This window comes from Phalacrocorax aristotelis, chromosome Z (genome assembly GCF_949628215.1).
Source record: "Phalacrocorax aristotelis chromosome Z, bGulAri2.1, whole genome shotgun sequence".
NCBI classification, from domain to species: domain Eukaryota; kingdom Metazoa; phylum Chordata; class Aves; order Suliformes; family Phalacrocoracidae; genus Phalacrocorax; species Phalacrocorax aristotelis.
This window is the reverse complement of record NC_134311.1, coordinates 16647775-16791953: the sequence shown is the minus strand read 5'-3', so window position 1 is coordinate 16791953 and position 144179 is coordinate 16647775. Positions and strand designations below refer to the sequence as shown.

General features: G+C 39.6%; 2 protein-coding genes across 4 annotated transcripts; one reads left to right on the top strand and one right to left on the bottom strand.

The window, feature by feature from the left end:
- Positions 1–35334: 35334 nt before the first annotated feature.
- On the top strand, positions 35335–49081 carry LOX (lysyl oxidase). 2 transcript variants are annotated; one of them, XM_075079833.1, is made up of 7 exons: positions 35579–36424; positions 36916–37024; positions 38312–38449; positions 40767–40923; positions 43352–43447; positions 43582–43697; positions 45263–49081. In XM_075079833.1, exons 1-7 carry the CDS (start codon positions 35662–35664, stop codon positions 45267–45269), a joined length of 1386 nt encoding a protein of 461 aa, XP_074935934.1. In that variant the 5' UTR covers positions 35579–35661; the 3' UTR covers positions 45270–49081. The 2 variants fall into 2 exon arrangements, with proteins under 2 accessions (XP_074935935.1, XP_074935934.1); XM_075079834.1 differs by lacking the exon at positions 45263–49081 and having other exon boundaries at positions 35335–36424; positions 43582–43701.
- Positions 49082–53622: 4541 nt separating this feature from the next.
- On the bottom strand, positions 53623–132866 carry SRFBP1 (serum response factor binding protein 1). Of its 2 annotated transcripts, none has more exons than XM_075079831.1 (8): positions 132628–132866; positions 103954–104042; positions 102929–103001; positions 78353–78424; positions 57289–57370; positions 55593–56337; positions 55132–55169; positions 53623–54398 (listed from the first exon to the last, which is right to left on the bottom strand). In XM_075079831.1, the coding sequence occupies exons 1-8, from the start codon at positions 132778–132780 to the stop codon at positions 54211–54213; spliced, it is 1440 nt and encodes a 479-aa protein (XP_074935932.1). In that variant the 5' UTR covers positions 132781–132866; the 3' UTR covers positions 53623–54210. The 2 variants fall into 2 exon arrangements, with proteins under 2 accessions (XP_074935932.1, XP_074935933.1); XM_075079832.1 differs by lacking the exon at positions 132628–132866 and adding an exon at positions 130877–130898.
- Between the last annotated feature and the right edge of the window lie 11313 nt (positions 132867–144179).

The window sequence follows — 144179 nt, the reverse complement described above, 5'->3', positions numbered from 1 at the left end:
TTTATTTATCCTTATTACTTAATCAATATTACACCGGCAGTAAAAGGAAGACTGGAGATACAGTGGGCCCAGTGCAGAACAAGGAAGGGGCCCTGGCGACGCAGGGTGCAGAGAAGGTGGAGTTACTGAATGCCTTCTTTGCCTCAGTCTTTCCTGCTAAGGCTGGCCCTCAGGCATCCCAGCCCCCGGAGAGAGAAAAAAATACCTGTAGAAAGGAAGACTTACCATCAGTTGAGAAGGATTAGGTCAGAGATCACCTAGGCAAACGGGATCCTCACAAATCCATGGGCCCCGATGGGACGTACCCACGAGCGCTGAGGGAGCTGGTGGATGTTCTTGCTGAGCCACTCTCCATCATCTTTGAAAGGCCATGGAGGACAGGAGAGGTGCCCCAGGACTGGGGGAAAGCAAATGTCACTCCAATCTTAAAAAAGGGCAAGAAGGAGGACCCGGGAAACTATAGGCCAGTCAGCCTCACCTCCACCTCTGAACAGGTGATGGAGCAGTTCATCCTGGAGGTCATCTCCAGGCACGTAGAGGACAAGAAGGTTGTCAGAAAGAGTCAACATGGATTCACCAAGGGAAGATCATGCTTGGCCAACCTGAGAGCCTTCTATGATGGCGTGACTGGCTGGGTCATTGACGGGAGAGCAGTGGATGTTATCCGTTGTGACTTTAGTAGGGCATTCGACGCTGTCTCCCATAGCCTCCTCACAGGCAAGCTAAGGAAGTGTGGGTTGGAAGAGTGGACAGTGAGGTGGACAGAGAACTGGCTCAGCAACAGAACTCAGAGGGTCGTGATCAATGGGGCAGCGTCTGGATGGAGGCCTGTCACGAATGGTGTTCCCCAGGGGTCTGTGCTGGGTCCAGTCCTGTTCAGTATATTCATGTGTGTGAATATATGTTATGTTATATATATGTTATATATGTTATGTTATATATGTTCAGTTTATGTTCAGTATATATATGTTCAGTATATGTTTTATATATATATAGTATTTGTCATATATGTTATATATATGTTCAGTATATTCATGTGAGGTCACATTCAGAGTGTGACCTCAGCAACACTGTTGGCTCATGTTCAACCTGGTGTCCTTTAGGACCCCCAGGCCTTTTTCTGCCAAGCTGCTTTCCAGCTGGGTGGCTCCAAGCATAAACAATCATTGAATCATAGAACGGTTTGGGTTGGAAGGGACCTTTAAGATCACCCACTTCCAATCTCAAGGACATGGGCAGGGACACCTTCCACTAGAGCAGGTTGCTAAAAGCGCCATCCAACCTGGCCTTGAACGCTTTCAGGGATGGTGTATCCAAAACATCTCTATGCAGCATCTTCCAGTGCCTCACCACCCTCAGAGCGACGAATTTCTTCCTTATACCGAATCTGAACCTACCCTCTTTCCATTTAAAGCCACCACCCCTTGTCCTATCACTACACGCGCTTGTAAAAAGTCCCTCTCCAGCCTTCTTGTAGGACCCCTTCAGGTACTGGAATGCTTCTATAAGGTCTCCCTGGAGCCTTCTCTTATCCAGGCTGAACAACCCCTTCCCCTGAGACATTAAAAACTTGCCTGGACGTGTTCCTGTGCCCCCTGCTCTAGGTGTGCCTGCTCAAGCAGGGGGGTTGGACAAGATGATCTCTAGAGGTCCCTCCCAACACCTACCACTCTGTGATTCTGTGATTCTGTAATTATGATGGCCATAGTATTTTCCAGAGAGGGCATCCCGGAACAACAAGAAGGATCATAGAGAAGCCATGAGAAGAAGGTAAGAAATAATATAGAAATTCAGCATAGGATATCAGTGTGTCTGAAAATTTTCCAAAGGGTCTGAGATAAAGATCAATAAAAATATTTGTATCTGAGAAAGAAGAAACAGCCCTGGTGTAATTTCTATGCACGTATTTTTGTAACCATCATTCTAGCTAATAACTCTTTTGCTTCTGTTGCTTCCTGCAAAACTCTGGGTGGGATTCTATCTGAAGGTCAACTTGGAAGCAGCAGAGGAACAATAAACAAATCAAGAGTATGAAAAATGCCTTAAAAAGCAGCTTGAATGGGGTGAAGGTGAGAGGTCATCTGTTGCTAGGACTTCTTTATTTTTACTGTTTATTATAGCTCATTTGCTCAGGGAGAGAAAATAAATGAGGGAAGTCCATTTCATTATACATTATTTTCATTTTCTAGCTTCCTTTTTCTGAAAGCTCAGAAATGTTTGTTGTATGGCTTTCCCATTACCAGTGTTTCTTTCCTCCTGTGTGTTAAGCAGTAATGTTAGGTTCACTGAAGACTTCCTTATGACAACGTGTTTTGGTGACTGAAGATTTAAGACCTTGCCTATTCAGCCCATGAAATCAATCTATGTTTTGTCTACAGTTGCGTGAAGGCATTAGCTAGGACACCAACGTATTTGTTTTGACATTGCCTTGGTAGATGCCATCTTTTTGCTTTACTCTGCAGATTAACATGCAGACGCTCCAACAAAGCTTATCTTCAAAGCATCTGAAAAGATGTCAGTAACTGAATTACCTTCTGGGTTGAGGAACTTTTCTTTCCTGAGAAAAAGAAAGGTTACACTGAAGCTGAAAGGTCTGTGTGCCATGTTTTTATTACCATTTCTAATGGACAGCCAGAAGACAGAAAGATTATGTTGCAGCTAAAAACACAGTTCAAACATGTACAACCAGATTTCCCCTTGAAGCTGGAAGTTTTCCCGGGGGGATGGATATGACTGCAGCTGAAGCAACAATAATCTTTCATGCAGTGAAATACTGCCACACATTCCAAGGCTGGGCTACTCCAAGCAAATTATACAGGGTTAATGACATTTCACTCTGCGACCACCTGAAAATACCTAGTGCTGTTTTTTCCCAAAACTCCATCACCTCACAATTATGCTCCTCCAACACCTCTGATAATACTTATCAATAACAGAGATTGGTAGGAGAAATCTTAAATTCTCTGAATTAGTACCATTAAAAAGAGAAAGAGAAATTCCGAGAACGATTTTTGAAACTCCAAAATGCAATAAGGGGGTGGAAAGGATCCTCAGGTTTGGACAGAATAAGAACAAAACCAGGATTTAGAAGCAGCAAGAATAAATTGCATCACGAAGACCATGAGTTGATGAACTTTCTGGAAAATATCTTGCATGAAGAAGAATTTTAATTAACACATTGAAGTTCTCTCTCTTGGCAAAAAGGGGTAAAATCATTAGTTATGAGAGACACCTATACCTAATTTTTTCCTGTGAACGGTTGTGCAGTGCTTTAGCCTTTAGTTGTACACTGCTCACTCCATCACAAAGTAGGCAATTTATATTGCCCTGGATACTACTATTAGTTTACGCTCCCTCTTCAGGACTGTTGTTGCAGTACATGGTAACCATGTTTATTGGCCTGCCTTCCCAGAAGGCAGCCTGAGAGTCATCACTCCTCACACACCAGAGCTTTCTGCTGTGAGTTTCCTCTGCTGTCTGCCAAGAACATCAGATGAATTGGATTTGCAGAAATCCGAACTCCTCGCCTCCAGCTCAGGGCAGCCCAATGCTCCTCTATACAGACTATACATTTCTGCCAGCCCCCTCGGAGTGGCTGACTCATTGCAGCCTCACGCAGTCTGCCATTTCACTCTCTCTTGCTTCTCGTTACATCCCACATAGGCAGCCACTCTTTCCAAAAGCTGTCCCAAGAGCTGAAATCACCTTGTCTCCAGGGCAGCCTGCTCTACCCTGCTATCTTACTGCAGAGCCGTCAAAGATCCTGTGCCCCTAGCCTGCTAGCATCAGTCCCTAGATATAAACTGGAACAGCAGTGCATCAGCTGCCAGGGACCCCAGCTACATATATACTTCAGAATGAGGCAATTTGCTTGAAAGCAGATGTTTACTCTTCCAGACACTCCTATTGCTGCAGTCTGGACAGACTTTCACACATCTTTTGTACCTAGTATACACCCTTCACTTCATAAGCATCTTTCACATCAAGAAAATAATAGGTAATGGAGGCTTCCAGTAAAGCAGAAGAAGCTTAACAAAACAACCAAAAAAATGAGACTGAAGCTGTATAAATTGGAGTTAAATATAAAACCAATAGATCTGAAACAACAAGGAATAAACTACCAGAGGACAAACTGTTAACTGATGCATTGAGTTCTTCGCCACCTCAGATCTCCAAATCAAATCCAACTGACTTTACGGAAGACAAGCTTTAGGCTAGCAGCAAAAGTAGCCAGATGTAATACTATGGCCCATGTTACACAGTATGTCTAACTAACAATCTGTTGATCCCTTCTGGGTCTAAAATCTATGAGCCACGTAATTCTTCCTAAGTGCTCCCCACAGGGACTTAAGCCTCAGTGACTGTCCTGGTTTTGGCTGGGATAGAGTTAATTTTCTTCCTAGTAGCTGGTACGGTGCTGTGTTTTGGTTTTAGTATGAGAATTACGTTGATAGCACACTGATGTTTTAGCTACAGCTGAGCAGGGCTTACACAGAGTCAAGGCCTTTTCTGCTTCTCACCCCACCAGTGAGGAGGCTGCGGGTGCACAAGGTGTTGGGAGGGGACACGGCTGGGAGACCTGACCCCAACTGACCAAAGGGATATCCCATACTGTATGACATCATGCTTAGCATATGAACTAGGGAAAAAGCTGGCTGGGGGTCCACTGCTTAGGTTTATCATTTTTATTACTATTTTCTCTTTCTTTTCTGTTGTTTTTATCTCAACCCATAAGTTTTACTTTTTTTTTTTTTTATCCTTTCCCCCATCCCAGTGGGAGGGAGTGAGCAAACATCTGTGTGGGTTTAGCTGCCTGTTGGGTTAAACCACAAGAGTGACTTAAACCCCTCCTATTTCTATTTGCAGTTACATGTTAAAGATTTTTATTTTTTTTACTTACAGCCTCTCACTTCCAATTTCTTCATAGTACTGCCCCCCCCCGCCATGGGTCTCCAAGTAGAACAGCTACAAGTGATTCCCTATCCTTGCCTTTTTCCATCCATTAACTGCATTGGAAATTAAATAAGCCAGGAATAATGCCAGCAGAAAGGACTCATTTCCAGTTCTTCCTTAAAAATCCCTCTTAAGCAATTTAATTTCAGCCAAAAAAGACAAGAACTGCACTTAGACCAGTTTTTCTCCCATATTTCTAAGCCAAGATGTCACTAAAACAACAGCTGCATATTATAAATGTGACATGGGATGTAAAATCTCTCTGCACTCAACAAAGCAGTGAAGAAAGTCAGAGATTCTCCAGTTCTCAGATGGGTCTGAAAACACTTGAAGGCCTCCAATGTGCAGTCTGTCAAGGCATTGGAGTAAACATATGCCAAACATGTAAAACCTCTGCCTAGGTCTTTTCTGAGAACAGGGATTTATATTCTGAAAAAGACCAAGCAAAGTCTTACTCTGAGAAGCAGAAAGTGGGCACTTTGCAAGATCAGCAGTCCCTTTGTATTAATAATAAGTGTGAGCATCTGTCACTGTCACATCTTTCCCTTTCTTTTGTGTGCCTCCTCTTTCCTTTTCCATTCTATAATCTTTCCTTGTCTCTTACTTTTTTCTATATCACTTCCATTTATACAATATATCCTCCTAACACTTAACTTTTCTAATGCTGTTTCCTTCTTCTGTGGCAAATCTGCCAGTGCCAACTTCCTTCTTCATCCTTTTTTCTCTTTTCCCCCAGTTTGCTTTCCCTGTCATTTAACTTCACAGCATGCTTTTGTCTCCATTGCCCAGCTGTATCGTTTGAGCATTTTCTGTCTCCTTTCTCACCTGGTCATATATTCATGTTCCCAAACATCTACAGTTACTATCCATTTTTGTCAGCGATACTCTTCTAGACACCTGTTTTCTTCAGGCACATATCATTTACTGTTCAATATATGTGAGTATCCTGTAACTGTAAGCACCATGCTGAACCTCTAATCCACCTATACAAAAAACACTTCCAGTTCTCCTTCAGTATCTCTGCTACTTCCTCTCAGTCATCTTCTAGATTTCTCTCAGCCTCTCTAGATACCACCACAGCCCATAAGTTTCTCTAGGATTTTCTATCCTTCTCATGATTTTGTACTCACTTTTTGCTGCAGGAGAGAAGCAGAGTAGTTGAAGACATAGCGTGGGAGCCATTTCCAACTGGCATCACCTGCATTAGGAATCCTTCCTTCCTGCTGAGAAGCAGGAGCAGCAGCTGCACCCCTCTCTTTCTTGCAGCCTGATCAGAATAAGTGGGGAACACAACAGATCTGGCTGAGCATGAAGAGGGGACCTGCAAAGAGATGAGATGGGGGCTCTATAATGAGATTTCTGAGAATGTAGGGGCCAGATACCACAGAAGAAAATGGAGGGTCTGCAGGGGAATAAAAGTGTCTACAAAAGGCTTCTGAAAGTCAGAGAGCTAAATGAAGTGAAGGGACACATCGCTTTCCTGTAGGAGGGGAAGCCTCACAGTACAAAGATCCCCATTAATCTTCTTGCTATAATTGGATTTAAAGCCATAATAATGGAAGGCAACAAAATTAATCTTGTACCTATTTTCTCCTCTGTAGTTGAACCCTGCATATTGACCCCTCTCAGTACCTGCATGAGTATTTTCCCTTCCTATATCCTCCTCAGCCCTCTGTCTGAGTATTAAACTAAGCAGCTCGCTTCACATTCCCTAAGCTCAGAGGATTTCCTTGGCCCTTCCAAGTCCTGTATGATGCAAGCATGCCAGACAAACATTTAGCCCTCAAATGTACTTATGTGGCCTCTTGTTTTCCCCTTGTGTGGCTCTGAAGGGTTATGAAAATAAGAGGCCAAACAAACTCGTGCCAGCAGTAATTCCAGCCCCACCCTGCAGAACAGGCAGACACCACATGGCCCAAAGAACAGCCAAATTTCATGATTACATTTAAATAAATGTTGATGGTTGAAGAGACTGCTCTGTTTCCCCAGTTTTTCTCTCTCCTCATGTTCTTTCCCTGCAGGGGGCTATCAGCACCTTGGTTAACTTGGCTGCAGCATGACACAGGGAGACTTCACTCTGTAGGACAAAAAGTTCCTTTAAAAGCTTGAAAATACCCACGTAACAAGACAGTGTTAGTAAACAGGATTTCAGTAAGCACCACAATGCTTAATGATTTTGGGGGTTAAGAAAAGGCACGGATGAGGTGGGAAGAACCAACTGTTTTTCCAAATATTTTAAGTTCAGTGTTTGCCAAGAGCTGCAGGAGGGAGACACAAACAGTAATATTAATAACAAAAAATAAAGGATTTAGAACAGTATTTCACTTCATTTTGCAGGCAGTTTGGGTATTTTATTTGTTTGCTCTTCTTTTTTTCTGGACTTGGCTGCAGGTACCTGTAGTATTATGTAGACACTCCAGGCAGGAATTTATAGTTGCTTTTTGTTGAATTGTTCACAAGCTGTTTGGACACCACATTTCTGTGTCTCTTTATCTCCTTGTAGTTTTTCTCGTCCTTAATTCTGTGGCAGAATTCTACTGTTCTACATGAACAGTACTTTTGGGTATTACCAGAATTAAACAGGAACTTCCAAGAGCCATTAGAAGAGTGGAATTTTTATTACCTGCTTCAGAAAGGAAAAAGGGAGATACTGTCTATAAATAAAACCTGTATTTTAAATTACATATATTCAAGAAAAATGCAAGACTATGGTCAATGCTATTCTTCTCTAAGAACTGAGAATATGAGTTCTTTGTTTGGCCATTTCACTTTAGCTTGACTACGCATTGTGATTTGAATACTGTCAATACAGTTTAAACAGGGCATGTGAGGTTATTTTTAAAGAACATTGCATGGTCATAAAATTTAGAAAAGCTTACTCTTCAGTCTTTGGAAATACAGCAAATCAAACCTCTGTGGTTTGTTTTATAATTGTTTGAATGGCAAATGCTGCATTTGGTTTTTTTTTGTTGTTGTGTTACTAAAGAAACTTGCAGTATAGCTCAGACTTCATTGTAACTCATTACTATTACTTCATCTTAAGGTTGCTTGTATTACAAAGAACAAATATATTAACAACCACCTTGTAATGGGTAGCTGCCAACTGTAAAAAGACTATGAGTCATTTGCATTTTCAACTTCAGTGTTTTTTTAGAGGTGAGAATGGGGCTCATGTTCTTATCGGCTTGGCATTGGCTATACTGTAACTACAATACCGTGACGAAAAGTTTTGAGTCTATTAATAAAACATGGAAGTTCTTGACTGCTAAAGACAGTGTGTAAGTTTGGCACTTTTGGGTATACTAGCCAGATTACCTTTATCTTCCCTTCACATCTGTGTTTTCCTTCTCACCTCCCATCATTCTCTCTGCTACTTCTCTTTGAGCGTGGATTGCCAGTGGCAGACTCTTGCAGCTTTGCCTACAAGATTTTAGAGGATGTTGTAAAAGGTAAAAAAAGAGCACTAGCATTGTATCAAGGTTACAAAGACAACCCATTGCTGTTTGACTCCCACATCCTCCTTGCAGGTGGCAAGACAGCAAGCATCAAGAAATCAAGTGGCATGAGTATAACACTTTTCTCTATATATTCCTCACTTGACTATTTGTGAGTAGTGGATCTGTACCACTGATTAACTGTGCCACAGAAGATAAGACACTGCAGCTGGGTCTGCAGGAACCTACCCAGGCTCCTTGAGTTATTATCTTGGGGTGGAATGCAGGAGTAGTGTGGTGGTTTTTCCACAGAATATAGCATAGACTTGGACTGGAATTACCTCAGTGGGGAGCCAGACCTGTTGCTTCCACACCATGCGTGCTGAACCAGTACTGTAGAACCCTCTGGAGGTGGGGCTCCAAGGGGCTCTTCTTTGCCAGCACAAGGCCAGGAGATTTTATGCACTTGTGTTCATGCCATATCAAGCATGATCTTGCTCCTACTATGCTGCAGAGCACTCTGGATTCCTAGAAAGCTTGTTAGCTCTGTTGCAATGTGATGCACTCAGAGAGTCAGTTCAGGTTGGGCGCTGAGTGTGAATGAGTAAGTCCTCCAGTTTGGATTGTCAGGGGGGTGCAGTGCAGAGATACTCCTAGTTCTGGCCAGTCTTATGAGATTTGGTTCCGTGGCTGCTCCCTGTACTTGCATCACCTGTGTTTTTCTACTGATGGGAAAATGCTTGTCTCTTTCCGTCAGATAATGGAGAACTCACCATAATTATTTTTGGCTGGTGTACTGCTGCTAAGAGCTATTTCGAAGTGGTGTAATACAGAATAGGCTCATGCCAGCGTATGGTTCTTTTGTTCTGGAGAAAATGGTGTTACTGAAGGTCAGACTAAGAGATCAGAAACCCCAGTGAAAATCCTTTTGGGCTGACACTGCGCAAAGGCTTGAACCAACGTTACCTACTTGTCTCATCAGTGTCCTACCGCTGGGGCAGGCAAGTTAAAAGGAAGGACTTCTGTCTATTCACACTTAACCTACTTTGCTCAAAATGCACCAACAGCTACTGGGACAGAAGGACTTCCCAACCTGGTAGTGGACACGACCAGCTTCTATAACAAAATAGCATCAGGCCAAGGGATTTAGACAAGATCCATCTCAATAATTCCTAGCCTTATAAGCAAGGAGCTCTTCTTTGCTTCAGAGTGTTCAAGCCACAGCTCCTGTGACCTGAGGGAGGCATCAGATCTGTGTCCTCCATATCACTGACTGCTCTGGATGCCTCACTAGTGATTAAAAGCACTGTGATCGGCATTCACTGCCTCAAAAGTATGTGAAATTCCTGCATGATTGCTTTCTTAGAGAGGAGTTTATATGCTTGTGGAAAGACAGAAAGACAGAAACAAAGTCATTAAATGCAGTTTGATCTGAACAATAATTCTTTTGTGCAACAGAAGGTAAAAACATCTATTATTCACAATAAAATTGGTGTTTAAATGGCATGGCAATCATAATCCTTTTTCTCACATGAATATCCCTACCACTGTATTCTTACGCCTACATATAATGACTTCTGCAATCATTGCTTATGGGCCTTGCTTTATGTTATATGCCACAATGAATAGAATTTACTTTTGTCCATTTTATGAACAAAAGCAAAACCCCATTCTTTTCAAAGTCTAGCCACAAAGCAAGGTACTCTGGAGCAGTTCTGTTTCAAAAGAATGTTGCAAAAAATGTGAAACCTTCTACACTGGCATAACATGAGAAGACCCTACAGAAATCGAAATGCCAGACTAGCAAGATGGAATTTGCCTGTGCTGATGACTGGGAAGAGAGAAGAGGGAAGAACAGCATACATTCCTACTCCAGAAGGAAAAACCTGGTTGTGACTCAGACAGGGGAGAATTTTTTCCAAGAACAGTTCATCCTAGTGAAACTAAGACACTCAGGTCATGTTGCCAAGGTCATTGACATTTTTACTTATCTGATCCTTAAAGGGAAATTACCAAGTTAAAAATTGTGTGCTATATCCTCCATGGGGCAAACTGCTGCAGCTCCAGTCACTGGGAGCACTTAATGGCACCATGGTTTTCATGCTGTTTCTTAGGAGTTCTTTTCTCATGTTATTTCAGTTTTGCATTACATTCAGTTTTCATAATCTTTCCACAGTTGATTTCTGAAAGTCAACCTGTTTCATAGTCTGGCTTTCCCACATGTAATCCTATAGCTGCATGGTTGCAAACAGAGCAGTGAATACACACAATAAAACTTGCCTGAAGTAAAAAACAGTATAAGGAACATGTCGTATTAGTGTCTAAAGCAACACTGGGCCACAACTTCCTGCCACTTGCAGGAAGCTCCCAATCAGCTCTTGTTAAATGACTGCTACTTTCCTCCTTTCATGTACCCTCTGAGGTATAGCAGCTGTCTAAAGCTAAAGAAAAATCATTGCATTTATTAAATGCTGAGTCCATGTAAATTGGAATCTCCCTACAGAACAAGCTACACAAAGACATCTTCATTGTTTTTACAAAGGGCAACTCCTTGGCTGGAGGCAAGCATTTGAAAATAACTTCTTACTCGTTAGTGCCATTTTTGTTATCTCTATGCGATGACTTCCCTCTGTAGTTTAAAAATAATGGTATTTAACTCTAGCGAAGTAGCAGTGTCAAGCTCTCCTTATTTGCCCTCTGAATGGAAAAGCACTCTGAGTGGAAAAGCACTCCTTGCTGGCCAGTAAGGGAAGGTACAAATGTAGTCCCAGATTCACTGGGTATAAATTCAACCAAATGGCCAGTGTTTCATACTCCTTATTGCTTCAGCATTTTGCAGGCATAGATTGAGCCAACAAGCCAGATTCATCAGAGTCCTAGAATCAGAATTTATTTGGTTTTTCAGTAAAAGCAGAGATCATCACACACACAGATAGCTGAGGTTTCAACACTATCTCTGATGATAATTCTCCACTCATACCTTTTGTCTCTAATTGCATGCCTGAACTGTAAGCTTAACAGGGCAAGTTTTCCATCTGCTATGACCAGGGCATACAGGGAACTATTCCTCAGCTGAAACTTGCCAAAGGTAGTGATATGCTGCCATTAGTAAAATATTAAACGGCTACCAATAAGGAGTAACATTCTGTGCAGCTGTCTGCCTGACTAAATCCATGAAATCTGGAGTCACACTGATGCATCACAGGTCCTCTGGAAGCATGATCCTCCCGTGCATCATGGGGGAACCTGACGTATACAGTGTAACTATGGAGAGTTTTATTTACGAACATATTCCATGTTATGAGCAGATCAAAACCCACAGTGTAAGACTGATTGTACTCAGTATCTTTGAGTCATTTATCTTACAGAGTGCAGCATGATAGCTCCTGGCAATACTCCACAGGAAAACTTTTGTGTAGGTTATCCCCTCCACATCTTCTTCTCATCAAGAATAGGGTCCAGTTTCCCTCAGCCACATAAAGCCAGTCAGAAGCCACTGTCATTTTATGCCTGACCTCACTATTGCTTAATAAAACATCTTCCTGTTTTGGAAAATATTTGGCTATTCAAAGTACAAGCAGAGACCCTAGTAGTCCCTTCAAGTAGCCTTCCTGTGAAATACAGCTCAGGGGAAAAGTATACTGAAGGTTTAATAACAAACATATTTAGAAAGCAGCAACTAATCACATGGGAAACCACATATTTCAGCACGTTACTCTATGCATGATTTTTTGTTACAGAACAATTACTAAATCAAAGTGCTGATTATTAAGAGAGAGACTTCTTTTGTGACTAAATATTCTCTTCAGTAAATTACACATAAGACCTACAAAAACCACAAACATTATCAGACAACTCTGGCTACAAAGAACCTCTGAATATCCCTAAAAAATCCAATAAATTCTTCTCCAAATTTATTAGAAGACCATGTCCATTAAGGAGTCAATTTTTGTTGTACCCCTGAGAGACTGTTTACAGCAAGTTTTGCTGTATTTCCTTCCCTCCTGGTAGTGACTTATAATAAAAGGAAAACATTTTTCCCTGTTTAATGCATTTTCCAAAATTACTCCAGTACTCATCCACTTCAAATAATTTCTAACAAATGCCTTGACCAGCTGGGTAAACAACAAGAATTTACATATATTTCATTGAGCATTTTTTTAGTTTTTTACTGTGAAATATTAAGGCAACACCTCTTGCCAAAACCCATAACTACTCAGATTAATAGTTATTTACCTGTTCAAACTAAGGTATAGGTGCTGTTACTGTCACAGCAGAAGTTAAGAAAAACCTCCCTGTGTAATGAACTTGCAAACTCATGTGAAAATAGGGCATTAGTATGCAACACAGTTCAAGGGACTTATACAGCATGTCTCTGGCAATATGTCTCTGAAACAATAAATACTGATTGAACAAAAAGATGAAGAGTGCATGCTGATACACCTGTCATAAAAAGAAAGTTGAGCAGTATGAAGTACCTTAGATCATTCTCTTTTTCAGAAGATTAAACACAAATATTTACCAAAGTCGAGGAACAGATTTCCTGAGTGGACAACTATTCCCAAACAAGTAGCAACACAGGCAGCCAACCCAGTACCCCCTAAGAGAAAACTGTTTTCATCCCCAGTCGTTGAGGGCATGCACTTGAATATGCTGAGAATGAAGTTTTAAGCATAGACTTTGGGGTTTTGTTTTTTTAATTAAAAACATAAAATCCAAGGCAACAAACCCAATATGAGCTGTTCTTTCTTTGGTGCTTTAAGTAGATTTTGTTTAAAGCTGCATTGGACTCTATTTGATGTTCAAGAAAGAAAACCCTGTCCTGAGGACAAGATGAGGGGCAGTGTGGGCACAGGAAAAGTGCCGCTTGTTATGGATTGGGTGCAGCAGGTCAGGTTCATCCCCCCCTTTTTTTTTTTTTTTAAGGACATAAAGACAGCTGAAAGTAAGTTGACAATACAGAAGACCTCATTTGACTTGTTGCATAGCCCTGAAATCCTCTTCAAACTAAATCCAGCTTTCTCTTACATTGTCATGATCTCAGTGGAGTCAAATTTTCTTGTGATGTGCTGTTATTCACTAGAGAAAATTGAAATGAACCCTTCCTGTACTGATTTTTAAACACACTGATGAGTGCTCATTCCTGCCAGAGTTATCCTGACTGCAGTGTCTCACCACAGAATCTCCATGGAGTGCAGTTTTTTGAAAGCTGAAACGTAAATCAGTAATTACTCGTTACACGAGGTACCAATTAAACTTGCATGTTTCTTTATGTCAAGGTTTTACTTTCCCTCAATGACATGGGTTAGACCGTCAGAAAGACTGGTGACTGTATAGCTGATTCAAAAGCGTGTGTCACAGGAATTCTGGGTCTTTCTTCCGGGTGGCCTTCCCATATAATCTTTACAGTCAAGGGTCATTCCTCATCTCATGACAACTGAGACTACTGCATGCCACCATAACACAGTAATATGTTGAGGTGGGTTAGCCTTGGCTAATAGCCAATCTCCCACCCAACCGCTCACCACACTGCTCCAGCAGGACTTGGAGAGAAAATACGTTGAGGAAGTTCATGGGATAAAGACCAGGAGATTGCTTCCTGGTTGCTCGCATGGGAAAAACAGACTTGACTGTGACTCTTGACACTTGAGGTGTGAAGATTAAATAGAAAGAAAATATAAATAAAAAAAAGAACCAAATACTGTGTCTACAGCCATTTAATCTTTTAAACAAAGACAGCAGGCAGATATATATTGATATGCGTGTATGTGTGCTTGTGTATATGAAGGAGAGAGTGATGAAGAAAGAAAAAGCAGGAGAGGGGGAGAGCATGAGGAGACGGAAGAAGGGTAACTTGGGAGCTTGCACACTCCTCACATTATGAGACAGTGCAAACAGCGGCAGATGCAGTTATTTACGGCAAAAGAAAATATATGCATTGGTGCAGACTGATCTAAACTCATGCAATGGTCACCTGCCTGTAGCTTACCCAGTCAAGCTGTACCATAAAAGATCCCTCAATTCCCCTGCTGAACTGCCAAAGCTGGAAGGAAAATAGAGGTAAAATAAAAGGATTACAGGAGTTTTACCACATTTCAGGCATGGAGGGAAATTTAGAGTGTCAGATTTTGTCTGAAAAAACAAATCTGTTGTGGACAGTGGTGGTTAATGTGTATTGGATTCAATCTGTTACAACACATCACAGAAAAATCAGCATCTGTTTGAGATTACACCTAAAAGTATTTTAAAGAAAGGAATTCTGAAGGCAACTATGGAAACTACAGACTTTAAACCAAGTTCGAACTCTTGGGACTAGTAATCCTTCCTGTAACAGCCCCTTAATACTTAATGGCCTGAGCTTTACACAAACGATGAGCAATAAAATGCAGTGTATCTTGTGGGCAAGGAAGCAGAAAAATCTGCTATTGTGAAGCTTCTGAAAGTTAAAAATTGTAGATGCAATTCAAACACATTGTGGCTGCACTGGACCCTGAATATGGTGAAGTAAACAGGGAAATGTTTTCACATTTAATTGCTTTTTTGAAGCACGTTAATGTTTTCACAAGAAGCAGTTTCCAGTCTTCATCTATTTGATTCTAGGAGATATTTATTTTTCCTAGTCTCCTTTTTTTTGCCCTTTCAGAACTTCATTATTTCTCAAAACAAGAGTAGGGTAAAAATTACTGATAGGATGAAATGACAATAAGTTATTTTTGAAAGAGAAAAAAAGGATATTTTTGGGCGGTATGTTTCAGAGTGGTCTTGCTCTAGAGAAATTTGTCTGACAGCTTCCTACTGACCCATGATTTGTACTGGGTCACTCAATGTATATATGAAATAAAACCTGTCCTGTTTTCAGTACATGGTGGCACACAAAGGGAGATGCAGTAGATCAAGTACAAACTCTTTTAATTCAGTTTTAGAGAGTGCCTGCAGGTCAGAACAGGGGTAAATTGACTAAACATTGAGAGGGTGCTGCTATGAATTCTTCTGCTGGAGGAAAAGACAATTTATATAGTTGTCAACCTTTCACATTTCATAACAGTACAGTTGCTATTTGTTTGTTTTACCAGAATGTTTACAATTAAAAACAATACTTTATTAAAATACTGTGATGATTCCTTAGGTCAGGGATTTTTGTTCCTTTAACTCTTACTGAAACCATGACAGAAACACTTTCTAAATACATACGAGTAATTAAATTGGTAAGTAGTACTTTTACTTAGCAACTGAATTACTGTCTGTTGTATAGAATGATCATAGAATCATAGAATGCCAGGTTAGAAGGGATCTCAAGGATCATCTAGTCCTTTCTTGGCAAAAGCATGGTCTAGACAAGATGGCCCAGCACCCTGTCCAGCTGAATCTCAAAAGTGTCCAGTGTTGGGCAATCCACTGCTTCCCTGGGGAGATTTTACCAATGGATGGTTGTTTTCTCATTGTAAGAAAATTTCCTTTTGTGTCCAGTCAGAATATCCCCAGAAGTAACTTCTACCCATTACCCCTCATCTTTTCCATGTGAGTCCTTTTACAAAGGGAGTCTCCATCTTCTTTGTAGCCTCCCTTTAAATATGGGAACTGGTGACAAAGTCTTCTGTAAGACTTCTTTTCTCAAGGCTGAACAAACCCAGCTCTCCCAGCCTATCCTCACATGGCAGCCTTCCCAGTCCTTTGATCATCTTGGTGGCCCTTCTCTGGACCCCTTCCAGCCTGTCCACATCCTTTTTGTATAGCGGGGACCAGAACTGCACACAGGACTCCAGGTGTGGCCTGACAAGCGCTGAGTAGAGCAGGATAATGACTTCTTTATCTCTGCTGATGATGCCCTTTTTGATGCAACCCAGCATCCCGTTGGCCTTCTTGGCTGCAGCAGCACACTCTTCGCTTGTATTGAGCTTCCTGTCCACCAGGACCCCCAGGTCCCTTTCCACAGAGCTGCTCTTCGGCCAGGTGGATCCCAGTCTGTGCTGCACTCCCAGATTATGTTTTCCCAGGTGCATGACCTTACATTTGTCTTTGTTGAACTTCATAAGGTTGTTGTTAGCCCACTCTTCCAGCCTATCCATGTCTTTGTGCAGGGTGGCTCTCCCCTCCAAAGTGTCCACATCCCTGTTCAGTCTGGTATCATCAGCAGACTTCACCAGGCTACACTTGATCCCATTATCCAGATCACTTATGAAGATGTTGAATAACATTGGGCCCAATGTTGATCCCTGGGGGACCCCACTTGTGACAGGTTGCCAGTTTGACAAGGTAATTTACTACCACCCTTTGGGTGCGGCCTGTCAGCCAGTTCCCCCCCCCTCCACAGATCACTTGTCTAGACCACAATGCCTTAGTTTCTCTAGGAGAAGGCTGTGCGAAACTGCATCAGCTGTGGGAAACCATGGGATTTACTCACTTGCCTTAGACATAATGTGGCACCTACTTTTAATGAAAACTGACCGTTTCAGCTTTTCTGGTTTCCCTGTCTCTATGCCCCTTTTCCCCATATGCAAGGAAAGAAGCAAAACTTAGCCATGCATATGTGGCATCATGTCCTGCCCTGGAATGAGGCTAAAGCATCACAGCTATGCTAGTGCAAGACTATATGCTCCAACATTTCTTGCTTTATGTTGCTTATTGGAGAATTTCCCCATCTCATCATTGTAGATCTAGTTAAAACAGGTGTGTTTTGCTTCACAGATAATATCTTGTCTTTACTTTGACTATAAACTGCAATATATTTGGGAATAACGTTCTTTTCCTGTAAAACTGGGCAGTCAACTAAAGCAACTAATGCTTTAGTTCATATGTTGCAAGTGGTTCATACAGACTAACAGTCTGGAATAGCAGGGCCACCAGCTACAGCACCCTTCATTGACAAATTGTGGGAAGGAAATTGTCAGCAGGCTAGTGCAAAACAAAGGAAGAATCATGTCCATTTAGTTGTGACAAAGTGGGTTTGATAGGATGGCTTAACAGTGATGCACACGTGGAGTGAGATATTCAAAAAAGTAAGCAGAGGAAAAAGAACTAAAGGAAAAAATAATTGAATACGCATTACCTTATGCTCCAAAACAGAAGAACAGTTCAGACAAAATTTCTATTTGGGGTAACCACAATTGAACTAGGAGCATAGAATCATCTTGATGAGAAATCACAGACCATCAGATTGCCAAAAAAATCTAAGTACCATTTACAGGTATAATTAAAGCTTTATATAGAGTTGTGTCTGATTTTGACTATACAAAAACACTTTAATTTAATTTGGGCTGGGGACATTTCAAGATGTAATTGTTTGATGATTAAAACCACTATTCTGCTAAGTTATTAATTTTTGTTTATTTATATAGATGAAGAATATGTGAATTATAAATACTACTGGCACATCAGCCTTGCAAAATTCTGTTTGTTTGCTTATACATAATAAATATGTGGTTTTGACAAGAAAATAAATTATAAGTAGTTTTTGCGTCAATCAGTATGATGCAAGTATAAAGGGAAATTTACATGGGTGTAGTTGTTACTCGTTTATATTATCATTTGTCTTTTATGCCAAGGCTAACATCCTTTCTTTCATGAACACTTCTACATATATAATGCCTGCAAGTTATTTAAACCCTAATTCTACCGTCATCTCATGTAACACATTGTACCTTGAGGAACACAGCACTTCCTACCTTTGTACTGGACAACAGGGTTAGTTAGCAGTGACTCAAAAGAAAGCTGTCACCCACTGAGTTATTATCACCATATAATGCAGTATTTTATAGCAGTATACTTTCACAGAGTCAGAGAGATCTGACCATATATGGTCTAACTTCTTCTGGACTACATTCAAGATATTGCTTCTCACCTATTCTCTTGTATTGCTTTAGCTAATCTCCAGCTCTTCATTTAAAATTGCTTTATATTTATGGTGTCCTAAATATATTAAAAATCTCTTTAAAAGAAAAATATTTGCCACTTTTCAATCTCCAGTGGGTTTTCTGATCTTAGTTAAATAAATCATATCACTTAGAAATTAGCTTGGAGCACAAAACATCATGAAAATATAACGTTTCTAAAGTATAATAAGAAATCTCTGTCTGGATATTAATTTGGTGTTACCATTTGAAAAATCAAATTAGTTGATCTTCCTCCCAATACAAACCCCTGAAGCTAAGAGGAGAGAAGCAAATGACTACGTTATGAAAGAATAAATGGCAAGAGGGTGATGATAAATCCAATTCAGTTTATACACTTTATACACGGTAGAAACAAAGTGGGAGATAGATATGAAACCACACAAAGTCTTTGGGTGTTGAATTCAAGTTGGTTTCACCAGGCAACATTATTGTCTTAATAGAAATTAAAACTGTACCCTGAGTCTCAATAGAAAAGCTACTGTACAAACATGAAGGTTTCCTAAGGGAAAGACAAAGTGATGCTTACCTTTCTAACAGTTTACATGCATTATGTCTCCTAAAAGAGCCATGAAGTTTTTAATGTATTTGGACCCATTCTGAACAAAGTATGTAGATATATAAAGAATAATCTAAATGTATCAATTTCTGGAATATCTGTTTATTTATAATTTAAACTACAGGACTCTCTCATCTTAAACTTAAAAACACTGATGTGCCTTAGATATTCATTCCCTCTGCCTGACACATGATGTAGCCTCTTTTATAATCTGGTTGCAGATCTACCTAGTACAACATAGCGTATGACTACATATCAACATGCCTAGTGACTAGTGTACATTACCTAGTATACTAACAGACACTTTTTTTCTTTAGCCGTAAGGACAACCAAAAGTTCTAACTCCTTTTAGTGTTACCACGTTATATAAAAGGCAAATTCCAGGATGTGGAGATTTCCACTAAAACCTACCAGAAAGTCTGCTAAATCTGGCAGACAGATTATTTTGGGAGCACAATGAAGTTATTTTAGACAAATTCTTCAGTCTAAACATTCAGCTTAAGTCTCATCCCATCACAAGTTAAAGACTTCTCTTATGCCTGGGAGGTCCCAGAACCACCAACATTCCTCCTGGACAATTTGGGATCTGAATGGAATTATATTCAAATGGAGAAGACTAACAAATAATATAGCTAAAGGAAAAGTGAAGTTTCAAGAATGTCCCCGTATTCTGGCTTTCAGGACAACACTGTATCAGCATGCTTTTGAGAGCCTACGAATTTGTGAGATCCAAAATTTTGCCTAAGTAATTGTAGGTCTTCGTGTAATTGTTCTAACAGATAGAGTAACTGGGGATTCGGTAAATCAAAAATGCCACACACGGGGAATTAGATTTTACATTATAAAACACAGGGTGTTGCATTCAAAGCAGGAAACTACTGTGTCTCAGTTGCACCCCCAAGTTTACTGCTGATGTGACTCTTATGAAGATGTCCTTGCAAGCCACCTGGCTAACTGGCTGTCCCTCCCACTCCCTTGGCTGGGAGAGTCTTTCCGCTGGTGTAGGCCTTTAAAGTCTCTTTTATTTCTCCAACATTTTCATATCACAGAAACTGAGGACAGCAGGTCAGAGAATAACTTTCTAAATGAAATGTAGTAATTCTGTTCACCTCTTTATATACATACATGTGCATGCATGTGTAATGCACACACAAAATACATATGTAAATAAAAGATCTACATAATAGTATCTTTTTGCAGTGTGGGTGAAAAAAACCACCTGATACATACAACAGAATATAGACTCCAGTAATAAGCTTCAGTCTATATGGGGATCCAAGATGGTTTCCTTCAAATTTGTGAACATGGGAAACCAGATCCCATGCTCCCACATAAGACTGTTTACGGGAAGTCAGACTCATTGCTACTTCTCTTTCCAATATCTTTTCCATCTCATGCCACTAAAGCAGCACTTAAAATTTCTCATTCTTCTGGAAAATAAATTCAGGCCACAGGATTCCTAATTCAAAATCCTGTACCATGTATGCCACCTGTATAACGTATGCTGCCCCTGCTAGCACCCAGCACATGGTGCCTAGGGGGGCATATACCGAGAGGCCATGCTGTGGTGATCCACTTTGGGAACACATTTCTTACCTGGAGAAGTCAGCAGGCTGCAGCCCTCCTGAGCACTGCTGCTTTCAGACCACCAGGTTTAATAGATGCTTATGAGTTCTGTCTTCCATTATAGTCTCAGTTTGGTTCACAACTCCTGCATCGTGCCCTTTATATTATCAAGCAGCTGTGAGCCCACAAGGTACTTATATCATGGTGAAAAAAATATTTTCCCTTTTTAAACATTTTTTTAAGGTAATCTTGGTAATGATCATATTTTTGAGTACTAAAAAAATTCCTTCCTATTTCCCTTCTCTGCACCAGTCATGATCTTTAAGCTCTATCATTCCTCTGCCTTCATCAGAGGATGCCTTCTTAATTTTTGCCTTTATGAAATGAAAGGTCCTATTCTAAGGAACAAGCTCATCAAATTAGAACATGGGAAACTCTGACTTAATATTAAGAAAATAGTTTACCACGAGGGTGGTGAAACACTCGAATGGTCCCAGAAAGCATGTGGGGTCTTCATCCCTCGAGATATTCAGAACTTGTCTGGTCATTGCCCTGAACAAACTGCTAAAACTGGGCCTCATATGTTTCATGAAGAAATGTACACTTCTGCCCTCTAAAAGATGCCTACCTGTAATGAACTATTATCTCCTAACAGCTTCTTTTTGTTGTAAACATTTAAGGCAGGATGTTATCACAAGCATTTTTTTAAAATTCAAGCATTGCCTGGGTTGCCCTAAGTACGTGTCGCAGACAAATACCGGAACAGCACAAGGAGCAAACAGAGTTCACCAGGTCTAACTTGAGTGCTGCCTCTTAGCCTGTTTCCAGGACATTAATGAGAGAGGTTTTTTGTACTACCTGAAAAACCATGTACACGAGTGATATATTGGACTGGAAAAGGAAAAAAATCTATTAGAGGAATGCATGACGTTCTCAGGAGACCCATTTTGAATGTTTTAAACCCCAAAAATTACCAGATGAAACCAGGAGAGGGCAATGAGCACACAGAATACTGCTGATAGCTAGAAAGGCCCAAGATCCTGAACGGTACAGGATTTTCCTCTTTGCAATCTAGGGCTAAATATTATTTGCCCATTATTGGCTCTGAAGAGGCTGCCTTTCAGAGGTTAAATATTGTCACATTGCACATGATAGGTCTAAGGGTGTCTCAAAACAAAACAAAGGTTTCCACATCAATCTTGCTAAAATGAAAAACAGTTCAGAATTGCTGCTGAGAGTTTCCTCTTGGGCTAACTGGAAGAATGTGTTTAACTGGACAAATTCCCAGAATGCCACAGAAATTTGCATTAAAAAAAAAATCAACAATCAGCATTTAGAAGTGGAAAAACCATTTCAAAGATCTCTTCTAAGAAATTGCTTTCACAACAGTCTTCACGTGAATGCACTCTCTGAGTTTCTTTTTTCCCAATGCATATTATTTTTAAGAAGTCTTTTCAGTGCATTTTGGTCTCTTTCAGAATGTTTAACTTCTGGTGAACTCTGAAAAATCTATCTGTTCATTAACAAAATGAGGACAGCATTTGTTTGGTTTTCCCAGAAAGAAAGCTTGCTGCTGTATGTGTTGCAGTTAGGTCCGCTGCAGATGTAAACAACAATAAATTGTCCTGCTGGATTGAGGCATATAATTTTCTTAATTTTCTTTAACAGGAAACTCCCTTTAAAAAGACAGGGTAACTTCTAACTTCAAAGATACTGTAATACAAAAAAAAAACCAAAAAGTTGCTTTGGCTGAGACAAAAATAACCTTTTCCAAAGGCAAATGAATAAGGTACATCATAATTCTCAGGTGTAAACAAAGGTGGGGGTTCAAACTGGAGGGTTTTTTTATAGCTGAAGTGGAAATATGTTCCATCAAAAAAAATTCTTCAGAAGCTTGAGTCTTCATTTTTGTTTTTCAACCTTAGTAATTTAGGTGGCATGTGTTGGATTCTGTTTTTGTCCTAAAGGTATTGGTTTAACATTTTATAACATAATATTTAAAGTCCTGAGGAATTCAGAATACTTTCAGTATCCACGGAAGCAAACAAGCACATATTGCCTGCATACCTAATAGTCTAGTGGTTTACCATAGTGTGAAACTGCCTGCCACATTTTATGGTTTAACTTCAGTGCTTAGGTTTTTATGGGTTCAAATGAGTTGAGTTTGTGTTTCTCAAGGATATCACTATCTCACACTTAACATACATAATTTGTTCACTGCTTGGAACATATTTCAGAAATAATATATTTTAAATGTCTGTGATATGAATAACAACAAGACTATTTTCTGTCTCAGAAAATAACTGAATTAAATCTTATATCTTAAACAGAACAACCTTTATTTTTTATGAGTATTACTTTTATAATCAAGATCCTGCCACAGTAAGCAAAATAAAAACAAAGGCCAATTTACCTCAATGATATTTTAAAACCTAAAGAGACAAGAGATTCTCTCTAGATGCTGTGTAGCCACCAGTGATTCAAAAGAACAGAAATGAATGTTCTAGTAGTTTCTTTTTTTTTTTTTTTCCAGTCTTCTTCGGAGAAGTACGTCTCAGTAAGTACTTGATCACATAGAGCATGGAGGAGCGCCAGAGGCTCTGGAGCGCACAGGACTCACTGGGACTGCACAGATGAGACAGGACTGAATGGGTCACACTAACCACAATGGAAATTTGTCCTCTGTTTCTGGCCTTTGTTTGCTACCTTTTAACCCCAAAGAAAGGAACCTGGCCAGTTTCTTCAGGTACAGGTTATAGTTTATGTGATATATTTTAAGCCTTGGCAAAAGTTGGAAATCATGATGTAGGTCTGAGTACATGGAGCTCTGTAGTCCCATGGTACCAAGCTTTTTTTGACCAGTCCCTCCACCCAGTAAGCCTTTTTGTTAGAATTTAGATCTTAAATACAGTTTTATAAACTAAAACTACAATTGTGTGTTCTGAACAAAAATTTTGAGTGGTGAAGGCAATTGATTTTTTTCAAGAGATGCGGTATTCATTCTGATACCCATGTTTAGAAAGCAAAACCCATGTAACAAAAGAGATGACCTAGCAATTTGTCTTAAGTAATGTGTTTGATGACTCCTAACAAAAAAGGTTCAGTCTGTCTTCAGGGGCTTGGATATCAGGACTTCCCAAAATGCTTTGGGGGCTAAGCAGGTATCTTCCCCCCAGCTGACCCTCACTGGTGGTTTTCTCAGTCCAGTACCACTCTGTCTTTTGGCATGAAGAACGCAAAGTTAGATAAATACATTTTCAGCACACCAGATGCTGCATCCAAAACTGTTCCTTTGCAGCAACAAAATCTTTTCTCACAGGTAGCAAGCCAGTGAAGGACAGTCACTCAAAGACCAGATAATGGTAGGGTTCATTTCAAAAGGTGCTTCAAAACTGCTGCAGCTCTTCAGCACAACCCTGGCCCTCCCTCAGGAAGCAAGCAGCCAGAAGGAGAAAGTGAGGGACCTTACAAAGGTGAGTGACAAGAACAATAAACAAAACTTTGCTTTATTTTTCTTACTTCACCAGTCACCGCTTTCATGCTTAAAACATTCATGCTTGTGTCAGCAGGTGCTTTCTTACTACAAGTGCTGTCCTGAGTGACAACTTCAGTGGAGGTGTTCAATTCAAATGATAAATAAGGTTTTATTTTGTTTTGTTTTGTTTTGAAGAGAAGGGAAAAAGCTATTGCATCAGCTGACTTTGGGATGTGGTGTGCTCTCTATCATTTGACCTCTTTAATCCAAGACTGTCTTTCTAAAAAAGATATCTTAGTTCAGTGACTAATTATGACCTTTATGCAGAAATTACTGGGTGAAATTCCATTGCCTGTGTTATACAGAAGATCAGACTGTATAGGTCCTTGGCTTTAAAATTTTGTAAATCCAAATTCCAGTCCAAATTCTAACACATGTAATCTTACAGATTTCCCCAGAGGTTTCTATAAAAGAATATTTAATTTCCTTCTGGTCAAACACTGCTCATTAACAGTACATTAACAGAGGTGAAATGCTCTTCCTCAGTGGTGTGCAAAGAACAATGATGGGAGAGACTTTTATAATGTGCTTTTGAATCTTCCATGGTGGATTGCAAACTGAAGTTACTACTTGTTATTGTGTAGTCTTGGACAAATACTAACCTGTAAGGAAAGTACAGTAATGAAGAAAAGCAAATGGTAGCTTGAGAAAGACAGTATCTTGCCCTCTTAACTAACTCAGGCATTTTAAATTGGCTCTGCTACTTCGTTCCACAGTCAAATTTAAACTTCAATTAACCAAAGTTTTATAACAGCAGAGTTGTCCTGGAAACCATTCTAATTTTAATGCAAAGTGAAACATGAAGCCAGAGCTACAATAAAAATGTGAAAAATACAGTATATGGAGGAATTTTCATTCCTTGAAAAATACATCACAGGGCATATACAAACATGCTAAATTGTCTGCTCTCTGCTGCAAAGGCCCACCCTGCTGTAACTCAGCTGATTTCCATGGGAGTTGTTCACTAGAATTGAGTATTGTCCACAAAACTTTAAAGGGGAATCCAGACACACTGTATTCCTGTGTGTCTATGGGAGAAACACCTGCTTCTGGAACCAGAAGTTCAGTAAAATTCATCCTCCTCAAGCAGCATCTTTGCTTCTTAAACTTGCCAATGCTTATTCAGGTTCTCTCTTCCTACAGGGTCTTTTCTGCTGATACGATTCCTAGAGAAGCCCTGTAGGAGTTCCTATAGGTTCTGCATTTTATTCCTCAAGAGGTTCATGACAGTGAGTAAAACAATGCCACTAAGACGTTCTTATTCCTTATTTATTCTCACGGCCCTTTAGAGAAACTTTTTATGGCTTCCTCTACAAAGCTTGAATTCAGTGGAGCAGTCACAGTAACCTTCCACTAGGAAAAGCAGAAGACCTAGGAGCAGGCACACCTCCCTACAGTCCTTTCAGACTGTTGTGCTAGAAGGTGTAAACTGTCATACTATGATGAGTAAGACACCCCATTCTGCAGAACAGCTACCCCGCTATTCAGTTCCCCATAACAAACCATGGGTGGTGACCAGAAATATAAAATTCCCTAACACTTAGGATTTTGTTTATGATGGTCTGTGTATTTGCATAGGTCCAAGAGTTTGATTTTTTCCAAACTATGCAGGGAAATGGCACTTGTATCTAGATATAATTTTATATAGATAGATACATACAGGAAGTTTGGATAAACAAGAAAAAGTACTGCAAGAAATTAGCATGGTAAAACTAGATCAAAAGAAAAGCTTTCTTTTTGTAGGTGTACAAAGCTTAGCTACAAAACCAGCTGTAGGTGTACCTTCCTAGCTGTAGATTTACTGGGGAAGATAAGTAAGGGGTTTAATTGTTCCTGGTCTTCCCCATCTCATATCCTCATGTCCTGCTCCCATGCTACCACAGAGCTAACTTGTCCAAATCCATCCACTGTGTGAAACCACATATTTTCTCTAGTGCCTCCAAAGCTACAGAGAAGTCAGTGTTGCACCAGTCAAGACTGTTTGTTATCTGATCTCTCCCTCATCCCATTGCCTATCCTTTTGTAGACCCTATTGGCAGCATCACCCCATCACCTGACCCGATGCCATCACACAGCCCAGACATATATCACAAGGGACAACACAAGTCAGCTAGAGGGATGGGGAAGGGAATCCACTTTCCCAGATAAAGGCGGCAGCCTCCTCTGTCATTACAGTATTCAGCCGACATTAGCACAACTGAATGTATCAATTCCTGAATAATGTACCTATATTCATGGAAGTTTCTGTTTGGCTAGATGACATCAGATGTTGAGATAATTTTGAATGCTTTGAAATTACACAAATGCAGTGCACTTGAAACCAATTACTCTGTCACACTTTAACTCAGATAGGATAAACCCAATGAAATCAATCTGGCATACCATGACAGTTTTTGAGTTTACCTTCAAAGATTGGTCTTCAGTTAGTAGCTGCTTGAGTCTGTTCACTGTGAGGAGAAAATAGTATTTACCATCAACTCGTATTTCAGCTCATTAAAGCCAAACAAGCACTTTCTAAGTATACCTCTTTTCTTCTACCCTTATTTGGTAAAGCAAATATTACAGTCATTGACCTGATACACCTTCAACATCTTTTTATAAACATTCCTTACAATCTAAGTGCATGACTCAATGTTTTACTTCAAATAACTTCTCTAATCATCTGAGCAATGAGAAGACCTAAAGTGAAATCTGATAATTACCTGTGGACAAGAATAGGAATTAGATTAGGAATGTATTTCATAAAGGATCTACTATGGAGCAGAATAGTAAAAGAGTTCATGATATTGGTAGGTAAGACAAAATATTATGATGACATTTAGGCCAAAGGGAAAACCACCATGGGTGTTTTATTTGAGTCAGAATTGCTGAGTGTCAACTTTGTTCAATAATACACATAGCTGCATGAGGGCTTTCACATGTTCTAAATGTTGCATCTGTTCAATACAGCATTCTGTATTCAGTGCTGCTCTTCATACTGCAGTGGTGGCCAAAAGTAATAGTCAGACTCAGTGCCCTACTGTGATCATCACTGAGCCTATACATAGGAAGCCATGGTCCCTGCCCTGCAGAGCTTATAATCTGGTTTGAGAAAGGACAAAACAATTGGGAAAAAAACCCAAGAAAGTAGTAAGGAGGAAAGAGAACAGGACCAAGATAATGTACTTGGATAGGATGAGAATATGAACAACAAACAATTTCTCAATAAGTTTAGTGTTCTCTCCATCTTATAAGGAAGGTAAATAAATAAAGTCAGTTATTCCCAAGACTCATTCCGTTAGACACTATTTTCAATCTTCCTAGAATAGTTATACTTAGTTATTCCTTGAGAAAGAAATGGTCAGTAGCCAAGAAATTCTCACTAGTCCAGATCATCAATTTAGGCAAATTGGCATATCTCTACTGTCGTATGTAACCTGATTTGTTTCAGGACTGGAGATATACCTATTTTCACAGAATTATAGAATCATAGGATGGCTTGCATTGGAAAGGACCTTCAAAGACCATCTAGCTCCAACCTCCTTGACATGGGCAGGGACGTCTTTCACTAGGTCAGGTTGCTCAAAGCCCCATCCAACCTGGCCTTGAACACTTCCAGGGAGGGGGCATTCACAGCTTTTCTGGGCAACCTGTTCCAGTGCCTCACCACCCTCATTGTAAAGAATTTCTTCCTTACATCTAATATAAATCTACCTGCTTTCAGCGTAAAACCATTGCCCCTTGTCCTGTCACTACAGGCCTTGGTAAAAAAATCTCTGTCCATCTTTCCTATAGGTTCTCTTTAAGTATTGATAGGCTGCAACAAGATCTTCCCAGAGCCTTCTCTTCTCCAGGCTGAGCAACCCCAATGCTCTTGGCCTGTCCACATAGGAGAGGGGTTCCAGCCCTTTTTATGGCCGTCCTCTGGACCCACTCCATCAGGTCATTGTGTATCTTGTACTGGGCACCCCAGAGCTGGGTGCAGCACTCCAGGTGGGGTTTCACCAGCGCGTAGTAGAGGGGCAGAATCACCTCCCTTGTCCTGCAGGCCATGCTGCTTTTGAGGCAGCCCAGGACACCATTGGCTTTCTGGGCTGCAAGAGCATGTTGCCAGCTCATGTTCAGTTTTTTATTTATCACTGTCCCCAAGTCCTTCTCTGCAGGGCTGCTCTAACTCCATTCATCCCCCAGTCTGTAGTGATACTGGGGATTGCCCTGACCCTTACGCTTGGCCTTGCTGAACTTCATGAGGTTCACACGGGCCTATTCCTCAAGCCTGCCAAGGTCCCTCTGGATGGCATCCCTGCCCCCAAGCAAATCAACTGCACCACTCATCTTAGTTTCATCTGCAAACTTTCTGACGGTGCACTCAATCCCACTGTCTGTATCATTAATAAAGATATTGAGCAGCACTGGTCCCAGTATAGACCCCTGATGGACACCACTTGTTACTGATCTCTATTTGGACACCGAGGTGTTGACAGCAACTCTTTGGATTTTGCCCTTGGTGAAGGTATGTTGGCTGTCCCTAATTGCCTCTCATTCATTCATATGCCTTGACATAACTTCCAGGAGGATGCACCACATCAGTTTACATAATCCACACAGAAAACATTTTTCATGGTTTACAGATGGAACTTTTGACACATAACTGATAAGCAAAATAGAGTCAATATGTCCTAACAATATCAAACATTTTCTTGCCAATACCAAGCTAGGAACCAAGACTGAGTTGCAAATCTGAGGGCATTTATTTTAGAAGCGTCCTGGTCCTTGATCAGACGTTTACATTTTGACAATATCAGACACAGTAAACCACCGCTGGAGACATCTAGGAGGGATTAAGGGCTGATAGACGCCAAAATTATACTCGTTTTCTATGGGTAATAATAGGGTACTATTTAAATCTGAACATACATCTCTACCACAAGACCTTTTGTCACATAGGTTTCTGTGTCCTGCTGGAAGTAGATCTCGCTGTGGAGAAGTTCACCCATCTGTTCCTTTTTTTCCTTCAGTTCTTTTTGAATACAAACTGCAAACTCTATTTCTAATGTCCTCAATACTCACCTCTAAAACATTGTCTCTAATGCAAAGATGTGGGGTTTTTTGGTTGTTGTTTACTGTGTATAAATTCTTCAGTGAAAACAAAGTAGGAGACAATTAAAATCCTAGTCATAGGGATACGGGGATTCCTCTGCCAGTTCCTTATTACCTTCATCACTGTCCCACCTTTTATGCATTCACATTTGTGTCATGAATGGCATTATTGATTGCTACTTCAATTGAGCCTTTGTATGCACCTTATCAGTATAACACAGAATTCTTTTCTGATGTCAGTTATGAAAATTGATGTCAGGATTTGGAAATGGGCTCTTCTCTGGTATTTTTCCATCAGAATTTGAAGTTCTACAAATAAAATTACCTGTCTCTGCAACAGCTGTGCAAATTCAGGAATGGTTATGAAGGTGAAGATCTATACACTAGATGGAAAAGAACTATCAGATCCAGATGTATAGGACAGTTAGGAATTATATCTGGTTGTAAACTAAGCAACCTAGATATAATGAATGAGACACAATGAATCTGGAACTCCTTTATGCTATTTTTACAAAGTTAGCTTTGTTCTTAAGATACTACTGCTGCACTGACTATCCTTGATGAGATGCATAGTAAAATCATGTTCCAAAATCTCAGCCAATGCATTCTGCTCTTACATTATGTTGAACAGGGTTCCACCTTGTGAAAAATTTATAGGGATTTCTTCCCTGCTGAAGAGGAAAGGAAAATGATGGATTTGAAACAATATCCATTCCTCTCTGTCCTACATAATGTTCTTAATCTCAGAACAGTCTGTTGAATGCCTTAGTTCAAAACTAATTGTTTTCTCCAGTCTTCCTTAGCTTGGACTTACTAGCTGGGTTTTTTTGCTTTTGTGCAATACACACAGAAGGGAAGACTCATTTTGGAGGCCTGCCACAACAAAGGCATGCCTGTGTATAAAACTGTTTGGCCAAACATTTGCTTTTACTGAATTTACTTAGGTTTCTCAAGTTTATCTTGATAACCTCTTATCAATATTTGAGAACTTCAATAATATTAGGTAGTTTTGTATGAGATGGTAGGCGATTCTTGATTACATCCTCTGCTTATAAAGAAAATTCAGGATTGAACCACTGAAACAAAAAAGTGCTGTTTACACATGCACTGTGCAAATCAAATTTTAAATTTATTAACCTTGCTAAATGAAACTAACTGCTACCTATCACAGGCATTAATGCACAGGTAGTGGGCTCTTTACTTTTAGTGTCTTGGGTTTCTAGTCCTTTGTACATGTCATCAGACAACTTACTGAAATCAAAACAAACACACCTGATTATACCACCGATGGTAAGTTTTGCATACCATTGCAATGAATAATTCAAAGTCAATAGTTGAGGAAGATCTCATTACAGATGCTGACATGTAAGAAAAGAAATAACTTTGGTGGATTTTCAAATCTCTGATTGAATTTTCAGTAGCTGCCTATTTTTGTATTTATCTCACTTTTTAGAAATCTCATTTGTTATAGAAACCTTTGGGAGACCAACAGAAAACAAACAGAAAAGTTACAAAACAGTCTTCAGAGATGATGCACACTAGAAATTCAAGAAGGGAGAGGCTTTTTCTTTAATTTTCACTATGCTCTTTTAAAATCTAGGTTCAAGTAAAGAAACCATGTAACTGCATGCTGTGAAACCATTCATATTCAGCTTTACCAACACATCAACACTCTAAACTTAAAAAATACTGCTATTAAAACCTCAAAAATCCAAAATCCACTGACATGAGAAAGCATTTATCTCCAGGCCTCACACAAGAAAAGAACAGCTATCTCAGGTCCTGTAGCTGCTTTTCTTGATAATGCTTCCAGATCCTGCAGAGATAGACAAGTGTGCTTAATTTCCTTCACTGGGGGTAGTTATGTGCAATTCAGTAGCTTTACCCACAGTGTATAAAACAAAGTAACTACAAACTTGTTTCGTAATGCAAATAGGTAAACCCAAAATGTTAGATAGGGGCGAGGTGGCATTTTGGTTGATAATTTTGAATTGAGGAGATTACCTACTAATAAGATTTTAACCACTTTCTTTCTTCAACAAATGGACAAGCTCATTGAAGCAAGAAAAACCTGTGTTCTGTTATAAATTAAGGGCTGAAAGAAGCATGAAAGTTTACTTTTGCACTTTGCTTATGGTTGTAGGAAGCTGCCTGATTAGAGACTTCAATATCAGACCTACAAAGGGTAGCTAAATTTAACTAGAATATAAACTTTTGTGAAAATAAATTCTTACAGTCTGCTCCAAAGACTACTGATGTCAGAAAAAGTCTATAACCCTGGTCTCTAATTAAGTTGGCTTGTTAAAAAAAAACACCTCATTACAGACCTGAATCTGAAAATACTCAGTGTTCTTTGTTTCTAGGGAAGTTCATGTATTGTAAAGAACATCTTAACATCTTAATCCCAGCTATTAAGGGGAATTTAGAATAACTAGGAACCTTTTAATCCAATGCACTGACAAGTAAGTTTATAAATAAAGCTACCTGGACCTACTGTAAAATATGTTTCAGAAAAATCCACAGTGTTCTAGCATGCAACAAAATTACCAGTTTTGAATATCTGAATGCAAAAAATGATAACTTATAAAAAATATAAGTTAGATCTCCAAACAAGATAAATTTGAATAATCTAATTGCAACTCAGTGTTCATGCGAACAGAAAAATCAGAGTAAGTTCTTTGTCTACCCAAGCGTAACTCAGATGAGTAAAGTAAATTCTTCTCAGACACAGAAAGCTGAAACCAACTCTTCAAGCTGTTTCTCCTAGTGACTCCTCAATAACCAACCCTTGGATCTCAGACAAATAAACACCAGCTTCAAAGAAATATACTTAACAAATATCAAGTTTGTCTAGTTTCATGTTAGGATTTTGTAAAGTTATTTATATTTCTTGCTTCACCTATGTGACTGTAGCTAAGCATCCCAATTTAACACTAAACAGGAACACAAATTAGCCATCCTATAACAACAGAATTTATGATTTTTTAAAAATAACACTAAAAGTAACAAATAATGGGATTGGTGTAAACTGTCTGTCATTTAAAGTAACTTCCCCTTTTTTGCACTATCACACTTTTTAACACTAAACTGTAAGCGTAGAGAATCCTAAAATACTTCTCTAAGGACATGTACTAAGACATGCCAAATTCAAATAGCTTTGGTTCTGTTTCAGGTTTTGTTGTTTTTTTGAAGAACAGGTTAATCTTTTTCTGTTTTTGAGATTCACAACTGCTGCTTAACAGTGGTGTAGACATAAGGAGGACTCCAAATGATACACATGCCATTTAAGACATTTTTCCATTTGTAACACTTGAATTAGGACTGCAACAACCTACCAATTAAATGTAAAATACCTCCAGATCTCAGGCTTTGCAAAATTATTGTGATTACTTACTAATCCCTGCTTCGATTAGTGTCGTTTTCTGGTAGGCAAAATTTAATTTCTCAGTTGATATAGGCTGTATTTATTGCTGTAGGTGGCAGAAGTCAAAATCCCCAGTGCAACAAGTACCCAGGCATATCAGTCATTCTAGCCAAAAAGGAAAGAGGTAGGCAAATGCTTAAGTAACTAAATTAACTGTGATCTAGTATCAGAACCCAGGTTCACAAAGAAGCTGTATGAACCTCATGAGAAAACTTAATACCAGAGTATTCAACAGTTTCTAGGGCATTTTTAAGGTGATCAGAGTACCTGGCTTGCTTACAAGACATTTAAGGTATTGCAGAGATTTCCACCTCCATACCTCCGGTCTCAGATACTGGTGGGCTTTTTGATGGTGTAGACACACCCAAGGTATAAAAGCCATGTATAATTAGGCAACCTGTGAGGAGAGGAGAGTAGTTGAATGACATAGGCACCTAATGATAAGTGAAGGACATGATTGTCTAGGGACGCTGATAAGTGCTTTTCATGCTTTATGAAACCTACATTTATTAACAAATAAAACTCATGCTATGGAAAAAATGGCAGACAATGTGAATGGCTGATACATGGGCAGGACTAGCCTCAACTATGCTTTCTCCAGTTTCATGAAAAATAATTACTTAATCAGGCAAAAAAAATGGCTAGAATCCCACTGTGTGGAAACGTTGTCTAATAACACACATTGGGCAACAACCTGCTGTTTGTAACACTAATAAGATTTAAAGGAAGATTAGAAAGACAGAAACTTCATTCCTTCAGTGTTGTATTTTCCCTATCTTCAACCTTTCCATTTTACTTAGTCTTAGTCACTGATTGTTCCAGGCAAACTCTTAAGTGGAGAATAACATTTTCAAAAGCCACAATAAGAAAGATCAGAGGGGATGAGCAGTCTGCAAATACGATGAATAAGAGAACCCAAACCCAACCACCTCTGTAGCAGGCTGCCTAGACTAGTGCCTACTGGAGCCTCAGACACAACCTAGTTGTGGAAAGACACCAGTTACTGGTGCTGGTTGGGGGCCCCATCTAGCAAATGCTCCCCACCAGCCTTGTGCTGGCTAGCAGTGATAACAAACAGCCACTTTGATGTTGGGGGTATTCCCAGGTAAGAAGACTTTGCTCTTTTTGATGCATACCTGTCCCATGCTCCTCGGTGTTCTCCAGAATGGGAACTTTTTCAGTTAACTGCTGATTTCCCAGTGAATTTAACCCTCCATGTAGTTTGGGCGACTGCAGGGAAGTGAACAGTGCTTAAGTAAGTCCACTAGGCTGCACACTTGTCTGCAGCACAGGTCTCGGGAGATCAAGCAAGCCTGTCTTGGTGAGCAGCCCATACCGGGCGCTGGTCACAGCCTCTGACCCACCTGTCCACAGGGGTAACTTGAATGCCCAGGGTGGCACCACTCACTTCATGGGCTATAAAGAGCTACTGTAAAGCTAACTACTACTACTACTACTACTACTACTACTACTACTACGACGATGATGACTACTAATTCGATAGCAGTGTAAATCAGCATTGACAGTCTACCACAGCTACAACACAGGACCACATTTTGCAGGATTTTGATTATTAAGCGTGAACTGTTTGAATATGCAATTAAAATAAACTACGATACAAAAAACGACAAGGAGAATCAAGAACATCAAAATGCAGTGGCAAATATCTGCCCAGTGAGTAGTATGTAGACTGTTAGCCTGGCCTGAGGAAGCCGGCAGTGGTGGAAAGGTGCCTTGCATCTAGCCCAGTACGGTAAAATCTTCTGCCCTGGGCTGATCATCTTTGACAGGAATACCCTCACCACCAAACTTTTGGTAAAGGAGAACTTTTGTGTATGCTCCTCCATTCCTTTGCAAGGATTCATACACAAACAGCTTTTGGAAAAATACACCCAAAAGGAGTTTTGGCTGAAATCCGTGGACCTTAATTCGTTTGCCTCACTGGGTGATTGGACTTATCAAAACACAGTGTTGATGAACTCTTATAAAAGCAGGAAGGGAGGCAGAGGCTTTCAGGTCACAGCCTGCTCCTCTTCTCCAGCACGGTTTTGGGGAGCTGCTGCCTGAGCCAGGTTTATTAGTTCTGGTGATGGGGCTAAGCCTCTCCCACGTGAAATTTCACTTTTCAATGAAAACTTACTCCGGGCGGAGCACCGCCAGTATATTTCTCGTGTGACTCATACGCAGATAACCCAAAAGTCAATGGCCAAGACTTTATTTGATGGAGGTTTTTCTCCTAATTAAGAGGTCATTGAGGGGATCCGACTGCTACTCAGCGCTGAGACGAAGGACCCCAGCATCTGCTCCAGAACGGGAGAGGGGCCGGCCAGCACATTTTCCAGAAACATGTTTCCTCTCTTGCTAGCGGCCCCTTCCCCCTCCCCGCCACCCCGTTTCTAGTCTCTCCAGCGCTGATGAGCTAATAGCATTTTTCCTTTGCATACTTTGGCGCTGCCCCACGGCATACTCTGGCAGCCTACGTGTGTCTGAGCGCGCCCGCCCGCCCGCCGCAGGCTCGGCTCAGCTCGGCGCGGGTCGGGGCGCGGGGGGAGGCGGGCGGGATGGATGGAGGGATGGAGGGATGGCGGGAGGGATGGCGGGAGGGAGGGAGGATGGGGAGCTCCCGCCGCCGCCCGCCGCGCCGTCCCTCGCCGCCCCGTCCCCCCCCGCTCGGGGCGGGCGGCGGGCGGGGGGCGGCCGTGGGGGAACTGTCAGGGCCGCACGTTTCCAGCCGCATTACGTGAACAAATGGCGGGGGCGCAGCCAGCCCAGCCAGCGGGGCTTGTGTAACTTTGCGAGCGTGCCAGCAAGTTTAAAGTCTCTGGTCTCTCCTCCTCCTCCTCCTCCTTCCCTCGCTCCAGACACCAGCGCGGGCCGGAGGACGATGAGAGGCTGATTGTTTGCTCCGGCTCCCATTCGCATCCCCCTCGCCTATAAATACCGGGAAGAAGAAAAGCCGCTCCCGCCACCTCCCCGGGCCGGGTTTCCTTCCCGACGGCCCGACCTGCTCGATGGCACCGCCCGGGTGCCGCCGCGCCTGAGACCCCGCTGCCCGCCTAGACCCTTCCAGAGGCGCAGCCCGCACCCCTCGGCCTCTCCACACGCCCCCCCCACCCCCACCCCGCCCCGTCCCGTCCCGGGCAGGAAGGCGCCCCTCGGTCTCCGCTTGCCCCCTCCGGTTTCGCCCGTTTCTCTCCCCGCCGGCACACAGGAAAGACGAGAAGATGCACTTCGCGCCGCCGGGGCTCCTGCTCGCCCAGCTCCACGCGTGTATCTACTGGAGCTGCCTGTGGCCCGCCGGCTGCCAGCAGCCGCCGCCGCGCCGCGACCCCCCGCCGCCCCCCGCCGCCTGGAGGCAGCGGATCCAGTGGGAGAACAACGGGCAGGTGTACAGCCTGCTCAGCCTCGGCTCCCAGTACCAGCCCCCCCGGCGCAGGCAGGCGGCGGAGGCGGCGGGCAGCCCCATCCTGCTGCTGCGGAACAACGGCACGCTGCCGCGGGGAGCGGCCGCCCGACCCGCCGCCGCCGCCGCCGCCGCCACCGCGCAGTCCCGGCCCGTCGCCCCGCAGCCCCAGCACGCCGCCGGCAGCCGGCGGGACTCCGGCGCACGGCACTGGTTCCAGGCCGGCTACCAGGCTCCCTCCGGGGGTCGCTCCGCCGCCGGGCAGCGGAGCCAGGGCGCCGCCACCCCCGCGGCCGCCGGGGCGGCCCGGGCCCCCTCCTCGGGGGCGTCGCGACCGAGCGCCCCCACCAGCCCCGCCGGCGGCACCGGGACCGAAGGCAACGGGAGCAGCACCGGGGCCGGCGGCCTGCCGCCCCTCAGCAGCTTCAGGCCTGGGCGGGAGGATGTCATGGTAGGAGACGACCCCTACAACCCCTACAAGTACACGGACGATAACCCCTATTACAACTACTACGACACCTACGAGAGGCCCCGCCAGGGCAGCAGGTACAGACCCGGCTATGGCACCGGCTACTTCCAGTATGGTAAGAGCCCTCCTTTCCCGCCCTGCTCCCTCCCGTCCCGTCCCGTCCCCTCCCGCCGGCCCCGGCCCGTCCCAGCCCCGCCGCGCCGCCCCGCTCCCTGCCGGGTACGCCGGGACGGGGTGCGGGGGTCGCCGGCTCTGCCTGCCCGTCGCTCGGGGCAAAACCTGGCCGGCCGGAGTTTGCACGGCTGCCGGCCCGCGGGGAGCCTGGTGGGCGGCAGAGCCCGCGGCTCGAGGCGGGGGGTGGGTAGTGGTGGGGGGCGAGCTGCGGCGGCCGCCGAGGGAAGCCCACCACGGGGGTCCGGGCGTCGTGCTTGTGGTGCGGTCGTTGGGAAAAGCCGAAGGGCCTGAGCAAAAGGGAGTGCGAGCTTGACGGGGGGGCAGGGTTCCGTAGCAAAACGACGGCTCCTAACGATCGGGGTGGAAGCCAAGTACTTGCAGACGTGTCCTGGGTTGATCTTGCTGTTATGTGGTTGGTTTGATGAACTGCAGGTCTCCCTGACTTAGTCCCGGATCCCTATTACATCCAGGCATCCACATACGTCCAGAGGATGTCCATGTACAACTTGAGATGTGCCGCCGAGGAGAACTGCCTGGCAAGGTAGGCATCGCCGCGGCTTTTGCCCGTTGACGGCGAGTTCTCGTGCTCCTGCGCCCACGGCGGAGTCCCCGAGGGCACGGCGAGGCGGGCAGAACAGTGAGGCTGGACAGCCCCGGGACGCACAGCCCGCTTTGTAACCTTTTCTAAGCCTGTGGCAGATGGTGGGGTGTGCACAAAAGAAAACAATGCCGCCATATTAGAGAGACAAACTACAGACGCTTTCAAGAACCTACATTTTGTGAAAAGTTATATTGCACGTTTCTATTTATCAGGCTTGTTTGAACATATCCGAATTTTGCAAAATGGAGGCGCCTAAAAAACCCCACTAGAATCTGGTGATTTTCATCTCCCTCCTCTAATCCGACGAGATCATATTCTACTCCATTTAAAAAAAACCCCAAAACATTCTCAACCAGCATAAGTTACTATTAAAATTATAACATGCTAATTGTTTCTGGGCCTATGCCTTATAATGTCTCTTAAGACTAAAACCTCCCTGAAAAGTGTTTCAGAGTCTTTTAATGGGTTGAAATAACAGCTTTGCTATGAAGTTAGGTCCTGTCCAGTTGGCAAAGAGGGACTTTTCCTGTTTTGTTTGGAAAGAAATGAACGTGACTGTTTTTAACCATTTTTAACTTGTTGATACCTTATCATGCAAAACAGATTTATTTATTTACCAGCAACGTTAAATGATGTCAGGCTGTTCCACGGTCATGCTCTTTCTTCACTTGCTGGAAAAAGAAAACATGGCATAAGAAGCAGTATTTTTTATGTTAACTTTACAGTGAAGACTATTTGGAAAGTTCTTGCTGACTATCAATTGATTAAGATATTCCAGTATTTAAGACTGTATATAATAGCTATGAGAAATAGGAAAATACAGCCTGAGGCATACATTTATCCATTTTTACTACAACAGAAACAAACATCTTGTTATGTGATCTTACATACACAGTGAGTTATTTTGGTTAACAGCAACTAATGAAATCATATTTTTGATACCAGAGTAATTTTACAGCTAAGTGGTGATATGCTTCTGAGATGGAGGCAGAGAGTCAGTGGTCAAATTCCTGCCTATATTATTAGAAGCAGATCTGAATATTACTTGGGTCTTGGTCTGACACCAGGCACTTCTGAGCACACCATGTGGAAATCCTGTGCGTCTCCAATGCATTAGCTTTAAGGGATCTGAAAAGATCTATGCTATCAGTTGCTTCTGAGACAATATAAAAGTTTTTAAAAAGTGTTTCTTGCATATACTTACGGCACTTTTTTGCACTATTACAGTTCAGCTTATCGAGCCGATGTTAGAGACTATGACAATCGGGTGCTCCTGAGATTCCCCCAAAGAGTGAAAAATCAAGGCACGTCAGATTTTCTGCCAAGCAGACCCCGCTATTCATGGGAGTGGCACAGCTGTCACCAGTGAGTGAAGTGCTCAGTATGGTACCTTCTAATTATCTTTTTCACTAACAAATTATCACTTACAAGGTGACTTACAAGGTTTTCTAAAACTGCAGTGAAGTGGGGAGCAGGAGCAGGAAAGCCATGGGGAAACTTTAGCCTTTTACAGTCTTGGTTCATTTTATGATAGTGGTAATTACTCTTTACATAGCCACATGAAACCAAAATTGATATGAAGCTTATCTGTAAGTATAAAACTCTGACATGTCTAAATTCATTATAAATACAAGTCTCAAATCAGTTTTGACAGTGTCACCTTCTCCCTGTAAGTATATTTTACTTAGGTTATAGTCCAGTTACATTTAAGTGGAAGCAGGAAATGAAAGTCCCAATCATGTTAAAAAAAGCGTGGAAACCCTAAAATTTACATTTACTAGCATGTTCCCTACAATACATCATTGTAAACATTGACCCACGCTTCTTAACCTGGATTTCATGGTTTAGTTCTTGAGAGGGAATGGTCTGCTTGGTATGGAAAAGAGAAGATACTGAGTTGACTGATCCCATTATCAGTATCCTTAATGTATCACAATACTTTCACATAGCAGTATTGCTCTAGAAATAGCAAAACCCCTGGAAATGGCAAGGCAAATGTAGTAGAACATTTTTGACATTTTGGGAGCAGGTAACACTGCAACCTTGTACCTTTTCAGAAAATTCACATGCAACAGTTTGCAGGTTAGTTCAAATTTTTGCTATTTCATAGCAGGACCAACTGCAAAATAATAGAGATTACCTTACTTTTACCTTACCTAAAATACAATTCTGCTGTTACGAGTACATAAATGATAACTTAATATTATTCTATTAAAAAATAATATATAATCTGGGTTTGATCTAAAGATCTGTGGGGTCAATGGAATATTTCTCTCTAGCTTCAGAGGCTTTAAGCTTTAAATGAAAAGTCAGTATAATTAGAACAAATTCTTTAAAAAAAAAAGACTGATACTACTAGTTTATAAATCTTTTAAGGATCAAAAAGCTAAAACTAAATCAAACAAAAAAAAGCCTCCATAAATGCTTTGGTTAACCCCCACCCCTGAAAAAAACTACCATTAACAAGAAAAAAACTCCAGCCTTGCTGCTTACAAAGTTGATAAATGGACAAAATGGATAGAGAGCAATTGAAATTTTCCATGTGTAGAAAAGCAGTTTTGTCCTCTGCCAGATAGCTCAGCTATCACTATCCAGATACAAAGTGTCTCTGATACTGATTCAGTTCTTGGACAGAAAATACATTGCCTAAAAAAAAAAAGCGTTTCTCGTGATCATTTCCATGACAGTAAAACAAGCTCATTTCGAAATTAACTATAAATGCCAATTAGTTTGGCTAGCCATCAGACTTCAGTGTTAGTCATCATCATCTGTGGACTGGTTTTAGTGTTCTTGACATGAATGCTTGTGAGACTTGTATGCTCCTCTTTGTTTTAACAATACGTTTGAATTCTGTTTAATGATATCTTTTTCACCTACCTCTCAAGCTGAAATCATTCATAAGTAATAGCAACCAAAGGCTGCACAGACAAACTGCAGGTAGTCAATACAAGTTTAGAGTTCCACATGTTTGGAAAAAGTGAAGTTACAGTAATAATAGGTATTCAAGTCCACAGTACCAGCTAGAACTCACGTTGTGTGAAAGCAAGAAAAATGCATCACTGTGCCCAGATCAAAAGCATAAACACTTTTGAAATAGAGACTACATAAAGTATAGACTACAAAAATTGTTCACACCAGATGAGATCTGCATTGCGGGTACACAGAAGCTGGTTTCTTCAAGCAGATTTTGTTTTTACTAGTGTTATGAATGCGTTACATTGATTGAGGGCCATGGAAATGTGAAGGTAAATTGGGCTTTTGCTAGCAAGTAGCAAACTTCCCTGGAATTTATAGTATGTAAGGTAATCATTCCTAGAGGAACTCTAGTTAAAGGCAGTTTTAAGATGTACAATTCAAATATGAATTACTTAATACTTGCTATTGTTATTGGGAAAGAGATGAAACAGGAAATTTGGGAAAAACAGTACTGCTATAGAGTAATATGGAGTATTAAAGTCTATTATTTATATATTGAAGATGACTTTTTTATAGTAATTGAAAATTAGAATAATGAAAATAAAACTTAATTGAATAGCCAGAAATAGGAAAGTACACTAACACACAGGTTCTGTGTAAAAAATAAAATTTGGCCAGATCTAACAAAAGGTAGATCAAATAGGAATATGTTAAAATGTTACTGATAAGGTCTGATCCATCTTTAATAATGTATCTGGTTTAACAGACATTATCACAGCATGGATGAATTCAGCCACTATGACTTGTTGGACGCAAGCTCTCACAGAAAAGTTGCTGAAGGACACAAAGCAAGCTTCTGTCTTGAAGATACATCCTGTGATTATGGATATTATAGGCGGTACGCATGTACAGCACATACGCAGGTAAGAGTTGGTTCGGAGACAACCAAGTTTCTTTCCCCCCTCTAACTTATATTTGGATATTTTTTCTACCAATCATCTGATGCCCTCAATTATCTGATGCCCTATCTCTGAAATTCTCCATCACAGAGGCCAGGATAGCAACTTGGAGACTGATAATTTTACCCAGGTGCTGCTGAATGTGGGTGTCTCATTAAAATGCAGGGACACTCATTAGCCTAGCATCACTGGTAACTGAACTATATTAAAACACACCACAAGTTCTTGCGGTTATAGGACTGGTCAAGCAAGCTAAAGGGAACTCAAGACAGAGTCAGTAAATAAGTCGTTTCCAGTGTTCATCCTCCACAGACTTCTCGGTGATGTCCTTGGCTGGTCCCAGAGCTCATAGCTAGTATTTTCTCCCTTGCAGAGCGTGAGGCTGCAAAGTGCTGAATGCCTTTAATACCTAGAGCTACTGGCTCACAGTCCAACACAGAAAACTTATAGCATAGTTTTATGCATGTATAGAAGGCTGTTACAGAGAACGGCAGCCATGTGAACATTATGATGGGCCATATAAAAATGTAAAGCAAGGTGTTAGGGCTTATTAAGAGAATAGATAAAAAATGGAATTATGATTAATTATGATATTATACAAATCCATGATAGACTTCTATCTTGAAGATTGCATGGAATTCTGGTCACCACCTCTCAAAACTGCTACAGAAAAGCTTAAAACCCAGCCCAACCAACCCCAGGAGAACAAGGATGATCAGTAGTTTAGTATGGCTACCACACTAAAAGATTTCATAGACTATTCCATTTGGAAAACCAGAAATAATACCAAATCTTGAGTGGTCCTGGATGGAAAGAGAAAATTGTTGATATTCACTGTTTCTTACTGTACAAGAATTTAAGGATATCCAAAAGAACTGTCAGACAAGAGCTTTACAACAGAGAAGAGTGCTCTTTTGACACAGGAATAAAGTATTAAATTCCTTGCCATAGGAAGTTGCAGAGGTCAAAAATATCTACACGGGTTAAAAAAAATTCAGACAAAGTAATGGAGGCTATTAAACACAAAACTCTGGTAGTACCTCGTGTCTTAAATACAGTTAAATGCCTGGTGGAAGGAATTTGCCTGGGTAAATGACGTTACATATCCTATTCCTTGTGTTCTTTCCTCTTCAAGCATCTGCTGCTGACCACTGTCAGAGACATGAGACATGACATTGAGTTTGATGGATCTGTAGTTTAACTCAGTGTGGCCATACTTATGCATAAACTTGTATGCCTTATTCTGCAGTTTTTAATCTAGGAGGTAGTTATTTTATCACAGAGAAATGACAGCTATGCTTCACTGGCTGACGTGTCCACATTCAGATTTTAAATATAATGAATGATCTGCAATATATAAAGGCTTTGAAGAGGTTTTATAAAGAACTTTTCCCCTTCTGTAGACTATGACATCTAACTAAGCAACACACATATTTTACAGCTGGGGTATTTGTGTCACTAGAATCATGGCTGTGTCAGCGTTTCCACTGGAAGCCCATATTTCAGGGGTTTGTAATTGGACTGTAAAACTTTCCTCCAGCCTCAGACTTGGCACATACATGCAAGAGTCTGAGCTAATCACCAGCTGGGTCAAGAGGGAATTCCTGCAGGACTTGGGTATTGTACACTCTGTGTGTCGCCAGAACAGATCAGCTTTGCCTAGAGCAATCTGTATCGGCCACAGCTAGACACCAGATTTGAACCACCGATACATTCATATACTGACATACTTACTAATGTTCCTAACAGCAAAAAAGTTTTCAGGAAAGATTCATCTGGAAGAAAGGCTACATTTTCAGTTCTCTCAGGTTCTTGTGTCACTATTTGCCTGAAGAGGAGCCATTTCTATGTAAAGCTCAATGTGAAAATGGCTCTAGACTCTACTGTTCAAAGATGGCACTTTGGCAGAGTACCTCTATAGCAAAAAAGTTGCATCATTCCTAAGGACAGAGGCAGGTTCCAACATGGTGATCAAGTCTATACTCAAGGACTACTTGAGATTTGCAGATATTTAGGTCCAGTTTTTGGTCAGTTTTGAGTTTATTCTCACCTTTCCTGAAGAACAGTGAGTAATAGCACCAACAATATTTCATAAAAGGAGCATTGTAACAAGTGATAATGAAGTACAGATAAAATACAGATATCTCACAGATGAACAACTTTCAATAGTATAGGTGTTTCTTATGCAGTGGCAATACAGTGCTGTCTATAAGAGTGATATTTTAGGCTCATGTGTTCTAGTTCAGATACTCAGATAAAATGACAAGAAAAAATAAGCATCACTTCCTGAGGTAATTTTCTTAGTGAAATGTAATGGTTAAGTGAACTTCGGTCTGAGTGTCCCTAATGTCTAGAATGTTACTATTCCTAATGATTTTACTTCATTTTTAAGGGACTGAGCCCTGGCTGCTACGACACTTACAATGCTGATATAGATTGCCAGTGGATTGATATTACAGATGTAAAACCTGGAAATTACATTCTGAAGGTAAGGGTATTGGGAGTGGGGAGGTTTTGTTTTTTGTTGGTTTTTAAAGAAGCAAATTGTATGCTTATGTCCTTTTGCATGTACGTTATCATCTCAAACCTCAAAGTAGACAACCTGTGCTTTCTGTCCTTAAGGTGAGTGTGAACCCCAGCTATTTGGTGCCTGAATCTGATTACTCCAACAACATAGTACGCTGTGATATACGCTATACAGGCCACCATGCATACGCCTCTGGCTGTACAATTTCACCGTAAGTACATTCCTTTGCTTTTGCAACTCTTTTATATACATAGTGCTAAAGTTGACATATTTATATAGCTTAAAGATATACTTTATATTGAAAAAATAACTCCCACTATTAATTCTAGTGATATCAATTTCTTCAGTATGTTGTGTCTTGGGTTTCAGGATCTAGTGTGTTAATTCTAAATTCAGATGCTACTTTTCGAAGGTCTTTTTTGGCAGGAAAGATGGGAACAGTTGCTTTGCTGTTGATAATAGCATAGCTTTCAAATCCTGACCTCCAGTAACTAAACTATTTCTGTAAGACTAGCATTGATTTTAAAAAATGATTTCGCCTTGAAAAACAATCATAAGTGAGAATTTTGCTCTTGCGAATGTGGCATTAGGATATGTAGCAGTTTCAAAATTGCTGCTACTGTCTGGGCTGCTAGATAACTATGTCTGGCTCACGCCTTCTTTGTACTTGCACTAACACCTTTCTGTGCTCATTCAGTACCCATTTATAGTATCCACGCAGAACTGTTGAGCAGTGACAGAGCTCTTAGAACATTCTGCAAAATCCCACGCATGTATGTTACTTCGCTGCTGCTGCTGACACAGCAGCCATCCTCCCTGAAACAGTTCTTCCTGACATACTCCATTTACGGTTTAGTTCTCTAAAAGTTTAAACAATGCCATAATGGTGCTGCCTTTTTTTTTTTTTTTGAGGAAAAGGCAAATTGATTTAATTAACGTTCTCATGGTAGATCTACTGTAGCTTAGTATCTGTGAAACACACACACAAAAAACAATCAGTCTTCTGTAACACAGAGGTAAGCAGTTCTCAGGATAATATTTTAGTTGCTCATATAAAACATCAAGTGGTTTGATTTGGGTTGCAGGACTGAGTATTAAGATTGTATAAAGGTTCATGTGAGATGAATTCCAGCACAGTAAATGAAAAGTAAAATAAATGACCAGTATAGTCTGCTGTAACAGCATCAGTGAAACAAACATACTGAATTAATGCGACTGTTGCTTAATCAGCCTTTAAAATACTCATTCCTTACTTTGTATTAGGAAACCAGCAGTTAAGTGAGGCTAAGAGGAGAAACAGTTTTTCATGCCAGTGTGGCGATCTGTATTTATAATCACACTTCGGTCATAAACATGGCAAGTTAAATGGCTTCAGCAAAATCCTCTATTTGTCCTTGCTGCCTGGTGGTCAGACTAGCAGGAAATGGAGGAAAAAGAACAACAGACGCCCTGCATGTCACAAGCGATTACTTTTGGTAGACCTGTGGCAGGAGCTTTGAAAAGATTTCTCTGTAAGAGGACTGACTAATTGGTACTTCTAGGAACATCGTTTCTGCTCACATTCACGTGGAAGGGAAATCTATGCATTACGCCTTTAACGTTTAGTCTCCCCACCTTGCCTCTGTAAATGTTATCAAGTAAATATATTCACGCAGGGTGAGGAAGCAAAATTTCTGTTCAGTTACCTGTGCCTTCAAGCTGACAAAGGGTATTTAGCAGATACTCTTTTTGTATCTCTTTGTCATCTGCATAACATTGCTTCTTTTCTTTTGACAGATACTGAGAAAGATGCAGGAAAATGGATGAGACGGTGCCAAATGTTTTGAACTGAAGTATCATTATATAAACTTCAATAGGATGTAAACACTATAGAAACAAAACTACAGAACATACACACGTACACCCACACACCTTATGTGATTTTGAAGCACTTCAGCGGCTTCTCAACCAAATCTGTAACTGGATTTTAAGCATTTAAATTGGCATTACTTTTGTTACTAGTGAAATGTGTGGAACTGGTGGTTCATGCACAGATACTTTAAATTTTGAAAATCTAACTCATTCATAAAAACATGAGCGTTTCTTAACTCCTGAATATTTGGAGTTTAGGTGATAATAGACTTCAGTGGGAATATTACTGGTGAATGAGTTGAACATATTTTAAAAGGTAGCAAAAATTTTTGTAAAATGAATTAAATAAAATGCAATAGAAAGTACTAACGTCAGCTATCTCAGAAAATACCAGAATGAAAACCATCTTAAGAGTAACGCTACAGTACCATTAAAGTAAAACTTGCTAGGACATGTGGATATGAATGAGAAAAGTATGTTCAGTTTTCAAGGAATATTAACATATAGCAGAGAAATACATATATATATATCTATATCTCAATTATACCCCTACAAGAAAAGTTACGTTTACATTTTTAATACATTAGAATTTTTTCCATTTTCTTAAGTGAAAAACAGATGGGGTTTTGAAAGAAACCTTTCATCTGTGGAAATGAATTAAAGAACTTATCCACCTTTCTATGTTCAAGATATTTTTCAAGGTGGGGCTTTTAAAAGACTTCTGCAAACTTAATGTGGATCAAAATAAATACCTGTCAAGAAAAGGGCTCTTGGAGATGATGAAGAGTCCCTGATGTAGACATCTGTGAAAAACATCCAACTTGAACAGGTTAACCATCAAAATAATATAGGCAATTAACTCAGGTGGCAACACAAACAGAAGTAGGTCAGAATCTCTAGCAAAATATTCGTGCCATGAAAAAGCCTACTGCCTGCTTCCCCCTTAAGTACTGTATTTGACTTTAAAATGTATATCTCAGTATTCAAACAATTAAGTTGAAAATACACTATATATAGAGGGAGAACAAAAGTCAGTGTATTTAACGTCCTACTTTAGGCTGTTCAGGAACCAAATACAACATTGTTAAGGGGAAAACCTTCCAGCCCAAATTAAAGTTTTTGCTGAACTGCTTAACTGGTGCTGGGTACACCACTCCTCCTCCCATCCCCAAATTATTTTGCTTTTGCAGTGCACCCTGCTGTAATCTACAGTAGCTGTGATTTTGTTTTTAAACTGTGAAATAACATATCACAAGGGGATCTGGGTTTTTTTTCAGAAGATTTCTGATCATGTAAAATGAAGGATCTACTTTTGAAACAAAGGGACTTAGAAATATTGATTGGTATTGGTTAAGTTTAATCAGTAGTTCAAAACACAATGAAACACGGAAAGCTCTTATCTTAAAAAAATACATGTGTAGTATAGTTAAAAACTGAAAAATCTGAGGAGTATGGAGAGGTTTTATTATCACTGATGAGAATACTTCAGGCAGTATTTGGAAGTATTTTACACAATAGGACCCATGGATTTAATCTGGAAGTTTTATGAATAATATCCTTTATGAGTAATACCCTTTAAGAATCAATTTGTTCTTTACTACATATATTTAAACTTATTTCATGATTATAAAGTATTTCCACCTTAATCATAACTTGGTTACAAATTTGCACAGCTAGTATGTATACTTAAAAAGAATCTAAGAACCAGCCACCCAGTGATTACCGCCCAACATTGGGAGTGGGTGCAGAATGAATACCACACCTGCAGGTCCCTTTTTGTTTGCCAAGAAATCCATTTTAGCAATCAGTCACCAGTATGGGCAGCGAACAGAAGCAAAATTTTGACATTAGATTTATTAGAAAGCCATTTATTACATGTCTGCTAAAGTGAGGGTCTGTTTAAAGTCTAGGCTTCTGAAGCCTCAGCCCAAAGAGTTTTTAAGATTAAGAGGTGTTAAGGGATGCAAGTGCATTCACCTTTATATAGACTTAGGTCAAAATTGGGGTGAAAGTCCTGATAGCAGCTTGGGCAATGGACACAAAACCTACTGTAATGGAAGCTAGGCTGTGGGCACGGGCTGCTTCCTGGTAAGAGGTTGCGTGCTCGTACCTCATTGTGCCTGATGCTGAATGTGGGATAAGAGAGCACTAACTGGACACAGAGCAGCCACAGAAATTGAGTTTATCCCTTGGCTTATGAGGCAGTAACCTGCTCATACGTCTATACCCAAACTACTTGCAGAACTCCGCTGAAGTCAGCAAGGAGCCAGAGGACCTTGAGCATCTGTGTAGGTGGAACAAGTTGTAATACTGGACTTAGTCCTTTCAGTGGGAATGGCCTGGTTCAGAAAGGTGTTGAATGCTATAACTCTGAATATTGGGGATATTGTAGCTACAAAAATGTAGCTTTTTTTTTTCCGTAGCAAAATATTGTATTTGTTTTGAAATGTGTGTTAAGCAACATGACAGTGATGTAAAATAGCACAAAAATTGCCTAAGATAACATGAACAGTCTATTTAGAAAAACAAGGGATTTTAGGATTAAAAAAAATGAAGGAATGTGACTTTAACTTCCCCTGTTTATATTAAATTACAATGCAGTAGAAGTGGAAGAGTTTCTTATATAGCAAGCGTAGAAGTCATTCTAAATAGGGGAATGCCAACCCGCATTTTCAGTATCTTGGCCCTGCAGTTTTCACCCAGACACCTTACCTTACTGTTTTCATACTGGCATATATTTATGGGATTATGTGCATTTTTGTTGAAAAACATTTATAAAACCTGTTTTGATAAAAGCTTATTTTATACAGCAAATTATATTTTGGAATAATTTTTACCAGATATTGGGCTTATTCCCATCATCTTTGAAAGGCATCTTGCCATTGGACTCAGTGGGAGCAAAATCAGATTTAAATTTTGTGAGAATTCTAGTACCAACTTGCTGCCTTGCAGTCTCAAATTTCCTTTGAAAAGCCAAATTGTAAAAATGTCTGTGAAGCAATTACCTCCCACATTTCAGATCTTTAGATAAAAATTTCTCATAAGGAAGATATTGTATGTCAGGCTCACTACAGGAGGGGTTTGTTATGTATTTTTTTTAATCCTGAAATACATTTGATATTTGCATATTTCTAGAGAAAAGTGTAACAAAAACGACAGATTGGTCACCAATGGAACCAACATATTGTATAGATGATGTTTTTGTGTTAGTAAAAGTCTACTCATTTTCTCTCTGCTCCAAAGTTTACTATGCAGTGTCGAATGAGTGCAAACACCAAATGTGCCTTCCTGTAGTCATTCGTGCATTGTTTGCAGTGCACTCATTCAAAACCAGCAGGGTGAATTTCATAGAGACATTGAAAGGTGGTTTATCCTGTGTCTCACATTTATGCCGATAAGGCATTTTCATCTTCTCCAAATCCTAAAAGGTGCTGACAGATTTTAACTTGAATTAAAACCGGAGTATGTTATTGGGAGGTTTTTATTATGCAACTAAATGCTACAGATACAGTGAAATGCCACTTGTTTTTGCAACTTTTTTAAAGGTTTTTCATTATTTCCTTCACTTTTCTTCCAAAAGTCTTAACGTCAACAACTTTGCATCTTTATCTGAAGAGCTCTAATTTATAATATTCAGGCACTAGCTTTGTATTCTTCATTGCACTTTCATATTCTTGTGTTACATGCCCATATTATGGTTGCAAGTTTATGTGAAAATGACTTGAATAAAATGTTTCAAGCGTTCTACTTGTCGAAGTATTATACTTAATGCATAGGCTAGATCCACCTCTCAATGACAAAGCTTCAATTAAAGTTTTTATATCTATATGAAAATGAGGAAGATTGTGTCATACTGACACGGTCTCAGAAAAAATGACACAAGTTAGGAACAAGGAATTAAAAGTTGCGAGGCATGATACATTACCTCTCACACGGCACAAAGGCTTAACACATGAAAGCATAACAGTATGAGGTAATGGTTCATCTGGATACAAGAATCCCTTATCATATTGGCTGTCTCTGTAGGAACAGGAACTTAGAAACAACCTTCAGAATTCCTGCTCCCAAAACTTTATTTTCATGGAAAGAACAGTCCATGGTAGAAAGTCTACGTCCTCTAGAAAATGGACTAACACATTTAGTACTCGGTTACTCCAAAAACATTTTATCCTTTGTCATTTACATTCTCAGAGTACAAACCAACATCCTGCTGCCTCTTCCGTCTCTATGCTAAACCGATAAAATAGGCTGAATTGTGGAACATTTCTTGCGCCTTCACCAAGGGATTAATACAGAATAGCATGGTTAAAAACTTTGGAATGTGCACTCCAGTAAGAGGTTGTCAAACACTTAAATATCAACTAATAGCACTCTTGGCTTGGAGTAAATGGAGACAAAACCAATGTGGTTATCTTTTAAAATTAATAAAATGTAGAATTATTTCAGATATAAAAAATGTTGTGATGAAGTTTCTATAATTTATTTTAAAAAAATATTCCTATACTACTACCTATTAGAGTTAAGAACTTCGAACTGAGAATTCCTGCAAGTACTATCCCTAAAGTGCAGAACGCGGTGTGGATCAGAACTCATGCAAATACAAAAATGCAGTCAAAAATGCATGAAAATATTGCAGAAAGTATATTCAAATTTATTGAAAATAAAGCATCTTCCAGTTTCCAAGTATCTCCTACCTGCTATTCTACTATCTCATTTTCACATTAGATTACCTGCCTAGTATGGCAAAATGATCTATCACCAGTCTACAATTAGAAAGCTGTCCAACATTTCCAGTTAATAAAGTATTGCTGTAACTGAGTCTTCTTTCAATCCCTATTTCTCCTGATCTATTCAGTCCATTAAATTCATAAGACAACTATTTATGCCTGGTTGGAAATCTTCAGATTGGTGCTATTAACAGCACACCTTTCTTTCTTTAGAAAAAAAATCACACTTAAACTAATACTCTCCTAAAAGACACTGAAAAATCTGAGGTTGTTTTGTCAGCAAGTCTGAAGAGAAAAAATAGTGCACCCTGAAGCAGTCTAGTAGTACCTGACAGTATGTACCCTGACTGAACGTTTCTTCTATATTATGGTACTGAACTGGAAAGCATTGTTCTCAAGCGTCTTTAAATCTAATAATCACAGAATGAAATAACTTTCTGTATCACTATAAAAATAAATCCGTAGGACTTGGTGAGAGGTCTCTGTCTAAACAGTATTACAGATACAAGTTATGTTGAAATAATGTATAAACTGGAAATATTATGTTGTTATAATGAGGAGAAAATGTTCTGAACTTTATCAACAACCTGCAGGCAAGTTCATTGGGTTTATCAGTTCACAAAAAAATTGCCCAGTTGCGCATAAAAAATATTATCAAGGCTCAACCATCACTACTTGTTTGTATAGTTCATTAAGGCTGTGATCCAGACGAGTCACTAAGCACCAGCTAAGAGTAGTAGTAACCCATTAAAATATGAAGAAATGCCACTAACCTAATATCTCTTCTCTCATTCATGTTCAGTGTATGTTATCTTTCTTCTTTTCTTTAAAGTAAGAGCTCAGAAGTGTTTTTGGAGACCAAAAAAAAGATGTTTTGATAAGTCAGGCTTCCTTCAGGAAGAATTCTATGGCCACAAATTACAGCTGTAAGAATGGAGTAAGAAACTTGCTCAAATGCCAAGACAAACCAATGCTCCTGGATCTCTAAGCACATGCAAAAAAAAAGCACCGTAGAACATAAGCTCCTTAAAAAGTTGGTTGGGTTTTTTTTTCCAAACTATTTGCAATCTTTTAACTTTTTGGTCTTTAATGTGAATCAACTCTTAGAATAAGGTGCTCACCTGCTGTATTATAGCTGATGACATCTACCAAAAGAAACTTTTCTTGCCTTTTATTGGAACCAGAGAAGTCACATACCAAGTATTTGTTTGGCATAGCATTCAGCTAGGATTTATTTACTTATTTAGAACATTAAGGATTAGCATTTCCATCTGGGAAAGTTAAAAGACTTTGTATACAGCAGGTAAATGCATGGCTTTTTCCACAAAATATGATCCTTCCCTATAAAACCACAGTAAAACATGTATCCATCTTCTCTTTTGATGCTTCTGGCCTTAAAAGTTGTTCCATATGGTACAGTGAAAATAAAAACATAAGATGCTGGGAAATGGAAGGTTATTTGAATTTCTAATTCCTCTGAGTGGCAGCTCCATTCTGGAAGATAATATCACACAGGCTTTTTTCAACAGTGCCCAACAACAGGACAAGGGGCAATGGGCTCAAGTTGGAACACAGAAAGTTCCACCTCAATATGAGGAAAAACTTATTTCCTGTGAGGGTGCCAGAGCAGTGGCACAGGCTGCCCAGGGAGGCTGTGGAGTCTCCTTCCCTGGAAATATTCTAAACCCGCCTGGACGCGTTCCTGTGCCCCCTGCTCTGGGTGTGCCTGCTCAAGGGGTGGGGCTTGGATAAGATGAGCTCCAGAGGTCCCTTCCAACCCCTGACTTTCTGTGATTCTGTGATATACTGACATTTGTTTAGGATGCAGAAAAGGAAACATAACTGAGTGGGGCATAGGCATGCCTAGATAATAACAGAAAATGGACCAAGTGGAATGTTTAGCATTCAAAAATCTTAACACAGGATGGGAGAATAGGCAGATTGCTGGGCTATAAATATTAAGATATAAACCCCAGAGGAGAGAGAGAGGTGGCCATACCACCAACGGAGAAACACTACATTAAAAAACCTAAACTTGATCCTGCTATTTGACTCTAATGTAATCCCAAGTGGAACACACTGATGTATTGCACAGCAACTACATCTTTCAGACACATCCAATAACTCCCCTGTGGAGTCACTGATGGTTATGGAGTTACTGCTTGACTCAGACCTAAGTGTACAAAATCACAAGGTGTAGATGATGTTGGAAGAGACCTCTGGGCATCATTTGATTCAAACCCACTGTCCAAGCAGGGTCACATCGAGGTGGTTACCCAGGACTGTGTCCAGTCAGGTAATGAGTATCTCCAAGTATGGGGACTCCACAATCTTCCTGGGCACCTGTGCCAGTGCTCCACCACCCTCACAGTGAAAAAGGTTTTTCTTCTTTAAGCAGAATTTCTTGATTTCAATTTGTGCCCATTGCCTCTTGTCCTGCCACTCAGTAGTACTGAGAAGAGCGTGGCTTGATTTTCTTTACATTACCTCCCCACCTCCCTGTGCCCCTGCCAGTATTTATACATATTGACAAGATCACCCTGAGTCTTCTCTTGTCCTGAACAGTCCCAGCTCTCACTCTCGACTCATATGTTGTATACTTCAAGCCTTTAACATCTTGGTTACCCTTTGCTGGACTCATTCCAGTCTGACCTTGTTCCTCATGTGCTGGGGAGCCCAGAACTGGACCCAGCACTTCAGATGTGGCCTCACCAGTGCTGAGTACAGGGCAAGGATCACCTCCCTAACCCAGCTGGCAACACTCTTTCTAATGCAGCCTGGAAGACTGCTGGCCTTCTTTGCCGAGACAGGAAAAGATTGTTTTTCTTAAGAGTGTAATACACAAGAAGGCCTTCTACACCTTATGGGATTAGAGATTCCACAAGTTTACATGGATCTAAGAGCAGACAAACCTGTAGAAAATAAATCCATTGAGGATTATTAAACACAATAAGCTACATTATCACAAGGTGTCCGTGAGCTATAAAACTGGAAGCTCAATAAGTTGGAAATTGGATGATGTATCACCATGTGCTTCCTCTATCCCTATGCTTAAAGCATCCCTTTTTGACTACTGTTGAAGGTATCAGGCTACATGGACCTTTGGTCTGATGCAGAGCTATTCTTAGGAATTACAAAATGCTACATGAATTGTACAGTGTATTATCTTACATCCACTGCAGTAATTTACCAAGCTTCTGAATAAATTTGATTATGAAAGATACAATATTATGAAAGGTATTATATTTAAATAAACAACACTGTTAAAGACTAATTGAACTTCAGAACTTGTTTCAATTAAGCAGTAGGAAAAGCCTCTCAAAAAAAATACAATGAAGATTTTAACTCATATCTCCATCAAATAAACTTCCAATCTCAGAATGGCACTTCGAAGTAAAATGTTTCTTAGTGTACAGACCTTTCAGTTTTTCAGCATTCTTTCAGAAAGTGCAAGACAGACATGTTGGAGCACCCAGATACATCCACCACGACAACAGTATTAAAGACACTCTTTCAGTTCTTCAAATCAGCAGTATAATCAAAGGACAGAGGTCATAATTTAACAGGCCAATATTTTATTGCTCTCCAGAAATTTTCATATAATGCATACTACTAATTGGCTCTTCCAGCTACCTGATACATTAATGAATTTGTGACGTCTGTTCAAGTTTAAGGATGTCTTATTTTTTTCCCAGTTGAGATGTATTTGATAATATAGTCCTAGGATTATCACCTTGATATTTTGTATTTTCCCCCCTCTCTTTTGACATCCAAGCCCTTATACAGTTTAAAGTACATTTTTACAGAAGAAAAAGCTCCAAAGAATCTGTATTATTCCTATGCGGCACAAATGATATTCCTAAAAAACATTCACTCATGTTACTCTGCATTTCATAAATGGTGGCACTACGTAATGGTCTTTATGAACCAACACCATAATACCATACATTAATCGACAGCACATGAAAAATGAAGCAATCTTCATTATGAACAGATGGTGAGTTCTCACAATTGCTGTTTTATAGGTTGCAGAGGATAAGGGCAGTATAACAAAAAGGTTCAAACAGTAGTTGTTACTTCACAAGAAAATACCATTGGATTCAAATCTGCAAGAAACTTTTTTTAAAATCATAATTTGCATATAGTCTAGTCATCAAATTTAATCTTTTTCCCTTGGAATGCTGTAATTTGAGACATTTGTTCCCGGCGTCTCTTGCTTGCTTCCCACGATGGATGAAGAGGCTGCTCCAAACATGTTTTCTTACTGTCACATTTAATACCTGCAGCTTTTGCAAATGGTTGCTTCTTGAGCTGTGGTTCCTTTTTAAGAAGAGCTGTGCAAGAAGTTCAAAATAAAACATGAACTACATCATGAACCTTCAAAGAAATATGCTAAAAGTACCTTGGGTCTGCAGATATTTTAAATAATTTCTTAATGAGCCAAGAGGAACGTATTCATCTGAATGTTCACAGCAAGACCTTCATCTTGCAGGCCAGTAAATTGTCACTTGGTAGACTGCAGATAATTAAGATTTATTATTACTGACCACGTCCAAAATTTGTGTAGACAAATATTCAGAATAGTCTCAACTTTTTTCTTCACAATAAACCAATGAGATAGTACACAATGTAACTCAATATGACTGAAATTATATCCCTGATCCAATTAATTCCAAAATGGAACTATATATTATAAATGGAATAAAATATTGAAGGAGCTATTGAAGGAATTAGTAACAAGATAAACTACTTGTTAACTATCATCATCTGACACCTTTACCTGTGTACAGGTAACATTAACTGCTTAACATGAAGACAGCCAGAAAAGCACTTTCCTGTATAAACCCTGCTATATTTCTAATATTCAGAAATAGTAAATAGCAAACAATACCTACAGATTCAAATGAAAGCTTAACAGTTTGACCATTTTAACAATTAATGTTAAAATATGTGCCACAAAACTGAAATGAAACAAGAAACACCCTATCATCATTACACTGTGGAGGCAACAAAATCTCAAGATGTTTTTTTTACTCTTATAACTTTATCAGTTTAAGTAATACATACCTATTTTTCCATTTTTGACAGGCTGGTCTTTAGTATTTCTAAAAACAGAAAGAGAATTTAGGATTTTTTGAGACACTTGTAAGACAACAAACACCTGTGGATAAAGAATTGTCATCACCAAAACACTTGTGCAATGACTTTTCAAGCGTAACATGCAAACCCCTTATATACTGTTTCCTCTTTGTTAATAAAGAACTAAAAATAAAAGTATTTTCACTAGTGATTTACTCTGGATGCAGGTCTACTTAGTAATCCTATGTATATGTCAGTGCTAATGTCAATATGAAAAATATGTAAGAGTCAAGAAAGCTCAAGAAGACTGCAGAGTAGTTTATATGAAAATGTTCTAAGCTGTAAATGGCTGAAATTCTCCTTGTTTGGTAAGGGCTACTAAAAATCACAAGTTCCATTATTGGGAAGGAGAGAGTGAATGGAGAACATAACAAGGTGAAAAGGTTTACCTTCTTCTGTTTTGAGATTTCTGATTAGAGGTAGACAGAGAACTGCAGAACATTGATTCTAGCTTGCTTGCTTTTGCATATGGCTTTTGTTCTTCCATGATCAAATCTTGCGCTGTCCTAGGCGCTGCATTTTTTTCTTTTTTCACTATGTTTTTCTGAAGTCTATCCTCTTCTTTTGCTGAAGAATGATCAGTAACTGCTGCTATTTTTTTCTTTCTTTTTACTTTGCCAATGAAGAAATCATCATTGCTGTCACTGTCAGAATCTGACGACTGGTTATAAAACCTCTCTTCAGTACTATCATCAAAGTATACCTCTTCATTAGGATGTTCCTGGTCACTATCATCATCAGTTATTTCTTTTGTTGCATTTAATTTGTTCGTGCTCATATTTTCTTTCCTTTTTTGATAGCAGAGCTTCTTTCCTGTTTTATTCTGATTAACTGCTTGTATTTCTACTGCCTGAAATGAAGATTCTTCTGGAGCATATCCTCTCTCCACTTCTACAGTTTTCTGCTCAGATTCACTCTCACAAAATTTTTCAGCCACCCTGTCAGTTTCTATTTTCATACTCATTTTTGTTTTGTGTTCACATCCTTGCTGTTTTTGAGCTAGTTTGGGAGCTTGGCCATCCAAATTGCTACTGAAACGTTGCACTGATTTAGGCTGTTCTTCTGACTTAGGCTTTTTCAAAGGAGTAGCTTCAGCTGCGTTCTTTCTTGCATCCTTAAAAGCTTTCACAGCAGCTATACAAGGGGCAGAAGAAAAAAGATTTTGTTGCAGCCACACACGAGTTTACGTAAGTTATTTTAATATAATAAAATCTTTTTGCAATTTAAATATGTTGTATTGAGTAAGCATATTTTGAACATCCTTATGAATTATTTACTGAACACATGGGGCAAGAAATACCTTAGAGTACAGCATCAATCAAAGTGAGGAAAAGAACTTGAAATTATTACCAACTGAATACAGTGTTAAACTTGGGTTTAACTGTGAACTTCTGTACAGCAAATAATCTGCATCTGACAATCATGTTCATTTAGAGCATTACTTTCTGTGTAAAAACTGCAAACAAATAGTAAATTGCTCAGACAAATGGGTATTTGACATGCTCTGTTATTAACAAAGTAACTTTGTGACATTATTACTAGGACATGACCTTTTTAAACATTATTTTTAGTTGGAAAATTTGATTTTAAAGAGAATGGGACATAACCTAAAGAACCAGGAAAGATTCCCTAAGGATTCTGGGGACAGTTTCCAGGGAAGTTTAAGGGAGCAAACTGCAAAACGTTTTAGCTGCTTTTGGAAACCAGAGTTGTAGTAATGCTCCTTTTTCCTTTTTATCTGCATGCTACTGTGCTCATTGCCAGTTGACTCCTATGTAGTTTGGAGATAGTCCATTGTATTAATTCAATTTTAGAGTTCCCATTATAGGCCCTGTTTGTCCTACACCCTATATCTTAAATGTCATATATGTTATAGTGTCAAGTATAAGCCCATTTAAATCAATGTAAATGACTACAAGCTTGTGACATTTGTTTCACTGCAGCTAGTTAAGGTAATTACAGGAACTTTCTGGGTTTTTTTACTTTTCTTTTTATACTGGTTGTTCATGTTACGGATATGCGGGAACAAGGTAAGACACCAATAAGCTACTGAAGTCATAAACAAGTTAATATTATATTTCATACCTTTAAGTTCAACAAATCTGGGTTTCAAGTTGGGGTGTGTTGCAAGTCTTGCAATGGCTCGCTCAGTTGCAGTACAATTTGGCTATATAAAATAAATTCAAAGGCATGAAGTCAATAGAATGGTGAATACTCATACAGGCCTGTATCAGTTATGCTACAATTCATGCTAATGTGGAATATTCTGGAGTATTAACTGAACAAGAGGAAAAGCTTATGACAATATAATATTTGAATATTTCTTGTTTTTCCTGTACTACTACAATTCTAAATGAGGAAAAGTATGACTGCCCAAACATTGTCAGAAAAGTAACACACATGTAAATCTGCTATTTCTCAAGTACTGAACAGGGATGATTTTTATTTTAAAAGCATACCAAACATATTTTTCTGCCTTAATGCGCTGCTTTTACAGTCACTATTTCTCACATGTGCAAAGCAAATTCCTGAACCCCCTGAAATAAAGAACATCATATTCATAGAAAGCATTCTGCATGAAGAAATAGAGCAGCTTGCAAGAAGGGCAGTATGAATGCCATAAAAGTAGTCAAAATGACATAGCAGGTATTCAAGGAATGTACACCAAATGTAGTTGAGAGACAAGGTCTAATTTAATCTTAAAGACAAACCACCTTGAATTTGATGCAGTAGAATACTGAAACTCTGTAAACTGATTCAAAGAACAAATATGATCTTTATGCTTCGATTTGAAGAAAAAGGAGAAAAGTAGGGATTGCTTCCCTTTCTCATTTACTTTTTTATATATTAGAAGTCACAGGTATGGCACACTGTAAAAGCTATCTCATTTTCATGTTCTTGTCATCACTAAGCTTGAAGAACAAACTGACAGGTATCTAAGATTCTTCCAAAGACAACTTTGTCTTCTTTTTTTTTGAAGGGATGGAAAGGGGTGCAACAGGCTTGTCAAACACAAATTTAGCAGGAAGATTTCTTAAACCCTGCAGTAGAATTCTCTGGGAGAGAGGAGAAAAGACACACGTTTCTCCCTTCCTCCTAGTGTTACTGCAATGGATATATGTTTAAATCGTTGCTACCTGTGCTTTGAGCGATATGCCACAGGAAGTGCTACAGCAGAAGCCATCCGAATCAACAGATAATGAGCTTTGTAATGAACCGGGCAAGTGCCCTGTGACCCAACCTGAGCTGGTTTTGGTGCCCAACAACTCAACACAACATGCTGCCTTTCCTGTCCTGAGTGACCACTGCAACAGATGGAGCCCAAGTCACAGATATGTAAATGGCAGGGAATAAGGGGTGGACATTGTACTGGCTCTGCCCAGGGATGGAGTCAACTTTCTTCATAGCAGCCAAGATGGTGGTGTGCTTTGGATTTGTGACTAAAACATTTTAGAATTGGTAACGCACCAATGTTTTAGTTATTGCTGAGCAGTGCTTGCACAGCATCAGGGCCTTCTTTGTTTCTCGTTCTGCCCTCCCAACAAGCAAGCAGGGGGTGGGCAAGAGGTTGGGAAGAAAACACACTTGGGACAGCTGATCCATATTGGCCAAAAGGATATTCTATTCCATATCAAGCTGTGCTCAGCAATAAAAGCTCAAGGAAAGGAAAAGGAAGGGGTGGGGCAGGGATGTTTGTGGTTACGGCATTTGTCTTCCGAAGTAACCATTATCTGAAATGAACCCCTGCTTTCCGGGATGTGGCTAAACATCCACATGCTGATGGGAAGTAGTGGATAAATTCTTTATTGTTCTTTGCTTGCACACACGGCATTGCTTTACTTACTGAACTGCCTTTATCTCAAGCCATGAGTTATTCTCACTTTTGCTGTTCTGATGCTATACCCCATCCTGTGGGGTTGGGGTGAGCGAGTGGTTGCTGGGTGGTGCTTAGTTGCTGGCTGGGGTGAAACCATGACACAAACACTACCTAATACATCAGCAACACATGTTTAAAGTATGTGATTTGCTTGACATAAGAGTGCTCTGCGGGGAATTTTACTTGTGTGTACATTTTCTTCCAGCAGAATGATGCCACTTGGTATAAAAAGTTATGCATTCATTGCATATAGATGGACACTTCATGTCAACTAATAGTGCAGGAGAATCACCTTCAGTGCTTTGGTCTGAAGGAAACAGAGGAGAAGACACACTGCAGCTACAGCAGACAAATACTTCCACATGCAGCAATATTTAATTGGTTTGCAAAATGTGAATCTTGTTCGTCAACCAATGAAAAGCAAACCCCATTTGTATTTCTTTTGCCATCGTTCTACAGCTTACAAAATACACTCTGGGTATGTCCACTCATATTTCAGGTTTGAAGTGCAGAGCGTCTGGGAATTCTAGTACCTTCCTTTCTCCTCAAGTCTCTGCTATTACAACATTATTTCTTCAGGTCAAGAAAATCTGGAAAAATGTTTTCTCTGTAGACTGTCTATGGAACTACAAATGCTGGCGAGAGGAGACGGGTCAAAAGATGGGTCCATTTCCAAAGGCCACAGACTGGCTCACTTTCAGGCTAGCCTAGCTCTGAGAACTTGAAATCTGAATTGTGATCCCCATGTGACAGTGCTGCATGCTGCCACCAGATTCCTGGGACAGCAAGCTCACATTTCTGAAGATCAAACAGTATTTTCTTTGGAGATTTTTCTATAGCTGGAAAACCTATTTCTGAACTTAATTAATACACTTTTTCCCTCAGCTACTTCCTGTGGGTTTTGAAAGAATATACCATGAAGTTCAGAAAGCAGCAGCAGCAGCTTCTGTGCAACATCTGGTGTCCTTTAATTCAAATATTTATAGAAAGAGTTTAAGCATATACATGCCAATCCATATGGAATAACCACATTTTTTCCTTATAGCAAAATACTTCACAACCACTACTCATGCTGATAGAGAGTAGCCAACAAACATACAATATGACATTCACATTCTTTAAAATTTCCCTTTTTTTTTTTTTTTTTGGCACATTCAATGCTCAATTTATTTTTCCTCAAGTATTTTTTCCAGTATATAAAATCTTGGCATAAAATAAAACTTAACAGAAAAATGTCAACTGTATTTACAGCAAGAACACCCTTTCCCCTGCCTCCTGCCCCAGTATGTTTAATTATGCAGATACTGGAATTGTACACATTTAATCTCACATGTTCCTGCTAATTCTTGTATTATTTTGCACTATTTATTTTTTTCATGCAAGAATGTCCTAGTACTTTCTATAGGAACATTACCCTTCATTCAGTGTGCAGCTGAGGCGCTGCAAAGTGAACAAGACAACTCAGCAGTGTGTATTCACACTTTTCCGTGAGAAGTTGTAAGCGACATTCAGAACCACGAAAGTCAGAGTCTCCTCAAACTTTTTATCTTGGTAAGTGATGCACTATTTTTGTATATAGCATTAAAGATGTCTATCTATCATAACTGACGTGTTTCATTAAACTCCATGTGGACAATTAGCAGAATTAACTGCACTGATCTATTTTCAAATATCTTAAAATGAAAAGAAACCCGAACTGCATAAACAAGCATTCTTCATCCTGAATGGTAGATGTGCACACAGAGGCACAAACCTCAAAACATAACTTGTCAGTTATAGCATAATAAAGCAGCAATTGTATAACTTACACATGTGCAAACACACATGCATGTCCCACATAAGGGAGACAAACTTTGTACAATGTGGCAATGATTGGGAAGAGAATGGACATTACAAGCTTGCTAAGTTAAAAACAGAGTCAAAATGCAAGTTTTGAGATGTGCTGGAATAGAGGTCAGAAGTGGAATGGCTCTAAGAGCTGGCAGCACTGGGTAAAAAAAAAGTCAGGCAAAAGCTGTGTGGGTAGTACCTGCTTCATTCAACACAGGTGATACAATGACAATGGGAAACCAAGTGTCTCAGGGCCTTGGGGCCGATGGGATTGCAGGAGTTGTTAGCATGTGTGGGACAGCAGAGCTTCAGGAAGAAATAAAGGGCAGAAAACTGGGATTAATTTAGGAACATGAAATAGAGACTTCTGGCTGTCGCTTCATTCTGGTTACTCTTCCTGTTCAAACCTACCTTTGTTTGTACTCTCTCTGCTATAATTATAATCAATAATAGGAAAGAAAAAGGTAATACTTTTATTCTTCAATTTACTTTGGTACAAAAGGGGATTGCCTTGTTACAGGTCTCACCGGAAACAAGACTGCTACTAGAAAAGTATACCAAGTATACAGCAGCAGAGTATACAAAGTATACAAAGACTACTACTAGAATTTCAGCTGGGTCAAAGGCCAGTGCTACCAAACTGGTGATGCTTGGTGGCCCTGCATCTGTCACTTTAGATCATCTCTCAGCTATTTAAAATAATGACATTCAAATGGAGACAGTCAGAAACCCCACTGACAAACAGAAGCACATGGCAAAAGCCATGACACAGAAAGTAACCTCGAAGCATGTCACAACTCAGGTTTCTAAACTAACTGGAAGTGCAGTTTAATGTCAAGTGTAACAACAGACTGATTTTAAGCAAAAAATGGCAGAGATAATACTAACCAGGGTAAGCTTTAAAAAAAAAAAAAAAAATTGCAATTCTGGACCAAAACACGATATTATTGCAATATCCTTTGCAGCAGCTTAGGAGAAGAGCTCTCTGTCTACTAAAAAAGCAACCCAGAAAACCTGTTAATCCACACGTTCTTCCCAGAGCTCTAACAAGTTACAGCTGTCCATAATAGCAGATGTGGTTAATGTGGAGTCACAGGGTGGCTGAAGGTGCCAGATCATGGCTGCCACCCAAGTCCATCCCATGACCTCATACTGCTTTGGAATAAGACCTTTGAGAAAAGTAACTTCCCGACTGTGAAATGCTGCTAGTTCTCCCTCTTCCTTTATGTCTAAGACAGACAGTATGTGATTTGTGGCCACCAGAAATGGTGAAGATTTTGGTATGAGGCAACTGAGTATTGGTATCACTCATGGTAACACTGTTGTCTCTCAGCTCCTGACAGGAAGAGAGATTGATTGTTGGCTGTGGTGGATTGACCCTCGCTGGACATCAGGTGCCCACCAAACCTGCTCTATCACCCCCTCCTCAGCTGGCCAGGGGCACATTGTCTTTGCCAATCCTTCCTCCTCAGGGGCATGACTCCTCACACTCTTCCCCTGCTCCAGTGTGCGGTCCCTCCACAGGAGACAGTCCCACACAAACTTCTCCAAAGTGAGCCCTTCCCATGGGCTGCAGTTCTTCATGAACTGCTCCAGCATGGGTCCCTCCCAGGGGGTGCATCGCTTCAGGAACAGACTGCTCCAGTGTGGGTCCCCTGAGAGGTCACAGGTCCTGCCAGCAAACCTGCTCCAGTGCAGGCTTCCCATGGGGTCACAGCCTCCTTTGGGCATCCACCTGCTCTGGTGTGGGGCCCTCCCCGGGCTGCAGGTGGATATCTGCTCCACTGTTAGCCTCCATTGGCTGCAGGGGCACAGCCTGACTCACCATGGTCTGCACCACAGACTGCAGAGGAATCTCTGCTCCAGTGCCTGGAGCACCCCCTCCACCTCCTTCTACACTGACCTTGATGTTTGCAGGGGTGTTTCTCTCACATATTCTTACTCCTCTCTCCAGCTGCAAATGCACAGGGTTGTTTTGGTTCTCCTTTCTTAAATATGTTAGCACAGAGGCACTACCACTGTCGCTGATGAGCTCAGCCTTGGCCAGTGGTGGGTCTCTCTTGGAGCCAGTGACATTGGCTGTATCGGACATGGGGGAAGCTTCTAGCAGCTTCTCACAGGAGCCACCCCTGTAGCCTCCCTGTCCTAGTTTAAACTGACGTTTTAGTTGTTGCTAAGTAGTGCTTACACTAGTCAAGGATTTTCACTTCCCGTGCTCTGCCGCATGCACGAGAAGCTGGGAGGGGACACAGCTGGGACAGCTGACCCAAACTGGCCAAAGGGATATCCCACACAATGTGATGTTATGGTCAGTACGTAAGCTGGGGGGAGTTGGCCAGGGGGCAGTAAGTGCTGCTCATAGAGTGGCTGGGTGAGCAATTGCATCATGCATCACTTGTTTTGTTGTTGTTATTATTATTAAACTGTTCTCACATCATCCCACTTCAACCCTTTAACCCTTCTGATTGTTGCCTCCGCCCCACTGGGGGAGGGGAGTGAGCAAATGGCTGCATGGTGCTTGGTTGTCAGCTGGGGTTGAATCATGACATCCCTCTGCTACCAAAACCTTGCTATGCAAACCCAGTACACTGACCTTGATAACAGGAGAATGGATCAGCTAGGGAATGCAGTGAACAGGTCTCTGTTAGATTTGGCAAGAGTTTGAAAGAGAACAGTTCTCCCAAATACAGAATAATGGAGAGCAATCCCATGATACTCAAAGGAGAGAAACATAGCACTAAGTGCACTGGAAATGGATAGCCAAAACCTGTCAGATTTATAATCAACTTTTATGCAGTTTTTACTAAGCTTTCCCAATTTTCCATGTAACATCAAAATGATGGTACAGATGTAATGAAGAAGCAGCTATACAAGCTTGATAGCAGGACAGGTGAGAAGTTCTTACGACAATTACTTCTGTATGGGTCTCACGAAATCACACAAAGTTTCAACAGATTTTTTTTTATTGGGCTATCTACAATTTTAAAAATAGACTGATGAAAAATTTCCAGTTGAAGCTAAAATGTACGTCCTGACAGACCTAAAGCCTTTGCAAAAGAACTCAGCAAGTTAATGCCTTGTATTACACCACAACCCAGGAAAAACTGAATAATTTCTTACAAAACATCCAATATACGTGAATAAACCTGAAGTCCCCCTTGGATTTTTTTTTTTTTTTTTTTTCCTTCTTCAATGCTTTGCCACTCTTTATATTGGTTTACATTGTTTTCTGTTATCATGGTATTTCAGCCATGAAAATATCTGGATATTTATCTTGCAAGCATTATGGAATTCGAAGACCCATGGCAGCATGGGGTACTCTGGACAAGCTTTTCACTTATTTTTTTTGTGTGCACAGACCTGCATACAATAGAAGTTAAAGGTCTGGAGAATCTAGCTGACCTTGCATTTATGGCAGGAGCACTGACTGTCAGCTCCTCACTGGTTTCTGCACACTTTTGAATCCAGCATCAGGGAGAAGCATGAGATTCTTCGAAATACTGCCAGGGTGCTTACACTGCCCTAACTTCATTTGTACCTCTGGACCAAAGCTATTCTTCTCCCCATAATTTGTTAATTTGGATTTACCTTCACCTCTACATCCAGTTTGGCTTGTCTTTTATCAAAATGAAGTATGAAGTATAAACTTGTTTCTATCATTTTCTCCTCTTCTTTTAAAACAAGAATTTCAAAAGAGGCCATAAATTAAGAAAAAAAAAATTCTTGCTGTTCTTTGCTGCATGGATGATAAATACCTACTATCCAAGCATTTGAAAAAGTTTAAAGGCCCTTTAAGAAGCCTTGCACTTTACATATGTTAGAAGACAATATTTAACTGGAGTATAAAAGAGGCAATACAGTGTCTCTGAATTAACCTGTCACAACTAATTTAGCTAACCATACAAGTGTGAGGAAAATGCTTATTTTTCAGGTCAGGAAATGGTCAAAGAGAAATAGAATGTTTCATCCCAAACTACCACAGTGATCTACAGCAGAGCTTGGCATAAACCCCAGATCTACCCAAGTACAAATTATGTCCTTAATCTTCTACTAATTCCTTCCTTCCTCTCCTTATGCATAAAATAATTCCTATGATTGTTTCAATAAAGTCAGAGGAAAAAAAAGTCCTGAATAAAGCAGACATAGATTCTTAATTATCTCCTCATGGAGAACAGGGTCAAATCTAGGTGTAAGCTGAAACAGCAAGATTGTGGGGAAACTCAAATGCTCCTAACTCTTCGCTTCTTCCAGGGATAGTAAGAAATGTGTCTATAATCCTCTGGTTTGGCATCCTGCACAAACAATGCACACATTTTTAAAGAAAAAAATTTTAACTTAAATTTATGAAAAAGGACATAAAGCAAGCACTGTGCCAACTCCCCCACACAGTTGTAGTGGTCTAACTCATTGTGACTACTAATTTGCTGTCTGAACATGAGCCGACAGTGTGCCCAGGTGGCCAAGAAGGCCAACGGCATCCTGGCTTGTATGGCAGGAATAATGGGGCCAGCAGGAGCAGGGAGGTGATCGTGCCCCTGTACTCAGCACTGGTGAGGCCACACCTCAAATACTGTGTGCAGTTTTAGGTCCTCATTATATGAGGGACACTGAGGTGCTGGAGCGTGTCCAGAGAAGGGCAAAGCTGGTGAAGGGTCTGGAGAGCAGGTCTTACGAGGAGAGGTTGAGGGAATTGGGGTAGTTTGGCCTGGAGAAGGGAAGACTGAGGGGCGACCTTATTGCTCTCTACAACCACCTCAAAGGAGACTGTAGCGAGGTGGGTGTTGGTCTCTTCTCCCAGTTACTAGCAATAGGATGAGATGAAATGGCCTCAAGTTGCACCAGGGGAGGCTTAGATTGGATATTAGGAAAAATTCTTCATTGAAAGAGTGGTCAGGCACTGGAACAGGCTGCCCAGAGAGGTGGTGGAGTCACCATCCCTGGAGGTGTTCAAAAAACACGTAGATGTGGCACTTCAGGGCATGTTTAGGATGCATGGTGGTGTTGGTTTGATGGTTGGACTTGATGATCCTAGAATTCTTTTCCAACCGTAATGATTCTATGATTCAATGAACACCTGAAACCTCAGCTGGCCTTTGAGAAAACCTAAAAGCACACTGAACATTACTTTATGCTATGCATAAATGTGTCTATGATGTGGACAAATTCCGAGTGGAAAGCAGTTGTGAAGACAGTACTCCCCATATTAGATTCTGAAAAACTTACTAAGAAATATCTGTAATGTAAAGATATTACATAATTTGAATTACATACCCATTAAAGTTAATAAGTAGAAAATATGTACAGTTCTGACTTATAGCAATGTAAAATCAAATACATAAAACATAACAGTATAAAGGCTACATGTTTTCACTTTTTAACTATAGCTTTGTATATAATATATGCATTTCATATATTTTTACATTTGAACAGTTGAGGCACTATATCACTATAAAATACATGCACCTTGCCAAACTGAAATAAAAAATTTGACACAGCACAGTAAAATACATGCTACTAAAAAATTCCCCAAACCCAAAGCCCCACAAAAAACCCAGCTGAGGCTGCCCCCCCAACCCAAATCAAGCAAAAGACAATCATATTGAAAAAGTAAATCGGAAAGCAAAATATGATGAAATAGAAATCCCGAAACTAAAAATATACTTCAGGGGGAATAGAAACAAAATGCATCTTGGATAACAGGCAGTAGCTGTGAACAATACAAAGAGAAAGGTCTTTGCTACAAAATTCACATAGACTTCTTCAGAGAACATAATGAAATTTAGCGGAAAGGTCACGTATAAATTAGACAACCACTATATATCAGATCTGAAACCACACCTGGCTTTTGCAGAAAAGTGAAGGTGACAGACAATTTGCTCATAATTGGCCATCTTGAATGAGGGTCTGGAGACTTAGAATAGGCAGTTGTTTATTAACTCAAAACAGGGAGTTACGCTGGCCAAGCTCAAAAGGAAATTTAAAACACCCGCTATTTGGGAAAACAACATTTAAAAAATTGATTACTTATATTACTTTGTTATGGAAAAGAGACCAGAAACACAAAGTAGACCAACACCACTCAGACAGTGCTGCAAGCTGAGCAAGAAAGAGTTGTCTGAGCTTACTACAACCTGAATACATCTGAGCTCCCAAGATCCAGCTGTGCATCACAGGCATGTCCAAAGACTGAGTGGAAGCAGATGGTAGCAAATAAATTGCTGAAATCCAGGGCTCAGCTCCACATTATTAAAACTATTTAATAGACCAAGAAGTTCACTGTATTCTGCCTTGGACAAATCTGAGAAGTTTCAGAATTGAGATATCCACCAGTCTCCTTATGAAGTCCATTTGGTGACAAAACTCTGTACTGAACTTTCAGGGATGTAATCCTGAGACATCCTTACATTATTTCACTACAAAACAGATGCTCAAAGCTCAAATTATCAGTTGTCAGATGTAGCCTGATACAGCACCATATGTATAAGCACATATGAAAGTTTATAACAGAGAAGGTAGACATAGTTCAGATCTTCAAATTTAAAACAGATGCAAAGCCACAAAACTAGCTAACATTTGAAAAACAAGCTCCAATTTAATCAGGTATATTTCAGGTAATTTATAGTGTAAAGGTAAAAGATTTACCCCTGTTAACAAACCCTGTCTTGCTCAGACCTTTATATTTACAAGCACTAGCACCAGGGAACACACCTATATACAAACTGTTGTCTGATCAATGTCTACAGATAAAACTCTCAGGAGAGATTTATTTATGTTCAGAGCGCTGCTGAAGGAACTAAATATGAGAGCCAGGGATTTGGGGGCACAGACGACTTAAAAGACCTCATGAATGCTGCACACACTAACCAGGGGTAGGCCATGTTATAATATGCTATTCAAAACAAGACAGAATTTCTTGGCACACCATGTTGCAATTTTTGTGCACAATTGAAAACAGATTTGTCTTAATCTATATGTTTTCAGCCTCTTTCTGAAAAAGACAATGGAAATACAAATTCTGTTCACTGAAAAACTATTAAAACATCTGAGATAAACATACCAGTTCTTTGGCACCAAAATGTAGATTTTCCATCATTAAGTCTATTGAGGGAGCATATGCATTCAAAACTTACTCTAATGATAAACACATGTTAGATATATATGGCAGCCTTGATATTACTTGAGTATATCAGCAGATGATGGATGCAAAATAAATGGAAATCCTGGATGTTCACATTTTATAGCAGGTATTTCACCATATGGCACACCGAACAGTCACCTTTATGCTCAGAGGCTCTCGGGCATCTTCTAGGCCATTACATTATTATTACTGAACTCTGGCATGCAGAATTTTCCTAATGTGTAATCACTCAACCATTCAATCATCATGCAGTTATTTGCTTTCCAAACCCAAGAAAAACTAGACCATCACCCTTTAAATTTAATGCTGTTATACTTTCACTAAGTAACTTGTTACCTCACGTTTCCCATACTTTCTCTTACCTAGTAATCTTGCCATAGAGGGACAATATGCTGTAAACTTATGCTCTCATTTTACCAAGCTGCAGCTTTTCATTGTAGCTGATCTTAGCAGCTACATTCATTGACATTCCAATAGATGAGATTTTTCCTTAGACAGAATTCCAATAATTCAAGAACATCTAATTTTTTTCCTTTTACAGCTAAGTTTTAAAAAGCTAAAATAATAGACCCTCCAGCACTTTTCATCTAATTTTCCGGTGTTAACAGACTGATGGGCTTCATATTGAGCTCAAAGAACCCTCCTAATTCTGTAACTTCTTTTATTTAGTTTTTGTTTTTATAAATCTCAATTTCTTAATTCTGAATGGCAGCACATTAAAAACTGATCTGGATAGGAAAGGGGGGAAGAAATCACAATAGTTTTGTGCTTTATTTGTATATGATATAAAATGAAAAACTGATAGAATTTCATTTATAAAAATAAAAAGAAGACAGTGGCAGCTGTTTTTCATTTTTAGAAATATTAGGAACGTCAGTTTATCTTTTTCTGATTTTGTAATGCAATTCTGAGTCACACTACAATGCATGTATACAGAAAGAGGTTTTCCAGCTAGCAATATGTGAACAGCTGTCAGTCTTTAACGTGATTACAATTGTTTATATAACATTAAAGACATCTTAACACTTTATGGTCTCTGTACAATCAAAATAATGAGATTCCAACACATGCATGTTCTACCTTATGTTTTCTCTCCTTGCACTTATGTTCTGTGCCAACTCTATAGTGCTGCTCAAAACAAGATCAAGAGGTAACGAACTACGGCCACCTTTCCCTCAGTGGTACACTGATCTTGGTTTCTCACATAAAAACCATGCTGTTGGAAGTTCATGCTTTCAAAACCACTTCCAGTAACCTTGGTTGAAATTACTCAGTGAGTATCAATACTTAGAGAATTAGCAAATACATAGGTAGCAAGACATGGAAAACATTTTGCTTTCTCATTTGGTTGAGCATATTCTTCCCCCTGCCCCTTCATGTGGATCAACTTTATAAACTGATTACCTTCCCTTGGATATATAAAGGATGCAGTTCAAAGATTCTCTCTTTAGTACCCAAATGAACTAAGGGTGACTGAAACCTTGCACTATTAATATCTGTCCTAAATTTGTAGCTCCTCTAATCTCATGTAACATTTTTCGTTCACGATCATCATTCTGACTAGAGACTACAGCACATTACTAGTTCCAAGCTTTTATGACTGTTGGGACTTCCATTCAAAAGGCTTCTCAGTGCTGCTCTTTTCCTGTAATATATTTGTGCTGTTAGACTTAAAATACAGCACTTCACAACACAGCACCACTTTCATGCATATATATCCTACCACACTACGTCTGTAAAGATGGTACCCTTCATTAATTATCTTGAGGATATCTATTACATCTGTGATGTAATGTGTCAGGTATTCTAGTTTCCTCCTGTTATTTTTTTTTTTTGGTTCAAGGATTGGTATGGAAGCATTCATATTTTACACCCCTTCTCTGTAGCTTAGTATTGGAGGCGCCAATCAACTGGCACGGTAGGTAGTCTGATTAACTTTCATTATTTATTGGATCAAGCTGTTCCCTCCTTGCCCTTTTAGAGACATTCTGAAAGACAGCCACAAGCCCGTTGTTGGTCATGTCATTGTGAATCAGATGTTCCTCCATGCACATTGTTTTCCCCCTGCTTTTAGTTTAAGTATTCCTCTATGACCTTTAAAATTTTCAGTGCCAGCAGCCCAGCACAATTTTGATTATGATGCAGCTCACCTTTCCTGTCCAGCTTCATCTTGCCCCAGAGGTTCCCCAAACACCTAAACCTCTCCTTTCTGTACTATACTCACATTCATGCACTGAGATTCTGGAGCTCTGCCTGCCTCTTGTGCATTGTAGGCAAGTCTGAACAATATTTTAGAGAAGGTTATCAAGGAGATTCTGTACATCAGTAACTGGATCTTCTTTTATTGAAGGGAAAAAAGAAAAAGGCAAACTAACCACCATACCTTGGTAACCTCTAAAAAAAACCATGGCATTTTTTTATGCTTTCCTTGAAGAAAATGCAGGAAAACAAGACTACTTCTAACATCTTCCTCTGTTGTTCCCATGAAAGCTCATATCCGGTAAGATATTTATACACTTTGCATAACTACTCAGTTAAAATTAGAGTGAAAGTTAAGAGTTGCTTGTCTTTCATGAGTGCTGTGATATAAATCCTTCTGGGACTGAAAAAATACAGCCATGTGCACATGAAGCACCATGTGTCACAACTTCACTACCACAGGCATATCTGAGCTTAAAACCACTGCTCTTCCTCACCCACCTTTTTGTCCATTTATGCTCTTGCAAGCTTTTATTGTGTCTGAACTACCTATATGATCCAAGCCAAACATCGCTTACAAAAACATGAATCGACTCCTCTGAGCTTTATTAACAACAATCTGCCTGCCCACATTTTGGTCTGATACACCAAATAAGTGAAATGAGCGTATTCAAATCAAAAGTCACATCACTCTGAGATTGAGCCTTGTCTAAGGACAGGAATATAATAATCTTGAGTGATCAGTTCAGCCAGGCAACAAAATTAAGTAATACAGCTTCACAGGAATGCAAGTGAGTGGCAGTAAAGTCCCTGGATGAGTAATTTGACAGGAGACAGCCTTTTTACGTCAGAGAGAAACACAGAATCTGTATGATAAACTGCCAAAGTTACTAGCAGTTTATTTCAATGCTGAACTTTAAAAAGATTCTTTCCAGAATGGACAAAATCCAGGCTGTAATTAAACTGAGATCACTACAATTGCTACTCTGCTGTTGAAGATGGTAACTTTGGTCTAGTCTATCTTCCTGCTCTCAGACGGTTGACCCTACTGCCCATGTGTGGCAGCCTAGTTTGAATGCAAAGGGGCTAATGGAGAAGAGATCTACAAATTGGCCCAGAGGAAATAAGGGAAAGAGCGTGTGGGGGGAAGGAATGGCTAACCAAAGGTGGGAGGGCAATGGACATGACATAGCATAGGCAGGACCCTGAACTCTCCCACTGGAAGCCTGGGAAGGTGTTGATACCGGCTGGGCTAGCAGACAGATAGAAAATTGGGTGGAGAACTAGGTGGGAGTGGAGAAAGGTTTGTCAAAAATTGACAGACTTAGTTTTATACTGACATAAAACTTCAGTTGCAGCCATAGCAATGGATTCTAAGCTCTAAAATACAGAGTATATATAAAAAGATATGCTAAACAGCTTGCAGTTCAAGTGATCAAATTTGGAAGATGAGCAACCTTCAGGAAAAGAAAACAAAAACTAATCAGTCACACAGAGAAAGTAGCTACACCTGAATGCGATATTCATCACTGAATGCAAAATTCTTCACTTCATTAGTAGTCTTAGGAAGACCACAGGCATTCCTCTTTTCACGTTAACATCTGGTGTTTGACATGGAAAATTCTCAGGAAACACTGGCGTCATACATTCAGTGCAACTTCCATTCAGAGTCAAAATACTCAAGACAAAAAGAATTCAACTCTGCAATGCTGATTCCCAGCATCAAGCCAATTATCTTAGCCTGAGTTACAGGTAATTATGCTATTAAATCAATCCAACACATTTCCAAAAACATAAGTTGTTGACAGATGCAACTACTACATAGAGAAAAGTGTATCTGGTATCTGATATGCGTATGAATACCTTTATTTCCATACTGAAATAAGAAAGGAACATGTAACATTTTAATGTGTAAGAAAATAAATGGATATTATTTTATTATTTTCAGCATAAATACATTGTTGGAGAATGGAAACATCTTTGCACTTACAAGGCAATACATTAGTTCTGAAGCAAAAGTAAGTAACTGATAAAAGTATTTCCAATAATTGGTACTTAGAAAGAATGGGGTAGGGTGGAGTGGTAGAAATGAGACCAAGATTGTTAAGAGAGTCCAAGTTGGTGATCATTAAGCTATTAAACTACCACATATTCTTCTTATAAGTATGCATGATTTCTAATTTAAGAAGAGTGTAACAACAAGAATTTACATAGAAAACAAGAATGAAGTTTTTCCTGGGTCCCTCAAAACCACCAGCCATTCCCTCTCCCCTTGGCAAAACCAAACTACATAACAACCAAGTGCAAAGAACTAATGATAAGCATATTATACAAAGCTGATGGATCAGTATTACACAGAAGACTGATTCATACAACAGCCCTCTCCCTATGGTTTACGGATTGCAAACAAAATATTTTCATAAGCAAAGAATGTTAAAAATCTACATAAGTAACTACCTAGTTATGCTGCTATTAAAGGCACTAACAACAGAAACAGAAGTTTTGTATCAGTAATAACATCTATCCTCATCAGAATGTTTTTGTAGTGAGTAGAATTCTTCAGCAGCATTGGGGGGGGTGGGGGTGGGGGGCAGCGAGGAGAGAAGGGAGGAGGTTGTGGAAAAATCCCCCAAAGCCCAAACGAAGACAGCAACTATTCTCTGCTTGATCCAAAGCCTTTGAAGTTAATGGAAAGTCTTCAATTAAACTGCAAGAGACTTTGCATCAGGCCCCTTTTACGATTTAGTGCATTTCCTCAGATTAAATCCACAGAGAATACAGAGGTTTTGTTTTTATATATTTTCCACTAGAAAGTACATTTTTAAAATAAATCAAGGCAAAGATCACAAATGTACATTTAGGATTGTCAGCTAAAATAGAGACCTTTATATTTTTCAAAGTTAGAAAATAGTGGTATGACTGTTCCTCCTCAGATACAGATGTGTTTAATCAAAAATTCTAACTCCATTCAGGGATTATATATTCCTTTCTTTCCCTGTCACACAGTTAAAAAGTAATAGCAGTATCAAGTTGAAAATTTCCTTAATAAGTGTATTCATTAGAATAAATGTTATGCATTTATTGGTTGTGTAACCATGTCTTGTGTGTGTCAGAGTCTTGTAACCAAAGATTACCATCTAGTGATGTACTCTGGGGAACCTGATGCTCCAAATAATTACCTACTGATTGTTAATTAACACCTCAAAGTTAGTAGCCTTTCTATAAGCTGCCTTTCACAGATTTTTGATGTGAAACATGTTCAGTGTGAATCTATAATGAACATAAAACAAAACAAGCACTTTGGATACCCTATCTTTGCTCTTTTTTCAGTTACTGATGAGAAAGAGGTTGTGCACTGGTAAACAGACTAATCTCAGGACATCACCTGCATAGTTTAAAAGGAAGGTGAATGAATCTGAAAAATGCTATTTTGATAATGTGATGTAAACGCTCTTTTGAAAGAAATAAATGTAATACATAATCAGTCCTGTAACTTCATCCTCTTTTTGTCCTGTCCGTCCTGGGCAGAGATACCTTTCTACCTCTTTCTCAGGTCCTTCTTGCCCAAGGACATCCTTAGTTCCGCACCAGAGATCCAGTGAATCCACAGAGGAGTTTGGGAGGTGAAACAGGGTCTTCTCACATGTGAAGCAGTAGAACCCTCATTTGATAAATCACCAAAACCCTATTCTTATTACTGTTAGTATTTTAGCTGGTTCCCCAATCCAAAATTCATTTGAGCCATATAGGTAAAGAGCTGTAGATATTAAACTCACTCACTCCTGACATAACCCCCAGAATTTTAACTGTAGCATAAAAGCCTTTAGGCATCCATTAAGAATATCTGGATGTGAATCTAGAGAGCACTAATGTCATCACTTCAAAATCATGTTAAGTACTGCTGTCCTCATCACGCAGCTTAGACTTTAATGATCGGAATCATACTGTGCACCAGGTTGCCCAGGCAAATCCTGGCACATCTCTCTATGGCTGTGCATGAGCTGCCTGAGATCCTGTTTGTAAAGCCTTTGAATTCCTTTTAAATTCCAAACAAGACAAAGTTGGTTCCTGAACATGAAGCAATCCAAAATAAGCTCTCTAGGCCTTATATTAGGAGGGCGGGGGGGAAAAAAAAAAGCTAGTAATGGCTTACATTTCTGGTCTAGAAGAAATTGCTCAACACAGAAATTGTGGCAAGCTTTTCAGTAATCTTGAGATTCAGAGGGATGTGGCATGGCCCCAACAAACTTTGAAGGTCACAATATACTCAAAATCCACTGTGCAGAATCCTGCATGATTCAGACACGACAGGATTGGAGTAACAGGTGAAAATACAGAACCTAGCAGGAAAAGGTGGTGCTCTTCTCAAGGACCACAGGTTAGAGCTCAGTGCAAAAAAAATGAAAACTATGCTACTGAGGTTATGTGAAGATTGTATCTGGAAGCAAAAAATAGAGAATGTATTTATCATCTGTGAAAATTTGTTGGTATTTCTGCAAGTGAGAAGTATGTGCTCAATTTAAGCACTGACAGTAATGTAAAGTCTATTCTTCAAGCTACGAAAAATACAATAGTCCTTTGCAGTTTCAAATTCAACCCACCCCTCAAAAAAATCTGAAAGTCACTGAATTTTGAAGCACATAGACTTTATATTTTAGAAAAAAAAAATTATTTTGTCTTAAGGCAAGATGGCACTCCAGATCATTGCTTGTAGTAGAGAGTTCCATTATGCTAGAGCAGAATTCTGTCATTCTCAGTGTTTAAAACAGTTTGTGGGGTTTTTTTGTTTGTTTGTTTTCGGGTTTTTTTTAATCTTCTTTTCTCATGTCCTATATACCAAAGACTTACTGGAACAAAAACTAAGTGAGATGCTCCAATAAGTTAGTCAGTATCTGTTTATTCTACTGCAAAGGCAACAAAACTAACTGTGATTATGAGGAAGGTGTTCACAGGTGGACCAATGTCCCCTTTTTTGTAAGAACAGCACAGATGTGTACCATACATAATTCCCCTAATACAAAAAAAACCCCGTATTAACCTATCTATACTGCCTATCTTAACCTATCTGTGTTACCTTAAACCTATATTAGCAATAGGTTGAAGATAAGAATCAAGACCTTTGTCAGTTCCCAATTCAGTTTCCTGCTTGTAATGAACAGCGTTTTTATGATTAGCTTCCTATCTATAACTTTGGCATGCTGGAGCACAACACTAATGAACCAAGCCTCTCGTAACAGTTCAGGTACATATGCTGTAAGGAACACTTCAGAATGCAATCACAGATGGAAATACCAGTTTAAAAAAATATTAGACAACACATCTGCCACATTTTTTTATTAATGGCTGGCAAATATATTTGTTGCAGACAGTACACAACTGTGTACAGAAAGTGCACAAAAACTTAATCAAAACCTAGAAAATACATGTTCTGTTTTTCAACAGCTGTAACTAAGGACCAACAATATAAGGTATAGTTAAAAGCTGCAACAGAATTTATCACCTGTTGATAGCAATGGTGCCAGCTGCAGCAATATTAAAATGGATTAAAAATATTTCAGAAGTAGTTCACAAAGAACCATTCACCTACTGCTTCTTGCCTTACAGTAACATGGCAAGCCCTATAACATTTTTATAAATCAGGAAAGGAAGAAGTCTTGTGTCATGTGGCTGGTGACTCTGCAACTATCATAAAACTGATTTGCTTATTAGCAGCCATCAGTACAGCAATATTGACAGCTGAATCATAAGAACTCAAATTAGAGTGCCACTTGCTAAACATTGCACAATTTTATTGTACTTGACTGAAATCTATGCAAACTGTTTTTAAAATGAGAAGTATGCTCATATTAGTCTGAAAAATATATGGGGAGACATAGTAATGGAACATAAAATCTCAGTGGGCAGAAGGAATTAAACAAATATCTTGACTGCATGTCCACTATGCAAAACTAATATTCAGCATTCCACAGTGAATTAAAAGCAGATTGCCTTTTATCAATGAAAACAAACCTATTCTGAAAATGAAAACAGCCACAGGATGTTTTCCTTCAAATATTTCAAAACTCAAGTTAATGAAAAGGTAAACAGTGTAGTCTGCATTTCATGTGATCCACACAATATTGCTAAGAACAGAAAAATCAATGATTTTTTTTGTTTCTACTGTATGCTTAATAACAAACTGTGGGAAAAGAAGAAATAATCTATTGGAAACTTTCGTGAAAGCACAGAAGGGGTCTTCTTTAGTTGGGGATATGCCAACCAATAGAGCTACGATGGCTTAGGCACCACTTGTCGACACTACTGTAATAATTGTACATGTTCTTCTACTGCAGAGAGGTTAAAAACCTGCTATGGGTTAAAAAAAAAACACACCGGCACCCATCCATAAACGTGAGACCCATTCACTACAAGGTATGAGCTCAACAGACTTTCAAACCACTGAAAAACAGGACCAGCAGCAGAAAAATGATAGAAATAACAGTTCTAAAAATCAAAACAATTCCATGAAGATATCTGTATTATCTGTTTTCAAGGATTACATCTAAATGAAAGCCTATTTTAAGTAAATACAGAAAGCATACAGTCAGCCATGACTATGAATACATCAAAAACAATAGGACAAAATAAACTAGTAAGATTAATAATATTCCTTCTGTATTTTTGACAATGAAATTTTTCTTTTAGAAAATAAAATTCCAACTGTAAACTTCTTTAAAACAATAGCATCAGTTATTTCATATTGGGGATCCTATACTTTATACAATCAGCATAAGCTCGATGTATTTGAATTCTTGGCATATGGATCTCCTACAGCAAGTGACAAAACGTCTTACTGTTTGAGTTTAGCATCCCTCTCCAAGCATGAAATTCTTCTTCAGGTGTCCTCACACATCCAGAATCTCCACTTCTGCACCATTTCTATTGCAGTAACCAGTTTCTGACTAGCTCGCCTAGAAAACCTTGGCCAAATAATCTAAAAGAATGCTTGCTTTCTAGCTCCATCTATGTACACCTGTGAGCTTTTCCTTACTCTCTTCTATCATTAAAAGAAGGAAAAGCAATAAGATATTTCCATCTAAACACTGCTCCAGAAGTACCAAATTCCTATGATACTTTCCTATTAACTTGACTTTGCTCACATGAAGCGTGGAAATCCTGCTGCACACTATGCTAATAGCTGAACTACATCACACATGACTGCTTTGCAACAGCACAATTATATTGCAAACTAGTGATGCCATTATAGGAGGAAATGACCCAATTCCACATTAAAACTTAGTGGACTACAAACATTTCAGATTTCAGACTTCCTCAATGGACCACCCATAGTTATTTAGGATAGTGTAGAGGAAAACAATTTCACGTACTGCTATTTTTTGATGCAGAATTACTTTCTGGCATCACTTCTGCAGCACATCCCTTAAAATGCTACTTACTTCTGCTCTTCTTCACTCTAAAAGAAGAGTGTCCTGTCTGCCCTCAACCTCAACAGCTTATTTCAACAAGCATCTTCCCACTTGTACGTCTTAATTTCATCTCTTACAGGTATCACTAGTTAGACAGTTAATATTTAAAAATGTACCATTAGTGGGCTTCAGGAGAAACATCATGCTGAAATTAGTGAGCCACAGAGGTGTTAAAATTCCATCTTTATTTCAGGCTAACGTTCGTCACATTTTGTTCACATGTGGAAACTTTTCTCTGCATCTAAAAGTATTTAGAGACTTTTTCCAACTTTTGTTGAAAGCTTAGATTATTTACACTAACTGAACCATGTATATGTACTATGTAAACAAAAGAAATCTATTTATAAAGACTCCAAACCCACTACTATGCTTCCTGGTATTCTATTCCAGTTACTATGGATTAGGCCACCAGCCTAGATGACAAGCCACTTGTACTAAACAACTATACAATTTTCTGTAGATACGTCCTAGTGGAAAAATTTCCTTAGAAAAGGAAGTAAGGTCTACAGTGAGGACACCACGTAACATACAGAACATACTGTGCAAATGTATGTACTCCTACCCACATATGCACCTTTTTCTAAGGGATGCTCTCACATTCAGAGCAGCAGGGGAAAGAAAACAAAAACCAAACCTTACCTTTCTGCAGACACTTTCAAAATTAACTTCCGTCCTAAGAGCAAGTCTAGTAACTTCATCTGGCTTTATTTCCTGTGGATGAAAAATATACTTATTCTTACGATCAGACTTTATGAAATTTTCTAAGGTTCACCTTCCTTATAAACATTCTAACTTCATGGCATCTCCCCCTGTCTCTTAAAGGAAGAAAATTAATTTGTTATATAGAGATTTTTTTGTGTGTGTGTATGCAAGTACTACATTTACTGACTTCCAAAACATGACTAACACCTAATCTGACTATCTACTACTACTGAGGGCAACAGAGATTTTCGACAGCAAAGTATTCAGAAGGATGATTTTATTTACAGAAGTGTTTAAATTTCCTGTATTGTTCTGCAACAAATAAACTTTGGAAGGTTTGAAATGCCCCACTTATTTTAGACTCTGAAGTTACATCAGAACTTATCAACACGTGTGAATATATAAGTTTAAGACAATGAAAATGAAGTTGAGAAGAAAAAAAAATTTCTCTTTTCTGAAGAGACTGACTACACATGCAGTTTTTATTCCTGGACTTAGGCATTTCCACTGGCAGCTGAAACAGAGGAATGAAAAACCTGGACAAGTAGATGTTGTTACAAGTTGAATATTTTATGAAACATGCCATGACAGATTGCTTGTTATTTTGAAATACACATTTTATGTATGTTGCATGACAAAATGCCCTATTAACCTTACCAATGGGTTGAATATTGAATATTCAGTGAATATTGGTATTTTCCTCGTAGGGCACTGTGTGAAATAAATCATGTTACATACCAATTGTTTGCCAGATGGCCATTTTAAAAGCAGTTTAACTACTGTTATGCAGAGTTCAAACAACTTCCACACATTCATAATTCTGAAAAATGAAAAATTTTGGACAAAGAAACCCAGTAATTCTGATAGCGTTCAACTAGATCTAGTCTGTATCACAATGCTGGTGGCTTCAACACCCAAAAAAAGTTACCTGTTTGCTGATTTTCTAAAACTGCAGGAAAGTAGATGACAAATATAAAATACAGTAATTTCACAGCACTTGTCAATAAAGATGAAAACCTAAGCTGGAAGTGCCCATGCAAAGTATTATAGTTTGATAAAATAAGACATGTCCAGGTACTTAGGCTGTATCTGTAGCTAATATTATGCCCACATTTGGCAAGAAAGGTGCCAACTGAAAACCTTTAAAAGCAAATACTGTAACTATTAGCTCAGAATAATTAAAGTATTAGCAAAGATTCAAATGTAAATCAAATTATGGGAGATATGATCATTTACAATACCTAGGACAAAAAAGACCTATCTAATATGGAACGACTTTCATGTCCAACAACTGAATTCTCCTTGTTCCTTTCTCTATTTTTCCATACTTTATCACCCTTGATAAGTATTACACCACTTTCATTTAACATCCTGCTCCACTGTTGATTTTCCGTATTTTAACCTGTTTCTGTCCTAGACCTGGCGCAGTCTGCACACTTCCTTAAACGTAATTTCAAGAAGAACGAAGAAGCTTACTTTCCTATACAGGGTCATATCTTGCATTTCAAAACCTTACATTGTCTTTCCTTCTATATATTAGATACCTTACAGAGTGTTTGCATCTTACCTAGATCTTTAAGGTGCTGCGTAAATTACGTATGTCTTAAAAATATAAGCAAGCATATAATAATGGGAATAGAGTAACAGAACAAAACTAAATTAACAAAAAAAAATAAATCTCTTTTTGTGGATGTCAGAAGAAGGTCCTGACAATGAGGTCTAGAAGTCTGCAAAATCATCTCCCAAAGTCGAGTGGGTGGAAGCCCAACCGCTTGTGGAGAACAAAATCCAGACTGGAAAAACATTGGTGGATGTAGGAAACAATCTTCTACTGGCAGATGGACAGTTGGATGACCTAATAGAATCTAGAGATGGAAAAGACCTATGATTCAGTTTTCCATGACTTTCCAAAGCATTTCACAGATGGTGAAAGTAGGACACGGTAGTTAAGTGACATGCTTACTGTCACATAGTTGGTTGGGGGCTATGAATAGAGCTCTGGAACCCAATACTATTCATTAAATCAAGCTGTTACTTTATTAAAAAACCAAAAGGTAATTATATGATGTTCATCCCAAATACAACCGCCCACTTCCCATCTCGTTAGGATTTAAATGCAGCAACCTGGTTTCAGACGGGAGGCAGGTAAACTTCAGCAATCCCTACACCAGAATGTCAAAGGTTTGATTTTCATATGACCATACTGCAGAATTCCCTTAATATTGCAGAATCATGCATAATAGTGGATAACATTACAGTTTGGAATCTGAAGTCACAAAAGGAAGTTAACTGAAATGCTTAGTATACAGAATGAGGCCAAGAACCTCCTGTAAGGCTTAAAACCCCAATTTTATAAAGCATCTCATACCCGTCTCTTAGATTTAAGGCAAAACAAGCATGTTTTACTTATATAGTGTTCAGCAGCACCCTGGTTGTGTAAAAGCAGCCATATAAGCCAAGTTATTGGAATAAATACACTTTTCTTCTGTGTCAATTAATGGTCAGCAACAGAAAAAAAGATAGAAAAAGCATACAGTGATTGTTGTTCCCAGCAGCAGTTTTCTCAACTTTGAGATGCACATAGCTCAAGAACCCATGCCTCAAGGAAGACCTTTGTATTGAATATGTATTACAAAATTTTCTTTCACCAACTACGTTAAGTGATGTTACAAGTGGCTGCAACATCTAGCATCTCTGGGATCAGTCCGGGGATTCCTCCTGTCCTGTTGCTGGAGCCCAGACTGGTGCATCCAGAGACCTGGAGGTCTCCATCCCACATCCATAGGTGTGGCAGCTGCTTTCTCATCAGTGGGTTCAACCAGTAGTGAAGCTCAGCTATGCAGCTAGCTGCCACAGACAAGGCCCTGCCTTTGACAGCACCCACATGAAACACTCCCAGGACTCACATGAACTTAAGTACAGCAAGCCAAGACCTCTTCCTCCTTTTTGTCTGGTCAGGATTGGAGCTCACTATTGAAAGTGTGCCCCCTCCCACCCCTTCTAGATTCACAAGCACATGCACATTCACGGATCCCTCAAGTATCAGCTCAGCATATCTCTCTGTGTATCTAATACCCCTCTGCCTGAGGCCAGAGCCCTTTCATCCATCTCATAGGCCTCCTACTTGCTGACTGGCAGCAAGTCACTATCAGGCAGATGCATGCACAGGGCCCTCCCAAAAACTATCATGGGCCCTCTACCCACCTGATACCCCTGCCCAGGCCCAGTGTTCCTACTCACTGCTAGTCTGCTTGAAGTTTGCTAGTGAATTACACATGCCAAAGAGACACACATGGGGTGAAACCATGTGAAAATACAGACAGTCTGCCTGCCCCCATCACCAGCAGGCACCAGGCATACAGGCTTAGACCTGCAGTCCCAGTCCAGATGCTGCACCAAGAGCCTCACTTGCTTCACTCACCCGGGTCTCATCTGTAACTGCACCCAGGACACACAGTCCCTGTCCCTCCAGGTGGGACATGTGCTCGTCCTGCCCCGTGGCTGAAGGTGAGACCTTCACCCACTCCTGCTGCTGACACCACAGGCTAAGGGCACCTACACCCCTGGCCTGACTCCAGTCGTTAGCTCCATATCCACATACTGGTTCCCCCTGCAGCTGGCACCTAGTCCTTACAGAACTTGCACACAGGATAAAGAGTGAGATTACACAGGGAGTTAGGAAAAGATTTATAAAAAGATGACAGACTATGGCAGACACTGGGCTTGGTCAGAATAGGTGGTACTGACTGCACTAGTTGGGACTGGCCCCTCTGATACCCCCTCCAACTTATGCACCCTAAACTTTGTTTAGTAAGTTTCTCATAGTCCACAGGTCTCCCCGTATCCTAAAATCCTCATGTCCATCTTGTTTTGCCTTCTTACCAGTTACAAAGTCCAGGCCCAGCCTGGACTTTCTCAAAGCAATACCAGTAGTTTCTTAGTGGCTCAATTACTTAGTGGCTGCAAACTTTTTGTCACTGTCTCCGTTATGCCTTGTCCACCAGCTCTGTTCCTCTCTGTGTTTTTGTTCACTCCTTCCCCCTTCACTTATTATTCCCTTAGAATTGAAAAGATCCACTACTGGAGGCTCATAACGAAGAATGCTCTCACCACCTTCCACACACCCTCACAGATTTTAGCTGCTTTCTGAAATAATGTTAATACTTGGTATCATAACATCCTGTGCCAGTAAATTTCCAAGATTAATGAGGTGTTATGTTTCAAGTGAAGAGGGAATACAAAAGTTAAGAGAGAACCAGGTAAGTGTGCTTCTTTATGAAGTATCTGGTCCACAATAATTCTGGATTTGGTAAATGCAGACAAAGCTCCCTTGCCAACCAACACACACTGTCCTCTCCTTGAAAATCATCTGTAACAAACATTTTAAACAATGCCCAAATACCTAACAGAAAAAAAAAAGCCTTCAAAATAAGTTGAAGTAATGACTGCCTCTTGAGGGATGATGAAAAACAACTGTTGAGATCAACAGACCCTTCTCCCCTGCATGTTTACCTTGTCTTCTCCTGTGGGAAAGAGACCACAATTACAAGAGCTACTGACTTTCAGATACAGTGCCAGCACCAATGGCACCAGTGCCCCCGCTGGCAAACACTGACATGCTGATGGATAATGGGTAGCAAGCAACCAAGGGAACAGATAATCTTTTAGTTGCAGAATGCACCCCTATCTCAACTTCCGTCATGAAACCCTTTAAGACACAGGGACGTGAGCAAGGGAAGACTTTTTGCAGGCTGGTGTAGATGACACAAAGCACACCAGTTTAGTTCTCTTTGTCTTGGTACCTGAGCTGAGCCAACCACTGCCACAGCAGCAACCAAGATGGGACTGGAAGGAGGTGGTGAAGGTGACAGACCAGCAGCAGAAGGGCCAGCCTGACACTCAGAGCTGGGATTTGCAGTTTTTCGACAATTTTCACAACGTGGAGAGACTGAGGCTCCTCCAGGCATTCGCTGCTTGAGCAGCTGCTCGGCGCTCCAGTGGGCGGGTGTTGGGCGAACCGACCCGTCAGCCAGTTGGACCTCGTCACTGCTGCAGGCAGATGACTAGGCCTTGGCCGGAGATTAAGCTGAATAAACAGGATGTGAAAAACTACTGGACATGACATAAGAAAACTGCTGGATGTGACAGATAATGCGAGAAGCTGACAGAGCGGCTGGATTTTACAGATCATTAAGGGAGAGTTACGTGAAAAACAGACAAGCTCCACAGAAAGGTGGAGTACTGGGCAGCTTTTCGTGGGGGGACATCTTGCAAGGCTCATGTACTGGTAACAGCACATGAAGCCAAGACTGCCTACGAAGTCACACTGAAATACCAAATTTGGGGAAGATTTAACTATGATTGTACAAAGGCAGGCCTGGGCTGGGAAAAGGGAGTGCTCGGGCACAGGAAGGGGGATGGCAGCACACAGTGGGAGTAGCTGTGGGGCAGCCGTGCAGCTCTCAAGCCAGTCCCAGAGGCAGTGAGCTCACCCCACTACTTACAGAAACTTAGAAGAGCAACATTTGGGTTCTTCTGTTTGTTTTGTTTTGTTTGTTTTTTTTTTTTTTTTTTAAATGCTGAACTTTTTAAATAAATCATAACTGTCTTACAGAGAAAGGCAAGACCATACTGAACAGAAGTATGTCAAGCATAAATGGCATCTGAAAATACGATTTCATGCCAGTATTGATCATGGTTGCTCAGATGACACTTTATCCAAGTGATATTGAGGAAGATACAGTTTCTAACTTAATGGGTATGGAAATGCAATTTATCAAAGAGCCTTCAGAAGACAGGAAAGTAAAAAATCCTGTCAGATTAAGCTTTGACACATCTCAGAAATGCAAGATTATTCACATAAAATGTGTTCCCAACTCTGCTGCCTAAGGCAGTTTTAGATGACTCCAAAAAAAAAAAAAAAGGTTTGCAGGAGTGGCCTGTGGAAGCAATTTAGGAGTCCTCAGACTATTAAAAACTACCCAATTTCAATCTTGCTTTGACTAGTATTTTACTTTTTCCTTTATCATGCAATTCATTCATTCTCTTCATAATTTTTTCATTATTTTCTTAGCTGTACAAGTGTTAAACCTTTCCTTATGAAATCACTCCATATACATCACCTTTATAGGATGACACTTGTCTCAAAATGGAGGAATTTCTATAAAAAATAGGTAATAGAATCAGTGGATATAGACAAGTAGATTACAGAACATCTACGCCAAAAATAAAATATTTCTGGTGAAATCTCAACTGTAGTTTACCTGTTTACTGCACTTATATCTGTTAAAACTTTATAATAGTTTTTACCCTGGAACAGGTGTTTGAGACTACTTTCTCAGAAAGTTTCTTATATTTTTTCCACAGCATTCAGTCTTATTTTGCCATTTTCTGTCATTTTTCTGTGTTCCTTAGTGAGGAAAAAGGGATAGATAAAAAAAGCCCCAACAAAACCAAACCTCACTTCAGAACAGGTCTTCAGCTTCTTTCTTCTATAATTTAAATCACTGCATGGCTTCCTGTCATAACCAATGTGTCCCCCTAAGTCTGAAATTTCAGTATAGTAGTCATTTGGAACAAAAGTAGTCTTTGATTATTAGGGTAAATACTACCATTGTGAAAGTAGACAAAAATGAGATAATGCACTTACAAGCAGGATATCTTCAAAGCAGTGAATCAGCCATGACTCACCTGAAAGTTTACATGCTTTTCAAAAACAAACTAAATCCATAAGACTACAAGTTTGTTTCAGCTATGAAGGGCTGTTTTCAAGAAATGCAGTACTCTAACTGGTACCATAACAATTATGAAGAAAAAGTGATGCCTTTTCCCCACAACAGTTTACAAATCCAAATCCTTTGTCAGTGAATGTGACCCAAATATATATATATTCATATACATAACATGAGAATTTCTACAGATGTAAGTCTCATTAGTGGACCACCGCAACAAACTAAATGGCACTCTGCCTATGTAAAAAAATAAAATAAATCCCCCCAGGCCCCCATTTTACCAGATGTGAAACCAAGATGAATGGTATTGCCAGGAGGGAAATTTGGATAAAATTAATAAACAGAACAGTAGGACAGAAAATTTAAACTGGTAAGCAAAAATCTGATATTTTCTAGTTAAGTGTGGCTTAAGCTTATGAAGTTTAGTAAACAGATCAGTGCTACACCGAGATATCTGTTTTACCATAAAATCACTATTTAATTTTACCAACAGACAAAATTAAGCAATTTTGAGTAGCTGGCTGCCTTCCTGCCAGTACTTACAAACGATTACCAAGTCACCTCTCAAGCCTTTTTCTGATTAAACGTCCTGAACTCCATCTAGCACAGAATGAAAATCTGTCCATATGTAACGTCGATAAGTCTTTTCTGCATTTTTTCTAATTTTTTAATTATGATTTTTAAAACAGGAATAAAATGGCATGTGGTTTCTGTCTTGGTAATATCATACAGAAGAAGAGAACTCTCATTCTAGACAAAGAGTCTGTACCCTTCCTTACTCCTGGAAACTTAATCTTCTGTTTGGCTTTACTTTTTTCCGCAATGGAATCCAGGCAATCCAGGTCACCCTCATCTTTATCCATCACCTGTCAATTACATAAAATCCTTCCAGAGAGGTCTACTGATTTGTCTCCATTTCCCTAACTGTAACCTGATGTTAGGTAAACTCAGAACACCACATTTGCTACTCATTTGAGACTGCACCTTCTCCAATAAAGCTTTTGACACTTGAAGACTCAGACTTTTGTTTTAGTGATTTCCTGCTTTGTTGACTGTGACAAGTAATCCCAAAAACCCATTTATCTCCTCTGGCTGAATGACAACATGAGAACGCCCAAATGATGCAACCACACCATTTGTTTTACTGGCTGCTAAGGAACAGATTAGATATTCATTAAAATGTTTCATTCCTAATTAACAAAAATATAAGGTGATACATTAGTTTAATGGATCTAGTAGTACTACTTTCATACTAAAAATTCTGTCGCTAGCAGCCCCTAGAAATCTCCTGTCTTCGCACCCATATATTTCTACTAAAAATACCGCACAATCTGAAAGTGTGGCACACAAAACCAGATTTTTTTCATCACAAACTCAATCCAGCATTTCAATTCTAAAAAGACCTGCCATTGCCTCCTGTTGCAGCAGGCTGCAAACAGACACTTTACATAATGCTTCACATCTGTGGATGTGAAAGCATTACACCACAGTTACCAAGAGTTTCAAATTACTCCTGAGGAGGACTGAGGTTTTCAACCCATAGGTGAGAATCCAGTGAGGACTAATAACAGTCTTATTAGAGATAGATTGATTTACATGGAGTCTAGGATGGTGCTGTTAGGGTCATCTGTGACACAGGCCTGAGTTTGACTGATGCCCAGAAAAATAAGAAGGTATACAGACTTCCAAGTCACTTGCTCAGAACATCATTGCCCTTCATGAGTCAAGTCAGTATCCATGCTAAAAGCTGTCCTGACTTTTTTTTTTGTTGGTTTTAAACAGTCATTTGGAAAAAAACTGCACCTACAATCCTGGAAGTGTCAGCTCACCCACTGGCCATGGAGCTAAAAAGGGGATTAATTCTTGGGGTTCTTGGGTGAATCACACTTGGGACTCAGGGCAGATGATGTGCTGGGAAAACTTCAGCTCCCCCGCTTTACAGAATCTCCCCATACTACACAGAGAAGGGCCCTGTTTGCCTCCCAGGCCACACTCAGTTCATGGTAGATTTAAATAAAGTGCAATTAAAAGCATTTTTGTAATAGTTAAGACATAGAAACATTTACAAAATGCTTCGGTAAAGAAATAAAAGATATGCTTAATCTACTCACATTAAGGTTAAAGATATCTCTGCCTTGCTCAGACTGACTTGTCATTCTTCCTGGCAAGGTGACACTCAGGATTTTCAATGTTTGTGCATATTTATGCCACAGCCTGCACCTTCAGAGACAGAAAGTGAGGGTTTCTTTTAGGGAGCTGCTGTCATGGTTTCTTTGGTGACTCACTGGCACCTCACTGGCATAAACCCTTGCTTTTTAAATTACAGACGGACAAAAAAATCTAAGTGTTGCAAACATGTAAAGCTTATAAAAATACACAGTACTCTACAGGGTGCTAACAGAGACCACAAAAGACAGTTAACCACTGTAGGGTGAATGTGTTTGGATAGATGGATTCTTAATACTTCTCATTTAGAATAATGTAATTTATTGACAAAATTAAAGACTGCGTGTTGAGGCATACGTGCACTCAACATTCATATAAATAAGACAAATCAGCATATTACTAATGTATTCTTTTTTCTAAGTGAAAATGACACGTCGCATTACAAGGGGGGTAGGAATGTCTTTCCAATGAGCAATGCTCTGCATGGTGTCCAGAACTCACTATTAAATTGTTTTCACACTATCAGCTTTACAAATATTTACTAATATTGTTTGAATAAATACTATTTCAGAAGTTTGCACGTTTTCAGGACTGACACCTTCTAATAAATGACTTCAAAAAGTTAAACTTTTGCTAAGCTTACAGCCAACATGGTAAGTCTGATAAAAGTTCAAAGTATGCAGATGTACAGATTTAGCTTTTCATAGAAGTCAAGTTTTACTGTAAATACCTGTGTCATAAAGAACAGACAGCTACAGGAAAGCAAAACCACAACAAAAAAAGATTGCATAGATCTTTTTTTGTTCCACCAGTCTCGCCAACAAAGCTTTTCCCAGCAGCCTGACTGGATGACTTGATTCTATATCATCACATACTGAAACCTGAGGTTTTATCCAGTAGAAATGAAGACATTTTCTCTCTAATTGCAGACAAATTAAGTGAATTATAATTTCAATACATTCCCCTATATCATTACGGTTTAAGATTATTATTATGTCCTACAATAATTATAGCATTTTTCACTTATCAGATATCTAGATTCTCTATTACAAAGAGGAAGGAAAGCATAAAAAGAAAGGGTTCTACAGTTGCTAATTTTCTTAAAGTATACACTAAAGAAAATTTCATATATTTTTAATGACTTTGCATGTTTCATCGACTCCCTTACATTTTCAAAAGCTTTACAGAATTTAGTGTTGTTTTAACTTGCCTTTTATTTTAATATATGACTTCTCAAAATAAAAAATAAACTTCCTTGAAATCATTAATTTTTAGCCTTGTTGGATAAATACCAACTTAGCCAGGAATACAACAGAACAGATTAAGAAAAAATAATAAAACTTAATTCTCATTGTAAGATAACAAAACCAAAGAAGTCACTAGAGGAAATTATCAGAACAGAACTATCCAAAAAAATTGAAAGCTGTACAACCATCTCACTTTAGATGAATATATAGCATTTGATTTTGATGGAAATTAACTATTACTAACCTGTTAAAAAAAGAGCACTCCAAAATTACAGTTAATCATAAGGAACACAAGAATGTATTTCAAGTGGAACTTGTCTAGCAATTGTTCTTTTTGTAAACTACACTGGTGTCAGGTTTTTGCTGGCACCAATTTTAAACATTACTAAATGTCTACAGTATTGCTGTCTCAGTTTAGATCCAAGTGAAATTCAATGTCAACCTGTGAGTTTTCATCTACTAAGTTTCACAGCACAAAAGTTTATAGTTTTCTGTTTTTATTGTTCTCTGGAAAATTAAAATTATTAAAATACTCATCAAACGAAACTACACAACATTCCTTTAAACATAGTTTTGTCGAAATGGTTACCTTCCTCTAGCTAAATATCCTTTTTCTGCTATACTGTACAAGCTCTCTTGAAAGCACAGCACACAGCTGAGTCAAAGACTACTTATTCATGCAGTTTAATAACAAAATGAAAAAAACCAACTCCCCAAAAGTAGAGTTAACATGGCTTGTTTAAGCTGTTGTAAGATACCCAAACTTTATTTGGCAAGTAAGTATAGGCTGCTCTTTTCTGCCACGTTTATAAACTAATTTAATATTTCAAGAGGTATGCAAGTCAAATGCCAGCAATTACATCAGTCTACCGAGATGAACACTGTGAACTTGGCATTTTATTTAGTCAATTAGATTAAATGAATTGTTTAATTTTGGAGGTTCCCATCTGATTCAGTAGCCACATTCAGGGAGCAACAGTGATTGTTTTCACCATAGGATACAAGAAGAAATTTAGAAAGTCTGTAATCTTCTGACAATTTCAGAAGTAGGAGGTATTATGGAAGTAAACTACAATTACAAGCATTCAAAAGAAAAGTTAGGAAAAAAAAAAAAGGAAAAAACAAGCTTACTGGATTATTCAGTACAGCAAGCATGATGATGCCAGAATTATCATTATTTGAATATTCTTTTTTCTTCAAACATCTTTTAGTTCTGAATGTCAGTGTTCACTTGGACTGGCACAATCTGTAATTTCACTCTGTACTGGCAATTTGTTCCATGCCGCTTTTCTAATATTAAAATAACAACCACATGCAATTTCAGGGTTAATATATTTCCAAGCAGCCCTGTGTTGGCTGAAACTATCTTCAGTTTTGAATTACTATCCCTGGTATTCATAACCATTGCCAGAATTACTGGTTGCCAGACAAACTGTTTTTGTAAAAATTTAAGAAAAACAGGATTACCTGCCAGAAGGGGACGCTATGCACAGCTAGCAGAAAGTTGCCTTTCTCAGTTTTGCCTCTTCTCCCAGCAGGAGCTTGAGCCAGCAAGACTGCCACCAAAGCAGCCAGGAAAAGGATGTGCTATATTCTCACAAACATTCCCAATGAAGAAAGTGACTGACAAACGGGTGCAATCCAGCTAGTAATCCCCAGCCGCTAGATTCTGGTTTGAAATAGGTATGGAACCAGAAATGAATAAAGACAGAAGAATGCGGAGAGATGAAGGAAAAGGTGGAAAAGCATGAATACAGAAAGCCATATACACAGTCCATTTGCCTGCTTCTAGAGGGCATAAAAGAAAAAGAGTTCAAATATTAGACACAATGGAGAAAGAAAGAATTCGTTTTTTCCATTCCCTTTGCCGGTCTGCACGATCTCCAGGAAAAGTACTCCCCCTCCAGCCTCTTCTTAAAGTGCCATGGGGAAGAAAATGAATGCTTTTTGTCCTTTCCTAGAGATCCTGAAACCTGAGCAAGACAAACCTCATTTGCCCAAGGTAAGACAGAAAGGTGGAAAGGAAAGATCTGGCAACAAGACATGAAGTATATGATTCTTTTCAGTACCTGCAGATTTCCAAATTGGCTGCTCCTGAGCAAAATCTTGGTATACCAAGTGCAGAAGAACTACATAGGACAAATACATGAACCATGTAAACTTCCAACATCAGTAGTTCACCTTTCGTCCCGGGGAATCCTATTCCAATTTGTTACACCTTCTTATGCCGGATCTGTGACACCTTCCTTTATACATCTATTAGTTTTCTTTTTTTTTTTTTACTTTTTTTTTTTTTTAATACACTAAGAAGGCTTATGCAGTATATGGTAAAACAATTGATTCAGATAGGAACAGACTGCCTTCTCTCTGAAGACACCAAATAGCAGTATAGCATTTTCACACAGGTATCTATGGTAGCTCCAACATCCACCTCCTCACTGGTAATAGCCAATTTCGAACCAGTGAAAATGAACCATTGGAAACGTAATTCTCACCACCACATGCATGACTTTGCATTTACCACTACTGAACTTCTTTAGTCATTTGACTGCACAGTTAGTTTTGTAATATTATTCTGCAGTGTCTTGGTATCTTCATTACCCTGAAATTTTGGACGATCAAGCTCTGTCATTCATTCTTTTTTTCTGAATCATTTCCCACACTGATCTCCGCAGACCTCCACTGTTAGCTTTCCAACTCTATGAAAGCTAACCATCTATTTCTCTCTTCCACTTTTTATATTTAGCTCTGTGACTGAAGAAAAAAACTCATATCCATGAACAGCTTTTCTTAAAAAAACCCAAAAGAAAACCACAAAAAACCACCAGAGGCTTTGGTGAAAGCTGGACAATGGCATTTTGGGCATTTAAAACAATATACAGACTCAAAAACATCTACTGTATGTATTTATTCCCTCAAAGAAATCCCACTGGTCTGCAAGGCATGACTTTCACCTCCTAAAGGTACAATTATTCTGCCCATCCTATTCATCCATGTGTTGACTAAGTCCATTCTTTAATAAAAGTGCCAATGTGTCTGTCCAGCACTGAAGTCATATTTAAATTAGTATTACATTCCCAGAACAGACTTTATATATTTTTTTTGTAAGGAGCAGGCAACCATGGGGGAAATAAGATTTTACACACAAAAGCATCAATTGGAATAAGGAGTCATAGCAGCTGCGGTCACCACTCTGAATTAATTAGTTTCCAAGTGACTATAAAGACACTTACATTAGGTCTCCAATTTCTTTTTTCTTCCCCCCAACCCTTCCAATTAGAATAAATAAGAATGAAACCTTTACTACAATATTCAAGAATAATTTCTTTTATAGCTGTGAAGAACAGAAGACCTAATTTCTGTGGGGAATTTCTTCAGAAGAAAGAGTCCCCAAAAGAACAGTTGATTAAACAGTATTTAATGGAGATATTCTTCTTAGGTTCTCCAGAATAAATTAAGTACAAGGACCAGCTAGTCTACAGCAATAATTAACTAGAACTGCCTCAGAAATCTCACAAGGACCATCTTATTTGGCAACTATTAGTACACCTCAGCTTGGGATGGCCAAAATGTGAAGAAAAGGTACGCAGTGCTTACAGAAGCATTCTTTCCTATCTCAGGTTCAGGTGAACTATGGAGTAGGTTAATGAAGAGGCCCAAGTAGGCGCACTAAATAGAAATACATGTTGGGATGATGAAATAAGTAAACCACAAAAAAAAAGTATCTATTTGGAATATGCATAAATATTTTCAAAATGAGTTTAGAAACATGCTGACACTTCTGTCATTATTTTGAATAATAGTAAGTGTTTTGGTTTGCTGTCACTGCTCAATTTTCAAATAATATAAGGCATATGGGTTGCATTAATATGTTTTTTGTTCTACTGCAAAGGTTGCCTCTTTATTAAAATAAACAATAAAAGTACTTATGCAGAATTCAGAAAGGAGATGGTGTCTCAGCTGCAAACCATATTTTTTAAAAAGCGAAAATAGCTTATTTTGCATTCTTAAAAAAAACAAAATAGTAAAATTCTTATGCAAGACTCAAGAAAAAAGCTTCATCTGCAAGCCATATTTTTAAGATAGCTGACAATCTTTACTTAGAACCTACTTTAATATTTTCCTTAAGTTGTCTCTAATCCAACAAAAAGCTGCCTTTGTGATCTGTTTTCACTTTGTAAGTAAGCATCTAGTGCATAAAAAAGAAAAGCACATAATAACTGCTTCTATTTAAGTATCTTGTCAATGATGAAGTCTTGAAAATGAAGCTGGTGATATTTTTACTGAACATTTATATTTAAGAAATGCAGCCCAGCTTTTTTTATGCAATCCAAAGCAGTATTTGGCATTAAAAAACAATTTCTTCTGTTATCATAATGAAATAAAACAGTAGGAATGGCTGCCAGTTTTCTCATTCCAAATTAAAATTACAGTAAAAGATTTCCCTGCCACATTCTTCTCTCATTTTTCCTTACAATTCTAAGTATTGTTTTATGCTTGCTACCTAGAAAAAATTGTATCATGTTCTAGAGCTTCCTCATGCTGAGATTGTTAAGCTTGCTCAGTTAAGATATTTTGACCCTGCAAGAGCAGCAAACGGGAGACTGACTTCCGAAAACAGTATATTAAATATGGGGTTTCTCATTTTAGCATAAACTTGAATGGAAGCAGCATATCAGTGAAAATAATATGAAACGCTATGAAGATTAAGAACAGAAAAGTCAGTGAGTATACCAGCCTGCCTTCTCACTATTTTAAGAATTGTGTCAGAAAAAGGCAGTAGGTAGGAATATTCAAAGCAAGTGAGTATATTGAGGAGACATGGTTATGTAGTCTCCTAACAAGGCATTCCTCCCTCATTCTTATTAATCAAGAATAACAAGATCCAACCCTCAGACCTCAAACACTGAGAAAGGAAGCCCAGCAGACAGTCATTCAGCTCATCACTACTTCTGTATACTTTTACTCCACCTCAGCTACAAAGACCAAAACATTTGTGTTTTGATAAAAAACACTGTCATCATTTGCTTCTGAGGATAAGCACATGTACATATTGGTAGACAGGTGTAAATGAAATACCCATGAAGTAAATTACATACAGAAGCAACATCCTTACTGTTTTGGCATGGAGAGCAATTAGATAAACCAGCATTTGCTCCAGCAATAACTTATACTTGTTCAGGTTCCTTTACTTCTCTCTGGAAGTGCAACATCGTCTCTGCTCATTATTTCGCTGTTAATGTAATGTTTTTCATTTCAGAAACAGAAGGAAAAAAGTTTTTTCAAGTATGACTTTGTTCAGCATCAAAACCTCATAATACTTCCAAAACAAAATGCTCATGAATTACTGAGGAATTACCTCCTACAACAATACCACAGGAGAGGAATTCCATGGAACTTCGTAATTAGAAAGAAGTAAAAAGTATCAGTGAGCACACTCAACCATCTCTCATGATAACCCTGATAGATGAGCTGGAGGGAGAGCATATTGTAAAAGTGGAAGAGACAAAACCTTTACCTTGAAGTTACAGCAACCAACCCCTTTTCCCTTCTAATCCAACGCCCAAGATGCATTAATATTCATACGGAAAGAATGATAAAACACTATGCCACAACCAATTAAGTACAGAAATACATGATGCTTTCTTCCCCACCTTTGGTCATGAGACATTGATTGTCATACAAACATCTTTGCCAGTTTTGCATGGAAAATGGAGCAAGGCACGCTTGCTTACGTCTTTTGTGAAACAGGTCTATTTACTGGTAGCACCAGTTCAATAATACAAACTAGCACAGAGCGGAAGAGCCACAAGTTTATCAATTAAAACAGTATTAAATTCCACTGTCCAGACAAGTAGAGGTATGGTACTGCTCCACACAGTGTATTCTCAAGCACTTGATCTAGCTACCTACATTCAATACTGTTTACGATGCCGTTCCACACAGTCTTTGGAAGGTAACTCTACAGTATAGCACAGTTATTCGTGTATATGAAAACCTAAATTCTAGATTCTGCCACTGATATGATCCCCTAAGAAATGGCACTAAAGTTGCTCAAAAAAAGGCAAAGACTTGAGACTTGCATCAGAAACACTGATCAGTCAAGAACTACATAGACCCTCCTTTCCATCACTTACCTAGGTTCTGTTTCAAAATAGAAAAATAAACACCCAAAGCTTACTTATACCCTACGTTTTGTTATTATTACCGGTTTGTGCCCAATGCCTCTTGTCCTATCAGTGGGTGCCACTACTTCCATCAGGTATTTATACACGTTGATAAGATCCCCCTGAGCCTTCTCAAGGCTGAACAGTCCCAGCTCTCTCACCTGCTCCTTGACGCTCTAGTCCCATAGTCATCCTCAAGACCCTTCACTAGACTTGATCCAGGATGTCCAGTCTTTCTTGCACTGGGGAGCCCAGAGCTGGACTGAGCACTTCAGATGTCTCTCACCACATCGGAGTAGAGGGGAAGGATCACCACCCTCAACCTACTGGCAACGCCTTTCCTCATGTAACCCAGGAGAGTGCCCGCCTTCTTTGCCATGAGGGTGCATTGCTTCCTCGTGGTCAGCCACTGTCCACCAGGACACCAACGTCCTTGCCTCTTAAGTTGCCTTCCAGTATGTCAGCCTCCAGCACAGGCCGGTGCAAGGGTTTACGGCAACCCAGGGGCAGGACTTGATGTTTACTTTGCTAAACTTCATGCGATTTGCTTCCTCTCTGACCATTTCTCCGGCCTGCCCACGTCCCTCTGAATGGCAGTACAACCACCTGGTGTACTCTTCCCCATTTTTTATCTTCTGCAAACTTGTTGAGCATGTGCTCTGCCCTACCCTCAGGGAAAATGTTAAATACTCTTCACCCCAGGACTGAACCCTGCACTATGCTACCGGTTAGTGGCCTCCAGTTAGGTCCTCTTTGCGCTGCTATCAAAACTTTTTTTGCTCTGCAGTCCAGCCAGTGTTTGATCCACCTCACTGTCTCTTTACCTAGTCCCTGCTACTGCAGTTTGGTTGCGAGGATGTTATGGGATATCTGTCAAAATCTTTGCGGACGTGGAGATAAACACCCACTCTTCCTCTTGCCCACCAAGCTAATCACCTCACCGTAGAAGGCGGCTACCAGGTCAGGCAAACGTGATTTCCTCATTGTAAATATAGGCTGTCGATGCCCAATCAGCTGCTTATACTTCATATTTTTGCTGGAGCTTGTCCAGAGAAGGGCAACAAAGCTGGTGAAGAGTCTGGACCACATGTCCTATGAGGAGCACCTGTGGGATCTGGGGTTCTGTAGCCTGGAGAAGCTGAGGGGAGACCTTATTGCTCTCTACAACCACCTGAAACGAGGCTGTAGGGAGGTGACTGTAGAGGAAGTGGCCTCAAGTTGCACCACGGGAGGTTTCGATAGGACATTAGGAAAAACTTCTTCACCAAAAGGGTTCTCAAGCACTGGAACAGGCTGCCCAGGGAAGTGGTTCAGTCACCATCACAGGAGGTATTTAAAAGACATGGCACTTAGGGACATGGTTTAATGGTGGGATTTGGCAGTGTTAGGTTTATGATTGAACTCTATGATCTACAGGTCTTTCCTAATCTAAATGATTCTATGATTCTATTATTTGTTTCTGATCAGGTGCTGTGTAGCAGATACTCACAGTATTATCACCCATGTTAATCTGTCTGGTAATGCTGATCTCTGTGCTTTTTACTGGCTCAATATCCATCCCAAGGCAGACTTCCATGAATTCCTACTGGTCTCTCACATAAAGGGCAGTTTTCCCTTCCTTGTTTTCCTGGCTCAACCTTGGCTATAAAGAGATTATGAGAGATTATGTCACAGGCTTTGCTGGAGTCAAGGTATACAACATCTGCTGCTTCCTTCTTGTCCATACAGACAGTCACCTCATCACAGAAGATAATCACGTCAGTCAGGTACAGTTTGCCCTTGGTAAATCCATTCAGGCTATTTGCAGTCATCTTCCTGTTCCCGGAATTAGCTCCCAGAAAGACTTGCTCCATATCCTTCCCAGAGACTAAGCTGAGACTGACTGACTATATTGGCTCAGATCCTCCTTGAAGTTAAGCATGATTCTTGCTTTTTTCCAAACATCAGTGATCTTTTGCAATTATTGTGACCTCTCAAAAATGATGAAAGCAGCCTTACCATGACATGCAGCTCCTTCTGCACCCCAAGTACAAGGTATCTGGTCACATGGACTTGTATATGTCTGACTTATGCATTCCTTAACAGCATCATCTTCTGCTGTGGGTAACACTTCAATCCTACAGACTCTGCTTGTAGGCTCTGGCAACTGAGAAGCCAAAGGGCAGAACTGACCAGTAAAAAACAAGAGGGGACAAAAAAGCCACTGAATACCTGACCCTTCTCCATACCCTGTCACTGAGCTGTGGACCCTTATTTTCCTTTAGCTTTACTTTTGCTACCAGTGTACTTACAGAAGCCATTCCTGCAGACCTTCATATTCCTCACTAGCTGGAAATCCATCTGAATTTTGTATTTTCTAACACTATCTGTGTACATTCAGGCAGTGTCTCTACATTCCTCCCAGGTAGTCTGTTCTTGCTTCCAACTTTGGACATTTTGTGTTTGGGCTCAGGAACACATTGTTTATTCATGCCGTCATCTTCTGTTACGTTGTGTTTCCTATTTGGAAGAGCTTTCTACTTCAGCCCTGACAGAAATCTGGTTATCAATTAAATTAATATTCAGAATTTGTATAACAAAAATAATCTGCCTTACTAGGGCATATATTGCCTAAAAGAGCCATGTAATGTGACTGACAAATTATAATGTGCTGCTGAGAACACAAGTAGTAAAATTCAGTGTTTCCTAAAATTGCCTGACTTCTCATGCATGTATGCATGAGTAATGCACAAACGGATCTGTCTACCACCCAAAGCACCAAGTTTCCTGCATTACTGCAGAAAATGCATCACACATGGATAACAAGTCAGACACTTGCCAAAGCAAGGATCTGCAATGCTCCATTGAAGGAGGGCTGAATGACTTCAAGTTCTACCCTTTCTTCCTTCCCTGAAATGGTCTCACCGTGAAAGCTGGACCACCCCGCCTCTGTCTTTTGTTGAGAACCATCAAGGACCCTTCCTAAGCCAACCACACTAGAGTTTAAGAGTGTCCCACTACTCTTTCAAAAACCTTTGAAGGTTGTAGATTCTATAACATTACCATGAAAGTCTTCTATCTTTTATGAAAGTATGCAAGACTGTCGTTGGAAACATACTCTAGGAGAAAGAAAGAACAAAACTGAAAAGAAGTACATTAGTCCTCACTCTTAAGACAATTTCACAGGGAGATGTTAACTGAAACCAAGGCTACAGAAGATGAAAGCATTGACCAAAAAATAAACCACTACTCTTAGAAGAAAATAAGGTGTTTTGAAAAAGCCTGGTATTACAGGATACAGAAATTCCATGCAAAAAGACCGTACTAGAAGAAAGATCTTTCAAGCTCCTTAGGCTGACCTACTCTAAAATCATCAGTTACCCAGTCCTGAGCAAAAGCCCTTTCTCAACCATAACACTATTAATTTCATGAAATTGGATGATTTTTATTCCCAGGCCAAAGATTGTGAAAACATCCTTTAGACTGAAGCTCCTCCTTTACAAAACAATTTGGCTTTCAAAAGCTTGACAGTGATACCGGAGTTCATACTTAACTCTACTTCTGTTCATATCTTGCTAAAACATAAAGTTGAGGGTACATAATTTAGGGTGAAGCATTATTTCTTCCTGTATCTCTTGTACTATACTCATTATTCTATGATAAATATTGTGGTTTAAGTGTATTAAAACAAAAACATTGTACTGACTTTTCTGCTTCTCTAGTGATGATTTTCAGAATAGTGATATATCTTTCCATTTAACAGTGGTTGATAACCAACTGCTGCTCTTTCCCAACAACTGAAAGACATGTTCCCTTCAAGTACTGCAAATAGCCTTTCTTCCATGTCTCATTAATGGGCATCCTCCAAACCCGATATTGCTATAGCAACATCTGCCATAATACCAATGTTTTTGTTGTAAGAGAAAGGCAAAAACTACTCCTAAATACACATAAAGTTATATTAAGACCTAATTTCAGCCAGTAAGTTTAAACAATTCAAGGTAAGCTACACATTGCTAAGAAATCTCTAGACAATATGTTATTTCTGTGTAAAGAAACTTCTTAGTATCATAGCTTCCTAAGAGTGGTAAGAAGTACTCTACAATGGAAAAATTAATCTATTTTGACAGTACCATCAAGCCTGACAAACAAGTAAAAGAATTCCTGCAAGTATACACAATTTTGTATTTTAAAAAAGTAGTGTAGTAGAAGGACTAGAAAGGTTCATACTGTTCTTTTTTCCCATCTTTCATGAATCATTAAATAAATATTTTATACAGTTTTGGCAAAACAAAACCTGAAGAACTCAAAAAACAGCGTACTATTCCAATAGCTTTGAGAACTCCTGCAAACAATTAACCCAGTTCCTGCATCCACGTAGCTGGAATTTTAAACTGCTCTCATTTCCCACAATGTTTACTTCTGATTGTTGTGCTTCAGATATTATTAATTTTATTTGCAATTATTTTTAATATCCAGTTCTAACAAAGAAAACATAGAATCAAGAATTAAATGTCATTCCAACAATAACACAACAATATATACTATTTGCAAATTCAAATAACAAAAGTTTCTTAATACACCCAAGCATCAACACTTCCTAGGTTTTCAATATATGTAAAACTGTGCATGTGTGTGTGTATGATTTAAAAAAAGTAGACATAGACACAAGTATTTAACCTGAAAAGTGAGCATCTAATTATTTGCAGTCCTAAGAAACAGTATATTTACAGTGAAATGATGTCAGCAGTGTCTGTTTAGTGTCTACTCAAAGACAGGGAAAAAACATCCCCAAGAGTTAGTGATAAGACTAGAGTCATCAAATAATCGCAAGCATTTTCTCCTTTCTATAATATCAGATTGTAATTAGTAAAGTTCCACACTGGAAAGAAGTTAAAATCTTGAAACTGAAAGTTAACATTTGTCATATTCAGTACAGCAGCAGTTTTTAAAAGTCCTGCTGAGCTGCAGGCAGCCAGCCTCTAACAACAGATGCACCATCAAGCAATCAAGCATCAAGCAATTGCGTTGATTTTTTTTTTCCCTTACAGTCTGGATGAAAGGTAACAGTTGTTCAATGAAGTGGCAGCAGCCATACTGAAACAGTGTGCTGACTGAGACACAGATTCCCCAAGTAAATGAACTAGTACAAAAGGTTTGTGAGTTTATTGGGAGCTGAATACAGAAATGTAGTTCTTAAGGCAGCAAGGAATTCTCCCTTATTCAGATATCAACCCTCAGATTCCTCCCCCCCCCCCCCCCCCGAGTAAGAGAAACTTAAGCCATCACATTAAAAACTTCAGTAAGACAGACAACTGTGTTAAGGTCCCAGAATTTCATTCTCTCTTCCCTGAGCTTGAAACAAATTCCCTGTGAAATTGAATCCTCCCCTCTCATGCCTTCTGAGGACATCAGGATACATAGAAGTCCTTGACAAAAGGCCTTGCTCATGCCAGCAGTCCCCAAAAGGCTTTTTTTTTTTTCTGGATATGTGGTAGGGGAAGGATGATCTGGGTCTGTTCTTGACTGAAGGAAGAAAAATGTGTATTTAGAAAGAGGTGTGCTGTCTTCGGCAACTGGGAAAAAAGTGAGAAAAAAATTGTACTATTTTCCTTTTCTTTCTAAGATGTATTTTCTTCAATCTACAGCAACCCTTCGTATCTTTGTCCAATCACTAAAGAAGTCCTAGAAGTTGTAAGTAGCCATCTCAATAAATCTTTTAATCTGAAAATACACATGCTCTTAGACTCTGGTGTAACATTCACTTTCTGGCTCCAAACCACTTTGGCTGGTATAATTATTTTTGTTGGTTTTTTTTGTCTTTTCAGCTGAACTTCTCTTTGCAGCTTGCTATACTCCTCAAGACTAAACATTCAGTAAGAGAGAAGGCAGACATTTTTTCTTACATGAAACATGTTAAGTAGAAGTTTATGAACTGTTTCTGCATGTTAAACAGAAAATGATCAATTCCTATATTCTGCACGCGCAGTCAATAAGTTTTGAAAGGATCTGCATGTCTTCTGACAAGTGTTTCAGGTCCACCCACTAAAACTGCTAGAATAGTCTGCATAATACAAGCTTGCTCTAAGTTGCAACTTTGTAGACTGCTTACCTATTTACCTTATCAACCATTTCTATTCTCTCCATTCTTTTATAAGAATTCTAAAATATCCATTGAGATTATGCAAAGAGTTCTTTATGAATCCTGTGATCAACAACTTAAGACAAAAGGTTGCTGGGGGTAATGTTACACCAATATAAAATCTCCCACTATCTCAAATAATATCAGTGATTTCTGTGAAGGCTGTCTTGTTACTCTTCCATGCTAAATGAGTATTTCTATGCCAACTCTAAAAAGCCTTCTTAGTTTAGAAATCAACAGTGGTGAAAAATTTGTAAACAACTAGTGCTTTTTAGGCTGTGATTCATAAGAAACAGGATTTTTTCTTTTGACTAAGAAACAAATACACTGTAGAGCTAGTAAGAGTCTATTTGTTCATTTTTGGAGACTAAAAACCTCAAGAAAACCAACCTTTTTGCTATAAAAATGTTATTGTTATATATGGGTGCATTTTTTTTAACAATAAAAACCACTTACAGCACAATCTCCGATAACTGAGGCAATGCTATTTGCCTGATAGTGCAAGACCATTGCAGTGCGAGTGCCCTTCCTCTCAGCTGCTCACTTTGAAGACTCCTCCCTTCCTATAAACTATTTCAAAGCAAAATTTGTTTGCCTTCAGCTCTCCAGAGCACAAATCTATCCTCGACAATCGCTCTTGAAGTAAACACAAGTCCTGCACTCATTAATGCCAACTGAAGAAAACAGCTTGAATATACTTGACTAATACAGTCCTGAGTGCAGTTAGCCTGTAAGATGTCTGCACGAGCCAATCCCGGAAGGAAAAGGACAATGCGGACACAGCGAACGCTGCTGGGAGATGTGTTCAGCAGAATGGATCCTGCAGTGAAACCCTCTCAGGAGCACTCACAGAAGCCCTGTGAGACATGGGCTTGTAAGCTTAGTGCTACACCACCCAGAATTCTCATCATGCTCCAACAGACACAAAAATGTGTCATCAAAAAAAAAAAAGAACAATTACAACACCGAGTTTAAGACTGATGGTAAGCCAGAAAAGCAGAATGCCTCAATATGACTGTTATGTTGCTTGACCTGTGCTTTACCCTTTAATATCGTGTTGCCCATTTTCTTTTTCCCTTTACTGATTTGTGAGGACAGTTGTTTTGTAAGCACTAAAACACCCTGTAATTCCACCTGATGAATCTGGCACAAAGCACATCTAAATGGGTCAGTGAAGCCTTTCTAGTCACCAGCCTTTTGGAAGACTAAGATCTGTGTGAGGATCAGAAAAGGAAAAAGAAAGAAAAACCCAAAGCAGAAAGCCTTAAAAAAAAAACCAAAACAAACAAAAAACCCAACAACAATAAAACAAAAAACCCACACACAATGGTAAGGTTGATTTAATCACTACAGTCATGAAGGAAAAACAAACAAACCCGCCATTTTATGTGAAAACAGTGTTCTCGGCCTATTCAGAACTCCTGCGCTCAAGCATTATGACTGGAATTTGTACCTCATTTCAACAAACACAATTTTAAGCAGTATTAGTCAAAACTGACATATGACTAGTACAAACATTAGGAAGTTATAAAACTTCTGTAGCATTTGCTGATATGTCATAATGTATAAGATACAAAACCTGTATCAGCTGACAGCAAGGCTGAAGATAAAGGTCTGACTCAAGCATTACCATTCCCTTGCAGCTAAAATTTCAAACTACTACAGAACTTTGAACTTGAAAGTAAAATACAAGTAGCATCATACTTAGAGCTAAGAGAACTGATGATGGGGATACTGTATTGTCAGGCACACAAAATGCCTTCCATACCTCTGACTGGCATGAGAACTTAATTTCTTCAATTTAACTGTTACAGTAAAAACTTCAAGCACCACACATTTCTAAACAAATTCATGTTTACCTTGGCAAGCTTAAGACTCAAATTGTCTAACATCTCGACAGATGCAGCAAACATGAAACTATGCAACTATTAATAATTTTCCAGTTGTGTTACAGTAATGACCAAGCTGGCTCTGGAAATATATCAGTTAAGTATCAGTAATGCAGCCCCAGAAAACAGACAAAGCTTTTTGTTACTAAAATTAATTGCCTCTAATATTTAAGTATCTAAACATCATATTACCTTCATGGCATGGATTTCTTCTATCAATCTCTCAACTCGTTTTTGGTTCTTTAATTTCAAGTCTTCTGAACCCCTGCAAATGAAGTCTGTCTTTATTAAAAAAAATCTGGGTTTTGTTCATTTCACTGTGAGCTAATATTAAGTAGCAAAATAAAAATATCACAAGAGTGAGCATAAGGACATTGCCTTGTTGTTAAATGAACATTTTTGCGAAGAGTTGAACATAATCTAATGCTTCTGCTGTTCTGAACAGAGGAAAAAAACCAGAGGATTTACCAGAATAGTAAGACAGACAAATATTACTTTATTAGAAAATAGTAACTATAATTCCTATCAATAATACATAGGAGACAGTGACACCTCAAATATAATTATATTCTAAGATCTGTAATATTTAAATATAACAGATCATTGGGTTTACTTCTTATTGTGCACAATTTGCTAGAACTGTGGGAGAAGGGTATGCTCAATTTACACTTTGAACACAGTAACAGATGTATCTTATACCATCTCCAGTAAGACACGCCATAAGTTACTTTGGGCCAGTTATCTTTAAAAACATAATCTACAAAATATTGTTTTACCTCTTTAATTAAATGTTAATTAATACTAATTATTAAAAAACAAGTATGACCTGTATGTATGTGCAAACAATATTTTTGCTACAGAACCTTGCAGACAACTGCAGTGAGAAAGTGTTGCACAACTTACGTTCAACAGCAGAATAACCTAAAAGATCAAACCTGACACTTTTAGAAGTACTGTAAAAGGTTCTGTAAGTGATTGGGATTAGCTTCCAATACACTAAATCCCTTTAAAAGAAGTTATCCCAATTCTGCTTTTTACTTAGTAATTTTGGTCTACGTAAAGTGATGTAAAAATAAGACAAGTAGACTGTATGCATCATAGTGCCTTAAGTTTTAAGTGCAGCACATGTTTCTCCTACTTCTATGTTTTTGGGGAAACAATTAAGACACTGTCTCATTTAAAAACACACGACAACACCATTGATACTTAGAACTGACTTTTTCAACTTTAATTTCCCGATGTGTCTGGTTAGTCTGCGAATAGTCAGGACTCTGGCCTTCTTCACATCTTTTCTCATCTTCACAACCTGTCAGAAAGATGGAAGATATTACAAAGCCTGTTCTCCTTGATTAGCTTCCATATACAATAGATTAATTACATGGACTTACATTTTAGAAGTGTGTTCAATCAAAAAAACCCTATTTTTAAAAGCAGAGTTCATTCCCCTGCTAACCAAATCCCAGTTCAAATGAATTCAGATTTCACTTAAAATCCAACTGCTTCCATAAATATCAGAGGAAGAACAACCAACAGTCTAAAAATGTGTCTGAGGTCTAAACAGAAGACAAGACATTCCTAACTAGCCATACTTTAATATTATTCTTAGAGCTAGACTGAGCTAGAGATTTGAAAAAGACTCACCTTTTGCCTTCACTTTGTTTATTTTTGTCCTGGTGAAACAGCACCAGTACTTTTCCATTAGTACATAATGCATAAAAGCACTTTCATTATGAAACATTTTGGAAGATTAAGGAAAGACTCCCAAACTAAACACTGTTTATTATAGAACAGAATTTGAGATATGCATATTTGAATGGATTTTTGTTGAAAATTAAATCAAAGTGATTTCCAACTCACTACAGCCTCTTTCAACTTCCTATGGTACCCAGTACTCTGCTCCCAAAACGTATTTCAAAGTAGACAGTATTAATGAAAACTTGAAAATGATGTTTTGGTCTTATTTCTCACCCTTAAATAAAAGAAACAGAATTCTAATTATTATTATTAGACAGATAGTACAAACATACAAATCTTTGGAATCTTTTGCTATTAAATTGCATCATGGCAAACCTTAGGCCTAGACATTGTCATGTCAATGATGCACATTTTGGTGATACAGGGTGTCAGCAGTCACTTATAACCCTGCTTTTTTTACAACTGAAAAAACCCTCCTTTATTTATTCAGATATATCTCACTACCTCTATTAATATTTTGTATTTAACAGCTAAACTTACAAAATATGGAATATTAAAACAAAAAAATCAGTCTTCCTGACAAAAAGGCAAATTTATCTTAAATTTATCCAGTTGAATAAGTGTCAAAATAAGTTGGCACCTCCTTCTCAAGGAAGTTCTTTACCTCAGATTTGTATTTTGTCTTCTAATTTCTCAGAGATAACATCAAAATGATTGTTTGATAGTAATTGTACCATCAAGTCAGCTCCACCACGAATATTAGTGTTATAAGCCTGCATCAAGCTTGAACAAAAAACAGAGTGGGGGGGAAAAAAAAACCTTCAAAGCTCACAGAGAAATGTTTCACACCTATGAAGGGAAGCCTGGCTACTATACATCCCCTGTGCAGAGACCACAAAGGTGAGACTATATCATTTAGTTAAAAAATGAAGCAAACAAAAAAATAAAAACAAAAACACAAACAAAACACCAGAAAATCCACCAAAAAATCAAAGCCCCACAACAACAACAAGCCCCCCAAAACAAAAGCTCCTACATATTTTGCACACCTGATTATGTTTGTAGCCAGGTTACCAACACAAGTGAGCTGTTGAGCCTTGAACTGTACTCAGCAGTGGCTCTACTGAAGGCTGCATCAATCAGAGCAGAACAATCTCTAGAGAGGGACACGTGCCGATTCCCAGCCCCACCTTTGCCGGGGAAGCATGGGGAGCATCGCTCCACCAAAAGGTAAGGCAGGGGAACTGTACCGGGGCAGCATTACTGGCACTTGCACAGAGAGAAGGGAAAAGGCAAAGAAGGTTTTGGGGACATGAATGACAATTAAAATTGGTCTCCTGTTCTAAACTTTGTACAGCAAATGTCAGTACTTATCTCCGTTACTCAGGTGAAAATAACTGTGCACACAGTTCTACCTATGAGCACTTCTACTCCAGTTAACAGCAGAAACCAGGTGCCAAGTCTCTGCTAGACAGCAGCACTGCTCAAGTCTCCATGCTTTAAGGAAGAAATCCTTAACATTACCATTTGCCAAGTCAGCATGTAAACATTTCTTTTTATAAGATATTGAATGAAACTATCATAGCTCCACATACTGCATCTTCTAAATGGACGAAAAGAAAGCATATTCTGGTTGAATACCTCTTAGATACTGTGTATGTTCAAAGTGTTTGGCACTTCATAGGCAAACCGGATATGCCTTCTTATAAAGTTGGGGGGGGAGGGGAGTTCTGTTTTGTTTTGGGTTTTTGATTGTTTTTTTTAAAATAACCATTAGAAACATCCACATGCTAGAAGAACACCTGAATTTAAATAACTCATACTTTACATACTAGTTACTGTGTATCCACACACTAAGTATATTTAACTTTCTCTCAAAAAATATCTTGTAATGTATTTTTTAATAGAAATATTAATGCAGACACAGCATGTTTCCAGGGCCTAGGAGAGCCAAAACGCAGCCTCCCCCACTGCCAGCCAATGAAGGCTGTATAGGCATATGACAGCAGGAATGAGGGAAGGTATTCGCTCTTTGGCAGACAAGGAATATCAATTTATGTAACCCACAGTCACTTCTTTCACACGGGACAGTATGCATCAACTGTGTTCTTGGAAGTACTCATAAAGTTCTCAAGAAAGCAGTCAGCTCTTTGGGACAGAAATCAAAAAAGTTTTGCTTTAGATTTACAATGTGCCTGAAACAATGGGGCTTAGACCACCAGGGTGGCTCCTAGGACTCATTGAACTATCTGCCTCTCATGTTACAAAGTGAGATAGGCAACTTCCTCTTGAGTAAATAATAAAAAACCAAAAATCCCCACCAAAACCAGTAGCGGATTTTGAAAAATAATAATATTTGCTCATAATAAGTGAGCTATTTTTTATAAACAGCTTAAGAAAAGACAAATAGAAAAGAAGAAGTCTTTGCACTGAAATTTAGAAAGGCTGCAGTATAAATCAGGGTCAGACTAACCAATGCTTTACAACAGGGTAATAAGGACTTCTAATCTACTTAAGAGGATGCAGTAAATAAAAAAGAATAATTATAAATACAGGCAAATCTCAAAGCAAACAATTTCTTCTATAGATAGGAACACATTCTAGGTTTCCCGAAAGTTCAGGAAGCCTGCAACTGTAAGCAAAAATAACCACTTCAAGGATTCCTTGCAACAAAGAACAAGAGATGCTTTACCTTGTTGAAGACATTTCTTTATTCTGTTGGAACACATTATCTAAAAGGCATTTAGGCCATTACTATTTATGAATACTAACAAATATCCATGTTTATTAATGATTAATAAATATTTATTAATTACAACTCTTAAATATTAAGACTAGATAATGTAAAAGTAAGAATAGGTAATATAAAAGTAAGGATAGATATAGGTAATATATACATTATTAAAGCTAAAAGAAATCATAGGGGAAATGAAGTAACTTTTAAAAACAAGCCCAGGCAGTACCACATACTAGCCTGAAAGCACATGAACATGTTTCAAAACTATGGCTATAAAAACAAACAAAAAAAAACCCAGAGCAAAAAAAACCAAAACAAAAAACCCCAACCCAAAACCCCTACATCCATTCTGCACCGTGCCTTCCACACTAGACGTATTCATTTTACTACAAATCCTAAACAAAGATGAAATGCAAAAATAATCCATGGCTGTAGGTATTCCACAAAGAGAGGCTTCTACCACCCCAACAGCCTTCAACCTACAGTGAGCATTGCCACAAAACACGATGCATACTAGCCAACTGCACACAAGCCATTTCAAGCCACAGGCAGACAGTAGCTGTTGCTGTTTCAAGAGGGAAAGGGCAAACAAAGAGCACAGCATGGGACCAGCAGATTACTAGCCAGACAGGACTAGAAACCCTCTCCTGCAATTTACCTTTGCGGAAGGAGTGCACATTACTCAGGGGGATTATAACAGGAATTGCTGACTTTAGCACAGCCTACACTAAATCAGCTCCCAGTCCTCACTGTTAGTAGTGACAGTATCTGGCAATAAAAAGTGACTCGATTTGGACGGATGGGTACACTTGGCATAGTACATGTCAAACCAAGAGGATAATTTCCAGCAAACAATGCATCTAACAATTGTGTGTTTAAAGGCATCATAAGAACTATATTTAATCCTGAATATACAGCTGAGGAAGGGACAAACCAACAGCTTTAGCCACTTTGCCTTCTTATCTTATGTGGCAGTCCAGCCAAGCCTTCCCCAACCCTCAGCATGGCTAAGCAGGGGAAGTAAAGGGAGAGAAACTGATACATGATTGTTTAATCTTACCTTTGATCTCTGAGTTTCCTTCTAAGTTTTTTTTTTTTTTTGCAAGAAGATAGTTTAATTTGAATACTGATATTTCAGTCAATTACAAATCACTGAATTTCAACTAACAAAAATCTTGGAAGGGCAGAATCGGTGCCTGAATCAGCATTGGACTTGCTGGAAAGGGCTTCTGATCACATACATTATCCCTTTTAAATTAATGGGACATGGTTATCATATACAATACAAGACAAAATGCACACGTATTAGAACAGAAAGTTATTTTAAGAGCCTCCCACACAATTAAGCTGTTGCAAAACACCCTTTATAAAAATCTTCAAGTTTCTTGAAGAGACACCTAAGGTATTTTTAGGTGAAAGAATCAAAAAACTATCTGGTATAGGTTCTGAAAATGTAAATCACTACGAACAGTCCTCATATTGGTGATGGCAACAAAAGCACATCAAGCAATGCGGACAAAACAACAGCATAGGTGTGCTATTACATTCAAATTCACATGACTAGTCAAAGGTATTTGCCTTCATGTTTTTAAGACAACAGCAGCAAAGTTCTCAAAGGAACACTACATTAGAATAAAATGTTATACTTGGCCACTTCTGAAACTTGTTTCGAGGTCTGTACAGGCAACATGCCTCCAAACTAAGCTAGTGTTCAGCCAGCTAGAAAAAAAATAAAGGAAAGTGTGACTAAAGATTTGTGGATGTATCAAGAAAGGTACGTGTCTACTCTGAACTATAGTACCAACTATACTTGACCAAAAACACACCCCAAAACAAAGCCATTCTTCAAAAAATATTAATCCAATAGATTAAGAAAAAAATAAAGCAGTCGCATGTTTCTGCCCACGACTTAATATACTGTACTCAAAAACACTGAAATACTAGAACTGTGTAGGTTTACATTAGGAAAAGTGTTTTTTTATGTTACCATGTACAAAAGCTAATACTGTACATGAAAACACCTGAAAGACCCAGAATATCTTAAATTCTTCTTAACTCAAAGTTAATAAAAGTTTACTTACGCAGTTGGCCCCAGCTATCCAAAATGCATGAAAGCCAATAAACTGATGGCCATGGCTTTTTCCTCTGCGCAGCTTGGAGCACATACAACTGTTCTCCTTGGACTTGAGCCCATGAGGTGCTGAACATTTTGGTCCTGACCCAATAATGCACTTAAACAAATTATTAAATCCTTAAACAACCAGCACTAGACAGACTAGAGTTTCTTCATCTACTTCTGCTTTATGCCAGCACACAGTCTAGTCCTAGTCCTTGTACAAGTAACCAGAGAAGACAAATCATTTTTGTCCTGCTCAAGGAAGGACACTGTACCTAACCTCATCCAGTGAAAAAACTCATTGTAAGAGTTTATAGTGTTCTGAACTATCCATAATCTTATATGAACACACATGCATTAAACAGAGGCCTCCCTCTTCTCCCCCAGCCTAGTGAAGCCTCTCCTATATGAAGATTGACTTCAAGGTCCAGACACAATTGCAAAAAAATTTCATTTGCAGTTCAAAGATATCATTCCTAAGCAAGTTCTGTAACTAGTTCTGAGTTTGCTTTTCTGCTTCAGTTTCTTCCTGTGCTCTCAAGGATCACAGGCTTTATCTGACATGAAGGTCACACCTGAGTGTGGAATGACAATGAGGAAACATCAAGAATCTACCTTGTAAATTCTGTCTCAGGAAAGAATCTGTTTTAAATACACCTGATCATATCACTATCAGCAAATTACCACATACCTGCACAGACTGGGTCTAGTGAGTGAACGATAATGATAAATGAAATTGTAGGAACAAGCTATACCTCAGCCCTAGTGGAGCCCTTTCACGCCAAGAGAACCCTAACAGGCTGAAGTGAGTCTGATCCACTCAGATCAAATTGGCTCAAAGCAAAAGGAAAAAAATTATTTACATGTGCCCAAAATTATACAATAGCTTTTTGATTTTACTGCAGTAAAAAGTTTGGTTCTGAACCCCCTCAAGCTTAAGTAGCACTGCTGAAGTACAAAGCAGAAAAAGTAATTAAAAACACAAACAGTTTTGTATATTGCTTAGATTAGGCAACAATTATCAAAGCAGGAAAATCAGCTAAAAAAAAGTGAAATATATTTAAGTTAAATATTCAAGGTGTCTCCAACACCTACAAGAAAAACATGGAACTAAGTAATGTTTCAGTTCTCCCTGATCATCTCCCTTTTCCTTATTTTAGGGCACACCAAAAGCACTGGTTTCATTTTATAGTTACTTGGCAGTCTTCTAACCAAGAAATTACCATGGCAACAGAGTATTCTAGTTTATTTAGAGTATTCTAAACGTTAATTTTTGGTGCTATTTGGCAACAGAGAATTTTAAAATTCAAAACACCTGCAGCTGGATTACATATTAGCCAGAACTAACAATAGTACATAATCTTTTGAGTGAATAATCTAAGTGAAAAAATGTTTCTGGAACTTCATTACAAATATTTCTCTCTATTATCTGGAATGTCAGCTTCAAAGATCTAACGATTTTTAGATTCTTAGGAAAACTTAGGAATTGCCAAGTTTGCTTTTTTCTTTTTTAGAAAAAGCATCACTATATTAAAATATGTATTTTATACATGTCAAAATATCTAGAAATAGCCAGTCTTAGTCTTATTACAGCTTTATATATTTGCATTATAAAAACATATATAAGTAGGGAGATAAAGGCACCAAGAACAACGTAAATGCACCTATATGGAGTATCAGGGTTCAGTTGTTCAGTTCCACTACAGTTCTACACAAATACATATATCCACGAAAAAGATAAACCCCACGCATCCTAACCTAACCAAAAAAAAAAAGTGAGTTTCAGCCAGATCAGTTTCCCAAACTGCTTCCCCTTATGGTCGCATGAAAGCCAGCTAGTTCCGGGACAAAAGGGCAAAGTGAAAATGTACAGAAGGAGGCAGAAAGATGGGCTACAACAAGCCAGACTATGACCAATGAGCTATTCCTGTATTTAATATAAGGATCAAATCCCAGCACAGAGTGCACTAAGGAACACAGCTTCTTCAGTGCCATACTAACATAGCATTAATCTTGCCTTTGCCATCTTCAGCTACATGCAAACAGATTCAAACCAAGTGGACTGAATTATATCACAATACATCTAACAAAGTGTAGATAAGTTCATGAAATTGAGGCAACTTTTTCTGGATTAAAATATAGCTCCCTGCTGCCCAAAACAGGCAGAAGCACCATCACTAGCTGGTGGCACCCACAAAGCAAAACACCTGCAGCCTCTCAGACCTCTGGGCACACCCCCCATCACATTCCCAAGGTGGGTTGCTAAATGGGATGAATGGGGAAAAGCACACTGCCCACCATGCCACACTTCCCACCTTTCTCAGGGGAAGAGTAATGCACACACCCCTTGTGAGTTCCCTTTCTCCACAGTCTGTCCATGCTGCTTTCTTTGTACTTTCTCAACTGAAGCACTGAAATACAAGTTTCTTTTTTCACTATAGAACCACATTTCCCCCTGTATGGAGAACAGTTGTCATTTCTAGCACAATTTCTCTGAGTAGAAACCATAATGAGTACTCGGACAGCTAGCAAAGATAATTTTCTTCTCAAGGTTTTGAAAAGCAATTCCAAATATCTCAGATAGTTGGGAGAGAGTAAGCTTAGTCTCAAATTACTTGCCCATTGCCAAAGACCAAAATTTAATGGATTTACTGCTCCAAAGTCGGTGTCTCATGGTATGGAGTCAGGCTCTGTGTTGTACTTCAGAAACCGTTTGAGCTCTCAGGTCCAAACCAGGATCATGCGCTGGCTAGACACATTTCTAAACCCTAAACAAACAGCAGTAGTTGTAAATGTCCAGATAAGAAATAACTGCGATAAACTAGCCCAAAGGTGCTATATTAGATAAGTCAGTGCACAGGTCACCACATTGAAATAAAAATTACACAAGTCTTCCAAAAAAGAGGACCACCTGAAGGCAACCCTGTATTTAATTGATCAGCTGGACATGAGTTTGAAATCCCCCAGCTAGCACTCTGCTAAAAATATTTCCATAGAATGTTGCAGGGGGATGTGATCAAGGCAGTCAACACAGCCAAGCAAAAATCAATGGGTTTCTATGTCGAGGAGTTCTTAATTAGACCAGAGCTCTAGCTAGAAGCCACATGTGAATTTCACACCCCCCTATGCTTTGATTTCACAAGATGACAGTAATAGCAGAAGATACAGTAGTCACATAAGAATTACCAGGATGAATCCCCATGATTAAGTAATTAAAGTAGTGAGGGCGTTTTCCCCTTTTTTCTCTGCAAATGGTGAACTTCCTAAAAGCAGATGAAAAAGAGAACACTGCTCCCATGGCAATATTGTGAATCCCTACATTACTTGCAGAATCTGAAGTATAACACCATGCCTTAACTATACTGACTTACAAACAATCTGTGTAATTTTTTGCATTAATTATACAAATCTTAAGCAAACTTTATCCAAACCTGTTGAGTTGAACTGCTATCATGAAAAGAAAACTGTGGCAAAACTGGGTATGACACCTTCCACATAACAAAGTCAGATATGCAATAACAGTGGTTCCAGTAATTTGAGGGGGTGGTATGATTGCTTTGGCTTGGGATTGTTCTTCCTTTTTTTTTCTTTAAAGATGCAATATCATGTTGCTACTTCCCCTTCTTCCACTTCAAGTAAGATAGGCACCTTTCTGTAGAAACTTCACAGTTGTTAAAAAAGGAGACAGTCAAAAGAGGTTTACAAAACTTACACCCCTATTCTGAGGATATTTTAAAAATATACCATGACTCAGGTTAATCCATAGTTTTTAAAGATTAACCTCCTCTTACCTAGAAATGAGCCTGAGTAATGCTGTTGAGCACTTGCCATCCTTTCACTTACCACAATTCACAAACCACAGTATTAGCCTAACCACTAGCGAGGAGATAGAGCTCTCTCTTCTGACTGCCCGGTACCATATCAGCAAGTGCTTTAAATGAAAGTTAAATTCAGTCAAAGCCCCAAAATATCAAAGGATGCATTTGTCTGACAGAAGTAAGAGATGCAAGACTCCTTGCTATGTGAGCCAGATGAGTAAGCACCAACTTCTTTGCAAAAGAATGTAAAACTAAAGCATTTGAATAGATATCACTCTATCTTGTAAGAAAATCAGCAGCAGAACAACCAGTTGGCAGCTCAGCTGAAAGGACAAACCAGTTCATCAGATAATTTTCCCTTTTTCTACCTCAGTTTGGTTGTCTGTCATGGGGTATCAGTCACTTGAAAAAGCACACTGTAGAAATGCTTACAAGATATGAACGGTAAGTGAATAAACTGGCAAACTGTAAGCACAGTGCTGTTTCCCTTATATTCTTCTCTGCATTCCCTCATTTACGTTTCCTTCCACGTAGCACTTGACTGTCAAATATGCATAGAATCATAGAACAGTTTGGGTTGGAGGGGACCTTTAGAAGTTATCTAGTCTAACCCCCTGCAATGAACAAGGACATGTTCAACTAGATCAGGTTGCTCACAGCCCTGTTCAGCCTGATCTTGACCATTTCCAGGGATGGGGCACATACCACCTCTCTGGGCAACCTGTGCCAGTGTCTCACAACCCTTGTTTTAAAACATTTCTTCCTTATATATGGCTTGAATCTACCTTTAATTTAAAACCATCACCACTTGTCCTATCACCACAGACCCTACTGAGTCTGTCCCCATCAGCCCCTTCAAGTACCGAAAGGCTGCAATAAGGTCCCCCCAGAGCCTTCTCCAGGCTGAACAACCCCAACTGTCTCAGCCTGTCCTCACAGGAGAGGTGCTCCAGCCCTCAGATCATTTTTGTGGCCCTCCTCCGGACCCGCTCCAACAGCTCCATGTCCTTCCTGTGCTGAGGGCTCTAGAGCTAGATGCAGCACCCCAGGTGGGGTCTCACCAGACCAGAGTGGAGGGGCAGAATCACCTCCCTCGACCTGCTGGCCACGCTGCTTTTGATGCAGCCCAGCCAGGATATGGTTGCTTTCTGGGCTGTGAGTGTATATGGCAAGCTCAAGTCCAGTTTTTCATCCACCAGTACCCCCAAGTCCTCCTCTGCAGGGCTGCTCTCAATCCCTTCATCCCCCAGCCTGTATTGATACTGGGATTTGCCCCAGCCCAGGTGCAGGACTTTGCACTTGGCCTTCTTGAACCTCATGAGGTTCAAAATAAAAGGCTAGTAAATTGCATTTCATTAAATGTGCATTTCAAGCATCCTCATACAATTCTTCTGGCCAACCAGTTGTTCTCTGCATGCTACAGATCACTGTCAAAGAACTACATGACTTCATCATTTGTGGATCATCCATGCCTCACCAACAGGCTTCCAATATCCTATGGCCAAACAGTCAGCAGGTCAACTGTCATACTGCCTCACTCAGTAGGCAAGTGTGCTTTGCCATTAAGTAAAACGTCAAGATTTATTTTCAAACCACAACAAAGCTGCTCAGCTCCAGCTGTAAGAAGGTCAGTCCTCTGCACCAGGGTACTAACTGCGGGTAGGATAGGAATGGGGAAATAGGGACAGTGGCAGTCATATGCCAATTAGCTCTCCAAGAATGCATGCTGCCCCTTCTTTTTGCACTGGTAAAACTGATCTCGTGTTATTCATGAATTTGTTTGTTTTGGAAGTGCTTTGGACAACATCCGATGAAAGCAGTTATTTGCATCCAGAAAGGCGGCACAGCTTATGATGGGCTTTAAAAAGCAAGTAGATAATCAGGACCTGAGCTGACTCAAAGCTTAGAGATGGAAATTCTGAAGACTGCCAGCCAAGCTGATTCTTCTGTGTATAATTTTGCTTTTTAATAGTTTATTTAGACTTGAAGTTCTTTGAACATTACATCAATTTGTATAACTACTTTTATGTAACACTGATGTTATGATAAATTATTTACATGCTCAAAAAATGAAGGAAAACATATCCTATCCTACATTTAAAACATACTGCATCCATGTCATCTTAAAAGTCCCACTTTCTCAACTTTCTTTCAAAATTTGTTTGCTGCTCAGCATTTCCAATTGAGTTTAATTAATGATCACTTTTGCAAAGAGATTATGGTATTGGCCTCCTAAGTCACCAAAGAAAAACCTCAAGAGTCCTGACAGCCAATACATTACAACTTTTTTCAGCTATCCTTAAAGAGTGGAACACGAAAACTGTGTGTATTCTGGAATTAAAGTTGTTAACCTGGTTTCTGAGGAAATTAAGTTTGTCAGCACATTGTTTGCCTGTCAGTATTCCTCCCCAGTAACTTTTGGTCTTACTAAACAGAAACCAAGTTTGACAGATCAGCACAGGCCAGAGCTCCTACACATTTTGTGAAAATTGGTAGCCAAGTAGGAGATAAGGACTGAAGTTAGCATGCCTAGAATGGAAGAAACACACAAGCAGAATTCAAATCTTTTCCATTTTGGCTGCCAATTAGTAAATGCACACTCATTTGCCAGTATGTCTGGCTCTGAACCAGTCACAGAACACCAGTCACAGAACACCAGTCACATCTCCTGATCAGCCAAACAGGTGGGAAACACGGGCCATAACTACAGTTACCAATTAGCATTTAAAGAGAGCCTCCAAGAATAATACACTGAAAAACTGTAGGAACAGAATAACTGAGTATACTGGTATGAAGTTTTAAGGAATACTGGACTCAAAGCTGTAAGATGCTGCCATCAGTGGTTCTGCAACTTGAATATACAATATGTTTTATTCTTACCACAGTCTTTGGACTGATTTTTTTAATCTGGTAATTGACGCTTCAAGGGAAATTAGAACACTGACAGCTTGCTGAACTGGATAGAAGGAGGAGAGGTTCTTCCGTGCAAGATACTTCATGTAAGAAGAGATATTTTTATAGTTACTTCAATTACCTTCAGCTTACACTAGTATCACATGCTAAGAAGCCAAGGAAAGAATGGGAAGCCTGTGCAACATTAGAGCAGCACAATATTTGCCAAATATTCATCTCTTAATATTACCAGAAAATGCATTATTTGTGCACCTGTCGTTCAACACAACCACTCATTTTGTACTAAGATTTAATTCACTTCAAAATTTCTATGTCAATGTCACTATATAGCTGTTATTATGCAGGCATAAAGGAATTGTAAACAAAATATGCTTTCAAGTTCATTAAACAAACTGACCAAAACTCAGCATCAGCTGAGGAGACATCAAGTTGGAGAAATACCTATTAAATAATTTCTCAAGTTCTCCATTAATCTGAAGGATAAAAAGTGAACTGAATATCACATTTTTTAGATTGTCTATAAAGTATGTATAACCTGTTTTTGTGAAAACTGAAAATAAAAGTAACTGGTCTTACTATGATAAGAAAAAGAAACTTTTTGTTTTAAAATCTAAACTACTTTTCTTCAAACTCTGCCTCAGTAAAGTTTGTCCCTGTCTATATATGTAAGGAGAGGTTTAACTACTGGGAAACCAAAAGGCAGAAAGCTTCTTTAGGTATGTGAAAATTCGCATCAAAAAATGGGAAGGTCTCACCTATCAACTCCTGCTGCTAAAGTGAAACTCAATATTAAGTTTAATTAACTTTTGGATAGAAGCAAACCACATATCCAGTTAAATCTTGCAACAGTTAAAGCTTAATTTTCATCATATGAGCAAGTAGCAGCAGTACTGATGCATTTTGGAGGAATAAGCATCTCTCCCTGTTCAACGCCCTCCTCAAAAGCTGAAAGAATTTGTCACGCAAGTATTTTTTAACTAATGATAACATTTTCTGCCATCTCTGATCTTTAACTCCCAAGAGTATCTACTTTCTTGTCTGATGGTCAAATATGATAGTTTTGAAGTTTAGATAGAGAACAAAAAAAATCTATTGAACTAACATCACAATATCAAAACAAAAACCATCACACAGGAGATAAGTAGAGAGGTACATCATGGAATGAGGGAGTATAAGGAAAGCAAGGAATTCTGCCTAGTCCAAAAAAAATAATCAAATGAAAGTTACAGCGAGTGAAGTTTGGGACGGGAGGGAGGGGAAAAAAAAACCCAACACTTTTTTCTATGCCTAGGGAAAAAAAGCTGTGGTTATAAACATGTAATAAGGATTTAACATTTGTGTTTTCAAAGGAAGAAAACCTCTATTTAAAAAAAACCAAAAGAGAACAAAAAACAGGGAAAGAACAGAAAAGGTGTGTATCTGGTTTTATACTTTCAAAAGATTTGGTACCTTTGTATACCTGCTTACAGAAACTGTCTTCTTATTTAAAATTGCTAACAAAAGCAGATTTCAGACTTCTACTTTTCATGCTTCCCTTAGCACAAGGCCACCTAACATGCATATGAAATATACATATCACAACACATTCAATGAGTACAACCCCTGTCAGACCTAGGGTATTCCTGTAACTGTGGTCCCTGAGGGCATGACTTTTGCCACTCCGATAACCACTGATAAAAGGGAAATCCAGATTTGCATCACACATTTTTCTGACTTACTCAAACAGGATGAATATTCAGCCTGTGTCAAAGACAAAGATTCTGGTGATTTTAGTAATCACCAGAATGTGAGGTGAGCTTCTGTTGGCCTAAGCCATGCTTCGATATTATTGGCCTGCCAGACTAAAACAGGATACTACTTCCCACAAAAAAATGCTCTTCCATTAAGGTGATTTCTACTATCATGTCTCTATGACTTATCTTTTTTGTGGGAACTCTCTCTCACACAGATTAGGCCAAAAAAAGAGAAATCTTAAAAAGTGAGTTATTTTAACAGCACTACCATATAACTTACTTTTTGGTCTTTTTAGAAGGACAGGAAGAATTCTTTCTTGTGGGAATGGCGAATTACCTTCCTACACAAGTTAGTGCTCTTTATTCCCTGAGAACAGTTTTAAAAAAAATCAGTTTCATGACAAGAATTTTTCATAAATACAAACACATGGGAAAGTCAGTGTTTGAAAAACAAGTAGAAAAATCTAATAACCTGCATTCTTCCTGGAAGTTTCTTCATGATATAAAATAGAAACTGGTGAAAAGGACAAGTATGAAAAGTAGAAGGAATAAAGAGCTTAAAATATCCCTGCCAATGTCCACAGACACTATTCTTTTGTTTAAAAACTATACCTTCAAGCAATTAGTTCTCCATCAGGCAGTTGCCAAGACACCAGATCTACAAAAGGTTGTGTAACGATCCCAGTATTAGTTACTAACAACTTAGGGCAGCGCCCTAAGGTTCCCGCACAATCATCTATTTTAGGTATGGTACGCTTATTGTCCAGCCATTTAGAGCTCTCCCACAAAAAGTGCTGGTTCTGTTGGGGGATTCCGTTCTTCTGAACCTTGCTACTTACTTCTTCAGCAATCAGCTTTTACACACCAAACACAGGTTTTGCCTCCTTTTCAGCTCTCCTCATCCTATTTCCTCTTGTCCCACACACCTCTTTGCCCTCCTGCCATTTTTGACTGTTTAAAGAATTACCAGCTATCTCTCCCTTCCACCATTCTCATTACTTCTGAATGAGCAAGCCATCACCTTAACTGTCCTTTTGCTTTATATCATCTGGAATTCTTATTTTATCGTGCAACTAAGTTATGCTTCCTGCTCCTATGCTACTCATTTCCTTTGCAGCAGTCCCCCAGTGATTTTTGCCTCTGGATGAAATCCTTATTCATTCCTTTGAACCAGTTGCTATTCAAAACAGTTCTTACCAGCTTCTCATGCAACCCACCTCTACTCACTCAACCCCTCCTACACTAGCATATCTGTATGTGACCTCGGACTTTTTCTACTGTGCTCCATAAAACAGCAAAGAAGAAACAGAATCATTTAGGTTGGAAAAGACTTTAAGAGTCTAACCATTAACCTAATGCTACCAAGTCCTCCACTAAACCATGTCCCTAAGTGCAACGTCTACATGTCTTTTAAACACCTCCAGGAATGGTGACTCAACCACTTCCCTGGGCACCCTGTTCCAGTGCTTGAGAACCCTTCTGGTGAAGAAGTTTTTCCTAATGTCCTATCTAAACCTCCCCTGGTGCAACTTGAGGTTCTATCACCTGCTACTTGGGAGAAGAGACCAACACCCACCTCACTACAACCTCCTTTCAGGTAGTTGTAGAGAACAATAAGGTCTCCCCCTCAGCCTCCTCTTCTCCAGGCTAAACAACCCCAGATGTCGCAGCTGCTCCTCATAGGACTTGTGTTCCAGACCCTTCACCAGCTTTGTTGCCCTTCTTTGGATGTGCTCCTCAATGTCTGTCTTGTCATGAGGGGCGCAAAACTGAACACAGTATTCAAGCTGCAGCCTCACCAGTGCCAAGTACAGAGGGATGATCGCTTCCCTGCTCCTGCTGGCCACGCTATTTCTGATACAAGCCAGGATACTGTTGGCTTTCTTGGCCACCTGGGCACACTGCTGGCTCATGTTCAGCTGGCTGTTGACCAACACTCCCACATCCTTTCCTGCTGGGCAGCTTTCCAGCCACTCTTCCCTAAGCCTGTAGCATTGCATGGGGTTACTGTGACCCAAGTGCAGGACCCGGCACTAGGCCTTGTTGAACCTCTGTCCTGGTTTTGGCTGGGACAGAGCAGATTATCTTCACAGTAGCTAGTATGGGGCTCTGTTTAGGATTTGTGATGGAAGCAGCATTGATAATGTGGAGAAATTTTAGTGGTTGCTAAGTAGCCAAGGACTAGCCAAGGACTTTTGCAGCTTCCCATGCTCTGCCAGGTGCGCAAGAAGTTGGGAGGGGACACAGCTGGGACAGCTGACCCCAACTGACCAAAGTGTTATAATTAATTTAGCCTTCAACGGAATTTCAATCAAAGTTTACAATTTATTGAATAGAGACAAGCAAGCAGCGCTGGATGCACGGGGGATCCTTCCGCCTAACGTGCATCCCGTCATACAAAATTACAGGGTTTATATAACAATTAGTAAAAACACGCTTAAGTTTACACTCATTGGTGTCACTCTCCTTTGTAGCAGGGTGTTTCCACTGTTAGTCCTTGAAGTTCTACTGAATTGTATCTTTTTAGGAGGCTTCTTGTCAATGCAGCATTCATTGCTAACGCCCTCTTGACTGGCCTAAGCAGGTGTTAGTTTCTACTCCTAACTAAAATTCTTTCTTAACAATTAACTTAAATCGCCCATCAACATTCCAACCATTAAGACAATTGAACGGCCCTCGGTTACACAAGCACAAACAGAACGGTCAAATGCTAGAGGGTCACACTTCACCGTGTGATTCTAGCATTGTTCCATATTGACACGAATCAGATGAACACATTTTACAAAAGGGATATCCCGTACCATATGACGTCATGCTCAGCATATAAAGCTGGGGGAAGAAGGAGGAAGTGAGGGAACGTTTGGAGTGATTGCATTTGTCTTCCCAAGTAACTGTTACGCATGATGGAGCCCTGCTTTCCTGGAGGTGGCTGGACACCTGCCTGCTGATGGGAAGCAGTGAATGAATTCCTTGTTTTGCCTTGGTTCTGTGCATGGCTTTTGCTTTACCTATTAAATGCTCTTTATCTCAACCCATGATTTTTTTCACTTTTACTCTTCTGATTCTCTCCCCATCCCACTGGAGGGGGATTGAGCAAGCAGCTGTGTGGGGCTTGGTTGCTGACTGGGGTTAAACTGAGACAACCTGATAAAACTGACATCGGCCCATCAATCCAGCCTGTCCAGGTCCCTCTGTAGGGCCTTTCTGTCCTTGAGCAGATCAACACTCCCATCCAGGTCGGCATCATCTGCAGACTTACTGAGGGTGCACTCAATCCCCTCATCCAGATAATTGATAAAGACGTCAAACAGAACTGGCCCCAACACTGAGCTCTAGGGAACACCCCTTGTGACCAGCTGCCAGCTGGATTTAACTCCATTCACCACAACTCTCTGGGCTTGGCCATCCAGCCAGTTTTTTACCCAGTGAAGAGTACACCCATCCAAGCCATGAGCAGCCAATTTTCCAGCAGAATGCTGTGGGAAAGTGTCAAAGGCTTTACTAAAGTCCAGGTAGACAACATCCACAGCCTTTCCCTCATCCACTAGGCAGGTCACCTTGTCATAGAAGGTGGTGAGTGTAGTCAAGCAGGACCTGCAGGAAGCCATGCTGGCTGGGCCTGATCACCTGCTTGTCCTGTACGTGCCACGTGATGGCCCTCAGGGTGATCTGTTCCATAACCTTCCCTGGGACTGAGGTCAGACTGACTGGCCTGTAGTTCCCGAGATCCTGCTTCCACCCCTTCCTGTAGATGGGCATCACATTTGCTAACCTCCAGTCAACTGGGACCTGCCCGCATAGCCAGGACTGCTGATAAAGGATGGAAAGTGGCTTGGTGAGCACTTCTGCTGGCTGGGTACAGCTGATTCCGAAAATAATGAAGAGAGGCTGTTATCACAGTAAAAATTTTGAGATACCATCTACCTGATTCATCATAATGTCTAGGAATCTAATGGAAAATGATCCCTTAACCCCTTAGAGATTCAGATATCCATAATCAGCAGTTACTGGTAACTCTATGCCAGTGATACACCGCATGTATTGCTATATAAAAATTTCATTTCTGTTTGTCCTGCTCCACAATTAGCTTTAAATCATTTATCTTCTTTACAAGGGGTGGGCTTTCTTGTGAATACTTTCTTTCAAGACAAAATGAATGTTATTTCAATACTTTTAGTTTAAAAAGTACTAAGAGTTATACCCTGAGGAATAAGTCTGGTTTGGGTTTTTTTTTTTTTCTATTGGTCAGTTTTATTTTGCTGGCTAGTTGTCATTCTCTATTGAAATTATCAAGGTCAGAATCTAGGGAAATGAGCTAAGAACTCCTGAACTGCAGAAGAAAAAAGAGAATAGAAATAATGAAGGAATAAACATAGTTTTAGAGCCATTTTAAAGCATGTTTGGAGATTTTTATTTGAAACTGGCTTATTTTCATTGTTGCAGTTATTTGGAAACTGAGTAAGCCAAATCATAAGACGGCACTTTTTCTAAAATAGCTTCCAAACAAAGAGCTATTCCAGATTCACTGCTTACATTTGCAGCTTACCTTAACACACAGTATCTTTTAAGAGAAAGACAAGCCCTAATTCCAATATTTGTCACATTAAAAATGGGAAACACAAACTCCCTCCCATTATACTCCTCACTCTGAGCTCCTGCTCCTATTGGAATGTTACGCATTTCTGCTCATAGTCAGGGTAGTGAATTTCTGAGATTTAACTCTTTTGCATTGTATCAATTTTAAAGACCTTGCAATCCAACTTCTCACCCTACCTAGCTGCTGTACAATAATACCTTAAATTGATAGTTGTCCAGTTCAACTGCTGAGACCCATGTTATATCCAGTGTTTGCTTGACCACAGATAAAAAGAATTTAAAATCTACATGCAATAAACCAGCTTCCAACACAACTGAATGAATCCAACCAGATCACTAGATAACACACTCAGACTTAAATTTGTGAATTAGAGCCCCTAGCTTAATTTTGGTTTTATGGATATCTCAGTATCAAGCTTACTGGTGATGTAAACGGAAGCTAAGAGCCATTACACACATACTCTGCTGGACCCAATTTTGACCTGTTTACTCAACACAAAAATTACAGAACAGGAAAGCATGACTAAGGTGACTACAGAACAGAAAACACCCCTGAATAAAAATGAACAGAATATTTGTGTTCTAAAAAACTGATTTACATACTAAGCAGTTAGTTTTGAATACATATACACACACTTCACTCAGTATTAAATGCCATATGAATAAACATGTGTCATTGTGATCCATCTTTGCAATGGAAATAATGCAACAGTATTTTTTTCATATAAAATCAGTACAAGAATTTTAAATCCTCTTCTCTTATGATTTAAATTACAATCAAAAAAGTCACTGAATTTAGTAGTTGGCCACTTTTGTGCTGAAAACCCTAACTAGAAAAACCTTTCCCTAAATTGCTCTTCACTACTGACCTCCACAGCATAAGACAACCCGAAAGGAATTTTACCATTGCCGTACTGGTCAGCAGTTGGCAATAAATTCACAATTCATTACCACTCTCCTTCTAGGAATCCTCTCCCAAGCCCCCAGATTTTATTAGGAAAAAATCCAGCACCACCCCTTCCCTTCTACACCCGTTTCAGCCCTGCTTCCTTCATTTGGCAGCAAACTTCAGGCCCAGCAATGCAAAGGTTGCAGAAAGATGTCTGCAATGACAGCAGTAAACAATTAAGCACGTTTACTGTAATAGAACCGTTTTTAAAAATGGTATTTTATGCATGCATATATACCCATAAATTACATCTGATAAAAGACTATACTGTGTACTGCAAATATCTGACAGTATTTTAAAATAAAAGTTACAAAGTTTCCCATGACCATGTTTGCATGTTTTTTTCATTATTGTATACTACCACACTAAGGAACCACAGATGTTTTGTTTTATGAGAGCATCTTACTAGTCTACGTGGCCTACCACACACACTTTATGTAAACCACTTGAGCTAAGAGAAGTTTTCATTTCTGTCCTGAAGTACAGTAGTTTGATAACGGCTCTGTACAGTTACTGCCAGAAGCAAAAAAATGTGCACTTTGCCATGTTTAATTATTTCAGTAGTGTGCTGAAAGAAAATCTGTGTGAATAGAAGATCAGAATTTGCTGTTAATATTAGTATAACTGATGATGTGGCAACTCTAGAAACTTTAGAAACAGCTGCTGGAACAGTTCCTAGGGAAAAAAAAAAAGCCACAATTCCTCAGAATTCTATCTCACAGAGTATAAGTTTGGAAATTTCATAAGCTTTCAAAAGACCTTTTCCTTAGGACATTTACATGGTCTGTAAAAGAATGTCAGTAATTTAACACTTGAACTGTTTTAAGCCGAATTCAAGCCCAATCTAGCACAATTTTCTCCGCCTTCAAGAAACTGTTGTGCTTAGAATTATTTATTAGTAACACAAGTAATGCAGGAATTTTTACATGCATTTCCATAGAGCTAAAATGACTGCTGCCAAGTATTTCAGAGTTTAAAGAGAAAGTCCTGTTTGCTTTCTAACTTTGCACAAACTTGCAATTTACAGAAAAAAAGTAGTGACTTGTCAGTGTACTGAGAAATAAACCCATGGAATAGATTAGCTATTTGGTTTTGAACTGTGTAGAATTTTTTTCTTAGTTCTCATAACTTTTTTATATGCCTTTCCAAGACTTTAGACCGATTTCAGTGACATACAAGAGACTATGACCAGTTTCAAGGAAGTACTTAAGACAAAGTGCAAGCCAGGGATATACAGATCTTGGCAGTGCCAGAGTTCAGCCACAGCTTCAGTTTTGAACACAGGGCATCCTAGACACCTGCATTTTTTCAAAAGTATTGAAGTGCTAACCACTTTATCTTAAGAACAATTGTGAAGTTGCCACAGATGAATCTAAAGCTGACTTATATTGCACAGGAGACATTCTCTCTGATATAGCTTAACCTCACTGGCAGATAGCTCAGAAAAGTACTAGAACTGGTGTGCACCATCTGAGGGACAGTCTAGATGTTGGGGCACTTACCAGAACGGAAAAGCCTAAAATTACAGACCTTCTTCAATGTCAGGGAGTCTAGGAGAAATGCTTCTACTTCAAGAGAGTGGCTTGGTCAGCATGCTGGATAGGTGCTGGAACAAGCAAGGCTCATAAGCAAAAGGGAGCTCATCTGTAGACAAGCAAGAATAATTTCCTCAGGGGAAAAGAATTCTGATTTCCAGTATTTCCTCTGAAGGAGCTCATGTATTTTACGTTAATTGTTGGATAAGCCACCTTTGGAGCACTGTCAAGGACTCTTCCTATGGAAATGCTCCCACTGGTGAAATACATGACCAGGTTCCCCTCATCCCGTAAAATCTCCCTTCTTTGCCGGACAGTAGCCCAGCATTAGTATTTGTTAGTATTTGTGATTAGTGCACTCTGCTGGTCATTGAGATCACAGGATTCAACTCATCTCAGACTGAGGGAACCTATACACCAGGTTTCTCAACTACTGGAAAGTTTTCTAACAACTAAGCCGTTAAACAAAAAAATGCGGTGTTTTCCCCATGAGACAGAGGCATGCCTTGAAAGAAGGTTTGATATTTGAATTATGAGCAGTGAAGACATCTCACAGCTCTGTCCAATACTGGATAACTGGTCAGATACCTCACCTCCCCTTTAGGCAGCTATAAAGTCAGCACACAGGAATATTAAGTTGCCCTTAAAGAACTCTTAGATTCCCACATAGCCCAGGGGATAGCACATGAAAAAGATCTTTGGGGGTAGCTACTTTATTTCAAAGAAAAGCCTGGATCACCACACTGGGCTGGCTGCCCAGCATTTCAGACTTCTTTAAACACTGTAATGCCTACAGCACTCAGTCACTGTTATTTTTAACATTTCCATTTAGGATTCTTTTTTATCACTTGTAAAGGAGGTCCAGGAATGCACTTAATGTCACAACACACCTTAGATAACACTAGCCATTCGACAGAATACACTAAAAAATTTGAATGCTTATATCAGCTTCTTTATCATAATGCAAAGCAATTAAAAAAAAAAAAGAAAGAAGGCCTAAGTGTTCATTTCTCTGATTACTGTGGGAAATACAACTCCCGAAAATCACATTTTGCTTTACTTATTACTGGACTGCAACTTGTTTTAAGGGTTCTTTGCAACACGTAAGAGACCAGGGTTTTTTTCCCCTTGATATACCCTTGGTCACGTTTTCAAAAAATAAATGTAAACTTATTTAATTGTAACAGTGAAGTGATAAGATTTCCCTTTCACACTGATTTGTAACTACTTTCCAATGAACTCACTACGTAACATTATCAAGATTAGACAAATATAAGGGCTCCTTTGGCTTTCTCTGAACCCTCTAGTTCTCCTGCCCTTATAGCCTTGACCACTAGTTAATTGCTGTAACATAAACACCTGCCAGACATCATATAACCATTTCAGGTTTTGCTGGTTGAACACCCTCCCTAAATCTTATGCTTATTTCACAGAAATGCCACTGCCTAGAGATAAATACTTAAGTGAGATGAAGGACAGCACAGCTCTACCTGCCACAGAAGCTAACTGAACAGCTTGCTGTGGTGGAAGGGGAACAGACCATCTCCACCGCTCCTCCACACCCCTCCCATTCACACCTGGTCCCATGTTCCTGCTGCTCTCACACCCTGTAAGCCCCTGCTACTGCAAATCAGTAGCGGAAAACTATCCTAGCAGAAAATTTATTCTGCTCACATAAGAGGGAGGCAGAGCGCTGTGGCTGGAATGGATGAGGAACAAGGAGGGTGAGAAGCCCCAGCTTCAGAAGCAGTGAGCCTGTGAAACCACGATCAGAGAATCCCACTCCTTCAGGGGCACACCACATGTGTCTGAGACACCACACACTGAACGGCAAAGCAATTCTTCACAAAAAGCCTTATATGAAACGCCTTTCAATGTCAAAACTATCCCAGTTTTTATATTCTAAAATATGTCTGTGTGTGCAGGGGGGAAAGCCATTAATAAAATAAAAATCTTGAATTGTGTGTCTAGATTGTCATCCTAAGTCAATGAAAACCGAGAGGCATATCACATCTGAGCAGTGTAGCAATCAATGCTGAAGAAGGTTGAAAACAAGGAAGTTCTTAAGTAACTGCAAATAAATACCATGGAGAAGTCTTAAAACCACTTTCTGGGGAATGTTTCTCTGCAGAAATGGTGATCATTCAGTAACAAAAGCGCTTTAAGTTAACTTCATATCAATTTAAAATCAACATTTATACAAGCACGCTAGACCTACTGTATCACTAAGAAATAAATAATGCACTAAGGACTAGCATGGGTAAGTAGTCAGGTTTTTCACATTTAATGCACATTACAAAAATCATGATGCAGTTCCTGGCTATATAAGTCAATTCAGTGACAGAAGGAATGCATGACCCTCTCAAATTTCCCCCTCCCCATTCTTTAATAATTTCACCTGATATCCCCGTCAGACCATGTTTTTTTCACTGCTATACACACACTTTGCTCACCAAAAATGATTTACTTTGAAAAGCACATACTTGGCCTTTCAGCAATTTGTGAGTGAAGGCTTGTATAAACACAATTTCAGTAACTGTTTTTCCATTTACATTTGTTATTTCAGCTGTATCTGGCCACCTAATGACAAACACGACACCTGTTCATGCTACACCAGGCCAACCCAGGCTTCATATAAGCATCTCCAAATATATGTTTACTTCTGGTTGCACTGTAACAAAAGATGCAAGTTTCACAGAATTACAGATATAGCTCAGATTGCGGTTTCAGGATCTCAGAGACTGTATGTGAGTCTTTTTTCACAAGTTAAGGTTATTTCCTATGGCTTTTTGTCTGACTTTTTTTCATGATCAGCCATGCTATCCATCTTTGACTTTGCTGTACACCAGTCTAAATCCTTAGCCACATGTCCAGATTGCTTTCTGAATAAGTCATTCATCTGAATTGCAGTCCAGATGACTCAGTGGTCAGGATGTCAGACCTAAATCTAAAGAGTAAAAAAGCCTGAGCATTGCCACGTTGGGTATCACAAGACAAAGTGCTGGGACCCAAAACGCTACTGAATGGAATCCACCTCCTTGAGCTTCATTACTAAGCTCCCTATGTAACATTTTTTAAACCTGCACTTTGTTTAGTCGACTGAAAAAATGTGTGTGCAGACATATTACTCTGAAGATATACTTTTACCTTGACTCTACCTTTCAGAAAAAAATAAAAAAGAACACTTCAATTGTCGATGACAAGCATCATGTAAACATCAGCTCTTATTATCTAAAAAACAAAGCTTTGTAAATAAAGCTCAACCTTTTCTAGTTGAGTGAGAGGTCTTTAACAATTTTATAGAGAGAAATTATTTTGGATGCATGCAATTTATTATTAAATACAAATCTAAGAGAAAAAAATCACCTGATACCAAAGTTCCCACGCCCAAACAAAAACAGCCCTCAAACTGGAGAATATTTAAATTTGCTTCACATAACATGATGCCTTGCTAACATTCAACTTCAGCCATTACCGCACTTATGTAGATACACACCAAAACACTTATATTTAAAACAATTCATACAGACGTAATTTCCACTGGCTTCATGGACTTTCTGCAGCTTAATTTCTTGAGGTAGTTGTAAGCAGAATTTCATTTAAAAAAAAACAAGGGGCAGAGAGATAACTGTATTTGTTGTAATCAGACGATATTCGTAGCAGAGTATGACTGTAAAAACAGAACAACATAATTTAAGAAGCCCAGGTTCTGAAAAAGACACAAACCTGGGTTGGTTCCCATTCAAAAGCTTCAGTTTCATACTATGGGATATTGCTGATCAACAACGATCATTTTCCACATTAAACATGAACTGTCTTCCTTTAAACTTGCCCTTGTCCATGGCAGTTGATGATTATGTGCTGCCATCTAGCAAATGTTTCCAGAAAAGCTTAACTTTGGAAGCTATTCTGTGACAAGACACCCGAAAATTCTTAGAAAGCTTTTAAAAATAGGAAACATATAAAAGACAGCAATAGTTTTTGAAAAGATTACTTCAGCCTGCAGCATATAAATGTGAGTGAGAATACAATTAGGCTTAATACAGACAAACCCTGCAAAAGTATGATAATATGCAGTTGATACATAATAAGTGCAAAAGTGGACTTTTTCATTCTACAAGGTATGTTTTCCCTTTTATAAAGAAGATGAGTAGAATATGGGAAGAAATACTGCATTTTCCTCTTCTTTCTCAAAAACTCTAGTATTCCCTGTTTCACTTTGTTCTAACTTTCTGCAGTCTTTATTTCATCCAGCCCACAACTCTTCCTTGGCCACAGAAATCAAAATGAAATAATCCCATACAGGAGTGGGATGTCTGAATTAATCACATTTGTTGTTTTTAACTCTTTTCAATCTTAATTTTTCAGTCATGCAGTCACACTGAAATTATACAATGTTATTTGCCAGCAGCAAGACGATGGCTACTTAAAATTACTGGACCTTGCTAACTGAGGGTTCTACCAAGATCTTGCTTTTTTCTTGTATTATCTAGGTATATACACAGAGAAAAAGAACATTTATACACTTTTGGCACAATACTGATTTATTAATATGGAAATAATATGAGTTTCTGAAGCTGTTACACTGATACAAACAACTTCACATGAAAAAATAAATGATTAATAGAATGTCTAAACTAATTATTCTGTGAATATCTGAATAATTATGACTGATTTCCTATATTTTTCTATCTTATTTGACCATATCACAACTACTGCAGTCCCCTCTTATTTTCACCCAGGATCCTTACCACTGTACAGTAACTTCAGATACCATTCACACAGTCACCTAAACAGTACATTTTCATTCTGTTAGATCAGAACAGTTGGGAGCATATTGCTTCATGGAGCCACTATTCTTTAACTAAATTATAATTACAAAAAAAAAAGCCAATAACTTTTGAGGTTTCCACTGCTTTTCAAATTCTCTGAAATTAGCCAATGAATTCAAAAGCTGTCAGAAAGGAGACATACATCACAGCCCTTTATTTGTCTTGCTTCCTTGGAGGACTAGATTTTCATAATAATATTCAGCTTTCAAGTTTCTTTGGTCATAAGAAGTTGAATCATCACCCAATTAAATGTCCTCTTATTTCAAAACACATATACACTCCTTTAAAATATAGGAACCAAATGCTCAATTTTTATATTGTACTAACAAAACCTTCCATTAAGAGTGTGAAGGGCCTTTTTTGTTTTCACCAGGACAGATATACCAGAACAACTGTCATTTAATTACACTGAACTGAAGCTACATACTCATGTGACACGTAATCATCCTTCCCATTCAGAAATAAGCTAAATATATCTTATCTGTACAAAGCAGATGCTGTGCAACTTCTACCTGTGACAATACAGTTTACAGCAATGCTGTAGACTCTCCAGAACAAAGGTTTTGGACATTGACGGCTATTTGTTTTGTTAGTTACTAGTATCAAACACTTAACAGTAAGTACTGAAATTAAAGGTCAATTAACAAATAGAAAGGTGCCAATTTAGGTTACTGAGAAACTCTAGTCTTAGCCTGTTTGTTCCTCCTGTAAACAAAATATGAACTGGTAAAAAAAAATTTTGAATCCTACCCTCCTAGAATTTCTTAAGACTCCATCATTTAGCAGGCCATTATCATTTATGATATTAATTAATAGCAGAAGTCTGCCTCCGCCAGAATTAAAACCTGGAATATGTAAATATAATACAGCTGAATTTACAAGGCCTTACACAAAATGACTGCAAATACATCTAAGACAAACAAATTTATCAGCTATATAAGGGTCACGAAGTTCTTTCTGCAACAACTACCATCATGCGTGTTTGATACAGCCCAACGGGGGATGAAATTTTTAAGACCCCTAGCATTGGTTGACTGTGGAATGCCAAAGATAGAGCTGCTTTGTAACTACAATAAATCTTTCCTGTAGGAAATTGGATGAACACAAGAAAAATCCAGCAGTCTGTTTAAAACATTAGACTTTCCAAAATCATTACTTTATTCATGTTCAAATTCCACCACTTCACCTCTATTAGAGGAAGATAAATATTTCTCACCAGTAAAATGCGTTCTTACAAGGGCATCCCAGTAATAAATACACAGAGGATATCCAGGTACTGGTAAAGAAAATACTTATTTCAGATTTTATGTCTAGTAATTAATACAGCTCTGATGCTTCTGAAAAGGCACAGGTGTAGAAATGGAAAAAACTGTTTAGTCTGTTCCCACTAGGTCTCCACCCTACTCTTAGCCAGCCTGACCTTCTGTCCCTCTTGATGAGATAGCACCCAGGATTCCAGTCTCTATACTACCTTAAATCTTGGATGGACCTGTTGTTAGAGTGCTTACTTTTTGTACAAGCTCTCATGAAAGTTCCCACCTCCGGAAAATCTAAGAACTCACTTCCTGTTTCCTTCAAGGACAGGGTGGTGTTCGAACCACAAGAAGGAACGGCATCCTCAGTGTCCTTACTGAAATTTTTAATCCTTTGTACAGAAGCTCATTGTAGCCTATCTTATTCTGAAGAATTGTTCGGTCATTCCTCAGTCAAATAATGCTTCTTTTTTCATTCCTTGTTATAGGCTCTTTGGTGAAAGACTATGAATCACCACCTGAACTTGATCAATCAAAAAACTTCTTGCTTCAACATGAATGAAATACTCTCTTCTTTTGCTGGTGATTAGCTGGTATATTTCAATGTGAAGTTACTCACACTTGACCTTATATTTGCTAGTAGGAAGGACCAAAAGCTTCTAATAAATTATGGAGTAAATATCTATATTTTAATGTAATACCAGACTACATTTTTTTTCTGTCGAACAGGCTACCTCTTGCTGAATTCTTGACTTGCAAATCAACCTCTCAGAGCTACTATGTGCCTAGAACATAAAACTTACTTTAAGTGACTGTATAATATGTCATTTTGGTTCTGCTGATGGCAAACAGTAACTTTAGCCATGCTGTGAATTATATAGGAATTGTGGAAGTGCATAATGCCATCTGCAGAAGCTGATACAACACATGCTCAGCAGAACTGTCAGTTACTCTTTAGGTGTTGCAGCAACAGTTTAAAGAGGCTGGTTTAGTTGTGTCAGACTTTGCACGCAATGGTTGGCAAGTGTGTAGCCAAAACCCATCCCAAGTAAACACGCATAAGTGATTTAATTCACACTACAGAGCAGGAAAAAAATTCTGAAGGAAATATGAAATACCAAACTTCTCACAGAAGAGGAAAAGGTTAGCTCTACCCCATTAATTTCTCATTCTCAGCCTCTCCACCTGAAAGAAAACAGGGCAACATCGTATCTTTGCTATCCAGGAGACAGGCAGCTGAGACTTTGGTAGGTCCGCTACAGTCACCTGCAGAACTTCAGCCTGATCACAGAGTAAAACATGACGTGATGCGACGATGACACGACACTCAATGACCGGGTCTTCAACTGAAGCACACCCGTGGACAAAAGTACCCCTACAGGTGGTTTATCCTCGCAAGGCAGACTTTACGTTCACCACGTGGCCCTTTCGCTGAGAGGCAGCGCGGCGCGCAGTGCTGACCGAGGGGCGACGCGGGCTGTGCGTCAGGCCGCATGGCGACAGCCGCGGCCAGGGCCGCCCAGGCACCTTCCCCCGCTCCAGGCACCCGCGTCGGCCTGCGAAAGGCCGGGCCGGGCCCGCTGGCAGGCTAACACGCCGGGGCCCAGCCCTGCCGCTTCCTTCCCTCCCCTCCGCTCCCCTCCCAGGGCCGCCGCCGCACCGCCCCACGCCTCCCCAGCCGCCCCCCCGGAGGGGGCGAGGGGCGGCGGCTCACCTCGTTGTTGAGGTTCAGCACGGGCGCCATGGCACTGGCCCCTGCCCGCGCAGCTCCGCCGCCACCCCCTGGCCCGGCCCGGCCCGGCCTCGCCGCCCCTCCGCGCTCTACCCACGCCGTTGCACGGGCAGAGCGAAGCGAAACTGCGCGCATGCGCCGCGCTTGTGCAGCGGCAGGCTCACTCTGTGGCTGAGACTCAATGGTTGGAGCCTCTCTAGGCCAGCCCTCGAAGGCCTCGGTCCTCCCGCTCCGCCCCAGGCGCACGGCGCCGGGACGGCGCGTGCGCGCCTCACCTTTTAGAAATGGCTGGAAAGGCGGGTTTGTGGGGGTTCCTGTGGCGTGGGCCGTGAGCGGATCCGGGGGTGCTGTGCCTGAGTCGTGTCAGGGGCAGCGCTTTGGAAAGAGGCGGCCTCGCGTGAGGTTAAACCTTGCGTTTTATGCTGCCGCGTTGCATCAGGTGGCTGAGTCAAAGGTCTGGAAAGACGTACACCTCTGTTATTGAGCTAAAGAGACATTGTCCCTCCGAGTAGCTCATAATCTTCGAAATAGCCTGGGATTCTTGCTTTTCTCACCTTGTTGCTGCCGGTACGGAGCTAGCCCAGAAAAGGTTTCATGAGTAAATAGTGAACAGTGCCATACTTCTAGTCTTAGCTTTATCCTTTCCCCTCCTCTCTGCCCCTGCGTTCTCTATGACACAAAACCAGTCTCCCATGTTCAAACTGCTATAAAATTTTCAGATTGATTTTTTCCATTTGTGCAGTAGGCAGAGCCCGGATTGTGCAGAAATTAAGTTGTCTGAAGCTTTACCGCCATAAAATTTTATAAGAGCAATTCATTTTCAGTAGCTGTAGTGAAGCGGGGCTGAGCATGTGTTTCGGAGTTTGTGAGATCTCCACAACTGAAAATTTCGGCAAAGTTTCTCCAGAACTTTTCCTCATTATTTCCAGTTTATTGTGCTAGAGGGAACTGTTGATTTAAACCGTTACAAATAGTTTTCTGTTTTACTGAAACAGGACTTTCACAAAATGTGGCTAAATGAAAGCAAGTTTTAGCATATCTACAGAAAGAACCAGTTATTGTTTCATGTTGATGGTTGTCGGTTGCAGTGTTCAAAAGAATTAAGAACGTATTTGAAAATATTTGGGGAAATTGTTTTAAATATAAAACCTTTTTGTTTATACGAATAAAATCTGTTTAAGGAAATTCTTTGGACGTTCACAGCAATTAGTTGGCCCCTGGATGGCACTGTTGTGCCTGGAATTCTTCTGCTTTGAAGTCTGAATGTTTAAACAAGTACAACTGTTGGCAGCTATGTAATGTGTTTTGTCTTCAGGATCTAGCATTTAGATCTTGTTATATAGATCTTGTTATATTTTAGTGTTTGATTTCTAACTGGTGCTCAGGCATCTCCTGTAAGTGATCTGCAGCTAAATCACCTTTGGTTTTAATTTTTATTAAGTCTTACATGGAAGAGGGATCAGGCCAGGCTAGTCCTTCAAAGTAAAACTTTCAAGTTCGATTTAGGATGTCTCAGACAGTGGTACTGGTTGTTCAGTAGCCGTCTAGGTTTCATTTGGATCAATAAAGAACCAGCTGAAACTACTTTGAACCCATCCCTTCTTAATGTAATACGGGTATTTTGTTCCGACAGGAGCTGAATTTCAGATTAAACAAACAGTTGTGGACAGCACTTTGGCTCTAACTGCAGGTGAGGGGTATTTACCACAGCTGCTGTTTTGGAAAAATTCTGACTTGGGCGGTTACATCAAGCCTACCTAAGGTCAGCTGACTGCTGTAGAGTATTCTTTGCTTTTTAGTACCACTGATGGCAAGCAGCTATTGTGTTCTGCATGAGAAGAAGCTGCATTTGATTAGGTCTGCATATAAAGCAGTCTTGGTTGTGATGCTCTCACACAGTCAATATATTTTTAAAAATCACAGAATATGATCGCATATCTAGATTGGATTTGTATGCACTGAGTGTAAAATTAGAAACTCAGTAAGGAAAGATATTCAGAGGAAAATAAAGAAGTGCTTCCCTTTGTCTTGATCTTTCAGGCAAAGCTATTTCCTAGATATGCCAGTCTTAAATTCCATTGTGCACCTTAGAAAGAGAAAGACAAAAGCGGGACTGGGGAGCCAGCTGAGGTTCTGTGACTCCAACCAGTGCCAGCCTGGCCTCACATCCATTAGAGCCGTTCCCTGTCTGTGTAGCCTCCTGGGTCATGACTTCAGTTTTCCTTTCCATTTCCTCTGGACACTGAAATAACTTTGTCTGGAAGTTTCTCGTAGACCCTGGTGACATACTTCTGGCCTTTCTTTATCCAACAATTTTGTTTTCTTGTTACTCAGGCAGTCACTGATGAAAAAACCTATTTTTGTTGCTTTCATCTTTTTAAACCTCAGTGGCCTTCCACAGTTTAGAACTGCTGTGCCTCACAGCTGGTTCATTGGCTGTGTGTCATACTATTTCTTGACTTAAATTAATTCTAAGTCAAGATTTTCTTGTCAGCTTGTCACAGCCAGGATGCTTTGAGGCATTGCCCTATATAACACTTTCATACTTTGATGCTTTGTTCTGACCCTTCTTCCTTTCATGTCAGTTTTTCACTCACATTTTGGCATGTTTTCTCAGTGTGTGAATGCATTTTTCTGGGCCATCTTGTCTACTTTGAGAACAGCTGCCTGTGTATGCACGTGGCAGAGCAGCGTGTATTTGTAGGACATAATATGTTGCAGAACAATACAGGGGAATCGGGGTGGTAAGCTATGTAAGGAAAAAGGGGGGTATGACTACTGGGTCCTATTTCCTTCCCTTTATCTTGGCACTCTTCAGGCTTACGTGATATGGTAGCAGCTGTGCAGACCATCTTGCAGCTACATCTGGCCTTGACCCAAGAGGCCATGCATCTAAGTCATATTTTTGAAGTACTTACTGAAATTTGTGATTATTGCAGATACTTCCACTCATATGTTCATACAGACATAATGAAATATACATTGAGTGATTTGTATTGAAAATTACAAAAAGTAAATTTTAGCTATTTCAATTAGTTGTTCATGTTTTGTGAAACAAATTTAAGAAGTTTCATGGAATGAAAGTGCCAATAATATTAACTAGACATTGAGGACCACAAAACCAGGTGTGCTGCAACTTGTAGCTTCCTGTGTAGCAGTTTGTGCTCTGACTTTTCCCAGAGGAGTTTCTTTTTACTGATATGAAAGCATCTGTTCTGAGCTTGCTCCCTTTCTTTTATTGGATTTTTTTTCTTTTTGAAATTATAATAAAACTTAAAGGATCTAGCTGACATTAAGATCCTGTTTTTTACTTAGCTTTCTATGTATGCGTAGTAAGAGGAAGTTTCAGCATCACACAACAAGCAACTGAAATAGCCAGGTGAACTACTGAAACTGCTTCTGATGAAAGGAAGGTGTAGGATATAGGAATTATTGAGCGATTTATGATGGGTTGCGGAAGAAAACAGTGTGCATTACGCATTTAAACTTAATGTCCCAGGTGGGAGTTCACCACAAGATCATCTTTCCAGGCTCTGTTTTTCATATACATTAGAATATTCATTAAATTTAGAAATATTTTTTAAATTTAAGGGCCCACAGTGTGGCGGAACGTTGAATGGATTCTACGTTGGATGGGATAAGACTCTGTAAAAGTTTGAAATATTACGTATGGAAGAGCCTAGAAACACTCCCCCAGAGGAGTAACTTTGTCTGGTAGAGCAGTTTTTGCAGCTGCTTTGCAGATGGTGGATTCTGTCAAGGTATCCAACTGAAATTGCTATTAAAAGGTGTTGCAGAACAGTGGCAGTAATCACAAAGGCACCGAGCAAAGCTTCTTGAGAGAAAGGTGCCAGCTTTGTAATAACATTTCTAAGACATTAAAAGGCCTATTTCAAAATATATTAAATACGCTTTTTCCAATAGTACTAAGAAATTGAGATTCTTCAAAGTATAAAAGTAGTTTGACTTTTGCAAAAGTAGTTGACAGCATGTTAATTGTTGGTTTTCTGCAAAGGATTACTGCCTTTTTGCATTTCCTAGTTTAATGCCATTTTATTGTCTTTGCCCTCCTTTTCATGTAAATACACAATACATTGTGAACAGAGACGAAAATGCTGTTCTCCATTTCAAATACTGTCTGCTCATATTCGAAGCAGACTCAAGTTTGTTTTGCTCTGAGTTGTCCGGAAGCCATGTCAATGGATCTTTATGGCACTGCTACTTGCCTGCACTAGTGAGGAGCACTGAGAGGCAGACCTCAGGTTTGACACTGCTTGCTCCCTCATGTCACCACAGTGACCGACTGTACACAGTTGTCTGGTGACTCCAGTACTGTTTGGGAAAGAATATTAAGATCTTAAAAGTGAAGGTAAGAAGCTTGTGTTTAATGCATAAGGAAGGCTGCAAAGAGAAGGGTGGTAAGGTGAAAAATACTTTCTAGGAAGATGATCTATGCATACAGTGGAAAGGCACAGAATTGTGTTAGCCAAGGCCATGGACTACGATGTGGCAACAGATGTAATGCAAGAGTGGTAGCAGAAACCTGGATGGGAGTGTCAGCTCCGTGAGTAGATAGGAAAGACCATATGTTGGAGGCAAAATCTTTATGCCTTAGACAATGAAGTTATCTGAATATTCAAGGCCCAGTATATGGACTCTGATGCCCAGTGTATGTCTGTTGAAAGGATGGCGCTGCTGTCATTGTTGATTCAGGAAGCATGTGGGAGAAGTGGCTGGGGGGTAAAATTAGGGTAGTAGCCGAGCTGATGATTAGTTCTGACAAGATAGCAGAAAGACAGGCTGAAACATGAGTTTGACTAGGGGCAAGTTTGGAGTAGAAAGCTACATCTGTATGTTTCAGTCCAGAGATGGCTGCTGAATTTATGACAGCAGAAAAGATTACTCAAAGGTAGGATTCAGGGGCAGAAAAGACTGAGCTCTCTCCAGTCTCTTGCAGGAGGATCACTTGAAAATTAAGCTGCGGAAGCACTCTAAAGAGATCCCATGAGCAGAACCTGTGTGAGCATACAGTATCAAGATTAACAGTGGGTCTTTGTCACAGCACACAAACAACTGACATGCTGGGAAAGATGAGAGTAGAGAAGTGGGTCTGACTCTTGCTTAGAGAGAGGTTGTTGGAATTCATAGTAAAAAATGCATTGGGAGCGTATATGGCACCTAGGGTGAAAGCTATATAGAATGAGTCCTGATAGAGAGTCCCTGGAAGGGAATTTGGAAGTCGGCAATGGAGCTTGGAGATGGATGTGGAAAGGTTCTATGGGATAGTAGCTGGAATGACTGATGGGATTAGTGGGGATGTCTGCTGACTATTGTGTAGAAAAAAGCTGCAGAGAATGGGTGGCAAGGAAAGATAGATTGCAGTATAAATTGAAAGTAAGCAGGATCAGGAACAGCATGGGATCATTAATGCAAATGTATAGGTGTGACTAGGCGAGTAGATGAGAAACTTCTTGGCTAAAATGGAAGAGAATTTAACATCCATAGAATAATGTTAGTTACTTATGTGAAAATATAGAATCATAGAATCATAGTTTAATTATACTCTGGCAATTCAGAGAGTATCATATTCTAGAATATAAATTTTGTAAGCATAAATTTTTGGTATAGAAAAGGCTGAAGGCCAAAGTTCATCACTCCTAATGTTAGGGTTTTAATCAGGATGTTTAATCAGGTGTCAAATCAGCATAAGTAGTCCCTTCTGTTCCTTTCTGAGGGAGACAGAGGGATACTTCCAGAGAGCACCTAAGCTTATCTAAGGTCTTGCTGCTGAGGATAATAGAAGTCTAGCATGATTAGATACTTAGCTTAGATGCCTCAAGTAAAGGTTAGTTAGGTAGGATGAATCTTGGCGTGGGTATCATTGTAGTTATGAAGAAAAGCTCAAAAATGTAAAAGATGTAGTTGGTATTTACTGTGTACTTATACCTAAGTCTGAAATTATATTGTAAGGTATTTCTTGAGTTCTCCCAGTGGAGTACTCAAGTGGAATGGAATTAAAGATGTTTGAGTCAGGGTCGTCTTCTGTCAGGTTCATGTACAAAAGCAGTTGGGGGATTGGAATCTCAGAGTACATTCCAACTGGCATCTGTCTAATTAAGCTCTCTCTCTGTTTTCTTTCCCCTTTAAAACTGATGTAGGAGTTAAGCCTGTGGAGCTGAGCAGAATTTGACCAGCATTCTTCCCTCAGAGGAGTCAAATCAAAGGAACTGATCAAAATCCATAGACCATAAGGTTATTTAAAGCTGTCTGGTGGAGCCTGCTTACTTTTTAACTGACGCCTTAGTTTGATATCTCAAATAGTTAGAGTTTTTCATAATCAGAGTTTGGAAGCATACTACTTTGGAATTGTGTACTTGCACAATATTGTTAGGTGGTGGTTAATGAGAATCCTGTTTCAGGTTTGGTCCTAATGGTAGTTTTGATATATTGACAAAGAAAACAGACATACATGAACAAATTTCTAATGGTGTAAGCTCTCAGAATTTCTTTCAGTCTACTAATTAACAGTTGTTTTTACCAGAATGTGCAAAGGGCATTTTAACCTAAGCTTCTTAAACGGATTGTTTCCTCATGTCCTGTTCTCAAAATAAAGTAAGTTAACACTAGGGAAAAAAAGTAACTTTATTTTTGAAAGAAAATGAGAAAAATGTAAGCAAAAGTCTGCAATGCACTATAACTCTTCTTAAACTAATTAGTTATTCAGAGTAGTTCTTGGAACAATCACATTTTCTGTCACTGGTCTCTGGCTTTAAAGAAACAGCTGCTGGCACTTAGCATAATCTCTTACAGAACTAAAGGAGGTTCTAAGAAGTTTGAGTAGCTAAGAACATGAGTAAAAGTTGCAGTATTAGGTGCATGCTGTATTTTATATTATCATATGTATTTCATTTATTGTCCTTGTATGCCTTCACCTGCCATCTGGTACAGCTCTGAATAGGAAAGTACATTACTGGTCAATTTAAAGGTATGTATAATGTAACAGATGGATTGTAGCAACTTCACAGCAGTAAGTCCTACTTGTATGCATATCAGTTCAATCAACGGATACTCATTTGTAGTAAAAGTTTTCACAGATGAATGCATCATTTCTTTCATTAAAATGAGCAAAAGGTTAAAGATAAATTTTGGGTAATCTCTCTTCAAAATGTGATTTATAAAATAGGCTGCATTTTGTTTTACACAAGTTACGGGAACAAAAAATCTGGAAGACTTTATGCTTTAAAAATTTTGTATGTGGTCCTGGCTTAGAAATAGTTTACAATTAGTGTTAGAAAGCAATCTGAAGCTAATATTAATACCTAAACACAATTTTATGGTGTAACTTTGAGAGTGAGAGTCTGTAGTGGAAATTTTGACTGATGAATCTGTAACTGCAGCAGTGTTAACAGAATCATGTTTTGAGGATTTTATAAATGGAGTTGAAAAATACAGATGAAAAATTAATGTCGTCTTAATTTACAACATTGTTGAACTAGCAAAAAGAGCTTAATTTAAAAGCACTTGCAAAAGGGTACATTATGTGATATACCCAGAGTTTGTGTAACGTGATCCTTTGGCAAAGAGTAAACTTACTGAGTTTTAAAGCCACAAAATGATGGGAAAAATATGCTGTCTTTCCAATGTCAGAGCAATTGTTGAGTGTTTGCTGTGGAACCAGTAAAAACTGGACATGATTTCCTGAATTCTGAAGACTTAATATATATTATTTTTAACTTCAGATACATCTTTTCTCTGTTAAAGGCATGTTTTAAAGTAACATCAGTGGCTACACACTAGTTTCAATACTCAGTTTGAAGATAAGTGTTTTTGGTATGAAAGTAATGACAACAGAATCACTGCTATAATATTTGTGCTACAGACACAGATATTCCATACTTTTGAGCTTCCAGGATATTTATGGTACTGACATCATATTTCAGTTTTGTTGTCTTACACAAATTAATTCTCGGAGAGAAGTTATATACAAAATTTCTAGCCATCAACAACTTGTATTTCTTAATCTGTTCCACTGATTACTTCTAATCTGAGAGATAATTAAATCTTTTGGTTATACTATTCTTTGGGATTTGGCTGGTTTTGAAAATATAGCAAAATCACACATTAACAAACTCAGAGAACTTTTAAATCACTTTCAGTATTACCAGCAGAATCAAAAAACTACACAGCTGTTCTAAAAATAATCTTTCAGAAATTTCCAATCAGGAAAAAAAGGAAATTTTTTCTTTTTTTAATGTCACAAACAGAGAAATGTTCTACTGTTCTAGGGTTCATGAACATTGGAGAGTGGATTCTGAATATAGCTAAGTGACCCCCAGGTAGGCAGTATTGTTTTTTGAGGTTTGGGATTTGTTCTCTAGGTAATTAATGGTTAGAAAAGACCTGTAAAGATCATTAAGTCCAGTCATAAACCTAACACTGCCAAATCCCACCATTAAACCATGTCCCTAAGTGCCGTGTCTTTTAAATACCTCCTGTGATGGTGACTGAACCACTTCCCTGGGCAGCCTGTTCCAGTGCTTGAGAACCCTTTTGGTGCAGAAGTTTTTCCTAATACCCAATGTAAACCTCCCCTGGTGCAACTTGAGGCTACTTCCTCTCATTCTATCACTAGTGACCTGGGAGAAGAGACCAACACTCACCTCCCTACAGCCTCGTTTCAGGTGGTTGTAGAGAGCAATAAGGTCTCCCCTCAGCTTCTTCTCCAGGCTACAGAACCCCAGATCCTGCAGCTGCTCCTCATAGGACGTGTGGTCCAGACTCTTCATCAGCTGTGTTGCCCTTCTCTGGACACAGTCCATTACCTCCAATGTCTTTCTTGTCATGAGGGGAGCAAAACTGAACACAGTGTTCGAGGTGCAGCCTCATCAGTGCCAAGTACAGGGAAATGGTCACTCCCTAATCAGTCCTGCTGGCCACACTATTCCTGGTACAAAGACGAAGACACCCATCCAGATGACCTCACATGCTCCATCCCCTCCGCAAAGCACAACTTGCCCATGTTACGCAGCTCCCACCACACAAAGGCTGCCCATGGCGTGCGTGCCCTGTGCTGCAAGCCAAAGAACCGTAGCAGCCTTCCCTCTCAGGTGCCATGTACTCGCAAACCCCAGCCTGGGTTAGTGTCCGATCTCCCCTGTACTCCCCACCAGCACCCGCAGTGCTGGTGCTCTGCCATCAGTGCCCTGCCTGCCTCCTCCAGCCCTTGCCTCCCAGTGCCTCTTGGGACACCACAGGCTCCATCTGGGTCAGCTCCAGGGACTTGCTCCAGCCCCTCAGAGGGGACAAAGAAAGCATCCCCGCCACCTTGTCTGGGCAGAAGGACCTCCTCACACCTCCATCACCAAGGAGGTAGAGGATACGTCTCCCAGTCTACAGCCAGCATCAGAAGTGCGACACCAGCAGAACCAAAACGTGAGGGTCGGCCCTACACCCATTAGCACCCATCTGGCCATTTTCCTCATCATTGTGCAAGGAGGCTTTAAAAGGAGGACAACAAAATCTGCGGCAGGAGGGGAAGGTCAAAAACACAAAACAGAAATGGGCAGAGGCAAAAGGGTGTCCCCAGGCAGTCTTCCATCCCAGTACCTCTGTGCCCACCCCTGCCTTGCTTTCAAGACTAGGCACGTTAAGGGTAGTGTGGCTGCACACATTGTCCCCTGCCAGCACTGGCCTAAGTGCCTTGGCCCTGCTTTTCCTGATGGTTGTGCACACCATCCCACAGCTGTCAAGCAATCCAGGAAATTGTTGGAGGGCACTGATGATGACTCTCTAACACAGGTGATTGAGGAGCCAATGACAGAATATGTTCTGCTAGACCTGATACATACAAGCAAGGAAGAACTGGTCAGCAAGATGAAGGTCAGGGGTGGCATTGCTAGCAGTTATCCCTTGATGGTGAAATTCAGGATCCTGAGAGCAGGGAACCAAAAAACCAAGCAGGATCAGCACCCTGGGCTTGAGGAGTGTAGACTCTAGCCTTCTCAGGCAGGTGCTTGGAAGAATCATATGGGGGTACAGTCCTGGAGGGGTGTCCAGGAGAGGTGTATTTTTCAGGTATCACCACCTCCAACCTCAAGAATGAACCATTCCAACACAAAGGAAGTCAAGTAAAGGCAGCAGGAGGCCTGCAGGATGAACAAAGAGATGTAGAAGGGAAGTATACAAAGAGGAAACAGGCACATGGCCTGGGAGGAATATAGAGACACTGTCCAGGTAGGCATCTGTAGCTGAATATGGTGAGGGACCTGAAGGGCAACACAAAGGACTTCTGCAGGAATATCAGCAGCCAAAGGAAGATTAGGGAAAATGTGAGTTCACTGATGAGGGGACAGGAGATTTCTGATAAAGGCCAAGGTAATAAATCATTTTTCATTGCAGTCTTTACTGGTAAGAGCAGCCTTCAGCAGTCCAGGGTCTCTGAAACCAGTGGGAAAATCCAGACTTGCTTAAGGAAAACTTGCCCATGCTGGAAGAGGATCACATTAACATTTAACCAAAGTGGACATACACTAGTCCATGGGACCTGTTGGAATGGACCCTTAGTTGATGAGGAAGCTGGCTGTTGTCACCAGTTTCAGTCATTTTTGAATGGTCCTGGTGGACCAACTTGGGGGGATGGGGGGCAGATTCCTTACAACTGGGAAGAAGCGAATCTCTCTCCTATCTTGCAGAAAGGCAAGATGGTATTGTAGGCCAGGCAGCCTCTCCTCACTTGCTGAGGTTATGAACAGAGCAAATAATACTGAAAACCATTTACAAAAATATGAAGTACAAGCAGCTGATTAGGCATTGACAGCCTATATTTACAATGAGGAAATCACGTTTGCCTGACCTGGTAGCCGCCTTCTACGGTGAGGTGACTAGCTTGGTGGGCAAGAGGAAGAGTGGGTGTTTATCTCCACGTCCGCAAAGATTTTGACAGATATCCCATAACATCCTCGCAACCAAACTGCAGTAGCAGGGTCTAGGTAAAGAGACAGTGAGGTGGATCAAACACTGGCTGGACTGCAGAGCAAACAAAGTTTTGATAGCAGCGCAAAGAGGACCTAACTGGAGGCCACTAACCGGTAGCATAGTGCAGGGTTCAGTCCTGGGGTGAAGAGTATTTAACATTTTCCCTGAGGGTAGGGCAGAGCACATGCTCAACAAGTTTGCAGAAGATAAAAAATGGGGAAGAGTACACCAGGTGGTTGTACTGCCATTCAGAGGGACGTGGGCAGGCCGGAGAAATGGTCAGAGAGGAAGCAAATCGCATGAAGTTTAGCAAAGTAAACATCAAGTCCTGCCCCTGGGTTGCCGTAAACCCTTGCACCGGCCTGTGCTGGAGGCTGACATACTGGAAGGCAACTTAAGAGGCAAGGACGTTGGTGTCCTGGTGGACAGTGGCTGACCACGAGGAAGCAATGCACCCTCATGGCAAAGAAGGCGGGCACTCTCCTGGGTTACATGAGGAAAGGCGTTGCCAGTAGGTTGAGGGTGGTGATCCTTCCCCTCTACTCCGATGTGGTGAGAGA

Bases quoted from the DNA above. Each gene is read 5' to 3' on its own strand.
- SRFBP1 (XM_075079831.1), bottom strand. From the start codon at position 132,780: ATGCGCGCAGTTTCGCTTCGCTCTGCCCGTGCAACGGCGTGGGTAGAG. The intron at 104,043-132,627 runs GTGAGCCGCCGC...TCTTTCTGACAG, and splicing joins TGCTGAACCTCAACAACGAG to GTTGTGAAGATGAGAAAAGA. The intron at 55,170-55,592 runs GTAAACCTTTTC...TTCTGTTTTTAG, and splicing joins AAATCTCAAAACAGAAGAAG to AAATACTAAAGACCAGCCTG.
- LOX (XM_075079833.1), top strand. From the start codon at position 35,662: ATGCACTTCGCGCCGCCGGGGCTCCTGCTCGCCCAGCTCCACGCGTGT. The intron at 37,025-38,311 runs GTAGGCATCGCC...GCACTATTACAG, and splicing joins GAGGAGAACTGCCTGGCAAG to TTCAGCTTATCGAGCCGATG. The intron at 40,924-43,351 runs GTAAGAGTTGGT...TTCATTTTTAAG, and splicing joins CATGTACAGCACATACGCAG to GGACTGAGCCCTGGCTGCTA.